The sequence below is a fragment of the Moschus berezovskii genome, chromosome 17 (assembly GCF_049115385.1).
Source record: "Moschus berezovskii isolate FMDL1 chromosome 17, NW_MosBer_1.0, whole genome shotgun sequence".
Taxonomy (NCBI): Eukaryota; Metazoa; Chordata; class Mammalia; order Artiodactyla; family Moschidae; genus Moschus; species Moschus berezovskii.
The window spans coordinates 63,079,573-63,204,161 of NC_142476.1; the positions used below are offsets into that span (position 1 = coordinate 63,079,573).

The window sequence follows — 124,589 nt, forward strand, 5'->3', positions numbered from 1 at the left end:
CCTCTACTACCTTTCAACTTTTTAGTTCGTGGAATTCACCCATGTTGTATTCTCAGTGCTTAACTATCTCCCTCCCCCCACCCCTCCCCCATATATCCCTGGAAAGAAAGGACTGGTGCTCAATAACATTGTTAGATGAATTGTTGAAAAGCAAGAGTGGTTTATTACTGCACACTTAAAGTCTGAAATTGTGAAATCCTTCCCGGGGCTTCTTTCAAAACTGGATGATTTCTCATTCAGTGTTCTCATAACATTTCGATCAGATACTTCATCTTGAAGTGTCACTGTCAGGTTTTGTTTGTATCCTCTCCAAGCCTCCACTTCCTGGTTCTGGAATCCTCTCCCAGCTCACTACACGGTCTAGTGTGAATGGATCAAAGAGCTGAGCAAAACAGTTCGGCTGCCGACCCAAGCGGCTAACTTCATGACCTCTCAAGGTCTCACCTCCAAGCTCCAAGCAATTGGAAGGAGTGGCCCCGGCTAGCGAGGGGCTGCGGGCACCGCGAGTCCGGGCTGTGGGGCTGAGGCGGTCTGAGCCCTCCTTCCCGGCCCTCTCACCAGCTCTCCGGAGAAGGGAGGGGATGGAAACGCGGGAGAAACGTGGGCTTGGGGAGCCGTGAAAATTTCACTTCGAGTAAAACCCCCCAGGGGCAGACGGCCAAGAACCTGGGGCCTCTCCCCGCGCCAGGCCCACAGGTGATGCCTCCCTTCCCGGCTCCTTAACCGGCCCGGGCCTCCTCCCCACATTCCCTCCTTTTCCCTACTCGGAATAAACAGCCTGCAGTTCCCGCAGCTGCAGCGAGAGACGCGAAACGCGCGCCGGGAGCGAGCCCCGGAGGAGGAGGGCCGCGCGGGCCGGGAGCGGGCCCGGGCGGGACACCGCAGCTCGCGCCGCTCCCGCCGCGCTCCGGCGCCGGGCCCGGGCAGGGGCGGCGCGAGACGGGCCTGTCCGCGCGGCCTCCCTCCCCCTCCCTCCGGCCCGGCCGGGGGCGGGGGCGGAGGGGCGAGACGCGGCCCCGCTAGGCTGCATACCCTCCCCAGGCAGGGGCGGGCGGAGCCGGGCCCGCCTCGACCGGCCGCGGCGGGAGCGACGCGGCGCGGCGCCGCGGGCAGCGAGCTCCGCATTCGAACCTCCCTCGCAAAGACAGTCTCCGCCCCACAATGCACCGCGGCGGGCAGCCTTTGAAAAAGCGGCGCGGCTCGTTCAAGATGGCGGAGCTCGACCAGTTGCCTGATGAGAGTGAGTAGCACCTCCAAGCACCCCCACTCTTCCCGCCTGCCGCTTGCCCCCGAGTTGCCTCGGCCGGGACGGGCGGCCGTGCCCTCTGCCGAGCAAGTGGGCTGACTGCCAGCCCCGCCGCGGTCCCCTAGTCCTTCCACCTCGGGGTTGCCGCCGCGTCGCCGCCTTTGTTATGGTGTCTGTGTGTTGGTTTCTGGGGTGTGTGAGCGCCAGGGCCGGAAACCGAAAGCCCATGGGTCCAGCCCGTGCGAGGCGGAGGCAGTGGCAGCTCCCCTGGCCCTGCTTGGGCCCCGGGCCGCGGTGGGGGAAGAGCGGCCCCCGGCCGCGGGGGCTGTCCTCGCCGCCTGCACCGTTCGCCTGGCGCGGAGAGACGCCTGACGGGGTTATGTAACTCGTTGTCCGGGGGCCGAGAAGGTCTCGGGCTGGGGAGGGGGTGGTCACAGCCCTTCTTCTTGCCCGGGGCTCTGATCCTGTCCTGTCACAGTTTCTGCCGCTGCGGGCACTTGTGATCATCACTGCCCTTCCTTCCCTCCTCCGGTGTGTCCACCCCTAGAAGCGTTTCCGTGTCAAAGGGCTGGTCCCTTCCCCTGGGACCACAGGTGGCTGTGGACCTTTCCAGAGGTAATACAGACAGGGTCCACAAGTGTTCAGGGAGCCCCCATCCGACTGACTTTCTTCTGTGCGTGTGGGTCTTAGGAATCCTGGGGGTACCTTTATTCAGGGATGTGACTACCACACCAGGCACATACAATACTCTTCCTTGACTCCCACCCCTGTGCATTGCCTCCCTTAGCCGTGTTTACTCATCTGATATTCACTTGTGTTTAGTAAGTAAAAGCACTAATTCGTAGTTTAAGCACAATAGAACTTAATTTTGTAGTTTACAGTATTGTATAAAGTGTACAGGATAAAGGCAGATATTTTAGTTAATCACTAAAGCGACCTGATTCACACTCACTATTCAGTTTATGTATCCGTATTATTTATGAGAGTTTTAGTATAAAGAAAACAAAAGTGATTTAACAATCACTGTTAAATCTGTCTGTGCAAGACCCTTAAAATGAGAGCTGAAAACAGCCAATTCTGTTTTCCTTGTGTGGTCATATAATCTTAATGTGTTATAAAGTTGAAAGTTCAAGTTGCCAAACTGGTAAAAAGGTGTATTAAGAGAGTTTGTGTTTCAGATTTGCTCTAGACCAGTGCTGAATTCCAATGGAACTTTCTCAGTGATAGAGATTGTTCTGTTTTGCAACATCCGGTAGGGTAGCCACTAGCCATATTGGCTCTTGGAACTCTTCAGAAATGGCTACAGTGACTTTTAAATTTCATTTGATTGTTGTTGATTTAAGTCTGAATAATCACATACGGCTATTGACTACTGTATTGGACAAGGCACAACCATAGACCACCAGTGAATATTATTATTTCTTGTATGGAGAATATCTTTGTGATTTAGGATGCTCCTAAATAAAGGTGGGCCTACACAATGCACTCATCATCTGGAAATCTTTGCTTTCTTTGTCGTAATCTTTTATCATCTCTCGGAAGTCCCAGCCACTTGATAACTTACAATGACACACTAGAGTTCAAATTCCAGCTACGCTCTCAGACTGTATAACGTAGTCATTTATATTACTTTGTGACATCTCTGGTACACTAGGGTGTGTGTGGCGTGCACCTTAGCTTGTCCAGTATATGTCTTGTTTAGCTTGACCAGAGCTTGTTGAAAGCAGGGATTGCTTTACCTGGTTTGTCACACAGTGCCACAAGTCAGTGTGTGTATATATATGTATATATGCTTAATTTAAATGGAATTGAATGTAGGGTAAGAGGCATGGTTAATGACTGGAGCAGAAGTGATTTCAGTTTGATACTGGAAGTAGCAATATGTTTCTTTGCCAGATTTGGTCAAGGGGGCTAGTTGTAAGTTATCTATAACATTATCAATGAAAAAGCTACCATTTATTTAGTCCTAATTATGCACCAGGTGCTGTGCAAAGCATATTGGATACATTTGCTCATTTAATCCTCATTCTAGTTGAGGTAAGTACTCTTAATGAAGTAGTTGAAGCTATCTTCAGCCCAGAACTTTCCAGTGAGCCTCTGTGCTTAACAGCTCCTGTTCATTTCACACATCTTCTTAGAGGCCCCTCAGGCTTTATGGGTTAAAGATCTACCTCATCATCCTACCCCAGTACAGAGATACTTTCAGTGGTTCTGGTTGAATGAATGGCTCCACTGCAATCAGCTAAAACCTAGGCTGAAGTTACCTTCCTCACTCTCCATATTTAAGCTTTTACTAAATCTTGTAACTTTTACCTTTTAAATATCTCTGTTTTACCTACTTTTTTACCTTCGTCCTCATCCTAGTTGTCACCATCTCTTCTTCATGATTCACTTCAGCCTCCCATTAATCCACCACCCTAACCCTCTCCCTCAGCCTACACACAGCCAGAGAGATCCTTTCGAAATATATATTTATGTCATCCTATTGCTGAAAACTCTATTGACTACACGACCCTTTGTGGTCTGGCCATCCCCCATCTCTCCAGCACTATTTTGTGCCACTCTCCCTCTCATTCTACCCCTTTGAGCTAAACTGGACCTTTTTCAATCTATGTAATCACTCGGCTTTCTTTTTTGTAGGGCCTTTGCACATGCTATTCTGTCTACCTGGAACACTCTTCCTTCCCCTCACTTCCAGTTAACTTCTACTTTATCCTTTAGATCCCATTTTAGGCTTCTCTCCTCCCTGACAAATAATACATCTTCTTATTAAATGTTTTCCTACCACTGTGTAGTTTCTTAGTGGCAGCTGTCACAATTGCAGCTTTACATTTGCTGACTTTGGTTAGAAGCCCTACCAGAGAAGGTGCCATTTCTGTTTTTCTTCAAGCTTGCAGTTTCCTGCTTGACAGCTGGTTTCTCTCTCTGCTCTTTTTTCATACCACCCTTCTCCTGCCAATGAGTCCCCAAGCATAATATTGCCCGCTACTCTTCCTTCATATTCTAAGTGATCTACCTCAGGGCTTTTTTACTTGCTGTTTCTACCACCCTGGCTTGTTGCTTTGACCTCCTGTTCTCTCATGACTAGTCTTTTTCATGAATTACTTTCTCAGAGAAGCCTTCCGTAACTACCATGTATAAAGTTAGTTACTCTCCACACTGCGATCCCATTCTTATTTCCTTTACAGCAGCTACCACCATTGTCATTGTCATTTTATGTTCTTGTTTAAGGTATGCCTCCTTCTGCTACACTGTAAGCTTCCCTGAGAAAGCTTTGTCTGTCTTTTCCTTCAGTTAACCCTAGTCCCTAGGGCAGGTATTCAGTGAATATATGTTGAATGAATGAACATACCCAGGAAAAGCAGGATTCTAACTTAAGTGAATTCACCTGCCTGTAAAATATTATTCTTAACCTAATTTTTTTTTGATTGATCAAAATAATACTATCAATAAACATGGTCTGAAAATTAGTCTTGTGCTATGTACATTTTTCTCTAAGCAGTTTTACATATACCAACTCATTTAATCTCGCATTTTATGAAAGAAGAGTAAGTAGCACAGACAGGTTAAGTAACTTGCTTTAGAGAACACCAAGTGACAGAGCCAAGATTCAAACACAGGTAGTCTTCATCTGTGTTCTTAACCACTATGCTATACTATCTCTCAAGAAAGGAAGAAGGTTAAAGGTGGTAGTTCAGGATCTCCAGATGCAGTCCCTGCCTTCTTGGATCAGAAATGATATCCTTACAACTCACATCTCTTCCTTTAGATCTCTGCTCAAATATTACCTTTCAGAGAAGCTAATCCTGAGCACCTTTTATAGAAACAGTCTTCCCTCCACCAGCTCTCACCCATCTTGCTTTATTATTTATTTTCCAGTCGTGCTTATCTTCCCCTGATATGTGTATATGTGTTTATTCCCCCTCAGTAGGATGGACATTCCCAGGGAAGCTTCAGGAGCGTGGACTTTGTCTGTTTTGCATGCTGTCAGTGTCCCCAGTGCCTACAGCAGGGGCCAGGGTGCAGTCATACTCTCTGAATGAGTGAATGGTTACTGCTTTTTCTCAAATGAACCCTGTTTTTCTTGGTTACATGGATATGTGTTGCTTCCCAGTTGTGCTGTATTGTTTGATCCTGCTTAGCAAGACTTTGTGGCCTCTCTCCCCCACCTTTCCCCTTACAACTTTACTGCCTTTGGTCATTAAACTTCAGTGTGCCACGCAGAAGCTGTTAAGGTGCCCTGTTTGCCATTCTCCACATCTAGGCAAGAGAATAGGGGGAAAGCAAGAGTGGCTTTGATATTGGTGGGTTTTCTGTTCTACAAGCCTCTCATACTGCCTCGAGGAGAAGTCAGTTGAGGTTTGGAGACCTGAGATGCATAAAAATGTTTCATAGGCAGAACCATGATACTTTATCTGTTACTTCGCATTTAAAGTCTGTTGTCCATTTGTATGAGTTGTAAATAAATCATTGCTGCTTCTGTCTGATTTTTGTACTTAGTTCATGGTTTTCTATCTTCTACTTTATCCCCTGAGATCATTATTTATTTATTTATGTTTGTGTTTTGTGTAATGTCATAATGGCTGGCTCCTTTTAGATGTTAACAGACAGTTATAACAAACCACTTAGAAAACTGCCTTTTCTCAATATAAGTAAATGGCTAACCTTTCAAATAACATCACTACTGCCTGGTCTTACATTATATATTTTTTAAGCATAAATGGATGTCACAGTAACTGAGATGAAAAATAGCTGGTTCTAAAATAAAATAAATTTTAAAATGAGGAATGATAAGAAATAATAATTTGACTATAGTGAAGGAAAAGGTGTTCTAAACAGTGTTTTAAATTTAAAAAGGGAGATTTTGCTCACTAATAATTCTATGAATAATTTCTATTTTGGACCACCGAAAGGTTTTTTCCTCCCTATTACTTTCTTTTATTGAGGTATAATTAACATATAATGTTGTATTAATTTTAGATATGAGTATAATGATTTGATATTTGTATATATTGCAAAACAGTTGCCACAATAAGTTTAGTTAACACCCATCACCACACAGATACAATTTTTTTCTTGTGATGAAGACTTTTAAGATCTAGTCTTTTAGCAATTTTCAGAAATATAATACAGTATTGTTAATTTTAGTTACCATGCTGTATATTACATTCCCCAGGACTTATTTATCTTATAACTGGAAGTTCATACCTTTTGATCCCCTTCACCTATTTTGCCTATCCTCCACCCCTGCCTCTGACAACCACCAATTTGTTCTCTGTATTTGTCAGTTTGGTAGGGTTTTTGTTCTTTTTTAATTAAAAAAATTTATTACTATTTTTTGGCCATGCTGGGTGGATTGTGGGATCTTAGTTCCCTGACCAGGGATTAAACCCCGGCCCTCAGCAGTCAGAGTGCAGAGTTCTAACCACTGGACCGCTGAAGAAGTCCCTTTTTTATTTTTTCTAGATGTCCCATGTAAGTGAGAGAGATCATACTTTATTATTTTTCAAATGACTTGATCTTCTTTGCAGTATACATATCCAACTCTGAGATTTTCAATTTAGTGCTCTCCCTCTCTCATAAAAGCTTCTTTGCCTATCAGTTCTCCTACAGCTCCTCACCCAAATATCCTGTATCCTTTATTTACACCAGAACCTTTAGTCCAGTGTTTCTCAATATGGGCTTGAGAGTTATCTACAACAGAATCCCTTGAAGGCCTTATTAATCCTCCAGTTTCTACATGTAGGAGAAGCTTCCAGGTATTCTGCTATACACTGTTTTAGTTAGTGAATCCCTCCAGCTTTACGCTAGTCCTTCTTGGCTTCTCTGAATGCCCTAGTCAGACTTGTATCTTTTAAATGTACATGCTTGCATTCTCGACTTCCATTTTAGACTGCTGTGACGGTCCCTGGATCATTTCCATTTTCTCTTTTCTAAAACTCTATTATTACTTTTGATCTTTGCCTCAATAAATGTCAGTTCCCTTTCTCTTTTCCTTCTCCAGAACCAGCACACTTTTGGTTGAGGATCCAAAATTGCTTCTGTCCCTACTCCTCCTCTTTCCTCTCTTTCTATCTTGCAAAGTTCACCAGTTCTCATAGTTTCAAACAGAACTCCCAAATGTCTCAGTTTTCCCATATATTTTCTGAGTTCTGGTCAATAGCTTGAACTGTCTATTAGTTATTTCTAATTGCGCATTCAACTATGACTTCAACATTGCTAAAACTAAGTGGATCACCAAGTTCTTTTTCTCTCACTTTGATTATGAAGTAATACTGATTTGTTTTCATTGCAGGCTCTTCAGCAAAAGCACTTGTCAGTTTAAAAGGTAAGAATCAGAGCTTGATTCTTTATATGGCATAAACTAGGAATTTAATTCATTAAATTAATTTGGTTATAGTATTTGTCTTTTCTGTCTAAGTTATGATTCACTATAGCTTTTTAAATACTGGTTTTCACTGATGATAACTTTAAATTCACATGGGAATTTGGCCCTTGGTTTTCTCCCTCTAAAATTATTGATTAAAGTACTTTGTAACTAAACATTCTGAACCGTTCTTACTGGATTTAAATAATGTATTAATAACTGGGCTAAGCTGTATTTTGAGGGCTTCCCAGGTGGCTCAGTGGTTGTTTATTTTTAAAGAATTTCGTGAGCTAAGTAATAATGCAAGTCTCTTGAAATAAAGCAGTGATAGTGTTATTTTGAGAAAAAGTTAGACTTGTTCCTTGGTCTTGCTATTTCTTTGTATGAGTAGATTAGACCAGTCCTTTTAATATAATTTTGAAATTTTATCTCTTGAGCAAGATTCTACTGGGTAAGTACATTTGGAACCAATCTAAATCTTCTCATAGGCTCATTAGTACTTTTAGTTTTTAAAGCTACTATGTTGTACCTTGGATGGGTGATGTACTGGATCAAATCCTTCTGGCTTGAGAACACGTATCTTCCAGGATTACCCTCATTTATTTGCCTAGAAGGATCAACCCCATCTGATCTCTTTTGTGCTTATATCAAAATATATATCAGAAAAACGACTCCACTATTTTTTTTCTCCAAATATTAAAGCCATGTCTCTTTTTAAATATATATAAGGAATATAAAATTTTTATAGGAAAATTAGAAAATGCTATCAGGTAATTAAAAGGAAATGGAAACAATTATCCTATGTATATTCATCTCAGTTTTCTCTGTCTCTCTCTAAATAAACATATTTTTATAAAAATTAAACTCACCTTCTTTAATTTCACAATTTTTATGTTTAATATATTTAATCAGTTGATCAGATTTTTTTCTAGTTGAATACAACTCTGAAGACGTTTCATAGAATTAAGGGAAAAAAATAGCATGTCATTTTTGGATATCAAGGGTTTTACACATTGAAGCAGAAAACGTTTAGAAATATGCTCTAAGTTCAAAGTTAAAACTTTTCTCATTTTTCCTTGCCTGCTTTCAGTCAGACTGTACTGAGACAGTTCTTGGCAAATTAGAGGAATTATTGAAAACCAAAATGAAATAAGCCACACATGTTTTAATATGAAAATGTAATAGTTTCAAGTAGAATCAGCTTGTCAAATTATTTAGAAAGTTTGATGAGAAAATACAGAAGAGGTTTTTTTCATTTGTAATAAAATTATTATGGGCAGTATATTTTTTCCATATTGGTAAATATTTCAGATATATTGCTGTTATTAAAAGGCCATATTTAAGTCCTTGGAACTAAACTTAAATATCTTAAATAATAATTATTTATTACAGAGGGAAGCTTATCTAACACATGGAATGAAAAGTACAGTTCTTTACAAAAAACACCTGTTTGGAAAGGCAGGAATACAGGCTCTGCTGTGGAAATGGTAAGGAATTAGTTTTTCTTAACTCTTTAGAATATGATAGCTAAATTGTCTGTATTATTGTCATGTACACATTCTTATAGCAGTATAAAACTTTTTCTAAGGTTTTTCCCCAGTTCCAACCATTTGTGTCTTTAAGTGTCATTGAACAGTATTTGATCATATCTAGATAAATAATCTGTGATATCTGTTCATCATTAAGCATTTGTAAGTAATTGTTTGATTTAAATAGGCAAACCAAAAAACTCAACAACCCAGAATCTTACTTTTAATAGATTTTTAATGATTTAGTAGATTTTTTTTTTAATAAAAAATATGTGTGTGACTCTGGACCCTACAAAAAGATTTCTAGATAAGTGGTAAGATTGAAATCTTGTGGAGGTCAAGGGTAAATGCATTTAAGTTGAGAAGTAGAGATGAGCACATAATTGGCATAACTAACAATTTTGAGGGCCTTTCTTCCGCCCCTAACCCCAGGAAATTTTAGGGGTCAATCATGAAACACAGAGCTGGGTTAGACAGTAGCTGTCTCAGTAGCCTGGACACTTGGCCATACTCTTATCAATCCTGTTGTCATGATTTTCTTCTTCCTCTCTGCCCACGGTCAGGGGAGGGAAGCAGGGTAGAGGGGACTTCCTGTTAGGGCTATGCATTCTTAAGGCTCTTAGTGGGTTTAATTTCAAGGGTCCATACCTCTAGTGTCATTTCAGTTAGATGCTTCCTATATGTTGCTATCGCACTACCCCTGCTTTAGTTCAAAGTAGGCATGGAACTGTCTTGAATGATGAGAGAAGGATTTGAAAAGGGTGTGGGTGTTATTGGGATATTATTTCTGGTGTTCTTCTCTATTAATAAAGGCTCTGAACCTAGGATGGACTGAAAGTTTTTTCATATTACAGATCCTTAAGTGTGTAATATATTTTGGATGCTTAAAAGTTTTTAGTTCATATGCAGTTAACAAGCGTCTGTTATTATCTCGTCTTTTATTAAATGGAAATTTGTCAACAATTTTTCATAGCAGATCTAGTATAATATTATATACCTTTAGATTTACTCTCTAAAGTGAGTAAATGTACTCTCAAAGTCTAGTAAATTTGTCCCAACCCAGTCCTACACAGGAGACACATCATTTGAAACACCCAATTGGTTGGTATTAATCTAAGCACCAACATAATGAGAACTGGAATTTCTGGAACTTAGTTTTCAAGACTGCCAGCATACTATATGAAGACTTGGGTTCTAGTTTTTATTATCAGCTGGGTGTTTCATTTTTAAACAAATTGCATAAATAGGTATATTTCTACTTTGTAAAATCTAGGCTTATTTGTATGCTTTGTATTTTCCATTCTTCATTCTTCAGTACTGATGATAATTCAGTTAGCTGTATTTTCCAAGTATAGAAGTGTGCTTTGGAACAAAAATGAGATATGTTTGGCCTTTTCATTAAATAAAAAATTTGTATCATAGCCTTTCAGAAACTCAAAACGAAGTCGGCTCTTTTCTGATGAAGATGACAGACAAATAAATACAAGGTCACCTAAAAGAAACCAGAGGGTAGCAATGGTTCCACAGGTATGTGTGTACTAAAATTTTGTTTCGTTGAAAGGAAATGAGCAATCACTCAGCAAAATAAAGTTTGTATTTATCATTCTATCACATTTTGAGTGACAAGTTCTTTTCTTTAAATCATTACTTCAGCTCAGCTCTGTTTTAGTTACCTGAAAAGGGGCAATATTTTATTGATGAACTTTAAACCAGAGTAGAAAGCCAATCCTCAGTCTTACAAATGCACACTCTTCTTTTTTGGGGGGCAGGGGTTCTGCTCCACAACATGCAGGATCTTAGTTCCCTGACCAGGGATCTAACCTGTGTCCCCTGCAGTGGAAGTGCAGAATCCTAACCACTGGACCGCCAGGGAAGTCCCATGTACACTCCTTTTAAGCATGGAGATAGTGGACATTAAACAAATGAATTCGGCAAATTGGGATCAGCTTAGCATTTTGCATGGAATTCAGAGGGGAAAATTCATTTTACTTTATCACTAAGGGAAGTATGTTGAAGACTTTCTTTATCCAGAAGAGGAAAATGTATAGTGAAAAATCCTATTTCCTTTTTCATTTTTGACATCTTTTTTTTAAAAAAGTGATAGTAGACATATAAGAATGAATGAAGGAATGAATGAAAATTAGAAAAGGAGTTGTTATCTTTAAAAATAATTTTCTCCTATGAAACTTAAAATTTTTGATTAAGTTATTCCCTACTTTCATTTTTTTTCAAAAGCATTTTAAGCTTTTCCAGTAGGATATAGTAGAGGTAATTTTCTTAACCAAAGATTTGGCATCAAATAAATTAGAAGTATTACCAGCAATACGCTCTACCAAAAAAAAATCCAAAGAGCTTTTATATACCTTTAAGAGTTGACTCACTGGAAAAGACTCTGATGCTGGGAGGGATTAGGGGCAGGAGGAGAAGGGGACGACAGAGAATGAGATGGCTGGATGGCATCACCGACTCGCTGGATGTGAGTTTGAGTGAACTCTAGGAGTTGGTGATGGACAGGGAGGCCTGGCATGCTGTGATTCATGAGGTCGCAAAGAGTCGGACACGACTGAGCAATTGAACTGAACTGAACTGATGGTCATTTCAAATAGTAAAATATATTGTTCTCTCTAAAATGAACAAAAGTTACGATTTTTTTTTAACATCAAGGACAAGTGTGCATGAGCATCTAAATTTCAACTTAAAAATTTGAACCAATTGAAACTAATATACAACATGAATAGCTTGGCTCAGTCGATGTTGGTACAGGTTGAATGAATGTGAGAATAGTCAACAGCTTTTCAGGAACTCTTATTTTGGGGAAAAAAGATAATGTTTCTTTATCATCTAGAGAATTCCATATAAACAGCAGGGGCAATAATCACTGGCCTTGAGAATAAAATAATGTAGTTTCTTTTCCACCCTGCCATCTAGTACTTATTAGTATTACTATGGACATTGGTGTGGTTTTTAACCTTTGTAATACATCAAAATTCCTCCTGCTTTTTACCTTGTTAAGAGTTACTTTTTATTTTTTATCAAAACTCTGCACTATGTTGGAGAAGGAAATGGCAACCCACTCCAGTGTTCTTGCCTGGAGAATCCCAGGGACAGGGGAGCCTGGTAGGCTGCCGTCTACGGGTTCGCACAGAGTCGGACACGACTGAAGTGACTTAGCAGCAGCATGCACTATGTATAGTTTTGAAATAAAAGGCTTATAACAACAACAAAAAAGAATAATCAACAACTATTTTTGTATTGACTTTGTTTTTTATTTATTTTTAAAAATTTTTGGCCACATCATGTGGCATGTGGGATCTTAGTTCTCCTGCTACTGCTGTTGCTAAGTCACTTTACCGGGGATTAAATCCACACCCCTGCATTGGAAGCTCAGTCTTAACCACTGTGATCTTGGGTGGCCTCAGCCTGCAGCTGCTTGAAGTGAGGCTTTGGTTTCCTAGCCAGAGATTGAGGCTGGGGTGAGCGGAGAAGGCAATGGCAAGCTACTCCAGTACTGTTGCCTAGAAAATCTCATGAATGGAGGAGCCTGGTAGGCTGCAGTCCATGGGGTCGCTAAGGGTCGGACATGACTGAGCGACTTCACTTTCACTTTTCACTTTCACACATTGGAGAAGGAAATGGCAACCCACTCCTGTGTTCTTGCCTGGAGAATCCCAGGGATGGGGGAGCCTGGTGGGCTTCTGTCTATGGGGTCACACAGAGTCGGATACGACTGAAGTGACTTAGCAGAGGCAGCAGCAGCAGCACTGGTGAGAGCACTGAATACTGACCACTAAACCAGTGGTCAGTGACAAGGTCCCTGGCCATTGAGCTTTGCAGAAAAAGGATTCTAACAAAGATGGAAAATAGTGAAACAAGTATTTATTAGGAGGATAAAAAAGTACAGTGGATAGTCACATGGGCAGACTCGAGTCATCCCCTCACAGCAGTTTGAATCACTTATCAGCTTTTCTTCCTGTCTTCCTTTGACCAGTCATTTTGATTTGCCTGGTTCAGAGTCCATATTTGGTATATTTCAGGATTCTCCCGAGTGTGCACACATATCTTTTAGCCAGGATGGATTCTACCAGAGACATATTGGCAGAGAATCAGTTAGCACCACTCTGCTTTGACCTCCAAGGAGCCTTTCTGCACATATGTGGTCAGGGAGATCTCTTGACTTCGAGAATGAGAAATATGTGGTCTGGGCAGGGTCCAGTCTCCTCTCCTAATTGTTCTGCTTTTCTTGTCTTGGAGTTTCAGTCCACAGGGAATGAATCTCCTATTGCTTTACCCTGGGCAGGAGCCCCGTCTACCTCCTGCCTCAACTAGACTGGCGGGGAAGTCCCCTGTGTTGACCTTGGAAGAGCTGTATTATTAGGATAACTTGGATGCTTTAATTCTATTTAGATTTTTTAAAATTTCCAAACATACGGAGTTAAAAAAATTTTTTTATTAATCTCTCTTCAGCTATTTATTAGGAAAAATTTCAAACATAAAGAGAACTCTGGTTTTTGTGACTGTGAAATCATCCTCCCCCAAGTCTATCCAAAGCCCTCCTCCCCAGGCACATTTCATTCCTTCTGGGACTGTTTTACAAAGACCTTTCAACTTCTGAGCAATACAGAACAAATTAACATAGGACCGATATGATTTGATACTTATTCAAATATGTGAAAACATTTTATATCCTCTTGAGTTTTTTCTAGTCTTACGTGCCTAGTTCATTCAGTCTTCATTTGTATGATCTGTCTTATTTTCTTACCCTCCTAGTCACAGCCTCTAATCTGTTGTATTCTTTCTGTTTAAAGAACACCACTCAGAGCTGAAAAATTACTAAAATCCAAATTTTACTGAGTCCTTAGTATGTTCCAGATCCTGTTCTAAGCACTTCGTGTGTAATACTTTGATTTAATCTTCAAATTCCCCATGAGTTAGGTTACTTATTTCACATTTTTCAGATGAGAATGCAGACACAGAGAAGTTATCTTGTTCAAGATCATAAAGCTGGGAAGTGAAAGCTGATACTGAATGGCAGACAGCCTGTCTTCAGAGCCTTTCTTTTTTTGTTGTAACTTTATTGAGAGGTAATTAAGAAAGCAGACAATTCAGTATGCTTTAAATATATGCATAGACGTGTGCAGCAGTTACCACAGCCAATTTTAAGACATTTTCATCATCTCAAAAAAAGAAAAAGCAGTAGTAGTCACTCCATTTTGCACTTATTGAATAAACCCTTAGAAGTGTAATTGCTGCAAGGGTATTTACATTTAAACTTTGTAAGATACTACCTAATAATCTATTTACAAAAGTTGTAACAACTTATATTTCCACTAACAAATTGACTGTATTTCTTCATACTCAACAGAGGGATCTTCAATATAGTTTTATGTCCAATGAGCCACCAATACCCTGTTTTAAAATTTGCGTCAGTGACTCAATAGAAATAAGAATAGCACTCTTTCTGATAGTAATATTTTATAATAATTTGGTTATTATTTATGCTAAATGACTCATGACATATAATTTTTTTTTTTTACATTAAAAAGTCAACTTTATGGTATCCTGAGTTGGATTCTGGGCCAGAAAAAGAACATTAATGGAAAAACTGAAAAAATCCAAATAAAGTCTGTGGTTTTTATTTATTTATTTTTATTGGAGGCTAATTATTTTACAATATTATATTGGTTGGTTTTGCCATACATTGACATGAATCTGCCCCGGGTGTACATGAGTTCCCCCTCCCGAACCCTCCTCCCACCTCTCTCCTCCCCTTATCCTCCCTCTGGGTCATCCCCGCACACCAGCCCCGAGCATCCTGTAACATGCATCGACCCTGAACTGACAATTTATTTCACGTATGATAATATACATGTTTCAGTGCCATTCTCCCAAAACATCCCACCCTTACCCTCTCCCACAGAGTCCCAAAGACTGTTCTATACATCTGTGTCTCTTTTGCTGTCTCGTATACAGGGTTATCATTTTGCACCTTTCTAAATTCCATATATATGCGTTCGTATATTGTATTGGTGTTTTTCTTTCTGGCTTACTTCACTCTGTATAATAGGCTCTACTTTCATCCACCTCATTAGAACTGGTTCAAATGCATTCTTTTTAATGGCTAAATAATACTCCATTGTGTATATGTACCAGAGCTTTCTTATCCATTCGTCTGCAGATGGACATCTAGGTTGCTTCCATGTCCTGGCTATTATAAACAGTGCTGCAATGAACATTGGAGTACATGTGTCTCTTTCAATTCTGGTTTCCTCGGTGTGTATGCCCAGGAGTGCGATTGCTGGATCATATGGCAGTTCTATTTCCAGTTTTTTGAGGAATCTCCACACTATTCTCCATAGTGGCTGCACTAGTTTGCATTCCCACCAACAGTGTAAGAGGGTTCCCTTCTCTCTACACCCTCTCCAGCATTTTTTGCATGTAGACTTTTGGATAGCAGCCATTCTGACTGGTGTGAAATGGTATCTCATTGTGGTTTTGATGTGCATTTCTCTGATTATGAGGGATGTTGAGCATTTTTTCATGTGTTTGTTAGCCATCTTTATGTCTTCTTTGGAGAAATGTCTGTTTAGTTCTTTGGCCCATTTTTTGATTGGGTCATTTATTTTTCTGGAATTGAGCTGCAGGGGCTGCTTGTATATTTTGGAGATTAATCCTTTATCAGTTGCTTCATTTGCTATTATTTTCTCCCATTCTGAAGGCTGTCTTTTCACCTTGCTTAGAGTTTCCTTTACTGTGCAGAAGCTTTTGATTTTAATTAGGTCCCATTTGTTTATTTTTGCTTTTATTTCCAATATTCTGGGAGGTGGGTCTTGGAGGATCCTGCTGTGATTTATGTCAGAGAGTGTTTTGCCTATGTTCTTCTCTAGGAGTTTTATAGTTTCTGGTCTTACATTTAGCTCTCTAATCCATTTTGAGTTTATTTTGGTGTATGGTGTTAGGAGGTGTTCTAGTTTCATTCTTAGCACAAGTCTATGGTTTAATAGTATTATACCAGTGTTAATTTCTTAGTTTTGACAAACCATGGTTATATAAGATGTTAACATTAGGGAAGGCTGGATGAAGGGCATATGGGAACTCTGTACTGTCTTTGCAACTTTTCTATAAATCTACGGTCTTTCCAAAATAAAGTTTTGTATTTAGAAATAAAAAGTTAATTTTAACCTTCATCTACCCTTCAGATCCGCTTCCCTCTTCTGTTGGTAACCAACCACTTTTAGACCTCTTTAATACTTCTAAACCTTTCTATATGTATTCATAGAAAATATATAGTATTGTTTTGTGTATGTAGTTTAAAAATTACATTTGTAGTAGCATTTTCATGATATTGTATCAGTCATCATTCTGTAATTTATTTTTTTCACTCAAAAGTCTGTTTTTTTGTTTTTATTTTGTCTTGTGGCTTATAGAGATCTTAGTTCCCTGACCAGGGATTGAAGCTAGGCCCCTGCAGTGAAATCAAAAGTTTGTTTTTGAGATCTGGCCATGTTGACTGATTTAGACAGGCTTCGGGTTCATTTCTTTTTGCTGTTTTGTAGTATTCAACTTTATACCATAATTTATTTATAAATTATTTATGGGCATTCAAGTAGTTTCTGAGTTTTCACTATTACACACAATGCTGTGGTGAACATCCCAAGCATGTTTGTATAAATTTGCAAGTGTTTTCTAGGACAGATGCCTAAAATGTGGAATTGCTGGATCATAGGATATGCACATTTAAAGTTTTTAAAGTAGTACCAGATTATTCTCCAAAGAAATTGTAGTGGCTTATACTTTCAGCCAATAATATATCACAGTCCTTATTTTATCTAATGCTTGTCAACCCAGTATATAACCAAACAGCTAGATTTTTTGCTAATCTCATAACAGCATCTCATTTGTTTTAGTTGCTTTGTCATCTGTAAGTAATGGTGAGATACTTTTCATATACATTTATAAACTTTCTTTCCTTTGTTCTAAACTTTCTCCTATTTTTTTTTTAATTTTTAAAATTTATTTATTTACTTATTTTTGTCTGTGTTGGGTCTTTGTTACTGCACATTGGCTTTCTCTAGTTGCAGCAAGCAGGGCCTACTGTTTGTTGTGGTGTGTGGGCTTCTCATTGCAGTGGCTTCTGTTGTTGCGGAACACAGGCTCTAGAGAGTGGACTCAGTAGCTGTAGCTCATGGGCTTAGTTGATCCACAACATTTGGAATCTTCCTGGACCAGGGATCAAACCTGTGTCCCCTACATTGGCAGGTGGATTCTTATCCACTATAACACCAGGGAAGTCCTTCTCCCATTTTTAAAAATTAAATTGTTGGTCATTTCTTATTAATTTGTAGGAACTTTGTATATATTAATAATATTAGGCCTTTGGCTATTTATAGTATAATTTTTTCGGAGTTTGTATAATAGTTTGTCTTTTGCTTTGTTTCTGTATTTTTCACTATCAGTTCAGTTCAGTTGCTCAGTCATGTCCGACTCTCCGTGACCCCATGAATCACAGCACGCCAGGCCTCCCTGTCCATCACCAAATCCCGGAGTTCACTCAAACTCATGTCCACAGAGTCGGTGATGCCATCCAGCCATCTCATTCTCTGTCGTCCCCTTCTCCTCCCACCCCCAACCTTTCCCAGCATCAGAGTCTTTTCCAGTGAGTCAACTCGTCGCATGAGGTGGCCAAAGTATTGCAGTTTTAGCTTCAGCATCAGTCCTTCCAATGAACACCCAGGATTGATCTCCTTTAGAATGGACTGGTTGGATCTCCTTGCAGTCCAGGGGACTCTCAAGAGTCTTCTCCAGCACCACAGTTCAAAAGCATCAATTCTTCGGCGATCAGCTTTCTTCACAGTCCAACTCTCACATCCATACATGACCACGGGAAAAACCATAGCCTTGACTCGACGGACCTTTGTTGGCAAAGTAATGTCTCTGCTTTTTAATATACTATCAAAGTTGGTCATAACTTTCCTTCCAAGGAGTAAGCGTCTTTTAATTTCATGGTGGCAATCAGCATCCGCAGTGATTTTGGAGCCAAAAAAAATAAAGTCTGACACTGTTTCCACTGTTTTTCCATCTATTTCCCATGAAGTGATGGGACCAGATGCCATGATCTTTGTTTTCTGAATGTTGAACTTCAAGCCAACCTTTTCACTCTCCTCTTTCACTTTCATCAAGAGGCTTTTTAGTTCCTCTTCACTTTCTGCCATAAGTGTAGTGTCATCTGCATATCTGAGGTTATCGATATTTCTCCTAGCAATCTTGATTCCAGCTCGTGCTTCTTCCAGCCCAGTGTTCCTCATGATGTACTCTGCATATAAGTTAAATAAGCAAAGTGACAATATACAGCCTTGACGTACTCCTTTTCCTATTTGGAACCAGTCTGTTGTTCCATGTACAGTTCTGACTGTTGCTTCCTGACCTGCATACAGGTTTCTCAAGAGAAAAAGATTCTATAGGTCAGATATACCTGTTTCCTTTTAATGAGTTTTTGATTGTATGATCAGAAAAACCTTCCCTAGTATAAAATTTATAGTTTTAGAATTCTCTATTTCTTATTTCATTTTTTTAAAAAAATATTTAAATCTTCAACTGTCTGAAATTTATTTTGGAGTAAGGAATGAGGTAAGACTGCAACCAGATTTTTTTTCCAGAGGACTGTTTAGTTGTCCTGGTAACATTTACTGAATAATCCATCTTTTTTACATTGGTTTATAATGCTGCTGCATGACAAGCTAAATTCTGTATATATTTGGGTTTATTTCTAGACTTCCTGTCTCTTTATATCTAGTATATCTCTCTCTCTGCTAGTATCAAATTATTTTAATGTGACTTTATATTGTGTTTTAGTCTCTGATATATCATTACTTATTCTTTTTTAAGATTTTCCTGAGTATTTCACATTTATTTTTCCATATGAACTTTAGAATCAACTTGACTAGGAACAAGAGTCTGTTGGGATTTTCATTGATATTTCAGTAATATTATAAATTAATTTGGGGAATATGACATGTAACATTGGGACTACCCATGCAAGAACTGGTTGTAGTTCCACTTGTTCAAGCTTTTTTGCCCTTTTTTTTGTTGTCCTTTAGTTGCTAAGTCATGTTCAACTCCATGCATTGCAGCATACCAGGCTTCCCTGTCCTTCACTATCTCCCAGAGTTTGCTCAAACTCATGTCCATTGAATCAGTGATGCCATACAACCATCTCATCCTCTGTCACCCCTTTCACCTCCTCCTGCCTTCAGTCTTTCCCAGCATCAGGGTCTTTTCCAAGGAGTCAGTTCTTCACATCAAGTGGCCAAAGTATTGGAGTTTCAGCTTCAGCATCACTCCTTCCAGTGAATATTCAGTACTGATTTCCTTTGAGATTAACTGGTTTGATCTTGCAGTCCAAGGGATTCTCAAGAGTCTTCTACAACACCACAGTTCAAAAGCATCAATTCTTCAGCGCTCAGCTTTCTTTATAGTCCAGCTCTCACATCCATACACGATTACTGGAAAAACCATAGTTTTGACTAGATGGACCTTTGTTGGTAAAGTAACATCTCTGCTTTTTAATACACTATTTAAGTTGGTCATAGCTTTTCTTCCAAGGAGCAAGCATCTCTTAACTTCATGGCTGCAGTCACCATCCACAGTGATTTTGGAGCTTTAGAAAATAAAATCTGCCACTGTTTCCATTTTTTCCCCATATGTTTGCCATGAAGTGATGGAACTGGATGCCATGATCTTAGTTTTTTAACCTCTGAGCCACCAGGGAAGCCCCAATCTTAGTTTTTTAAATGTTTGGTTTTTAAACCACCTTTTTCCACTCTCCTCTTTCATCTTCATCAAGAGGCTCTTTAGTTCCTCTTTGCCTTCTGCCATTAGGTTGGTGTCATCTGCCAGTATGAGGTTGTTGATATTTCTCCTGGCAATCTTGATTCCAGACTTTAAATTTCTTTTCCATGTCAGTCTTGCGCATTTCTTAAGTGTATTCCGAGGTGTTTAATACTTTCTTCTCACCATTTTTGCTGTAATAAACAATATATTTCTTGTTTTATTGTCTAATCTGTTTTCATTTATGTATAGAGAAGATAATATCTTTTAAAAATAGAGAATTTTGGATAACAGCTTTGTTTTCTCCTGCTTTATTAAATTCTTATAGTTGATCTTTTTTGAGTTTTCTGAGGAAGTCATGTTACCTGCAAGTTTACAGTTTTATTTCTTTTCTTCAATTGGCTAATTCCACCATCAAACCAATGTCATAAATAGTATAATCAACATCATTATCATATTCCTCACTTTAATGAGAAATGTTCACAAATTTAACGTTGAATATGATGCTGACTTTTGGATTGGATTGGGGAGAAATGTGTTATTTATTTATTTTTGGCTGTGCTAGATCTTCCTTGATGCATGGGCTTTTCTTTAGTTGTGGAGAGCAGTGGCTGCTCCCTAGTTGCGGTGCACAAGCTCCTCACTGTGGTAGCTTTTGTTATGGAGCACTGGCTCTAGGGCACATGAGCATCAGTAATTGTGGCACATGAGCATCAGTAATTGTGGCACATGAGCTCAGTAGTTGCAATTCCTGGGCTCTGGAGCACAGGCTCAATAGTTGTGGCACGTGGGTTTATTTGCTCTGTGGCATGTGGGATCTTCCCAGATCAGGGATCAAACTCATGTCTCCTGAATTAGAAGGTGGATTCTTTACCACTGAGCCACCAGGGAAGTCCGAGAGATGTGTTTTGAAAGTTACGAAAGTATTCATCTATTTTTATTTTCTTGGTCAGTATAACTAAAGGCTTATTAATCTTGTTGATTTTTTCTTCAGACAATTTTTTATTTTATTGATTTTTCTTCTATTGGCTTTCTGTTTTTTATTTCTGTTATTTTTGCTCTGATTTTTATTATTTTCTTCCTCTACTTGCTTTGAGTTCTCTTTGTTCTTTTTTTTTTTTTTTTCTAATTTCTTAAGGTGGAAGGATAAGCCATATTTTAAATTTTTCTTTTTTTCTAGTACAAGCATTTACCCAATGAATTAAATTTTTCTTTCAGGTACTGCTTTAGCTGTATCACTTAACTTTTGGCATATTGTGTTTTTTCAGTCATTTTGTCTATTTTTATTCCAGTAAGAGTTTTTTTAAGTAGATATTGGATTTTATCAAGTGTTTTAGCATCAGTGGAAGTGATCATATGATTTTTATTTATTAATAATGGCACATTACACTAATAGTTTTCTAATACTGGCCCTTTCTTGTATTCTTGACATGAATTTCACTTGATTGTGTTGTATTTTTTTGATGTTCTGATGATGTTTTTTAAGCTTTTTTTAAAATGAAATATAATTTATATATTACCTTTAGGTATACAATATGATGATTTCACTATTTGTGTATATTGTGAAATGATCATCACAGTAAGTCTAGTCTAGTTAATATCCATCCCTATAGTTATAATTTTTTTTCTTGTGATGAGAACTTTAAAAATTTATTCTTTTAGCAACTTTCAGATATATAGTATGATATAGTCAGCATGCTGAACATTACATACCCATAACTTACTTATTTTATAACTGGAAGTTTGTATCCTTTGACCATTTTTTATCCATTTCATCTGTCCCCCTGTCTCTGGCAACCACTAGTCTGTTCTCTGTATCTGTTCTCTGTTGAGTTTGGGTTTTTTGAGGGGAGAGGAGTGATTTATTTTTTTAAGTTACACCTATAAGTAAAAGTATATGTTGTTTATCTTTCTCTGACTTATTTCACCTAGCATGATGTCCTCAAGGCCTATCCACGTTGTCACAAATGGCAAAATTTCCTTCTTTTTTAATGACTGAATAATATTCCATCTGCATATATACCACATTTTCTTTATTTGTTCATTTGTCAAGTGTATGCAGCAGTTGTTTCCCTGTCTTGGCTATTGTAAATAATTCTACAGTGAATTTGGGGGTGCATGTATCTTTTGGAGATAGTGAGTTCATTTCCTTTGGATAAACACCCAGAATTAGAATTGCTGGATTATGTGGTACATCTATTTTTAATTTTCTGAGCAATCTCCATACTGTTTTGCCTTCTGGCCACACCAATTTACATTTCCATCAGCAGTTTACAAGGGTTTTCTTTTTTCCACATGCTCTCCAACACTTGTTATTTCTTGTTTTTTTGATAATAGTCATTCTTACAGATGTGAGGTAATATCTTATTGTGGCATTTCCTTGATAGTGATGTTGAGCACCGTTTCATGTACCTGTTTGCCATTTGTGTGTCATCTTTGGGAAAATGTCTATTCAACTCCTCCGCCCATTTTTAAATCAGATTGTCTTTTTGTCGTGGAGTTGTGTGAGTTCCTTATATATTTTGGGTATTAACCTCTTGTCAGATATATGATTTGGAAATATTTTCTCCCGTTCTGTAGCCTGCCTTTGCATTTTGTTGATTATTTCTTTTGTGGGGCAGGAGCTTTTTAGTTTGATGTAGTCCCACTTGTTGATTGTTGCTTCTGTTGTCTTTGGTGTCATTGCCAAAAAAAATTATCACCAAGACCAATGTCAAGGAGATTTTCCCCTATATTTTCTTCTAGGAATAGTTTCAGGTCTTATATTTACATTTAAGGCTTTAATCTGTTTGAGTTTATTTTTGTGATGTAAGACAGGTAGCCAGTTTTATTCTTTTGTTTGTGAAAACTATTTCCAACACCATTTATCAAAGAGACTGTCTTTTCCCCAATTGAGTATTCTTGGTTACCTTGTCAAATATCAATTGACCATATTTGCATGCATTTATTTCTGGGCTCAGTTCTGTTCCATTGGCCTATCTGTTTTTATGTTAGTCCTATCACATTTTGATTACTGTAGCTTTGTAATATAGTTTATAATCTATATTATTAGACTAGGGAGTGTGATGCCTCTGGCTTTGTCCTTTTTTTCTCAAGATTACTTTGGCTATTCAGGGTTTTTTTTGTGGTTTCATAACAGTTTTTGGATTGCTTATTCTATTTCTGTGAAAAATACCATTGAAATTTTAATAGAGATTGCATTGAATCTGTAGATTGCTTTGGGTATTATGGACATTTTAACAATATTCTTCCAATCCATGAATACAAAACATCTTTCCCAGCATTTTTAAAATTCATATAAATTAGTGATATTTTCTGCATGTTCTTCCTCTTGATCTCGCTCACAATTATATCAGAGTCCTTACTGGTCTTTTCTAGCCCAAGAACTGCAAAAATAGTTTTCGTAAGTATCTTCTTCCTACATACCTAAATTGAAATTGTACTGTAGTGCAAACATGGTGGGGGCAAATATTTCACCCTCCTTATCAAAATTTGTTATGAAACTGGAGGGTTTAACTTTGTAAGAAATAATCAGAATGTGTATTTGTTAAATAATAACATTTATTTTGTATATTGTTGAATCTTTTTGAGTACTTAACCATAATCTTTACCTTTTTACAAATGCAGTCAGTGTTATGGATGTTCACTTTTATGTGATGGGACTGTAAATAATCTCTTTTTTCTATTGTATAGAAATTTACAGCAACAATGTCAACACCAGATAAGAAGGCCTCACAGAAGATTGGTTTTCGATTACGTAACTTACTCAAGCTTCCCAAAGCACATAAATGGTGCATATATGAGTGGTTCTACTCAAATATAGATAAGTATGTATCACGGCTCATATCCTGAATGTCATTTGAATCAGAAGTTTAAGGTTATCACATGTTAAAAGCCTCAACTTTTTCTAGAGGTCTATTTTGATTCTGTTTTTTTCCTGAATTTCTTTTCCTATTCCTCATTCTAGTTTGATCTGTTTCTGTTTTTCATGCTTTTCTTGCTTCCTCTCTTTTGGGGACATTGTTATAAGTTTTTGTGAAAAATCAAATGAAAGTATAATTTCTATATTAAGACTATGCAGTGGAGATACCCTGAAAACAAAGCACCATTATTTTCAGTGAATGGGACTTGTTTTATAAATCTTAAGATTTTAAACGCTAGTATAGTAGTAGAGAAACAGTTATGAGTGGTAAAAGTGATTCAGGAAGATTTTTAAGAGTCTTTCTATTTAGGGGATGATATTCATTCACTTTTTCATTATATTTAAGTGTTTAAGTAGAACATAGTAAGAGATTTGGGTGAAATGCAATTATTCAACAACAGAATTCATTGAGGAAAGATTCTGATTTCTCATCCACTGCAATCTAATTTTACCTAACCCATGCTTGTCAGTGGTACTTGCTTTGCTGGCTACTTATCTTTATTTCCTTTCTCTGTTGTTACCAGTTGCCTACTCTGAACCTTGTTAATCTCATGAACATTCATATTTAAGCCCAAGTCATTCATGTGTCATTACTAAGACCGGTTCCTCATTTCCCAAACTCATCAATAAAATTGTCTTATTTTTGTCCACAGTTTTTTTCATTATCTTAATTAAGAGAGCTCTCAGGGTGTCCTAGTATAATCTGTGTTCTCCATTTCCTAAGAACTAATCTAACTCTTTAGGAAATGGCAACCCACTCCAGTGTTCTTGCCTGGAGAATCCCAGGGATGGGAGAGACTGGTGGGCTTCTGTCTATGGGGTCACACAGAGTCGGACACGACTGAAGTGACTTAGCAGCAGCAGTTTCCTAAAACTAGTATCAAAGAGAACTCCTTGGTGATGGTATTTATTATCTTTGGGACAAAGATAGTTTGTAGTTTATATTCTTTATCCTCACCAGATACAATGATGGTGCTAAAATAGCTTCCCAAAGGATAGACTCCTATAGGAGATTTAATGAAAATTAGTGTCTCCTGGAATCTCAAGCACAGACAGTACCTCTTGAGTAACTTTTACACATTATTTGTTTTATAAATGCAAACGATTTAATTTAATTTTAACACTTGGAATTTGTGCCCATTTTGTATTTATTTTGGGTAGAAGTGAAAGTTTGGTGTCTTGGGATTGATTGCTCTTCAAAATTGGATTGCATATTTTGAATTTTATGTCTCAAGCTGTATATTAACTTAAAATACCATTTCTCTTTTACAGACCGCTTTTTGAAGGTGACAATGACTTCTGTGTGTGTCTAAAGGAATCTTTTCCTAATTTGAAAACGAGAAAATTAACAAGAGTGGAATGGGGAAAAATCAGGAGGCTTATGGGGAAACCACGGAGGTAAAAATGTTTTTGTTTAAAAGACTAATACCAAAACATAACTTTCCAGAGTAATTAATTATATGTTAAATATGTTCTATTGACCAGTGTTAATGTAGGTGCTTTTTATACTTAGGCAACTTGTAATTAAATACACAATTTCATTTTTCTTCAGATCACAGGCTTTGAACATAATTTTTTTATATTAGCTATGCCCCGCTAAGAGAAACCCAAGTAAGACGGTAGGTGCTGAGAGAGGGCATCAGACGGCAGACAGACTGAAATCACAATCACAGAAAACTAGCCAATCTGATCACATGGACCACAGCCTTGTCTAACTCAATGAAACTAAGCCATGCCGTGTGGGGCCACCCAAGACAGATGGGTCATGGTGGAGAGGTCTGACAGAATGTGGTCCACTGGAGAAGCGAATGGCAAACCACGTCAGTATTCTTGCCTTGAGAACCCCATGTTCTGAACAGTATGAAAAGGCAAAAAGATAGGGCACTAAAAGATGAACTCCCCAGGTTGGTAGGTGCCCAATATGCTACTGGAGATCAGTACAGAAATAACTCCAGAAAGAATGAAGGGATGCTGCTACTGCTGCTGCTGCTGCTAAGTCACTTCAGTTGTGTCCGACTCTGTGCGACCCCATAGACGGCAGCCCACCAGGCTCCCCCGTCCCTGGGATTCTCCAGGCAAGAACACTGGAGTGGGTTACCATATCCTTCTCCAATGTGTGAAAGTGAAGTCGCTCAATTGTGTCCGACTCGTAGCGACCCCATGGACTGCAGCCTACCAGGCTCCTCTGTCCATGGGATTTTCCAGGCAAGAGTACTAGAGTGGGTTGCCATTGCCTTCTCTGAATGAAGGGATGGAGCCAAAGCAAAAACAATACCCAGTTGTGGATGTGACTGGTGATAGAAGCAAGGTCCGATGCTGTAAAGAGCAATATTGCATAGGCATCTGGAATGTTAGGTCCATGAATCAAGGCAAATTGGAAGTGGTCAAACAGGAGATGGCAAGAGTGAACATTGACATTCTAGGAATCAGCAAACTAAAATGGTCTGGAATGGGTGAATTTAACTCAGATGACCATTATATCTATTACTGTGGGCAGGAATCCCTTAGAAGAATTGGAGTAGCCATCATAGTCAACAAAAGAGTCTGAAATGCAGTACTTGGATGCAATCTCAAAAATGACAGAATGATCTCTGTTCGTTTCCAAGGCAAACAATTCAATATCACGGTAATCCAAATCTATGTCCCGACCAGTAACACTGAAGAAGCTGAAGTTGAACGGTTCTATGAAGACCTACAAGATCTTTTAGAACTAACACCCAAAAAAGATGTCCTTTTCATTCTAGGGGACTGGAATGCAAAAGTAGGAAGTCAAGAAACACCTGGAGTAACAGGCAAATTTGGCCTTGGAGTACGAAATGAAGCAGGGCAAAAGCTAATAGAGTTTTGCCAAGAGAACGCACCGGTCATACCAATCACCCTCTTCCAACAACACAAGAGAAGACTCTACACATGGATATCATCAGATGGTCAACACCAAAATCAGATTGATTATATTCTTTGCAGCCAAAGATGGAGAAGCTCTATACAGTCAGCAAAAACAGGACCAGGAGCTGACTGTGGCTCAGATCACGAACTCCTTATTGCCAAATTAAGACTTAAATTGAAGAAAGTAGGGAAAACCACTAGACCTTTCAGATATGACCTAAATCAAATCCCTTATGATTATACAGTGGAAGTGAGAAATAGATTTAAGGGACTAGATCTGACAGACAGAGTGCCTGATGAACTATGGACGGAGGTTCATGGCATTGTACAGGAGACAGGGTTAAAGACCATCCCCATGGAAAAGAAATGCAAAAAAGCAAAATGGCTGTCTGAGGAAGCCTTACAAATAGCTGTGAAAAGAAGAGAAGCGAAAAGCAAAGGAGAAAAGGAAAGATATAAGCATCTGAATGCAGAGTTCCAAAGAATAGCAAGGAGAGATAAGAAAGCCTTCCTCAGCAATCAATGCAAGGAAATACAGGAAAACAACAAAATGGGAAAGACTAGAGATCTCTTCAAGAAAATTAGAGATACCAAGGGAACATTTCATGCAAAGATGGGCTCAATAAAGGACAGAAATGGTATGGACCTAACAGAAGCAGAAGATATTAAGAAGAGGTGGCAAGAATACACAGGAGAACTGTACAAAAAAGGTCTTCATGACCAAGATAATCACGATGGTGTGATCACTCAGCTAGAGCCAGATATTCTGGAATGTGAAGTCAAGTGGGCCTTAGAAAGCATCACTACGAACAAAGCTAGTGGAGGTGATGGAATTCCAGTTGAGCTATTCCAAATCCTGAAAGATGATGCTGTGAAAGTGCTGCACTCAATATGCCAGCATATTTGGAAAACTCAGCAGTGGCCACAGGACTGGAAAAGGTCAGTTTTCATTCCAGTCCCAAAGAAAGGCAATGCCAAAGAATGCTTACACTGCTGCACAATTGTCCTCATCTCACACACTAGCAAAGTAATGCTCAAAATTCTCCAAGCCAGGCTTCAGCAATACATGAACCGTGAACTTCCAGATGTTCAAGCTGGTTTTAGAAAAGGCAGAGGAACAAAAGATCAAATTGCCAACATCTGCTGGATCATGGAAAAAAGCAAGAGAGTTCCAGACAACCATCTATTTCTGCTTTATTTGCTATGCCAAAGCCTTTGACTGTGTGGATCACAATAAACTGTGGAAAATTCTTCAAGAGATGGGAATCCCAGACCACCTGACCTGCCTCTTGAGAAACCTGTATGCAGGTCAGGAAGCAACGGTTAGAACTGGACATGGAACAACAGACTGATTCCAAATAGGACAAGGAGTACGTCAAGGCTGTGTATTGTCACCCTGCTTATTTAACTTAAATGCAGAGTACATCATGAGGAACGCTGGGCTGTAAGAAGCACAAGCTGGAATCAAGATTGCCGGGAGAAATATCCATAAACTCAGATATGCAGATGACACCACCCTTATGGCAGAAAGTGAAGAGGAACTAAAAAGCCTGTTGATGAAAGTGAAAGAGGAGAGTGAAAAAGTTTGCTTAAAGCTCAAGATTCAGAAAACTAAGATCATGGCATCTGGTCCCATCACTTCATGGAAAATAGATGGGGAAACAGTGTCAGACTATTTTTCTGGGCTCCAGAATCACTGCGGATGATGATTGTAGCCATGAAATTAAAATATGCTTACTTCTTGGAAGGAAAGTTTTGACCAACCTAGACAGCATATTAAAAAGCAGAGACATTACTTTGCCAACAAAGGTCCATCTAGTCAAGGCTATGGTTTTTCCCGTGGTCATGTATGGATGTGAGGGTTGGACTATAAAGAAAGCTGATCGCTGAAGAATTGATGCTTTTGAACTGTGGTGCTGGAGAAGACTCTTGAGAGTCCCTTGGACTGCAAGGAGATCCAACCAGTCCATTCTAAGGGAGATCAATCCTGGGTGTTCATTGGAAGGACTGATGCTAAAGCTGAAACTCCAATACTTTGGCCACCTCGTGCGACGAGTTGACTCATTGGAAAATACCCTGATGCTGGGAGGGATTGGGGGCAGGAGGAGAAGGGGACGACAGAGAATGAGATGGCCAGATGGCATCACCGACTCGATGGACATGAGTTTGAGTGCACTCCAGGAGTTGGTGATGGACAGGGAGGCCTGGCGTGCTGCAATTCATGGGGTCGCAAAGAGTTGGACACGACTGAGCGACTGAACTGAACTGACGTACACTACAAAGTATTGATATGATATACTTTTTCAAATATCCTAAAAAAAAAAGAACCCAGGAAAGAGCTTAGCAGGAAATGTGCAGAATACTCAGCATTCTAAAATCAGTCCCAGTGAAAATATCACTAGACCTTTAAAAAAGAAAACTAGACCAACTCATTCTAAATTTCATATAGAAGAAATCAAGCAGGAAGAGCCAGGAAAATTCTGAAGAAACAAAGTAATGAGGGTAGATTATGTAGTATCTATATATGTTTGAAAGTATGTGTTACCAGATATTAACATTGATATAACATGATCATAAGCAAAATGATGCAATCAAAATGATGTCATAGTGATACTTGAATAAAAAGATGAATTAAAAAGGAAAGAAAGTCTATGAAATTAACACAACACTGTAAATCAGCTATACTCCAGTAAGGTTAAAATATATTTATTGAATCAAAGATGTCCACAGAATTTTAATGCATAATAACACTGATTGCATCTCAGGCGTACAGAGGAGAAGGAGTTTAAGTTATTTATTCAGTGGATATTGAGACCACTCTGAAACAATCTAAGAAAACACAAGTTGATTTCATACCTCAGACCTTACACCAGGAAAGATTTGAAAGGATCAAAGATTCAGGTTTTTAAAATGAAACAGTAAAACTACTAGGGGAACCTGTAGGAAAGTTTTGCTTAATCTTGAATTGGGGAAGATCTTTTTAACAGTCCCCAGATCTAGGAATCATGAAAGAAAATATTGATAAATTTGATTTTGTTAAAAAAAAAAAAAAAAGCATTTTTCATTGCTCACCCCCCCAAAAAACCATAAAGTCAAAAGACAATGACAGAAATATTTATAATTCTTACCACAAGGCTGATCGCCGAAGAATCGATGCTTTTGAACTGTGGTGTTGGAGAAGACTCTTGAGAGTCCCTTATACTGCAAGGAGATCCAGCCAGTCCATTCTAAGGGAGATCAATCCTGGATGTTCATTGGAGGGACTGATGCTAAAGCTGAAACTGCAATACTTTGGCCAGCTCATGCGACGTGTTGACTCACTGGAAAAGACTCTGATGCTGGGAAAGGTTGGGGGCGGGAGGAGAAGGGGACGACCGAGAGTGAGATGGCTGGATGGCATCACCGACTCTGTGGACATGAGTTTGAGTGTACTCCGGGAGTTGGTGATGGACAGGGAGGCCTGGCGTGCTATGATTCATGGGGTCGCGGAGAGTCGGACACGACTGAGCGACTGAACTGAACTGAACTGAACCACAAAGGACCAATTTCTAAATATGTGAAGAACTACAAATCAGTTCAGTTCAGTTCATTTGCTCAATCATGTCCAACTCTTTACAACCCCATGGACTGCGGCACGCCAGGCCTCCCTGTCCATAACCAACTCCCAGAGTTTACTCAAACTCATGTCCATTGAGTCGATGATGCTATCCAACCATCTCATCCTCTGTCGTCCCCTTCTCCCGCCCTCAATCTTTACGAATCAGTAAAAATATCAAATAACCTGTAATAAAAATGTCTGTTTATACAAACAGTACCTAAGAAAGGATAAGGAAGTGGTTCGTCTAAACAGCTGAAAGAGTTCAATCTTACTTATAATGAGAAATACAAAATCAAAGTATGCCACGATCCTTTTTTTAGCTATCAGAACAACAAGAGTTCCTAAAGTTTGAATACATTGGGTTGGCAATGGCATGGTGAAAAAGCCACTGTTGGTGGTGAGAGAATAAATTTATGTAACCTGTGTGGAGGGCAGTTTGGTAATATCTGTCAAATTTACAAATTCCCATACTCTTTGACCTAGTACTTCTATGAGTACTTATACATGGATAAAATGACATGTACAGTGTTATTTGTAGAAGCAAAAGATTTTAAAAAACCTAAGTGTCCATAAATAGAGGAATGATTAATTAAAGTAGGATACCTCAATAAAAGAGAAAACTGAAATCATTTAAAATCAGGGAAAGTTTCTTATGTACTGCTAAGATACTTTAAGAAAGCAGAATACACAACAGAGCATATTGTAGCTATTTGAGAAAAATAGGAAGGGAACATAAGCATTTCTTGCATGTATATTTCTAAAATTTAATATCAATAAAAGGCAGGTACAAAATTTATTGTCATCATCTGGAAGACAGAATAGGAAACCGAGGGACAAAAATATTCAGAGTTTGTTTTTTTTTAATTGCATTTAATTAGTTATTTTTTGCTGTGGTGGGTCTTCATTGCTACACGGGCTTTCTCTAGTTGCAGTGAGCGAGGGCTATTCTTTCTTGCAGTCTGCAGGCTTCTCAATTGCAGTGGCTTTTCTTGCTGAGGGCGGGCTCTAGAGTGTGGACCCAGTAGTTGCAGTGCATGGGCCTAGTTTCTCTGTGGCACGTGGTATCTTCCTGAACCAGGGATCAAACCAGTGTCCCCTGCACTTAAATCACTTGACCACAACGGAAGCCCTAGAGTTTTCAATGCCTTTTGAACCTTTTAAATTAGAAGCCTGTGAATGTATTTAGTATGCAAAAATGCTATTTAAATAAAATTCGATTTCCAAAACTGTGTATTTATATCCAGAATGTATGAAGAACTCTGAAAATTCAGTAATAAAGCTCAAACAGGAGAAATCCCTGGTGGTCCACTGGTTAGGGATCTACATTTTTCACTGCAGAGGGCACATGTTTGATCCCTGGTTGGGAATCTAAGATTCTGTATGCCGCATGGCACAGCCCAAAAATAAAAAGAATCAAACATCTCATTTAACAAATTGGTAAAAAAAATTTTAAATAGATAATTCATCAGTGATGTAGAGATATCATATAAACCAATGAGGGGATATTAAACATAATTAATCATTCAGTTCACTTCAGTTCAGTTCAGTCGCTCAGTCGTGTCCGACTCTTTGCGACCCCATGAACCACAGCACGCCAGTCCTTCCTGTCCATCACCAACTCCCGGAGCTCACTCAAACTCATGTCCACAGAGTCGGTGATGCCATCCAGCCATCTCATTCTCTGTCATCCCCTTCTCCTCCCGCATGCAAATTAAAACCACAGTGTTAAAAATTTACACAGCTAAGCATGCCAAGTATTGGTGAATCTGTGGGAAAACTTGAACTCTTATACACTGCTGATGGGAATATAAAATGGTATAACCACTTTGAAAAAACTGTTTGGCAGTTCCTGTCCCTTTATTTTTTTTTATAAGACTTATTTTTTTTTTTCAAAAACAATTTTACTTAAAAACAACCTTATCTTAAAATGGAGTAACTTTGGTTTTACGACCAGCAAGCAAAGTACAGAAGCAAAAATGCATTACAGGAGCATTAAGTTCTACATTAGGTCACAGCGTCTAATCTGAAATCACACCCATAATATCATTTTTCAGGATATCTGGGAAATAGTTATTTCTCAGGATGTATTCTTGCATCTTCTCATACCTAGAAAAACACTGACGTCATTAATGGTGAAATCTGCTTTGGCTATTAAAAAAAAAATTTTTTTTTTTTTACAATTAAAAGACTTATTTTTTTAAGAGCAGTTTAAGATTTGCAACAAAATTGAGAGGAAGGTACAGAGATTTTCCATTTACTGCCCCTCCCCCCACATACATAGCCTCCCTCATGTTAGTATCCTCTATCAGAGCGGCACATTTGTGACAGTAATGAACCTGCATCAGCACATGATAATCATCCAAAGTCCATAGTTCACATTAGAGTTCACTCTTGATGGTGTGCATTCTATGGATTTTGACAAATGGTGACATAGCCACCATTATATCATCAGTATTTTACAGAGATTTTCACTGCTTTAAAAATCCTCCAAGTTCTACCAGTTCACCAACTGCTGGTAACCATGGATCTTTTCATTGTCTCCGTAGCCTTGCATTTTCCGGAATGTCATATATTGGGATCACACAAAGTTTAGCCTTTTCAGATTGGCTTTATTTACTTGGTAGGATGCATTTCAGGCTCCTCCATGTCTTTTCATGGTTTTAGAGCTCATTCTTCTTTTCTTTAACTTTTAATTTTGTCTTGGGGTGTAACCAACTAACAATGTTGTGATAGTTTCAGGTGAACAATGAGGGGACCCAGCCATGCATATACATGTATCCATTCTCCCGCAAATTCCCCTCCCTTCCAGGCTGATTGATATCTTCATATGTTCATTATCTTGACTGTAGTGGTAGTCTTATGGATATATGTTTTATGGCATGAAAGCTATGTTTAAATACCTTTGGTTCATCCTAGAATTTGAAAATAGAAATAAGATGGGCCCGAAAAATAAGAGTACATTCAGTATTCATACTTAAAGACAGAAAATATGATTAAAAGTTTACACGGTGGCAGGTCTCATCTTTTAATTCCTATATTGATATGCTCCCTAGGTCACAGGGAAAATATGTTCTTTTGAATAGAATATTGAAATTGAAATTTGTTCTTAAGAGAGGACCTGGGATCCAGATGCAGTTTTGTCAAAGGATAGTGAACAATAGATCCTCCTGCTTTGTAGGAAGAAGCAATCTAGACTTACTTATGTATCTTTCAGTCTTGCAAGATCCTGTTTTTAAAACAACATAATGGTAATTTACTTTGAAGAGAAAATTACTATTTTTAAGAACCCATTTTTAAATACAGTACTCAATGAAAGAAATAAAGGGATTAGTGATATGGATGGTGTGACTTGAAGTTTTTATATAGGACAGTTATCACTTTATATGATTTTTATAATTTATTCTAGATGTTCTTCTGCATTTTTTGAGGAAGAGAGATCAGCATTAAAACAGAAACGGCAGAAAATAAGGCTCTTACAACAAAGGAAAGTTGCAGATGTTTCACAATTCAAAGATCTCCCAGACGAGATTCCTTTGCCCCTGGTTATTGGAACCAAAGTTACTGGTAGGTAAAGATAAGCTTATTACTATTTTGACTTGTGGTTTTTCACCAAGATAACCTTTATTAGACAAATGGCCTTTACATTTAGAAAGCCTAAGCTATGTTTCTGTAGCAATATTCTGTAGAGGTTACTGTTCTTCATCTGTGAAGTCTGTTTTTTAAAGGAGTTGGATAAAAGTGTACATCTTCACAGCAGTGTCTTCCACAATGTAAAGTAAACTGCCACAAAGATGAAATTTAAAATTAAGTGTAATGTTTAAATTTTTAAAATTTTGTTTTTTTGCTTCTATATTATATTGATTTTCTTTTCTGACCAGTCTTAAACCTGGTTAGTTCACAAACACCATTGTTCCTGTGATCTTTGGGTTTATAAATACTCAATTTCTAATGACTAAATGACTAAACTACCTACTAAATAGTTTTCTCAACTCAATTTCTAATGACTAAATGACTAAACTACCTACTAAATAGTTTTCTCAAAATTTTGTAAAGATGTAAATTCTGTCAATTTGTAGGTAGTGATTCTATATGGTCACTTCAGTTACAACATTGAGGGAAAGTGCCACTAAAATCTCAAGTTTAGGTTAATCCTTAATAATTTGGTAATCTAAAATTACAATTTGTGTAATATAAGCAATAGCAAGGTGTTCAGTGAGTAGATAGAGTTAAAGTTTGAAAGAAATCATTGGATTAATCAGAGAGTATTTTCTGGAGGAAAGAGAGCCTTGAATTACATATTTATATCATTTTTTCCTGGTTATAAAAGTGGTACATTTTTTCATTATATTGTAAAAATGGATAGTGAAGAGGAAAAGTAGACAACAGAGAAAAGGCTGTATCATGCATATGAAGTGCAATTGGAAAAGAGAAGAATGCATTTAGTCATAAACCACCATGTACAGAAGTTATAGGTGATATATATGATCTCTCCCTTAACAAAATTAGTCTGGGAATGAGGATGGAGATAGAGTGAGGAGGAGATAGCTTTCCTGAAAAAATGTGTTAGTTCTAAAATCCCCGTATAAATAAGTGCGTATACAAAGTCTACAATGTAGACTAATCAGAGAAATGCTGACGTGAATAGAGTGACTCATAGACCCAATTAGGAAGTCCTTAAAAGTTAACTGCTCCAGAATTTTAAGTACTAATGGTATTATTTAATAAGAACTGAAAGTTTTACAGAGGATCAATAAGTAGGTACTTTTTTACAATGCAGAATAGAGGGACTAGATGTATCAAGATATGAAAGAAGTTTGTAGGAATAAACTACTAGAGCTTTTGAAAGTTTCTATTTGATCTAGGGGAGGTGTCAGCATATGATAAAAAATTACTAAACCTATGAAGAAACAGAAAAACAGATTCTATAGTTAAGACCAAAAACAATCGACAGAATTAGATGCTAGGGTGACTCAGATATTGGAATTAGTTTCAAAATATATGTTATAAAGCATGTTCAAGAACTTAAATGTAAATACGATCATAATTAGTGAGGATATCACAGTAAATAAATGGAAATTACTTTTATAAAACAAGTAGAAAATTAAAAGTATAGTGTCTGAAAAGAAAATTTCTAAATGGGTTTAAAAGCATATTGAAAACAACAAAAAGTAAGAGTCAGTGAACTTCAGAATAAATCAGTTGAAATGATCCATTGTGACAACAGGGAGGAAAAAAGTGGAAGAAACATTCATAGAGCCTCAGAGACCTGTGGGACAATATTAAGCAAATAAACGTATAATTAGTGTTCTTTTAAAAAGAGAGGCACAGTGGCATGTAAAAAGACAAAAGATTTGATTTTTTTCTTCCAGTTTTATTGAGATGTAATTGGCATACAGTACTATAGCTTCCCAGGTGGCACAGTTGGTAAAGAATCCACCTGCCAGTGCAGGAAACACAAGAGATGTGGGTTCGATCCCTGGGTCAAGACGATCCCCTGGAGGAGGAAATGGCAACCTACTCTAGTATTCTTGCCTGGAAAATTCCATGGACAGAGAAGCCTGGTGGGCTACAGTCCATGGGGTCTCAAAGAGTTGGACACAACTTAACGCATGCGCGTGCACACGCGTGTACACACGCACAGACAAACACAAGAGTCAAGTATAGGTCATAAAGATTTAACTTACATCCACAACATTTCCTGACCTCAGAGAAGTGACCTTTTGTAAGAGAACTCCTGTGCTTCCCAGCAGCTCACTTCCCTCTGGTCACCAGAGCTATATTCTCTAGAGGTGCCCCCATGTGGGCTGCCTGGATCCTTCTGTTGTGGTGGACTATTTATGGGCAGTCTGGTAGGTGTGGCTGACCCTCCTTCTGGTTGGTTGCTAGGCTCTGCCTTGTGAAAGGCTTCGGTCTGTGGGCTAGGTCATCAGGTGGCTAGTTGCGGAAAGGGGCGGGAGTCCTGGGACTGATGCTGGCTCACTGGTGGGTGGAGCTGGTTTTGGGGTGGGTGATTGCAGATCTAGATCTGGGGTCCCAGATCTAGTGCTGATGGTTGGGCCAGTTCCTGGCATGGCTGCCTGGGGTGGGGGTGTGGTCTGGGTTATCCCAAAGTTTATGTCAATGGATCTATATCTTGGGGCTACTGGTTGAGGGGTCCAGAATGTCTAGTAGCAGCTATCAGCCTGCTATTGGCAGACCAGAGCCCCTGGTAGTCCCTGGCCTATTGTCCCACCACTGGTGGATGAGGGCATTTCCACCATGCGCAGCTAGCTGAGGGGCCAGAGGTGTCTCAGAGCTGGTATTAGCCTGATGGTGGCCAGGCCAGTCCCAGGGTCTTGGGGCTGGTGCCAGCCTGCTGGAGTGTGGGCTTCATCCTGAAATAGCAGGCCCTAGGGCTGTGGTGGTCCTGGGGCTGGCATCCACCCAGTGGAGGATGAGACAGGGTATCAGATCCCCTAGCTGGTGCCCACCCCTTGATAGGTAGAGCTGGATCCTGGATTTTCCATCTGTAGGACTGGGATACTGGAGCTGGTATCCACCTACTGGTGGGTGAGACTCGGTCCTGGGCTAGTGCCAGCTCACTGGTGGGTGGAGCCAGTCCCAAAGTCCCTGGCTACAGGGCCCTAGGGGTGCGTTGGTGTCAGTGGTCGGTCCTGGGCCCTCTGATAGATAAGGCCAGGTCCTGAAGCGGCTGTGGGCTCAGGGACTCCCTGTTGGCTAGCTGGTGGGCGGAGCTGTGTTCCCGCCCAGCTAGCTGCTTGGCCTGAGGTGTTCCAGCACTGGTGTGGACAGGCTGGTGGGCGGGGCCAGGTCTGAGCCTACTACCTTAGAGTGAGGATTAAAAAATGGCGCTTGCCAGCACCAGTGTCATGGTTGAACAAGCTTCCAGAAATGCCTGCCCCAAGTGTCTTTTTCCCCTGGATGAGCTCCACTTGGCTCCTGCCTCGCAGGGAGGCTCTCCGAGATCAGCAGGTGGGTCTAACCAAGGCTCCTTTTGAATTACTGCTCTTGCACTGCGTCCCAGAACGTATGAGGTTTTGTGTGCACCCTTTAAGAATGGAGTTTATTTCCTCAGCACTCTGGCTCTCCCGAATGTACGCTCTGCTGGCCTTTAAGGGTAAACGTTGTGGGGTTTGTTTTCCCAGTGCAGGACTTCCAGTTTGGAGAGCCACAACTGGAAGTTTGTGGAGTTTAGATCCCTTGCTCCTTGGGAAGAACTTCTGCAGTTCTGATTATCCTCCCCTTTGTGGGTCACCCTTGTGGAGGTATAGTTCTTGACTGTACCGCATCCCTGTCCCTCCTTCTTGTCTGATTATGGTTCCTTTATGTCTTTAGTTGTAGAAGATCTTCTTTGCTTGCCTTCTGGTCTTTCTCATCAATACTTGCTCTGTAATAGTTATAATTTTGTTGTGCCACTGGGAAGAGGTGAGCTCAAGACCTTCCTACTCCGCCATTTTGGCCAGTTTACTCAAATTTAATTAAACAAAAAAAAAAGTACAGGTCTTTAATACTCTGGGCTTTCCAGGTTACTCAGTGATAAAAGAATCCACCTGCCAATGCAGGAGATGCAAGAGGTCAATCCCTGGGTTGGGAAGATCACCTGGAAAAGGGAATGGCAACCCGATCCAGTATTTTTGCCCGTAGTGTAGAAAATACTGTAGCCTGTCAGTCTCTTCTGTTCATGGGATCGCAGAGTCGGGCACAACTGAGCGACCCACACACACCACACCTTAGTACTCTAAACCACAAGTCACACAACCCACATGTATACAAAACCCCACAGTTAGAGCAAATCTCGAAAGCAGTCTTAGGAAAACAATGTATATGAGGAACAGTGATACAAATAGCTCCTGACTTCTCATGGGAAAAGAACACTAGATGTTACCTCAAATGAAAATTTCAGGTTGAGGGGAAATGATACCAAATGGAACCTTGACTATAGAGTAGGAGCTCCAGAAACTGTAAATGTATGTATAAAATGTAACTGTTGTGTTTCAAGTTTCTTAAATTTGTTGTGAGGGCATACAGTATTAATTATCATTAGAGTATAATAAATGAAGAGTGGATATTATAAGCCTTAGAATATTAAGGTTCAAAAACCTTAGTGTACATCAGATTAGCTGGAGAGCTTTATAAAGGACAGATTGCTGGCCCCTGCCCTAGAGTTTCTGATTCAGAGAGTCAGGGGTCGAGCCTGAGAATTTGCATTTTAAGAAGTTTCCAAGTGTCAGGTGTTGGCACTGCTGGAGTGAGCTGTACTTTGAGAACTAGTAAAGGAATTACTTTCTTTTTTTTTTATTTAATTTTTATTGCGGTAACTTTGGTTTATAACATAAGTTTCATGTGTGTATTTTTTCTTCTCGTTACACTGTAGCATGCTCACCACAAAAAATGGAGTTCTTATCTCTCACCTTACAGGTGATCCTCTTTATCTGTTTTACCCCCCAACCCCCATCCCACTCCTTCCCCTCTGGTAATGACTACTCTGTTTTATGGCTGAGTGGTATTCCATTTATGGTAATCACTATTTTTTCTTACACTGGAGCTGTATTTAGTGTGTATGTTTGTGTGTGTGGCATATCTTTTTCCATTCATTCATTGATAGATACTTAGGTTATTTCCATATTTTGGCTGTTCTAAATAAAGCTGTGATGAACATAGAGGTACATATATCTTTTTGAATAAGTATTTTTATATTCTTTGGATAAATACATAAATGGGATAGATATCGAAAGATCATGTGATAGTTCTAATCTTAATTTGGAGGGGACTGTTTCTCCATAGTGACTGTACCTGTTTACATTCTCACCGACAGTGTATGAGGGTTTCCTTTTCTCCACATCCTTGCCAACCCTGTTATTTCTTTCCTTTTTGATAATAACCATTCTAACAGATGTGAGGTGATACCTCGGTTTTTTTTTTATTGAAGTACAGCTAATAAACAATTTTGTGAATATAATTCCCTGTGCTATAGAGTAAATCCTTGTTGCTTGTCTGTTGTAGTATAGGAATTTGTTAATTCTATACCCCTAATTTACACCTCCTTCTCACCTCCCTTTCCCCTTTGGTAACTGTAAGTTTGTTTTCTGTTTGTAATCTCTTTCTGTTTGGTATATAAATTCATTTGTATTATTTTTTAGATTCCCTATACAAGTGAGATCATATAATTTGTCTTTGTCTGACTTACTTAGTGATATTCTCTAGTCCATCCATGTTGTTGCAAATGTTTCATTCTTTTTTATGGTTGAGTAATATCCCATTGTGTGTGTGTGTGATATAGATATATATATAGAGAGATTCATATCTTCTTAAACCAGTCATCTATTGCTGGGCATTTGAGTTTCTGTCTTGGCTGTTGCATATAATACTGCTGTTTGCAATGCTGATGAACACTGGGGTGCATGTATCTTTGCAGATTAGAGTTTTTCTCATTCCTGGATAAATACCCAGGAGTGGGATTGATGGGTCATATGATAACTCAATTTTTTGTTTTTCAAGGAACTTACAGACTGTTTTCCATAGTGGCTACACCAATTTACATCCCCACCAATAGTGTATAAGGGTTCCCTTTTCTCCACACCCTCTCCAACATTTTTTATTTGTAGACTTTTTAATGATGGCCATTCTAACCAGTGTGATGTGGTACTTCATTCCAGTTTTGATTTGCACTTCTCTAATAATTAACAATTTTGAGCATTTTTTCATGTGCCTTTTGGCCATCTGGGTGTCTTCATTGGAGAAATGTCTATTTAGATCTTCTGCCCAGTTCATGGTTAAGTTGTTTGGTGGTTTTTTGTGTTTTTTTTTAATTACGTCATGGTTTTGATTTTCATTTCCCTAACAGTTAGTGATGAATATCTTTTCATGTGCCTGTTGGCCATCTATATGTCTTCCTGGAAAAATGTCTATTCAGCTTTCTGCCCATTTTTTAATTAGGTTGTTTGTCTTTTTGTTGTTGAGTTCTTTAAATATTTGAGATATTAGCCAATTAATGTATATATGAGTTGCAAATATTTTCTCCCATTTGGTATGTTGTCTTTTCATTTTGTTGATGGTTTCCTTTGCTGTGCAGAAACTTTTTAGTTTGATATGATCCCATGTATTCAGTTTTGCTTTTGTTTCCCTTACCTGAGGAGACATATCCAGAAAGATATTGCCAAGATCAATGTCAAAGAGCATGCTACAGTGTTTTCTTCTAGGAGTTTTATTGTTTGAGATCTCACATTCAAGTCTTTAATCCATTTTGAGTTGATTTTTCTGTGTGATGTGACATAGTGGTTTCGTTTCATCTTTTGCATCTGGCTGTCCAAGTTGAAGGAATTACTTTTTAAAGTGTTGAGAGATATACCTAAAAAGCCAATAAAGAAATTAAATTGACATACTAACAAATTCTCAGTTAAGTGAAAAGATGACAGGAAAGAAAGGACAGAGAAGTAGAAAATAAATAGCAATGGCCAGTCCTGGTGTCTGAGTGATTCCCTGGGCCCAGCAAAGGGACCAAGTTTCCAGAGCCTTGAAGACAAGGGGTAACACCCCAAAATATGGACTCATTTTCCACTCTACCTTCATTGGCCGAGCAGCTGCCAAGAACAAAGGTCGCAGCTGCCAAGAACAAAGGTCGCATCTCCCGATACCTGGCAAACAAATGCAGTATTGCCTCACGAATCGATTGCTTCTCTGAGGTGCCCACCAGTGTTTTTGGGGAGAAGCTTCGAGAACAAGTTGAGGAGCGGCTGTCGTTCTATGAGACTGGAGAGATTCCCCGAAAGAATCTGGATGTCATGAAGGAAGCAGTGGTTCAGGCAGAGGAAGCGGCTGCTGAGATTACTGGGAAGCTGGAGAAACAGGAGAAGAAACGCTTGAAGAAGGAAAAGAAAAGGCTGGCTGCAATTGCCCTGGCTTCTTCAGAAAATAGCAGTGCCCCAGAGGAGTGTGAGGAGACAAGTGAAAGACCCAAAAAGAAGAAAAAGCAAAAGCCCCAGGAGGCTCTTCAGGAGAATGGAATGGAAGACCCATCTGTCTCTTTTTCCAAACCCAAGAAAAAGAAATCTTTTTCCAAGGAAGAGCTAGTTAGTAGTGATCTTGAAGAGACAGCTGGTACTGGAAGTCTTCCCAAGAGGAAGAAATCTTTTCCCAAAGAGGAACCAGTTACTGACGCTGATGAGTCAGAAAACAAGAGGGTCCCCAAGAAAAAGCGGAAATTGTCTTCCAAGGAGGAGCCACTCAGCAGTGGACCCGAAGAGGCTGCTGCCAACAAGAACAGCGGCTCCAAGAAAAAGAAAAAACTCCGAAAGCTATCCCAGGAAAGTTAGAATGGACATCTTCTAATGGGGCATAATTTAACAGAGGTATTCCCCATCCCATTCCCTAGAGCCCAATAAAAATAAAAACAAACAAAAAAAAAAGAAAATAAATAGCAAGATGGTAGACTTATATCTCACCCTTTTAAAATTATATTAAATCTCAATGAACTGAACGCTATACTTGTATTTATTTTTTTTAAAGTCACACTCAACTACAGTTGACCATTGAACAGCATGGATTTGACATGTTTGAATTGTGTGAATCCATTTATTTGTGGATTTTTTTTTCAAAACATTGACAATTTTGGGGGAGATTTAACAATGTGGAAGAACTTGCAGATGAATTGCTTAGCTTTGAAATATTGAAAAAAAATTTTAAAGTTACTGTGTCATGAATGCAGAAGATATATGTAGACATAGTCTATTTTATCATTTGCTTCCCATAAAATGCAACAGTAAAATTTATCAGAACTTACTCCCACAAACATAGTCTATATACATTTACCATTGAGAGAAATGGAAGCAAACATAAAGATGCTGTATTAAACTGTAACTTCTCAAAATTAACTGTAGTACACACTGCACTACTGTAAAAATTTCATAGCAACCTTCTGTTGCTATTGCAGTGAGCTCAGGTGTTTCAAGTATCTGCTTAAAATGCTGTGTAATAGTAATCATCTCCATGTGATCAGTTTGTCCGCAGCAAAATGCATGTGATTGCCTTAAAAAGCGATTTCTTATAGTTCTCAGATATTTTTCATTATGTTTAGTGTAACACCATAGACTGTGAATAATTTCATAGGGCCCATGTGAAGTGCCACAGTGATGCTGGAGTTGCTCCCAAGAAGCAGAGAAAGGTTATGATATTATAAGAAAAAGTTGAATTGCTTGATATTGTAGATTGAGGTCTTCCGCTATGATTGCCCACTATTTCAAGATAGATGAATCCACATAAGGACCAGTGTAAAAAAAAAAAAGGAAATTTGTAAAGCTATAGCTTCAGCTATGCCAGCAGGCATGAATACCGTGCATTTTTTGAAATATCTTTTTATCTCATAATGAAAATGTAGCTCTTATATGAGTGCAGGATTGATATAAGGAAGACAGACCTATGGACAACAAAGCAAAAGGGATTGAAGGATCTAAAGCTAAAGAATTTAGTGCCAGCAAAAGATGGTTTGATAATTTTAAAAGGAGGTTTGGTTTAATAAATATCAAGATGATAGGAGAAGCAGCTTCTGCCAACCAAGAGGCAACAGACAGATTCCAAATGCCTTTAAAGAAATCATGGAAGAGAAAGGATATCTGCCTGGACAGGTTTTTAATGCCAACAAGTGTCCTATTCTGGGTTAAAAAAAAAAAAGCCTTATAGTAAGGAAGAAAAGCAAGCACTGAGATTTAAAGCAGAAAGAGAGGCTAACAGCTGCAGATGCACTGGGTTTATGATCAAGACTACCCTTATATATAAAACTGCTAACCTCAGAGGCTTGAAGGGGAAAAATAAACATGAGCTGCTAGTCTTTTGGTTGTACAACAAGGAGTCCTGGATGACAAAACCCCTTTTTCTGGATCAGTTCCATTGATGCTTTGTCCCTGAAATCAGGAGGTACTTTGCCAGTAAGAAAGTGCCTTTTAAAGTTCTTTGATATTGAACAATGCCCCTGGCTACCCAGACTCCCATGAGTTCAGCCCCGAAGTCATTGAACACAGATATAACATCTATAATTCAGCCTCTAGCCTTAAGGACCTTTAAGGCTCGTTACACAGGGTACTCTGTGGAAAGGGTTGTCAACACTGTGGAAGAGAATGCAAATAGAGAAAATATCACGAAAATCTGGAAGGATTATATCTTTGAAGATGTCATTGCTATTATAGAAAAAAGTCTGATAGAGCCAGTCAAGGAAATCATGAAAGAGATTGTAGCTGTATGGGGTGAGGGGGGGAAAGGTTGGGGGTGAAGGGGTTTGAGATGAAGATATTTTCAAGAACTAATAGACACCACACCAGAGGAATTAACAACGCAACTTGATGGAGATGATCACTTCCGAATTAGTGCCAGAAAAATAAGGAAGAAGACATAGAAGATGCAGTGCCAAAAAATAGATCAACATTAGACAATCATGTGTCATCAGGGAAATGCAAATTAAACAGTGAAATACCATTATATACCTACTGCTGCTGCTGCTGCTAAGTCACTTCAGTCGTGTCCGACTCTGTGTGATTCCATAGACAGCAGCCCACCAGGCTCCCCGGTCCCTGGAATTCTCCAGGCAAGAACACTGGAGTGGGTTGCCATTTCCTTCTCCAGTGCATGAAAGTGAAAGTGAAGTCGCTCAGTCGTGTCAAACTCGTAGCGACCCCATGGGCTGGAGCCTACCAGGCTCCTCCGCCCATGTGATTTTCCAGGCAAGAGTACTGGAGTGGGTTGCCACTGCCTTCTCCAATACACCTACTAGAATGGCCAAAATCAAGAACTTGATGACACCAAACATTAGTGAGAATGTGGAGCAACAGGCGAGAATGCTAAATGGTACAGCCACTTTGGAAACCTGTTAGGCAATTTTTTACAAAGTTAAACATATTCTTACCACATAATCCAGCAGTCACACTCCCTGTTGTTTACCAGATGAGTTCAAAAAACTTATTTTTGCACAAAAAAGTGCACATGGATGTTTATAGCAGCTTTATTTGTAATTGTCAAAAGTTGGAAGAACCACTGTGTCCTTCATTAGATGAATAAACTGGTACATCCTCACATGGACTATTATTTGAAGCTGTAGTGAAATGAGCAGGAATTCCCTGGCATTCCAGTGGTTAAGACTGCGCTTCCACTGAAGGGGGTGCAGGTTTGATCCCTGATTGGGTAACTAAGATCCCACATGCTGCACAGCCAAAAAAGAATAGATAAAATAGCAATAAGAATAAAAAAATAATTATACAAATAAATAATGACTGATCAACTAGATATCTATATGGAAATGAGCCTTGACCTTTTCTCATACTATACAAAAAGCTTTATGTAAAATGGACCAAAGGGCTAAATGTAAAAGCTAAAACTACAAAACTTCAGTAAGTAGACACAGGAAAATATCTCGTGATCTGTAAGTAGGCAGAGATTTCTTGGATCTGACAAAAATAAAGGTGATTTTTACATTGAGCTTAAATTTAAAACTTCTGCCCACTAAAAGCCAACAAATAGGCAAGCCATATACTAGGAAAAAATATTTCCAAATCTTATATCTGAAAAGGGACTACATCTAAAAAACATAACTCAATTATTTAGTGATAGAAATATAAATAATTCAGTTGAAAAAATTAGACAAAATACTTGTGTAGAGGCTTCCCAGAGAAAGATCTATGAATAGCTAATAAGCACATGAAAAAACACTCAGCATCAATTAATCATCATGGAAGTGCAAATTAAAAGCATAATGAAATACCACTACACACACCAGAATGGCTAAAATTGAAACTCCTGATAACATCAAATGTTGACAGAGATGTGGATCTACCATAATTCATTGTTGATAGGATGGTGTACCACTTTGGAGAAAAGCAGGACGATTTTTTTTAAATTAATTTATTTATTTTAATTGGAGGCTAATTACAGTATTGTAGTGGTTTTTGCCATACATTGACATGAGTCAGCTATGGGTGTACATGTGACCCCCATCCTGAACCCACCTCCCTCCCCGTCCTATCCCTCTGGGTCATCCCAGTGCACTGGCCCTGAGCACCCTATCTGATGCATTGAACCTGGACTGGTGATCTGTTTTACATATGGTAATATACATGTTTCAATGCTGTTCTCTCAAATCATCCCACCCTCGCCTTCTCCCACAGAGTACAAAAGTCTGTTCTGTACATCTGTGTTTCTTTTGCTGTCTCACATATAGGGTCATCGTTACTCTTTCTAAATTCTGTATATATGCGTTAATATACTGTATGGTGTTTTTCTTTCTGACTTACTTCACTCTGTATAATAGGCTCCAGTTTCATCCACCTCATTAGAACTGATTCAAATGCATTCTTTTTAATAGCTGAGTAATATTCCATTGTGTATATGTACCACAGCTTTCTTATCCATTAGTCTGCCAGTGGACATCTAGGTAAAAGCATGACAATTTTTAATAAAATTAAATTTATGCCTGCCCTATGACCCACCAGTTCTGTTGCACAGAATTTAAGTAAGAGAAATGAAAAGTGCTATTCACAGAAGGATATGTACAAGAATAGTCATAGCATCTTTGTTCCAGTTTTATAGCCAAAACCCAGATTCGCGCCAACAACGGGCAAATGGATAAACATAACATGGTATTTTCTCACAGTGAAATATAAATTGACAATAAAAAGAAACGACTGACATATAGATTAACTTCAGACAGTATGCTAAGCAAAGAAACTGAAAACTAAAAAATGTGTATTGTATGGTTGAATTTATATGAAGTTGTAGAACATAAAAATTAGTTTATGGTAGAAAAATATTATCAGAAAAGTGGTCACTTCTGAAGAAAAGATTGCCTGGGAAGGGGGAATTTTCTGGGATAAGAATATTTCATGACTTGATAAGGATGAATGATTTCGTTTTTGTCTCAAAACTTATAGAATTATATGCTTACATTTTCATTTTACTGTATGTAAATGTTACCTAGAAAGAAAAAGTATATAATCAAGCAAAATTTCACACTCCTTATTGGGAAGAAAAAGTAAAGAAGGAGTAGTAGACAGATTTTTCCCAAAAAACAACAACAAAAGGAATTTTTAAAGTAACTGAGATTGTGCAGTAAGTGGAAAGGCAACAGGTAAAAAGTGACTGTACATGATTCTTAGATACACAATTAAGAACAGAAGAGTTTTGACAAACACCAAAATGATGGAAAATTTGAATAGTGGAGAAGTTTGGGGGAAATGTCTAGACATCATATTTTAGCCACATGATATTAATTTAAGAAGTTCATCAGTTGTCCTTTGCTGTGAGTAGTTCTAGAATTCTGTGTAGTCAGAGAAGTCAGGGTTTAAGAAGAGATTTTTTAAATGATTGGCTTGTTAAGAAATTTTAAGAATTGGAACTGTCCTAAAAGTAATATAGGTTATCTAAGTCTCATTTTCTTGCATTGTGTATTTGACCCTATAAACAGTCAGAGGAGTAGAGTGGCCATGTAATTTATCACCCAAATAAGCACCTTCTGAGAGTAGAGGAGGAGGTGCTGTTAATAACTGAGGTAGGATAACAAGTGTAAATGGACATTGTCTAATATGATTTATGGATTAATAGGATTTACTCTATCTGATGTTTTTGAAATTTCTTATTGTAAAGTATTCTCAAAACCTTAGGATAAAGGAAGTGCTGATAACAACAATATTTTTTTCTTACTTTCCTGACCAAGAGTCTGCTTTTTACCCCTGAGTTATCATGTGTATTATACTAACTTACATTGCTGCTTTTGCTTCTGTTTTTTTAGGTTTGCGTTGTCGACCCCAGTAATCTAGTACATAAATGGCCGTTAATGAGAGGGCTGCCTTAGAGATGAAGAAGTTTAAATATTTTTAAAACTCTTTGAACCAGTTAAGTAAAACTGGTTAGAATTTAGTCATCATTATACTCCTATAATAATAATTATTATTGATTTCAAATTGATTCAGATATAGATCTGTAGTTCAGTTCAGTTCAGTCACTCAGTCGTGTCCGACTCTCCGCAACCCCATGAATCACAGCACGCCAGGCCTCCCTGTCCATCACCAACTCCCAGAGTTCACTCAAACTCATGTCCACAGAGTCGGTGATGCCATCCAGCCGTCTCATTCTCTGTCGTCCCCTTCTCCTCCCGCCCCCAACCTTTCCTAGCATCAGAGTCTTTTCCAGTGAGTCAACTCTTCTTATGAGGTGGCCAAAGTATTGCAGTTTCAGCTTTAGCATCAGTCCTTCCAATGAACACCCAGGATTGAGGGACATAAATAATATCCACATAAAAATTATGGAAATGTCTTCTTTTTGTTGATGTATAAGAGCAATACATTCTCACAGCAAAACAAAAATACCACAAAAGTGTAGAAAGAGAGTTTTCTCTAAACTTTTATAAATCTCCCTCTAAAGTTTGATGTATCTAAGTATACAATATATGTCAGAACATAAGATGGTCCTCCATCCAGAATATGTTTGAGTTCTTACAGTATTCATGTTATAAGTATTCTCAGTTTATTTTATATAATGAAGTCTGCTTGATGAAGACTCAGTAATTTCTAATTTCTTTTTTTTTGGCTGGAGAAAGTACTCTGTATGGTTTTACTTCTTTTAAAGTTGTTGAGACTTGTTTTATGGCCCGTCATTTGGTCTGCCTTGCAGAATGTCCCATGTGTATTTCAAACGACTGTGTATTTTGCTGTTGGGTTAAGCATTCCATATATGTTAGATCCAATTGGTTGATAGTGTTGTTCATATCTTCCATATGCTTACTGATTTTCTGTTTTATTGTTGTATTAGTTAATGAGATGAATATTAAAATCTCTAACTTTATTTTGTCAGATTTTGCTTCAGGTATTTTGGTGCTTTGTTAAGGTGCATATTTATTTATATTTGTCATATTTTCCTGATACATTGACTCTATTGTCATTATGAAATGTTCTTTGTTTCTGGTATTATCACTTACCTTTGTTTTGTTTAGTGGCTAAGTCATGTCTGTGTGTATGTCTTTGTATGTATGTATGTCTGACTCTTTTGCAACTCCGTGGACTGTAGCCTGCCCTGCTCTTCTGGCCATGGGATTTTTCAGGCAAGAATAATGGAGTGGGTTGCCATTTTTACTCCAGGGGATCTTCCCAACCCAGGGGATCTTCCCGACCCAGGGATCAAACCCACATCTCCAGCATTGCAAACAGATTCTTTACTGCTGAGCCACCAAGAAAGCTCATGCCTTATCTTCAGGTTTTATTATATAGCCATCCCAGTATTCTGTTGTTACTGTGGTAAATGTTTTTCCATCCTTTCACTTTTAACCTATTTGTATCTGTGAATCTGAAGTGTGTCTCACGCATACCCCAATGTTCATCACAGCACTGTTTACAATAGCTAGGACATGGAAGCAACCTAGATGTCCATTGGCAGATGAATGGATACATATACACAGTGGAATATTGCTCGGCTATTAAAAAGAACGCATTTGAGTCCATTCTAATGAGGTGGATAAAACTGGAGCCTATTATATAGAGTGAAGTAAGTCAGAAAGAAAAATACCGATACAGTATATTAGCGCATATATATATGGAATTTAGAAAGATGGTAAGGACAACTCTATATGTGAGACAGCAGAAGACACGGATGTACAGAACAGACTTTTGGACTCTCTGCGAGAAGGCAAGGGTGGGATGATTTGAGAGAATAGCACTGAAACATGTATTTGCTGCTGCTGCTGCTGCTAAGTCACTTCAGTCGTGTCCAACTCTGTGTGACCCCATAGACGGAAGCCCACCAGGCTCCCCCGTCCCTGGGATTCTCCAGGCAAGAACACTGGAGTGGGTTGCCATTTCCTTCTCCAGTGTGTGAAAGTGAAAAGTGAAAGTGAAGTCACTCAGTCGTGTTCGACCCTTAGCGACCCCATGGACTGCAGCCTACCAGGCTCCTCCATCCATGGGATTTTCTAGGCAATAGTATGTGAAATAGATGACCAGTCCAAGTTCGATGCATGAAACAGGGCTCTCAAAGCTGGTGCACTGGGACAACCCAGAGGGATGGGATGGGAAGGGAGGTGGGAGGGGGTGTTCGGGGCAGGGGGGACACATGTGACTGATTCATGTCAATGTATGGCAAAAACCACCACAATATTGTAAAGTAATTAGCCTCCAATTAAAATTAATTAATTAAAAAATAAAGTGTGTCTCAGACACATGTAGAAACATATAGACAGCACATAGTTGAGTCTTGCTCTCTTGATGCCCGTCTGTAAACCTTTGCCTTTTAAAAAATTTGAGAAATTTTTATCTAATTGTATTTTTTATTGAGGTGTAATATAATACACTGTGGAAAATTCTGAAAGAGATGGGAATACCAGACCACCTGACCTGCCTCTTGAGAAACCTATATGCTGGTCAGGAAGCAACAGTTAGAACTAGACATAGAACAACAGACTGGTTCCAAATAGGAAAAGGAGTACGTCAAGGTTGTATATTGTCACCCTGCTTATTTAACTTATATGCAGAGTACATCATGATAAACGCTTGGCTGGATGAAGCACAAGCCAGAATCAAGATTGCCAGGAGAAATATCATTAACCTCAGATATGCAGATGACACCACCCTTATGGCAGAAAGTGAAGAAGAACTAAAGAGCCTCTTGAGGAAAGTGAAAGAGGAGAGTGAAAAGTTGGCTTGAAGCTCAACATTCAGACTTAAACTTATTTTATACTCCCTCCCTGGTGGCTCAGACAGTAAAGAATCTCCTGCTTGCAATGCAGGAGACCTGATTTCGACCCCTGGGTGGGGGAAGATCCCCTGGAGAAGGGAATGGCAACCCACTCCAGTATTCTTGCCTGGGAAATCCAGTTATTTTATAATTGAAAGTTTGTAACTTTTGACCCGGTCCACCCTCTGCTTTTTAATCAGTGATTAGTCTGTTCACAGTTAATGTAGTAGTTGATATGGTTGAATTTATGCCTGTCATGCTATTTGTTTACAGTGTGTCTCATATCCTTCATGTTCCTTTGTACCTCCTTTGCTGCCTTCCTTTGTGTTAAGTACTATTTAGTATACAAATTTTACTTAGTATAGTTATATAGTTAGGATTTGTATATTAGTGTACAAATTTAGTATACAATTTTAATTTCTCTGTTGTTATTTTTAGATGTTTTTTGAAGGTTTTGTGTGTGTGTTGCTCTGGGAAATACCGTATGAAGGTTTTTTATCCAGTATAAACTTTGAACATTTCACAATCTAATTAATACTGAATTCATTCTGATAAAACATTGCAAATTTACTCCAATATAGCTCCATTTTCTCCCACTTCCTTATTACAGTCATCATCAAATGCATTAGATTTATATCTGTGATCATCTGAGAATACAGTATTACAATTATTTCTTTAAATAATCTTCAGTTCATTCGCTCAGTCGTGTCCAACTCTTTGCAACCCCATGAATCACAGCACGCCAGGCCTCCCTGTCCATCACCAACTCCCGGAGTTCACTCAAACTCACATCCATCGAGTCAATGAAATGAAGAAAATAGAAAAAGTGTTGTATTTTGTATACACTGTTTTTTATATGCACCCACATATTTGCCATTTCTGGTGTTTTTCTTTTCTTGCTGTGGATTTTAGTTACTGTCTGGTATTGTTTCCTTTTATCACAAAGGATGTGTTTTAGTATTTCTTCCTATCTTGTCTAGTAGCAGCAGATTCTGTTTTGTTTACCTGAAAATGTTTCCATTTCTCCTGCATTTATGAAAAATGGTTTCACAGGATATAGAATTCTTGACTTATAGTTTTTTCTTGTTAGTACCCTGAATATGTCACCCTATTGCCTTCTTACTTTCATCATTTCTGATGAGAAGTGATAAATGTACCTGTTCATTGTGCTGCTATTCTCCTACATGTGATGAGTCATTTTTCTCTTGAAGCCTCCAGTATTCTTTCTTTTCCTTGGATTTTGGAAATCTCACTGTGCTGTGTCTAGATTGATGCTCTTTATGTTTATCCTATTTGAGGTTTATTGAGTTTCATTGATTAGTAGGATTTAATTTTAAATTAAATATGGGAGATTTTTGGCCATAGTTTCTTCTAGTTTCTTTTTCTGCTGCTTTCTCTCCTTCACTTTCCACCTCTCATTACAAATATGGTGGTACACTTGATATGTTTCTCCAGCTCTCTGAGACTGTCTTCATTTTTCTTCAGTCTTTCATTCTCTGTGTTCTTCTGATTGGATAATCTCTATCTTGATCTTTCTTTAATAGAGCAGAATCCAAACTTATTACAATATATTATCTAAAATGTTCCCTGATGCTTTTTTTCATATCTTCTTTTTAACTCTAGAGTTTCTATTTGGTTCTTTTGTACAGTTTCTGTGAGATTCCTATTGAGTCATTGTCTTTAATTCTCTGAACATATTTATAAAATCTAGTTTTGAAGACTCTGCTAATATATCATCTCTTTCAGTTTCTACCTACTATACTTTTATTCTGGGTAAGAACCATGCTTTTTTACTTTATTACATGTCTAGTAATTTTTGGTCGAAAACTAGATATTTTAGATAATGTATTATAGCAAGTCTGTTTTCTTTTTTCTTTTTTTTTTCCGAGAATTGTTGTATTTCCTTTAGTAACTTGCCCTGGGAGCTCAGATGGTAAAGAATCTGCCTGCAGTGCAGGAGGTCCTGGGTTCAATCCCTGAGTTGGAAAGATCCCGTGGAGAAGGGATGGCAACCCCCTCCAGTATTGTTACCTGGAGAATTCCATGGACACACATGGAGTCACAAAGAGTCAGACATGACTGAGCAACTGACACTTTGATTGTGCAACCACTGATATCTGCTCAGTTTTTGTTTGCTCTTTTATTTATTTTTAATAAATAAAGTCATGCAGACTTGGTGGTCAGCCAATGACTTAGGCAGAGGTTGTACTCAAACATCTTAATCCAGAAAGGCCTCAGACTAATCTGTGTGTGTAGTTGGGTAACATATACAAAGTTGATGTCAGTTTCCAGGTCATCCTTTAGTTTTTGCTCTTTACCAGACTCTCTTGGGTCTTTCCCACCAAATCACATAGTTTTCCACTTAGGCAAAAATTTATGGAGAGTTCATTTCAGTCTTTTTATGGTTCTCTAGTTTACAGGATCTCCCTGTTAAATTCCTGCCTGTTCTGACACTCACCTCAGACAGGACTGCATCTTAGGCTTCCAGAGTTGTAGGGTTTTCTTATTCTTTTCTCATTGAGTTCACCACTATTAGCTAACACAGTCAAAGGTTTTTACTCACTGGTCCACAACCACTCTGCCCCTGTGGCAACAAACAGCACTGTTTCCATGACCAGTCATACACTAGAAAAACTCTTTTCACCAATTAGGCTGTTGGTGATGGTGGAGTGTGAATAGCCTTTTGCAAAAAGGCCACTGAGTTCACCAATCCTTACCTGAAGTTCTAGCAATTTTCCAGCAGTGCTCATTTCTTAATTGTTTTCTGCATTTAGTCCATTTCCAGTACCTTGAAATGGTAGTCTTTGACAGTCTTGTACAGGTTTATACACATCTTTTTGCAGAGAGGAATCACCAACCTCTTCGTACTGCCATAACTAGAAATTCTAATTCTCTGTTTGTTTATTCAACTTTATTGCTCCTATCTTCTACATACCTGTTTAATTTTCCCTTAATTGGTCAAAGACTGAAAATGATATTTTAGTCTTCTGCACTTGAGTTTTTAATCAGTTGATCCTTTTAAACAGTTTTGCATTGAACATTTGTGTTCTATTAAAATAATATCATTTTTTTGTGTATAAAAATAGAGAATCCCCATGGACAGAGGAGCCTGGCAGGCTACAGTCCCAAGAGTTGGATACAACTAAGTGACTAAGCACAGCACACAGCAAAATGTGTCATTTTGCCTAGTTTAACGCCTTAAATGTTCTTATTTTTTCACTCATGCTGGTTGTTTCCTTGGATTTTCCTAATGTTACTCCAAACTGAATTTAAATAATAGTGGCACAAGAATTCATCTATGTGAGGGATCCCCAAGACCACACCCAGGTTTGGTTTGGCAATTCACTAGAAAGACTCAAGTGTGTGTCAAGTGTGACCAGTCGCTCAGTTGTACCTACCTCTTTGCAACCCCATGGACTGTAGCCCACCAGGCTCCTCTGTCCATGGGATTTTCCAGGCAAGAATACTGAGTTGGGTTGCCCTTTCTTCCTCCAGGGCATCTTCCTAACCCAGATATCAAACCTGCATCTCCCGCATCTCCTGCATTGGCAGGTGGATTCTTTACCACTGAGCCACCTGGGAAGCCCCAGAAAAACTCAAGAGTACTTGGCAAATAATTGTATTCATGGCCATGGCTTATCACAGAAAAGGATACGAAGCAAACTAAGCAAAGAGAAAAGTCAGTTCAGTTCAGTTGCTCAGTTGTGTCCGACTCTTTGTGACCCCATGGACTGTAGCATGCCAGGCCTCCCTGTCCATCACCAACTCCTGGAGTTTACTCAGACTCATGTCAGTTGAGTTGGTGATGCCATCCAACCATCTCATCCTCTGTCGTCCCCTTCTCCTCTTGCCTTCAATCTTTCCCAGCATCAGGGTCTCTTCAGATGAGTCAGCTCTTCGCATGAGGTGGCCAAAGTATTGGAGTTTCAGCTTCAACATCAGTCCTTCCAGTGAACACCCAGGACTGATTTCCTTTAGGATGGACTGATTGGATCTCCTTACAGTCCAAGGGATGCTCAAGAGTGCAACACCACAGTTCAAAAGCATCAATTCTTCGGTGCTCAGCTTTCTTCACAGTCCAACTCTCACATCCATACGTGACTACTGGAAAAACTGTAGCTTTGACTAGACAGACCTTTGTTGGCAAAGTAATGTCTCTGCTTTTTAATATGCTGTCTAGGTTGGTTATAACTTTTTTTCCAAAGAGCAAGTGTCTTTTAATGGTGGCTGCAGTCACCATCTGCAGTGATTTTGAAGCCCCAAAAAATAAAGTCTGACACTGTTTCCGCTATTTCCCTATCTATTTGCCATGAAGTGATGGGACCAGATGCCATGATCTTCGTTTTCTGAATGTTGAGTTTTAAGCAAATCTTTTCACTCTCCTCTTTCACTTTTATCAAGAGGCTCTTCAGTTCCTCTTCACTTTCTGCCATAATGGTGGTGTCATCTGCATATCTGATGTTATTGATATTTCTCCTGGCAATCTTGATTCCAGCTTGTGCTTCATCCAGCCAAGCATTTCTCATGATGTACTCTGCACATAAGTTAAATAAGCAGAGTGACAATATACAGCCTTGACATACTCCTTTCCCTATTTATAGGAACCAGTCTGTTGTTCCGTGTCCAGTTCTAACTATTGCTTCCTGACCTGCATACAGGTTTCTCAAGTGTCAGGTCAGGTGGTCTGATATTCCCATCTCTTTAAAAAGTTTCCAGAGTTTGTGGTGGTCCATACAGTCAAAGGCTTTGGTATAATCAGTAAAGAAGAAGATGTTTTTCTGGAACTCTTTGGCTTTTTCGATGATCCAAGGGAAAAGTACACGGGGCCAAAGTCTAGAGTAAAACTAGTTTAAGCTTCCAAGAGTCCCCTCCCTATGGTGTCACACAGGACTTGCAGAATACCTTCAGCAGCAAGTTGTAATTGCACTTATGAAATGTCTACCAAGGAAACTCATTATTCAATGCCCAAGGTTTTTTTAGAGGACTGGTTACGTAGGCACCTTTTGCCTGGCATATATAAGAATTGGAAAGCTGGTAACTGCATTGTTTGCACAAACAATCTGGGCATGGTTAACCACCTTTCTTAGTATGGCAACAGTGGGAACGTTCTCAAAGTTCAGGCTCCCAGAAGTCAACTTTGTAGGCGACCCTTTCTAAGGATAGCAGTCTGAAACCTAGTAAATCTTTTCTGCTTAGCAGCCTTGTCTTTGTTTCATTTTTGAATTATTCCTAGTGCTTCATTCATGAGTATAATGACCAAGTTTCTTATGTTGACTTTTTTTAAAAGTATTTTCCTCCTAGTTTGGTAGATATATGGTTTCATTCATTTATCAAATTAAGGATCACCATTTAAAGTTTTGTTGTTTGTTTCCAAAGTTTTTAAATTGTTCTTCAGTATTAATGCATACCTTTTTTGGAAACTTTAATAGACAGCAATACTGTACTTTCTCCACTTTGAAGAACATGTTTGGAGCAGTTATGTATGTATATGGTATTTAGGAGCTTTTTGTATCCTAAATACCATAATTACTTTTTGTTTCTTTTTTCAGCTCGATTACGTGGTGTTCATGATGGTCTCTTCACTGGACAAATAGATGCTGTGGATACTCTCAATGCTACTTATAGAGTAACATTTGATAGGGCAGGGCTTGGAACTCATACTATCCCTGACTATGAAGTTCTTGTGAGTATTTATTTCACAGTACATATTTGGTTTATGCCTATAAAATATGTTTTGTAGAGTTTTCTTCGGGGTTGTATTTATGATAGAATCAAGATTTCAAGTCACAAAGGAAGAGATCTTTAGGGGTTCCCAGCCCTGCCTCCTGAACTCCTGGAGCAGAACTCTAATTTTCTTCTACATTTTCCAGAATCTAGCATCCTTCTGCCTTCCTTGTACCAAATTAGAGTGTAACACAACTGATCACTCTTGACTAAATAGGTGCACAACACTTGCACCTGGGGAATAGCTACACAACACTTGCATTTCAGCTGTTTTTATAAAACAACTGAAACAAGTTGTTCCAGTTTACAAAAACAAGCTGTTTTGTAAAACAACTTTGAAAGTTGAAGTAACATCTTGTACTTTGAAATATATATTTTTTTATATGTTCCTACTTTATCCTTAGAATATACAAGGTGGATGTTAATAACCTCCACTTTTCGTAAGGTGAAACTGAGACATAAGTACATTAGGTAATTTACTCAAGGCTTTCAAGATGGATTCTTGCCAGGTTGAGTCTTGAATCCAGATCTTTTGAACTTCTGATATAGACCATTAAACTATTGAACCATTATATCACGATCATGTTTAATTTAGCAACGTAATGGAAATTATATACTTTCCTAATAAGTTAAAATATAAAGAGTAAATATAACTGATAGTTTTTTTAATGAGTAAAAACTTTTTGAAAAAAAATTGTTTGCCGCTAAGTATAATGGAAATTTAACTGTTTACATTAATCCCCCTGCCTCTTCATTCCTTTGTTATAAAGTTGATTTTTAAGGATTCTGAACTTACAATTAAAAATCAAAATTTCTTTATCTCTTTAGTATAGAAATAGAGGACTGTTTCTCTGCTCCATACTTTTAAAAAAACTGTGACTCTGCTTATTTTAAGAGTTTCCTTATCAAACGTACTTTAGAGAGGAGCAAGAGAGAAAGATAATTTGGACTAAATATAGAGCAAGGTATATCAATCTTATTTTTTTCATTAAAGGATGAAATCTTTAAACCTCCCATCTCAAAAGAGAAAAGTTACTCTTCTGTTGCATTAATGTAATTTCCTTTATGAGATCACCAAAACATCTCTCCCTGGCCAGATAAGAATTGCCTTTAATTACAGTGGGTAATATTCAGATAGTCTTTAACCCCGAGACAGACAAGGGTGGCCATAGATCACTTTCTTTTTGTGGGTTCAACATCTTAATAGCCAAGTAGTATTCATACTCTGATTTAAGTTCTAGCCCTTTGATCTTTATAGTTAATATATGTTATGATAAATCATAATAAACTAGTGTACATTTAATGCTAAAACAGAATTTTTATAAAGCTAAAATGATTGGTAAAGTTCTTCAAGTTTTGGGGCCTGTTCTCTTTTCCCAAAGAGTAATGAGCCTCATGAGACAATGCCAATTGCTGCCTTTGGACAAAAACAGCGGCCTTCTCGATTTTTTATGACTCCACCACGGTTACATTATACTCCTCCTCTCCAGTCACCGATTACAGTAAGTAATATTTTTTAAATATCACCAGTAATTTAAATGATTATGAATGTAAACTATGTCCTTACGAAATATAGATTGATTGATTGTAGTAACTTTAGGTGGTGCCCACATTATTTTGAGTTGTCAGATGTTAAATAAAAATCTAATAAAGTAAATAAAACAGTTGCTTCAGCTTGGAAATATTTTCCTTTTTATAGGATTTCTAATAGAATATTAATTATAATATAATTTGCTCTTTATTCAAAATTTTATGATAGTTCCTACTGTGTAGCACGAAGGACTGTATTCAATATCCTGTGATAAACCATAATGAAACAGAACATTTTAAAAATGTAACATATATATAGAAAGGAATCACTTCGCTGCACAATAGAAGTTAGCACAGCATTGTAAATCAACTGTACTTCAATAAAATAAAGTTTTAAAAAATTAAAATGCTTCCTTTTGAAAGGTCAGTGGTTAAATGGTTCCCTTTTATTCCCATAGGATAATGATCCCTTATTAGGACAGTCACCTTGGAGAAGTAAAATTTCTGGCTCTGACACTGAAACGTTAGGTGGTTTTCCAGTAGAATTCCTTATCCAAGTGGTAAGAATTGTTCTGAATATTTTGCTCACTTGTTAAAAAAAAATTCATTATCTTTTGTGTTATTAAAGTTGAAAATTTTTCTAGGACCAAATATTTTTACACTTTTTAAAGTCATTGTGTTTTAAGAACTCTGTTACTTCCAACAAAGCTTGAAAATAAGTTATAACAGCCAAAAAAGACTTAGAGGTCTATTTTTGTTGGGCTTTTCTTGGGTTTGGTTCTTATTATTTTTCTATGTTAAGGACTCTAGCATAAGTGTTATAGCATACACTCTGTGAAATTGAATGCTTAGCTGTTAATAAATTGTATAAATATAAAGGTTTTTATTTAGTAACCTCAGTAATCCTGCCATTATCAGTCACCTCAAAACTTATGGTGTGTTGGCCAGCTCTCGGGTTAGGAGGAACTTTAGTTTTTTTCTGAGACTACAAATAGCTGTTCATTTGCTAAGTACTTAATGATTAGACACAAAGAAATCTAAAGCTAAAGTGAAACAAATAGCAATTATTATATAAAACAATTTTCTTTAATAGCCTGATTCTTAATATAATGAGCTGTTTGTTTTGAAAATTAGGTTGAATAAATTATTTAGTTTGAATCATAGTCTGATGATGTTTGATTTGTTTCTTTTCTTTTCCTTTTCTTTTTTGAAAATAAAGCTATTTGACTTGGGATAGATAAAGTCTTTATAAATAAAAATGTTTATAACATAAGCCATTAAAATATTCAGTGTTACCTTTTACAATTAATGTTATTTTGAGGAAAAGTCTTGTTATTTGTATGTATATGTATAGCATTTCTTATTCCTTAGTTGTATGTTGTTAATTATTCTTGGAGTACAGAATTACACCTTTTAACTTTCAAAAGTAGATATTTTTATATGAAAATTTTAAAATATGAAAAGAGCTAAGGCTTATCATTTCACAACTAGGACACTTGTTTTTTAAAGACATTCTTTCTTTTGTTAAATAGTGGAAGTAAAAACAAAGCTGATGTGTCATATTTGGGCAAGGGGTAGAGGGAGATGGGGAAGGAGCAGGGAAGAGGGAGAGTGGGGAGCAAGAGATCCACCAGCAGAGGGAGTCAGAAGCTAAATGCTAATACACTACTTGTAAAGGATCGATGTTTTTGTTGCTGCTTAGATGTTTTGATTGCAGTGCTTAATTTTAACTTCAAAATCCATGTGTAATACCTAGCTGAAACACTGCTTTCATTATTTTAAGCTTTCTAGCAGGTAAAAATAAAAGCCTTTTTATGTACTTGTCTTTTGTAATATCTAAAGTTTTATGAAACTCAGGTTTGCTCTTGTCAAGCTGTAATATACGTTTTTGTCTTTGTCTATTACTATTTTTTTCTTATGACAAAATAAACATCATTTTTTGCTAGTTTCATAATTCATAGTTCGCAATGAATTTTCTTTCTTGGGGTTAGGGATTTTGAGGAATCTAAAAAGACTCTCTCTAAGAGAGGACTCAGTTTTGAAAAAATGAGAAGGAAACAGCATGATTTTCTATCAAAAACTAACCAAGAAACACAAAACTGAAAGAGAAAGTAAAAATGGTAGAAAGATGTTGCCTTCATCCATTTTTTACTGTTTCTTACTCAGTAGAATCACACAGATTTCCTTAAAACCCAGCAACTAAAGACAGGAGACCAGTCCAGAGCTCTGGACCTACTAATAAGGGTCAGTATCAACAAGTATGTAACATATCTTACCAGGCCCTCCCTCTACCTATATCAACTTAGGTCAGCTTTTTATTTTTATTTTTTAATTATCAAAATTTTAGTACATATGAAAGCAGAGTTGTATAATGTATCTCTCTGAACCCATTATCTAGCTATAGCAGTTATCAAAAACTCCTGGCCATTTCTATTTCACATATACTCCTACCTTCTTTCTCTCTTTTAAGAAATTAAATATCATATCATTTATCTGTAAATATTTTGTTATGTATCTTTAAGTGGTAAGGGCCCTTTTTAAAAAAGAGACATAACTGTAATAATATTATTACATCTATAAAGTTAATAAAAACATGTCTTAATATCATCACATATCCAGTCAGCATTCCAGTTGTCTAGTTGGCTCTTAAATATTAGCTCTTCTTTTTTCCCATTAACCTCTTTGTTGAATAAACTGTATTATTTGTCCGTAGAGTCTCCCACTGTCTGGATTTTGCTGACTGAATCTTTATAATAACATCCAGTATACTCTTCTGTCTTTGTACTTCATATAAATTGCTCATTGAATATAAAGATTTGATTTGATTTGGGTTTTTTATTTGATTGATATGGTTGTTTTTATATGACTACTTTTATGCATACTTTTGTATTCTGATAGGATGTGTAGTAGTAGTGCTCAGCCATGTGCAACTCTTTGCGACCCCATGGACTATAGTCCATCAGGCTCCTCTGTCCATGGAATTTCCCAGGTGGAATACTGGAGTGGGTTGTCATTTCCTACTCCAGGGGATCTTCCCAAAGCAGAAATCGAACACACATCTCTTGTGTCTCCTGCATTGGCAGGCAGTTTCTTTACCACTAGCTCCACCTGGAAAGCCCTGATAGGATACCCCTATTGTTTATCTCTTTTTTAATATAACGTTAGCTGCTACAAATTATCAGTGCCTAGATCCATTCATTCGTTAGGATTGCAAAATGGTGCCATTCTTGTTCTTTGTGTATTAGCTGAAATCGTTCTGTGAGGATCAGTTCAGTTCAGTTCAGTCGCTCAGTCGTGTCCGACTCTCCGCGACCCCATGAATCACAGCACGCCAGGCCTCCCTGTCCATCACCAACTCCTGGAGTTCACTCAAACTCATGTCCATCGAGTCGGTGATGCCATCCAGCCATCTCATTCTCTGTCGTCCCCTTCTCCTCCCGCCCCCAACCTTTCCCAGCATCAGTCTTTTCCAGTGAGTCAACTCTTCGCATGAGGTGGCCAGAGTATTGCAGTTTCAGCTTTAGCATCAGTCCTTCCAGTGAACACCCAGGATTGATCTCCTTTAGAATGGACTGGTTGGATCTCCATGCAGTCCAAGGGACTCTCAAGAGTCTTCTCCAACACCGCAGTTCAAAAGCATCGATTCTTCGGCTTCCCCAAATCTATTATTTGGTTAACTAATGGCATAGTTTGTATAGGAAAGGCAGGATAAATGCTTAATTTTTTGGCTTTGTTTTCCAGTTGATGAGTTTGGTTACTAGTGTTCTCCAACAGTGGTTAATTTTGTTTAAGTATCAGTCTGAATGCATGGATTTTAACATATTTATGCTTCAATTAATTATAGTTATTATTCTGATTGGTCCACATGTTGTTCCAGTGAAAGCTTATTCAGGTTGACTTCTTACTTGTTTTGATGTACCTGCTTACAGTGGATTTTAAAATATCTTCCTCTCAGCCAGTCAGATTTCTAAAATAGTGTCTGTGTTATATTTATATTGAAACACATCTGCTAAAATATCTTAGTGGAAACTTACAAGTTTGATGTCTACCTGATATATTTAAGTACCTCTCTTTATTCCAAAACATCTCTTTTTCATTGTCTGTAGACCAGACTATCAAAAATTCTCATGATTAAAAAGGAACATGTCAAGAAATTAAGGGAAATGAACACAGAAGCAGAAAAACTGGTAAGGATTTTTTTTGTTTACTTGTCTCATTTTCAAACGGTGGGGGCTTTTGTATTTAAGGGTTGAAAATATTTTATGAAAGAAAACCTAGAGATAACTGTTATTTTAAAATTCTGATTTACTCTCACTGTGTTTTATTATACTGAACACATGCTTAATTAGCAATACAGTATAGTTCATTACCCTAGACTTCCTTATGTTATTGGATAGGATTAATGGATATATATTAGATTCTTAGACAGTTTGCATGAGTGTGGAATTCCTAGCATTGGTGCTTCTGACTAAGGAAATCATATTAGCATAAGTTATTCAAATGGTTCAGAATAAATCAGGAAATATGTAGGCTGGTATCTTCAGGTTATCTTGACAAAGCTTATATCCTATTTTATCAATCTAATGAGTGCAAAATATGAGAGTCAAGTTAATTCATAGGAGAGTATTATCAGAATTTTTTAAGATGTAGAAAATATTCACTAAGAAAGCTTTTTAATCATACCGGAAGTCATAGTTATGATTTTATAGGATGGTGAATAGTTTTTATCTCAAATACCATCTCCAACTGATTAGAAATGGTTGCTAGAAAGTATGAAAGGAAAGGAGAGCTCAGTGACTAGACTTGGAGGCAAAGGGCTTTAGCTAATCACCAGTGTCTGTCATGAGTACGAGAATAGGGAGTTGTCATAACATTAATCACCTTTTGCATGGAATGGTGTGAGGGGTAGGTGTGAATAAACAGCTGGACAAGTAGATACAGAACTGAATGAGGAACCGTCTTCTTGTAGGCGTTTTTTTAAATCTGAACATGACTTTGAATTATCCAATTCAAGCCCATCATTTTTATGGAATTGAAAACTGAAGACCAAAGATGTCAAGGGATTTTGACCTAAGATTTTGCTGCTATTTAGTAGTACAGATACCAAAACGGGCTTCTCGGTCCCAGTTTAACTCATGTAGGCATGTTATAAAATTAATATTGTCAGATAAACAGACTATCAAAGATCGAAAAAAATTAGCCATAACATATTGCTGTTGTATATCCTAAACATAATAATATTAATGTGCTTACTTCTTTGCTACTGGACTCTCACTCTTATCTTGGTTTCCATTAGTTCTACTTCTGCCCTTTATTCTATGGTTTTTCAGTGTTCCCCCGCTGCATTTCCTCTGATCATCTTATCTTTTCCATCTTGAAAAAAGCGTTTAAGTTCCTCAGTTGTGTCCGACTGTTTGTGACCCCGTGAACTGTAGCTCACCAGGCTCCTCTGTCCATAGAATTTTCCAGGCAAGAATACTGGAGTGGGTTGCCATTCCCTTCTCTAGGAGATCTTCCCAGCCCAGGAATCAAACCTGGGTATCCTGCATTACAGTAAGATTCTTTACGGTCAGAGCCACTAGGGAAGCCATTTCATCTTCATGCATATCAAATTATTTTACTTTCATAGCACTAGCTAGGACTTCTCCCTGTAGCTTGGTTTTACACCTTAAAGTATTAGATTTGACTCAGCCGAATTAAAATTACCTACTTTTACATAAAGGCCTATTTTGATGTCGGCCGGGCTTCTTGGCATATGGAAACTCTGCAGAAATCTAATTTTCTTGATAGACTTTATAATTTTATTTATGATTAGAAATAATTTCTGTTATAAAAATTCAAATATTGTGAAACTAGTATATGGTATAAATATGTTTTTGTGCTTAGATATGGATTTCTTCTTCCATGCATTTACTTTCATATTTTGTTTTGTTTTTTGAAGTATAGTTGATTTACGGTATTAGTTTCAGGTATACAGCATACTGATTTAGTGCTTTTGTCAGATTATATTCCATGATAGGTTATTATAAGATACTGGGTATAATTCCCAGTGCTATTCAGTATATTCTTGTTGTTTATCTATTTTGTATGTAGTAGTTTATATCTGTTAATCCCATACCCCTAATTTATTCCGCCCTATTTTCCTCTCTCCTTTGGTAACCACTAGTTTGTTTTCTGTATCTGTGAGTCTATTTCTTTCAGCATACACGTTCATTTGCATTGCTTTTTAGATTCCACATATAAGTGATATCATGCAGTATTTTCCTTCCTCTGTCTGACTTATTTCACTAAGCATAACATCCTCTAAGTCTGTCCACATTGCTGCTGATGGTTTTATTTCATTCTTTTTTATGACTAAGTAATATTTCATTTGTGTGTGTGTGTACGCGCATGTGTGCTGTGTCTTCAGAAATCAGTCTGTTGCTGGGCACTTGGGTTGTTTCCATTGTCTTGGCCATTTTAAATTGTGCTGCTGTAAATATCGGGGTGCATGTATCCTTTTGAATCAGTGTTTTTTCATTTTTTCTGGATATATACCCAGAAGTAAAATTGCTGGATCCTATATAGTAGTTCTATTTTTAACTTTTTGAGGAACCTCCATATTGTTCTCAATAGTGACTATACCAATTTACATTATCAGCCATGTACAAGAGTTCCCTTTTCTCCACACCCTGACATTTGTTTTCTGTAGACTTTTTGATTATAGCCATTTTGACTGGTGTGATGTGATACCTAATTGTGGTTTTCATTTGCATTTCACTGATAGTTGGTGATGTTGAGCATCTTTTCATGTGCCTATTAGCCATCTGCATGTCCTTTTTGGAGAAGTGTCTATTCAAGTTTTTTGCCCATTTTTGGATTGAATTGTTTGTCTGTTTGGTTTCTTAGAGTTGTATGAGCTGTTTATGTATTTTGGATGTGAACCCCTTGTCAGCCTCATCATTTGCAAATATTTCCTCCCGTTCCACAGTTTTTTTCTTTTGTTGATAGTTTGCTTAGCTATGCAAAAGTTTTAAGTTTAATTAGGCCCCATTTGTTTATTTTTGCTTTTATTTATTTTGCCTCAGGAGACTGATCCAGGAAAATATTGCTACCAATTTCTGTCAAAGAGTATTCTGCCTCTGTCCTAAGAGTGTTATGGTTTCAGGGCTTACATTTAGGTCTTTAAACCATTTTGAAGGGGTTTTTTATTTGGTTTGGTTTGGTTTTTTGTATAGAAAGTGGCAGGGTCAGAATGTATGAGCATTTTAAAGATTTAATTGTACTCCTAACTTAAGATGGTAGGCTGGACATGTGTTTTCTTCTTGTCCCTTATAATTTCCACATAAAATAAATATGAAAAAAAGTAAATAGAATACATAGAAACAGATTGTCTAACAATGTATGAAAGAGTTTTTTTTTTTTTTTTTACATTTTCTGACGTGTTGGATGAAATTAAAACCTTGGCTAAAAGAGGCTGCAAGTTGGAACCCTGAAGAGACTCCAGGCTAAGAGTTGCAAATATGATAGAGGAATGCAGAAGTGAGATGCTATACTTTAAAAGGAATTGATTTAATTTCTGTTTCCACATTCCCGATCTTCATCTGAGTGACAGAATGTAAATGTGGCTTTTACCCAAGTTAAAAGGAGAGAAAAAAACTGACACTCCTCTAAAGAATTTGAACATACTGCTTGGGAAAAGTTAATGTGCTTCTGCTTTTGGTAATGGTAGGCTAGATAATTTGGATTAGTCTTCCTAATCCAAATAGTTAAGAACAGCTATTTCCTCTGGAATAAAATGTAAAAACAAGCCAAAGATACTGGAGCATTAATAAGGTATTTAAGAATTTTAGGGATAGGATCTAGGAAAAGAATTAAACTCAGGAGGATTCTGGCAGTTAGGATTCCTCTTTCCTTAGGGGCTTATGCAAATTTCACAAAAGGTGGCTGAGAAACGGAGTTATGTTCTCAAAGGGCTTACAAGAGTGGGGAGGACAAAAATTAGAGTCCAGAGAACCAGCAAGGATTGAGAGAAATTTGCAAATTCTTCCCATGTTCTGGATTGGAACCCAAAAAGGCTACATTGGCCCAGCTTCAGATTATTTTATCTCTGAAATTGAACTAAGTTGATTATGGAGTTTCCCAGGTGGCTCTAGTGGTAAAGAACTCTCTTGCAAATGCAGTTGGACATGGCTGAGCGACTTCACTTTCACTTTTCACTTTCATGCATTGGAGAAGGAAAGGGCAACCCACTCCAGTGTTCTTGCCTGGAGAATCCCAGGGACGGTGGAGCGTGGTGGACTGCCGTCTATGGGGTCGCACAGAGTCAGACACGACTGAAGCGACTTAGCAGCGGCAGCAGCAGAGGAGTCTAACATGTCTAATAGGGTAGCAGAAGGAGAAGAGAAAGAAAAAATGAGACAAAAGGAGAGAGAATTTTTGAGAGATAATAACTGAGAATTTTTCAGAACTCTCAAAATTCAACAGGCTACAAATTCAAGACCCCCATAAATCATAAGGTAAATAAAAAGATAGTGACTCCAAAACACATCATAGTAAAACTGCTGAAAGCTAAACACAAAGTGGGAGGTATTTAAAGTACCCAGAGTAGGATGGAGATGGTACTTGAAGTACTTTCAAAAAAGTAACAGTTTGTTTGATAGCTGACTTCTCACAGAAAACACAAAGGACATAAGAAAATGGAATGACATCTTTATAGGGCTGAGACAAAATTACTGCCAACCTAGATTTCTATATACAGTGAAAATTTCATAAGGGTAAAGTTAATACAAGGACATTTGCAGGCAAGTTATAGAATTTGTTACCAGAGTACCTGTACTAAAGGAAATAATACAGGTTTTGTTCAAGCCGGGGCGAATGAAAAACAACAAAAATAATGAATATGTACATTAACCTAAGTGTCACCATATAAAATAATAAAATTGTATCTTGTAGCATAAAATATAAAGGTTTAAAAATACAGTCGAACATTTGTTTGTTGGTTAGAGTAAGGAGTGTGTATTCCGCATAGATTTTGAAAAATGAAGAATGTACATTTTACTCTCTAAGGCACCTATTCAAATAATGGTAAAAGATTAATAACTACCAAGCTTATCAGGGGGAGCTGCATGAGGGAATGGAACAATTAAGTGTTCACTCAGTCCAAGAGAAGGCAACAAAGAAGGAAAAAAATGACCAAACAAGTGGGACACATAGAAGGAAAATAGTAAGCTGGTAGATTTAAATCTAAACATATTGATAAATAGCATTGAGTATAAGTGGACTAAATTTCTTAAATAAAAAACAAAGATTGCCAGACTGGATGAAAAATAAAACCCAGTTCCTACCATATGATTCAGCAGTTCTGCTGCTGCTGCTGCTAAGTCAGTTCAGTCGTGTCCGACTCTGTGTGACCCCATAGACGGAAGCCCACCAGGCTCCCCTGTCCCTGGGATTCTCCAGGCAAGAACACTGGTGTGGGTTGCCATTTCCTTCTCCAACCTTTTGGAAGTGAAAAGTGAAAGTGAAGTCGCTCAGTCGTGTCCGACCCTTAGCGACCCCACGGACTGCAGCCTACCAGGCTCCTCCATCCATGGGATTTTCTAGGCAAGAGTACTGGAGTGGCTTGCCATTGCCTTCTCCGTCAGCAGTTCTACTTCTGGGTATATATTTGAAGAAAACAGAAACACTAAATCAAAAAGATACATGCATTTCAATGTTCATAGCATTATTTACAGTAGCCAAGATATGGAAGCAACCTAAGTGTCCTTCAACAGATGAATGGATAAAGAAGTAGTCTGTATATGTGCGTGTACATATATTTACATACATGCATGCATACTTGCTCATACACAAGCTCTCACACACACACACACAGTGGGATATTACTCATCCATAAAACAGAAATGCTGCTGTTTGCAGTAATATGAATCGACCTAGAGGGTATTATGCTTCATGAAAGAAGTTAGACCGAGAAAGATGAATACTCCTCTGTGTTATCACTTAAATGTGGAATCTAGAAAATAAAACAAAGATGGATATAACAAAACAGAAACAGACTCACAGATATAAAAACTCATGGTTACCAGTGGGAAAAGGGTAAGGGGATGGACAAGATAGAGGTAGGGGATTTAGAGTTACAAACTACTACTATGTATAAAACAAATAAGCAACAAGGATACTACACAAAGAAGTTCTTTGTACTACACAAGAAAATTTAGCCATTATTTTGTAATAACTTTAAGTGAAGTATAATCTATAAAAAAATATTGAATCACTGTGTTGTATACCTGAAACTAATCAGATCAGATCAGTCGCTCAGTCGTGTCCGACTCTCCGTGACCCCATGAATCACAGCACTCCAGGCCTCCCTGTCCATCACCAACTCCCAGAGTACACTCAAAGTCATGTCCACAGAGTCGGTGATGCCATCCAGCCATCTCATTCTCCGTCGTCCCCTTCTCCTCCCGCCCCCCAACCTTTCCCAGCATCAGAGTCTTTTCCAGTGAGTCAACTCGTCGCATGAGATGGCCAAAGTATTGGAGTTTCAGCTTTAAACAAATCCAACTCTATGATTCTTGAAAGAGACACATTTAGTATAAAAGAATCCAGGATAAAATTGTTTATGTATGAAAAGATAAACAATACAATTATTTATTTATTTATGGCTGTGCTGGGTCTTTGTTGTTATATGGCTTTTCTCTAGTGGTGGTGCCCGGGCTTCTCATTGCAGTGGCTTCTCTTGTTGCAGAGCAGGACTCTAGGGTGGATGGGCTCAGTAGCTGCAGCACTTGGGCCTAGTTGCTCAGTGGCAGGGATCATCCCAGATGAGGGATCAAATCTGTGTATCCTGCATTGGCAGGGAAACCCACCAGGGAAACCCCAGCAATGCAAATTTTTAAATAACAACAGAAAAGCATGTAACTGTATTAGTATCTGATAATTAAATATAGGGCAACAGATATTACTGGATATAGAGAGATATGCTTTCTAATGAAGAAAATTTTAATTCACTGTATCTTACTGGATGTAAAGAGGTGTGATTCTTAATGATGAAAAGTATAATTTCAAAATAATAACTTGAAATTTATATGTACTTAATAACATAGCTGGGGAGGATTGGGGGCGGGAGGAGAAGGGGACGACAGAGAATGAGATGGCTGGATGGCATCACCGACTCGATGGACATGAGTTTAAGTGAACTCTGGGAGTTGGTGATGGACAGGGAGGCCTGGCGTGCTGTGATCCATGGGGTTGCAAAGAGTCGGACATGACTGAGCGGCTGAACTGAACTGAACTGAATAACATAGCATCCAGATATATAAAGCAAAAATTGGCAAAACTCAAAGGAAAAATACAAATCCACTGTGGTAGCAACACAGTTTCCATAGCCCTCTTCAGTTCAGTTCAGTTCAGTCACTCAGTCATGTCTGACTTTTTGCGACCCCATGGACTGCAGCACACCAGGCTTCCCTGTCCATCACCAACTCCTGGAGCTTGCTCAGACTCATGTCCATCGAGTTGGTGATGCCATCCAATCATCTCATCTCTGTCATCCCCTTCTCCTCCTGCCTTCAGTCTTTCCCAACATCAGGTCTTTTCCAATGAGTCAGTTCTTAACTAAAAGATACCAAGAATAAAACTTGTGCTTGAAAATTAAAGAATACAACGCTAAATAAACCATAGAGCAAAGAATGAGTTATCAGAGAACAGAATTAATTTAGTAGTGTTGAAAATTATATACATCAAAATGTTGTTATGTAGCCACGCCTCTTTTAGAATAAAAGGCATGTTTAAATTGAAGATGGACTGAAAAAATTAGTAAGTTACATCTATCTCAGTAAGTTAGAATAAGAACAACAAATTAAGTCCAGAGAGAAAAGTAATGAAATAGAAAACAAATCTAAAATAGAGATGATCAACAGAGTAAAAGTTCATCCCTTTGAAAGACCTAGTAAAATTTATAATCCTGAAAGTGCTAATCAGGAAACATACAAATTACTGCTATTAAGAAAGAGAGTGGTCGAGTGGTAGGGAATCAGCCTGCCGAGGCAGGGGACACGAATTCTGTCCCTGGCCTGTGCGCCACAACTACAGAGCCTGCACTCTAGAGCCTGAGAGCAACAAGAGAAGCCTGCACAGTGAGAAGCCCAGGCACTGCAACTCAGGGTAGCCCCGACTGGGAAAAGCCCACATGCAACAATGAAGGTCCAGCGCAACTGTAAAAAGAAAGAAAGAGGGAACATCGCTATAAAACCTACAGACATGAAAAAGATCTTGAGAGGCTACATGGGATTGAATTGTGTGTGCTTCAAATTCATAAATTGATGCCCTAAGCCACAGTGTAACTGTATTTAGAGATAGGGCCTTTAAGGAGATAATTTAGGTTAAATGAGGCAATAAGGTTGGGGCCCATATCAATAAGACTGGTGTCCTTACAAGAAGAGGAAGAGACCCCAAGAGATCTCTCCATGTATGCGCAAAAGGAAGGCCATCTGAGGACACAATGAGAAGGCAGCTATCTGCAAGCCAGATAAAGTTCTGAAGTTCTGTTTAGAAACCATCCCTGACAGCACGTTGATCTTGAACTTACAACCTTCATAACTACAAAAAAAACATATTGCTATTTTTTAAGCCACCCAGTCATGGTATCCTGTTATAGCATGGCAAGCGGACTAATACAGTTTATAAACAGCTTCCTGTAAATAATTTTGAAAATTGAAATGAAGGAGGCAAATTCTTAGAAAAATACTTGTCAACACTGATATGGAAAAAAAGTCTGAACAGTCCCTTCACTGCCTTATAAATGAATCTATAATGTAAACTTGACCACAAAGAACCTAAACCACCAGATGAATTCTTCATACCAGCGAATTCAGTTAATTATTTACCATTACCATCACCTTGCAAAAACTTTTTTTAGAGAATAGGAGAAAAACTAGGAACATTTTCCAATTTCTTTTTGTAATTCTTGAATAAGTTGATATTAAAACCTAACAAAGCTATTACAAAAGAGAATAACTACTAGCCAATATCATTTATGAATATAGGTGAAAGAATCCTAAACAAAGTATTAACAAATGGGAATGTTTAAAAGGTACATCATGCCAGCCAGTAGATTTATTCCAGGAATGCAAAGGTAGTTTAACATTCAGAAATAAATAAGTGGAGTCTTGAGCCACAGAAGATGATGATGGTCTCCACAGACAGATTACGAAAATAGAATATAAAACATGGAAGCTAAAATGACCTAAATATCCAGAAGCTCCTCCATTAGGTAGATTTACAAAAAAACTTAATATGAAGAGAGTATTTCCAATGGGGTGGCGGATTCACCAACATACTAATGTTAAGCAAAATGTCACAATTCATATTAGCTTTAAAACATTACTTCAGATTCTTTTCCTGTTTAGGTTGTTGTATAATATTGAGCAGAGTTCGCTGTGCTATACAGTGGGTCCTTATTGGTTATCCATTTTAATTATAGCGGTATATACATGTCAGTCGAAAAGAATAGATAAATGTATATGTATAACTGAACCACTTTCCTGCACACATGAAACTATCACAACCAACTATATATATTGTTAACCAGCTGTACTCCAATATAAGATAAAAGGTTAAAAAAAAAAGAACTTGGAAATCTAATGATGTCCAAAGAAAATAAGAAACTTTTGCAGGCATTTATATGAGAAATAGCAGTTGATTTTAGGGGCCGTCCAGCTTCCTGTCTTGGTTATTATGGTGCAAAAATCTCAAACATTTAATAAAGTTATTCCAGCTGGTAAACATAACATGTTCTTTCATTGGTAATAAAATATTTAAAACATGTATACTCATTATGTTTTCAGACAACAGGAGAACAATGTGCCACTATTTTTTTTCCAATATCAAGGACTGTCATTTAAACATAAACCTGGAATTCAGTTCTATAGAATAAGATCAAAGTATGAAGTATCAGACTGCTTTAGAATAAAACTGTTCTCCAAAGAAGAAAAAGCATAAATCACACACTTGCCTGGCGAAAGAGTTGAAATTTAAATTGTTCAGTGTAGCGGGTAAAATGAATGCTATTGCAAATCCTGTTGCTTTTTGAAGAGTTGCTAACTGCTAGTAGTATAAAAAGTATATTCAAGGTTATTTGATCCTTGTACTCATTAAAAACAAATGGTGGAGAGAGATGGATTTCTATTCACAGTAGGTCCTGTGTATAACATGTATCATGCATGGTAATTCTTTGGTCTTTGTTTAATAAACCATACCCTTCAATTTGAGTGGAATCATCAAAAAGGAAATAGTATGGTATGTGATGGCTCAGATGGTAAGGAATCTGCCTGCAATGCAGGAGACCCAGGTTTGATCCCTTGGTTGGGAAGATCCCCTGGAGAAGGAAACAGCAACCAACTCCAGTTTTCTTGCCTGGAGAATCCCATGGACAGAGGAGCCTGATGGGATACAGTCCCTGGCGTCGCAAAGAGTCGGACATGACTGAGCGACTAACACTTAAGTGATTTGAGATTAGTTTTAAAAAGTAAATAAAAAGACTTATCTTCAAAGACTGTGCCATTTCTATTATATTGATATAAGTACAGTGCCTTATAGAGGTAATAAAAATCAAATTATATCTATTAATCGTAACATACCTGTTATTATTCTGTTTCCTATATCACTTGTGAGTTGAAATTTTGTAGAATATTTCAGGGATAAATACAAATTATTCAGTTAGTTTAATTCCTTCTTTACAGAAGGAAGAATCCTAAGTTTTACAAGGAGATTTCAGTTTTAATATATCCAGAACTGTTATTTTTTAAAACCTTCAGAGGTATAACAGTTCTTTCATTTTTATGGATTACGGATTTTCTTGGTATGCATTTTTTCCTAATTTTCTGTGATACAGCAAGTTAATGACATTGAACTAATTTATGTTAAACCCAAATGATTTTCACACTGAGTGATTTTATGGAGAAAACGAAAGATATACACATTTGAATGCAGAGTTCCAGAGAATACCAAGGAGAGATAAGAAAGCCTTCCTCAGTGATCAGTGCAAAGAAATAGAGGAAAACAATAGAATGGGAAAGACTAGAGATCTCTTCAAGAAAATTAGAGATACCAAGGGAACATTTCATGCAGAGATGGGCATAATAAAGGACAGAAATGGTATGGACCTACCAGAAGCACAAGATACTAAGAAGAGGTGGCAAGAATACACAGAAGAACTATACAAAAAAGATCTTCGTGACCCAGATAAGCATGATGGTGTAATCACTCACCTAAAGCCAGATATCCTGGAATGCGAAGTCAAGTGGTCCTTAGGAAGCATTACTACAAACAAAACTAGTGGAGGTGATGGAATTCCAGTTGAGCTATTTCAAATCCTGAAAGATGATGCTGTGAAAGTGCTGCACTCGATATGCCAGCAAATTTGGAAAACTCAGCAGTGGCCACAGGACTGGAAAAGGTCAGTTTTCATTCCAATCCCAAAGAAGGGCAGTGCCAAAGAATGTTCAAACTACTCCACAATTGCATTCATCTCACAATGCTGGGAAAGTAATATTTAAATTCTCCAAACCAGGCTTCAACAGTACATGAACCGTCAACTTCCAGATGTTCCAAGTTAAATATAGAAAAGGCAGAGGAACCAGAGATCAAATTGCCAACATCCATTGAATCATAGAAAAAGCAAGAGAATTCCAGAAAAACATCTGCTTTATTGACTACGCCTAAGCCTTTGACTGTGTAGATCACAATAAACTGTGGAAAATTCTTAAAGAGATGGAAATACCGGACCACCTTACCTACCTTCTGAGAAATCTGTATGCAGGTCAAGAAGCAACAGTTAACACCAGACATGGAACAACAGACTGCTTCCAAGTTGGGAAAGGAGTCCGTCAAGGCTGTGTATTGTCACCCTGCCTATTTAACTTCTATGCAGAGTACATCATGCGAAATGCTGCGCTGGATGAAGCACAAGCTGGAATCAAGATTGCCGGGAAAAGTATCAATAACCTCAGATATACAGATGACACCACCCTTATGGCAGAAAGTAAAGAGGAACTAAAGAGCCTCTTGGTAAAAGGGAAAGAGGAGAGTGAAAAAGCTGGCTTAAAAGTCAACATTCAGTAAACGAAGATTATGGCATCTGGTCCCATCACTTCATGGCAAATAAATGGAGAAACAATGGAAGCAGTGACAGATTTTATTTTCTTGGGCTCCAAAATACTGCAGATTTTCCAGTGATTTCCACTCCATGGAAGAAAAGCTATGACCAACCTAGACAGCTTATTAAAAAGCAGAGACATTACTTTGCCAGCAAAGGTCTGTCTAGTCAAAGCTATGGTTTTTCCAATAGTCATGTATGGATGTGAGAGTTGGACTATAAAGAAAGCTGAGCACCGAAGAATTGATGCTTTTGAACTGCGGTGTTGGAGACTTTTGAGAATCCCTTGGACTTCAAGGAGATCCATCCCGTCAATCTTCAAGGAAATCAGTCCTGAATATTCATTGGAAGGACTAATGCTAAAGCTGAAACTCCAATACTTTGGCCACCTGATGCGAAGAACTGACTCGTGAAGAAAAAGACCCTGATACTGGGAAAGATTGAAGGCAGGAGAAGGCGATGACAGAGGATGAGATGGTTGGATTGCATCAGCAACTCGACGGACATGAGTTTGAGCAAGCTCCGAGAGCTGGTGATGGACATGGAAGCCTGGCATGCTGCAGTCTGTGGGGTCGCAAAGAGTCGGATATGACTGAGCAACTGAACTGAACTGATCCCTACACAGTCTCTACTCTAACAAATAATTTTATTTAATCAATGTAACTTAATTTTGAAGCCGAGAGCTAATTTCTATTATGTTTTTACCAAAATGACCTGAGTAGTTCACTATATTGCACTTCAAAGGACTAGACATACTACTTTGTCCAAAGTATATATATTTTTTCTTTTTAACTTTTTATTTTATACTGGAATATAGTTCCAGATATACAGCAAAGTGATTTAGTTATACATGTATCTGTTTTTTTCAGATTCTTTTCTCATTTAGATTGTTACATAATATTGAGCAGAGTTCCCTGTGGTATACAGTAGGGCCTTGTTAGTTATGCATTTTAAATATAGCAGTGTGTATATGTCAGTCCCAAACTCCCTAACTGTCCCTTCCCCTCACCCTTGTCCTCTGGTGACCATAAGTTCAATTCTCTAAGTCTGTGAGTCTGTTCTGTTTTGTAAATAAGTTCATTTGTAATTTCTTTTTAGATTCCTCATATAAACTATATCATACAATATATCTGTTTCTCTGTATGATCATCTCTGGGTCCATCCATGTTGCTGCAAATGGCATTGTTTTGTTCTTTTTAATGGCTGAATAAATTCCATTGTATATACATACCATATTTTCTTTCTCCATTCTTTTGTCCATTGGTATTTAGGTTGCTTTCATGCCTTAGCTATGGTAAACAGTGCTGCACCAAATATTGGGGTGCAAGTATTCTTTCGGACCATGTTTTTCTCTGAATATGTGCACAGGAGTGAGATTGTAGGATTATATGGTTTGGTTTAGTTTTTTAAGGAACCTCCATACTGTTCTTCATACTGGCTGTACCAATTTACATTCCTACCAACACTGTAGGAGTGTTCCTAAGTTCTATCCACACCCTCTCCAGCATTTATTATTTTGGGATTTTTTTATGGAGACACAAAAATTTATTTCTTGATGGAATTTATTAAAAATGGGAACATTGGTCTGATAAAGTCTCCTTTAATTTTGGAATACTTAAATGTTTATCTCACTCTTACTTTACCCAGCAAAAGCAAACTAAAGGCAGACTTGTCAAAATGTGAAATTAAATGTTCAAACTTTCAATTTGCAAAGCAAGGGGAGGAAAATTACTTTAAAATACTTTAGTCACTTTTATGATACAACAAGGAAAAAGTTTTCAGTCATACATCTGAGGAATTTTTGTCAAGTTCTTTTAAAGTTTTGAACTACCTTTTCTTGACCTGATTATATAGTATGTTAAAGTCGGTGAAGGTTTGTCCTAGCTTATTAACTTCAATATACCTTTTCTATTTTGGACTATCAAAACCTTTTAAAAATACATATACCGAGCATCCACATACAAATGAATTAGTGTATGGAATTTATTAAAATAGATTTGAATTGCCTCAACGCTGTATAAAAGTAGATATTACACTAGCAGTCTCAGTCAGTCTCCGATCATTGCTTTTCCACTTTGAAAATTTGTCTTGTCATACGAGGACATTAATAGTAGTTCATGAGTAGGAAAGGAGATTTGTCCTAGACTGTTCTGTTTTAACCACTTTTAAAACTGTGTGTTAGTGGCTTCGGAAAACTCTGGATACTGTTTTCTCTGTACTCCTTCCCTCTCTCCATCACCACTGCAATGTTGTTCTTTTCCAAATATGTTCTCAGAATTGTCTTATCATGATTGTTAGTCCTCTTTTTATTTTTGAAATTACGAATCTCTGCAGAAATCTGCTTACTAATTTGAAAGTAGAATACATTTTAAAAAAAAAAGTAAGAGTCCATTTTGTGTGCCACTCTCACCCTGTGTGTGACAGCCTAAAAGTACATTAGTTGCTTAGATAGGAGGGATAGGAAGCCATGCTTAATTATAATAACTTATTTAAAGGGGCAGGTTTTTAAAATAACAGCCTTATTGAGATATTATTCACATACCATACAATTCACCCATTTAAGTGGACAATTTTGTGGTGTTTAGTTTATGGTTCAGTTCACAGATTGTGCAGGCATCATCAGAGTTGATTTTAGAACGTTTTCATTATCAAAAAAAAAACCCTGTATTTTTAGCAGCTACTCCTCATTTCCCCCAAATCAGTTTCCACCCCAAACCTAGGCAACCAATATATCTAATTTCTCTCCAGCTGTTCTGCACATTTAATGTAAATGGAATCTTGTGATATGTAATCATTTGTGACTGTATTCTTTCAAGTAGCATAATGTTTTGAAGGTTCATCCATGTCGTAACATGTGTCAGTACTTCTTATTGCCAAATAATATTCCATTGTATGGATATATCACATTTTATTTATCCATTCATCAGTTGAGGGACATTTGAGTTGTTTCCACTCTGGCTATTTTGAGTAAGATGACTATGAGTGTTCATGTATGGATTTTTGTGTAGATGTATATTTTCATTTCTATGACTATGTATCTAAAAGTGGAATTGCTGAGTCATGTTAACCCTCTCCTTAATCTTTTGTATAACTGCCAGGTTACATCAGACAGGTCTGATGCAATTTTCCTTTTATCTGTTATATAAAGTATCCAAGCTTGTAAAAGTGTGTGTTATTCACCTTTAAATGAACTATAAAACTGCCTTAGATACTTGTTTAAAAGACTAACAGGTAAGACTATTAAAGCTAATCACTTACTAATTAAAAAAAATTTTTTTAAGTATAATTTACAATGTAAGAAAGTAAAGAAGGGGATCTCCCTGGTTGCCTAGTGGCTAGGATTCCAGATTTTCACTGCTATAACCCATGTTCAATCCCTAGTCAGGGAACAGAGACCCCACAAGCTGTGCAGCATGGCCCCCCCAAAAAAAGTAAAGAAAATCCACAAGATCATCTCAATGGATGCATAAAAACCATCTTACAAAATTAAACATCTCTTCATGGTGGAAAAGCAAACACTCTTATCGAACTAGGAATAGAATGAAAATTCCTTAACCTGATAGAAAATATTTACCAAGAAAACTTATAGCACGTATCATACTTATTAGTGAAGTGTTAAAAACTTTCTCTTTTAAGACTAGAAATAAGATAAGGGAGCCTACAATCACAGCTTTTATTCAGTAGTACACTAGAGGACCTAGCCAATAAAACAAGAAAATGAAGTAAGAGCTATAAGGATTGGAAAGGAAGAAATAAAACTCTTTTATTCACAGATGATGTGGTTGTATACCTAGAAAATGTAAAAGCATATGCAATTAAATTATTAGAATTAATATGTGAGTTTAACAAAGTTGTAAGATTCAAGGTCAGTTTTTTAAGCAGTTGTTTTTCTATATATCAGCAATAAGCAGTTAAAAATGAAATTTCAAAAAATACCATTTAAAACTGCATACGTTGACATAAATATAAGATGTGTTAAACTTCTGTATCAGATCAGTTCAGTTCATTTCAGTCACTCAGTCGTGTCCGACTCTCCACGACCCCATGAATCACAGCACGCCAGGCCTCCCTGTCCATCACCAACTCCCGGAGTTCACTCAAACTCATGTCCACAGAGTCGGTGATGCCATCCAGCCATCTCATTCTGTCGTCCCCTTCTCCTCCCACCCCCAACCTTTCCCAGCATCAGAGTCTTTTCCAGTGAGTCAACTCGTCGCATGAGGTGGCCAAAGTATTGCAGTTTCAGCTTTAGCATCAGTCCTTCCAGTGAACACCCAGGATTGATCTCCTTTAGAATGGACTGGTTGGATCTCCTTGCAGTCCAAGGGACTCTCAAGAGTCTTCTCCAACACCACAGTTCAAAAGCATCAATTCTTCGGCGATCAGCTTTTTTCACAGTCCAACTCTCACATCCATACATGACCATGGGAAAAACCATAGCCTTGACTAGACAGACCTTTGTTGGCAAAGTGATGTGTCTCTGCTTTTTAATATACTATCAAAGTTGGTCATAACTTTCCTTCCAAGGAGTAAGCGTCTTTTAATTTCATGGCTGCAATCACCATCTGCAGTGATTTTGGAGCCCAAAAAAATAAAGTCTGACACTGTTTCCACTGTTTTTCCATCTATTTCCCATGAAGTGATGGGACCAGATGCCATGATCTTTGTTTTCTGAATGTTGAGCTTCAAGCCAACCTTTTCACTCTCCTCTTTCACTTTCATCAAGAGACTTTTTATTTCCTCTTCACTTTCTGCCATAAGGGTAGTGTCATCTGCGTATCTGAGGTTATTGATATTTCTCCCAGCAATCTTGATTCCAAACTGTGCTTCTTCCAGCACAGCGTTCCTCATGATGTACTCTGCATATAAGTTAAATAAGCAAGGTGACAATATACAGCCTTGACGTACTCCTTTTCCTATTTGGAACCAGTCTGTTGTTCCATGTACAGTTCTGACTGTTGCTTCCTGACCTGCATACAGGTTTCTCAAGAGGCAGAAGACTATTAAATGTTATGTGAAATTAAAGAAGACCTAAATAGGAAAAGGAGTACGTCAGGGTTGTATATTGTCATCCTGCTTATTTAACTTATATGCAGAGTACATCATGAGGAAAGCTGGGCTGGAAGAAGCACAAGCTGGAATCAAGATTGCTGGGAGAAATATCCATAACCTCAGATATGCAGATGACACTACCCTTATGGCAGAAAATGAAGAGGAACTAAAAAGCCTCTTGATGAGAATGAAAGAGGAGAGTGAAAAGGTTGACTTGAAGCTCAACATTCAGAAAACAAAGATCATGGCATCTGGTCCCATCACTTCATGGGACATAGATGGAAAAACAGTGGAAACAGTGTCAGACTTTATGTTTTTGGGCTCCAAAATCACTGCAGATGCTGATTGCAGCCAGGAAATTAAAAGACGCTTGCTCCTTGGAAGGAAAGTTATGACCAACCTTGATAGTATATTAAAAAGCAGAGACATCACTTTGCCAACAAAGGTCCATCTAGTCAAGGCTATGGTTTTTCCCGTGGTCATGTATGGATGTGAGAGTTGGACTGTGAAGAAAGCTGATCGCCGAAGAATTGATGCTTTTGAACTGTGGTGTTGGAGAAGACTCTTGAGAGTCCCTTGGACTGCAAGGAGATCCAACCAGTCCATTCTAAAGGAGATCAATCCTGGGTGTTCATTGGAAGGACTGATGCTAAAGCTGAAACTGCAATACTTTGGCCACCTCATGCGACGAGTTGACTCACTGGAAAGGAGTCTGATGCTGGGAGGGATTGGGGGTAGGAGGAGAAGGGGACGACAGAGAATGAGATGGCTGGATGGTGTCACTGACTCTGTGGACATGAGTTTGAGTGAACTCCAGGAGTTGGTGATGGACAGGGAGGCCTGGCGTGCTGTGATTCATGGGGTCGCGGAGAGTCGGACACGACTGAGCGACTGAACTGAACTGAAAATGAAAAGAGACACTCATGATTTCAACCACTATGTTTGAATGGGGTCATTTTCATCAAATTTATCCATAAATTGAATGAAATCTCAAGTGAATTTTGCGTGTGTGTGTGTGCATAAGTGCATTTAAACTGACAAGCTGATTCTAAAATTTATGTGGAACTGGAGTAAAGTAGGATGATTTACTCTTGTCAAGACTTATTACAGAGCTGGAGTTTCTGAAGACTGTGTGCTACTGGCCCAACATAGAGAAATAGACCGTGCAACAGAGCAGAGAGCCCAGGAATAGATTTGCATGTGTGCACACTCTTCATCTATGAAAAGGTGGTCCTGCAGAGCAGTGGGGAAAGAAAGGTCTTTGAAATAATGGTGCTGGATTAACTGGATATCTGTATGGGGAGGGAGATAAATCTCATAACATCTAAATGTGAAAGGCAAAACTATAAAGCTTCTAGAAGTGATTAGAAGAGTAATTTTAAGATCTTGAGGTAAGAATTTTTTTTAATGAAATAAATGTGAATAGATAGTTCATAGGAAAAAAAAAACACAAATGACTCTTAAATATGTGAAAAGGGGTGTGTGTGTATGTGTGTGTGTGTTCAGTTGCTTAGTCGTGTCTGACTCTTTGTGAACCTGTAGACTGTAGTCTGCTAGGCTCCTCCGTCCATGGGATTTCCCAGGCGAGAATACTGGAGTGGGTTGCCATTTCCTCCTCCAGGGGATCTTCCCAACCCAGGGATCAAACCAATATCTCTTATATCTCCAGTATTGACAGGCAGATTCTTTACCATTAGCACCAGCTGCAAAGCCCCATTTGAAAAGGTGGTCAAAGAAACAGTTTAAAAAGATCCTACTTTTTGGTGAAATTGGCAAAAATTAAAAGTTGTAACAAAACATTACGGTGATACTGAGCCTGCACATTCTAGAGCCCAGCCTCCAAAAAGAGAGAAGCCACTGAGCACCACACAGCCAAAAAATTTTTTTTATTTATTGGTGAGACTACGGGGAAATAAGCATTCTTAAAAATGAATTACATCTGTGTCTCTTTTGCTGTCTCGTATACAGGGTTATCATTTGCATCTTTGTAAATTCCATATATATGCGTTCATATATTGTATTGGTGTTTTTCTCTCTGGCTTACTTCACTCTGTATAATAGGCTCTAGTTTCATCACCTCATTAGAACTGATTCAAATGCATTCTTTTTAATGGCTGGGTAATACTCCATTGTGTATATGTACGCAAACTTTCTTATCCATTCGTCTGCTGATGGACATCTAAGTTGCTTCCATGTCCTGGCTATTATAAACAGTGCAGCAATGAACATTGGAGTACATGTGTCTCTTTCAATTCTGGCTTCCTTGGTGTGTATGCCCAGGAGTGCGATTGCTGGATCATATGGCAGTTCTATGTCCAGTTTTTTGAGGAATCTCCACACTGTTCTCCATAGTGGCTGTACTAGTTTGCATTCCCACCAACAGTGTAAGAGGGTTCCCTTCTCTCCACACCCTCTCCAGCATTTTTTGCATGTAGACTTTTGGATAGCAGCCATTCTGACTGGTGTGAAATGGTATCTCATTGTGGTTTTGATTTGCATTTCTCTTATTATGAGGGATGTTAAGCATTTTTTCATGTGTTTGTTAGCCATCTTTATGTCTTCTTTGGAGAAATGTCTGTTTAGTTCTTTGGCCCATTTTTTGATTGGGTCATTTATTTTTCTGGAATTGAGCTGCAGGAGCTGCTTGTATATTTTGGAGGTTAATCCTTTATCAGTTGCTTCATTTGCTATTATTTTCTCCCATTCTGAAGGCTGTCTTTTCACCTTGCTTATAGTTTCCTTTGCTGTGCAGACCCTGTATACGAGACAGCAAAAGAGACAGATGTATAGAACAGTCTTTGGGACTCTGTGGGAGAGGGTGAGGGTGGGATGGTTTGGGAGAATGACATTGAAACATGTATATTATCATATGTGAAACGAATAGCCAGTTCAGGGTCGATGCATGTTACAGGATGCTCGGGGCTGGTGTGCGGGGATGACCCAGAGGGAGGATAAGGGGAGGAGGGAGGTGGCAGGGGGGTTCAGGAGAGGGAACTCATGTACACCCGGGGCAGATTCATGTCAGTGTATGGCAAAACTAACCAATATAATATTGTAAAATAATTAGCCTCCAATAAAAATAAAATGAATTAGTACATCTTCTATGAATGGCATTTTGTCAATATCTATTGAAATTTAAAATGCACAATGCACAAGCCCTTTGATTTAGCGGTTGCGCTTCTAGGAACTTCTGCAGAGAAATTTCCTTTATTTTTTCCCCCCAAACAAATAGCCATAGTCTCAATTTAATAACAGTTTATCTTTCCCCACTGATTTGAAAGGGCAACTTTATTGTATACTAAATTCCCATATATGAATAAATACACAAGCATACATATATATATATATATATAGTAATTACCATATATTAAAGACTGCCCACTGTTCTATTCTATTGGAAGATTTGTTACCCATGCCAGTTCCACAGTTTAATCTGCCATCTACCAGTATGAGTTCCCTGTTTGTCCTTTTTCACAATGGTTTTGGTCATTCTCGTACATTTATTATTCTGTTTTCTGTGTTAGTACTTAATTATTTGACTATTTTAAAACTTAAGGGAAATACTTGTCTTCATTTAGGATACTTAGAAAGAAGTGCTGAAGACTTTGAGGGCAGTTTCAAAAGAGGGGGCTCCAGCAGTATTTGAGAAGTTGGGGATACAAGCAGATAATTTTGAAGAGGATGATATCTGTTTCATTTTAGGATTCTTTTCAAAAATGATTCATTTGTTATTTAACTGTAGGTGAAGTCCTTGTATGTCTTTCTTTAAATAACTCATGAATATGTTGAACACAAAAATTGAGGATCAAGACTTTTGATACCCTCGCCCTCTAATAATTTTGACTACTTCTGAGTCTGCCCCAGTACACACTTACACTCAAAAAAAATTTGACCAAATTAAACTCAACACTGTGTCCCCAGTCCAGCCCAACAGGGAAATGGAGTTAAATTCACCATGTCCTGTTTATCCTTGCATAGGAAATACTAATTTTTTTGATAGTAGAGTGGGCTTAACTCCACAAAAACTAAAGCTTAGGAACAGGAATTCAGGAAGCATCAATGAATGTACTGGGTGTGACTCTGGGCTGGTATAAGAACTTGTGTGTGTGTGCTTAGTCGTGTTCAACTTTTTGCAACCCCATCAACTGGAGCCCACCAGGCTCCTATGTCTATGGGGTTTTCCAGGCAAGAATACTGGAGCAGGTTGCCATTTCCTACTGTAGGGGATCTTCCCAACCCAGGGATTGAACCCACATCTCTTATATCTCCTGCATTGACAGGCAGATTCCTTATCACTGCATCACCTGGGAAGCCCATTATAGAACTAACCTTTCCAACAAATAATGTATGATCTCACTTATATATGGAATCTAAAAAAAACAAGAAACCAAGCTCAGAAGTACAGAGAGCAGACTGGCGGTTGCCAGAGCTTGGTGGAGGAGGGGAGCGGGTAGGGTGAAATGGGTAAAGGGGATCAAAAGGTACAAGCTTACAGTTATAAAATAACTGTCATAGGGATGTAATGTACAGTATGGTGGCTATAGTTAATAATACTGTATTGCATATTTGAAAGTTGCCAAGTACATCTTAAAAGTTCTCATCACAAGGAAAAAAATTATGTATGGTGACAGATGCTAATTAGACTTGCAGTAATCGTTTTGCAATATATACAAATACAGAATCATTATGTTGTACACCTGAAACTAATAGAAGTTTACCTCAATTTAAAAACTATGAAATAAATAATTTTGAAATGACTTATCCCTTCCCTTGCCTCCCCGTGACATTGTTTCCCTTCCTCCTCTTTCACTGCATCAGATCCCATGGTGGAGGAATTCTGATTCAGTCTACCTTCAGAACCTGCATGCTTACCACTTATTGGCATGTGGGGATAATTATAGTATCCTTCTTGGGATGGTTGTAAGGATTCTGTGAGATACTCTTAAACTCTTAGAACAGTACCTGGTACATTATTAATAGTGTGTGCTGTTGAGCAAAACATTTAACTTCCCTGGGCCTCAGTTTTCTCATCTGTAAAATGACAAGGCTGAACAAGATGATCGTCAGGTTTCTGTTAGCTCAAACAGTTAAAACACTGTGATTGGTTACTAGTGTAAGTAGTTTATCCTTACCAGTCTAGGCTCACTTTTCGTTCTTAATTGTACTTGTTTCCCCAGTGCACAATGATCTGCTTTCTCGGAAATCCTGTGAAAAAGTGTGGTTCAATTTGGCTTGACTAAAGAAGTCTCATTGCAGCATTTGTAGCTGGAGTGGAATGGATAGTGTAATTTATTGGAGGTGTTATGAAGAGAGGAAAGAAAATGAAATCAAAGTCCATTTATACTTACTGGTAGGAAGCAGATACGAAATGATGGCAATGGTGATAACAGTTAATACTTAATGAGTATTTTCTATGTGGAAGGCAATATGCTACCATATATTATTTCATTTAATCTTTGCCATAATCTCATTAGATAGAAGTTCTTTTATCCCCAGTTTGCAGATGAGAAAACAGGCACAGAGAAATTAAGGAACTTGCTTAAAGTCACACAGCTAGTATGTAATAGTGTTGGGTTTTGAACATGTAATCTGATTCTAGCACCCATAACTCTTATCCATTATGCTATACTGAATTGAGTCCAAATGGAGAATCAATTAAATAACTAGAACACTTCAAATGAATATATATAATTTTTTACCAACTTTTTATTTTTGAAAATGATAAAGTTATTAAAAAGTTGAAAGATTTCTATAAGAAACATACATGGATTCAATAATTTTGCTTCATTTAATCTGTCTTGCACACACACACACTCTCTCTCTCTCTCTCTGTACAATCTCCATTTTTTAAAAGTAAATGACAGAGATCATGACACTCCTAAGAACAAAGACAATCACCTAAGTAACATTAATACCATTAGCACATATAAGTAGTATGACATTGAGCATAGTCTCTTTTAAAAACCTGTTTGTCTATTTTGAATAAGTCCAGTATCCTAGTAGATCATTGAAATTGCATTGTTAAAAAAATAAACCTTATCAAAATCTGACTTTTTTTCCTTCTCAGAAATCATATTCCATGCCCATTGGCATTGAATTTCAACGAAGATATGCAACGATTGTTTTAGAGCTTGAACAACTGAACAAGGACCTAAACAAAGTTTTGCATAAAGTTCAACAGTACTGCTATGAGGTAGGTAGTTTGTATGAAGTTCCCTTGAGGGGGCTGTGACCTCCCCTCTTACTTGAAACTGATACTGTTACCATCCCGTTTTAGAAAACCCAAACTAGGCCAAGATCTTTGAGCAGAACTATATTTTATATATATTTTTTCCCTTACAGCATCAACATTGAAGAGTGCTTTCTACACAGTGACCTGTCAATTCTGTTGGTTTTGTTTGAATTACAAATGATTATAGCTCTCTAAAAATTTAGAAACATCCAGAAAAATAATTACTCTTAATTCTACTACCACAAAAACTATATTTTTATTTCCTAATATTTTTTTTTTTTTTACTGTACATGCTTTTTCTCACAAAGTTATGATCATGCTGGGTATACAGTTTTGATTGCTCCTTTTTAAACTTTACATTTGGGGATTCCCTGGTGGTCCAGTGGTTAGGACTCAGTATTTTCACTGCTGAGGGCCTGTGTTCAATGTCTGCTTGGGGAACTAAAATCCTATAGGCTGTGAGGCACAGTCAAAAAAATAAATAGAAATTTTAAAAATAAACTTTACATTAGAACTATGGATTCTTGAATTGCAGTCACATACATTATAGGATTATTTGTGAATTATCATTATTGTTATGCACATATAATTATATGTATGACGGTGGCTCACCAGTTTCACCAAAAATTTGAGTTTCTTACAAGGAAGAATGAAATTATTGTGATGAGTTTAGTATGCTCCAGCATTTGCATTCTTAGAGGTTGTATATTTCCAGTAAAGCCACTTTTTTTTTTTTTGAAGTAGAGTTTTTTTGAATTAGCATTCAAAAACTATCATTTTGAATTAGAGTTTTCATCCTTTCCATGAGTGGGATTACTTGATCATAATGGTAACTCTGTTTTTAGTTTTTAAGGAACCTCCATACTGTTCTCTGTACTAGCTGTACCAATTTACACTCCTACCATCAGTGTAGGAGGGTTCCTTTTCTCCATACCCTCGCCAGCATTTATTATTTGTAGACTTTTTGATGATGGCCATTCTCACTGATGTGAGGTGATAACTTTTTGTAGTTTTGATGGCATTTCTCTTATAACTAGAGGTGTGGAGCATCTTTTCATATTCCTGTTGGCCATCTGAATGTCTTCTTTGGAGAAATGTCTCTTTTGGTCTTTTGCCCATTTTTTGATTGGGTTGTTTGGGTTTTTTTGATATTGAGCTGTATAAATTGTTTATTTCAGAAATTAACCCCTTGCAGTCACATCATTTGCAAACATGTTGTCTCATTCTGTAGGTTGTCTTTTTATTTATGGTTTCCTTTGCTGTGCAAAGGCTTTTAAGTTTAATTAGGTCCCATTTGTTTTTTCTTGCTCTTGTTTTCATTACTCTAGAAGATGGATCCAAAAAAATCCTGCTGTGATTTATGTCAAAGAGTGTTCTAGTATCTGGTCTTATATTTAGGTCTTTAATCCATTTTGAGTTTATTTTTTGTATGGTATTAGAGAATGTTCTATTTCACTATTTTACATATAGCTGTCCAGTTTTCCCAGCACCGTTTACTGAAGAGACTACTACCTTTTTTCCATTGTATATCTGTGCCTCTTTGTTGTAGATTGACCATAAGTTCATGGGTCTAGGACTTCCCTGGTGGCTCAGATGGTAAAGAATCCACCTGCAATGCGAGAGGTTCTATCCCGGATTGGGAAGACCCCCCTGGAGGAGGGCATGGCAACCCACTCCAGTATCCTTGCCTAGAGAATACCCATGGACAAAGGAGCCTGGTGGTCTACAGTCCATGGGCTCACAGATTCAGACACGACCTAGCAACTAAGCACAGCATGGGTTATTTAAAGCCACATCTGTTTGTGGTGTGAGATAAACATCTTTTTATGATACTAGCCTCATCATTGAGTCCCAAAGATCTGCCATTTTTGTTGATATCAGTCCACTTGAACTGAGGGAAATGAACTGCGATTACCTTGAACTAAATTCTGAGTATATTTTGCTCATTCCTTTAGCCATCCATTATTATTTTTATTTTCCTGATAATTGTCATTTACCTACATAGCCATATGTGTTGTCCTAGCAAATAGCTTCTCCCGCTGGACTAGCAGCCATCCACAGGAGGTGCAAACCAAGCAGTCCAAGATGACATATAAGAAAACATGCAGAAGTGGGTGTCCTTTTGTATCTCATTGTGTACACAAGGCCATATGTGATAATCATTTCCTAATGGAGTAAATTTGATTTTCACAAAGCTCTTATGGAAATACAATATTGATTTTAAAATAAGAACAAGCAATTCCACTTCTATGTATATATCAAAGATATATGAATATGTATTTGCCAAAAGATAGACACTGGAACATACATAGCATCACTGTTCATTATAGCCAAAAATTAGAAACTACCCAAATATCCAGCAGTACTAAAATGAATCAGTAAATTATAATATACAATGGAATTCTTAGCAATAAGAATGAATGTGTGAACATATTTGATCATATGAGAACATGCAAATATTGAACAGATAAAGTCAGACACAAAAGAATATATAATGCATAATTTCATATTATGTAAAGCTCAAAAGCCAGCAAAAACTAATATATATAATAAATAATATATAGCTCTGTATTGTGTTATAATACATATATAAAAGTCAGGATGGTGGCTACCCTTGGAGTATTATATATTTATGTATACTTCCATTTAAAAAAATGTTAAGTGTTAGAAGACAAGATTATTCATTGCAGTGTTACTGACAGTCACAAAATATTAGAAGTAACCTAAATGCCCATACATAGGGAATTGGCTGAATAACTTAGGGCACATCCCACAGTGGAGTGGTGTGCTGCTATAAGAACGGTCAAGGAAGCTCTCTGTGCTAATGGAGGTACATAGCTTCCTTAACTGAGTGATCGAAGATAACATAAGCAGTAGTGGGACAGATAAACATCATACGCCTCCTAGTCACAATGAACTGAGAACAACAACATCATTTTTGTGGTGTTCCCGCCAAAGACCTATTACCTTAGTCTAATCAAGAGGAAACAGACAAACCCACATTGAGGGATATTATGCAAAATAATCGGCTGATATTCTTCAAAGCTATCAAGGTTATAAAAGACTGAGGAACTGTTTGTGAGTAAAGGAGTCTAGAGAGACAGGACAACCAGATGTATTCAGGGGGAAAAATAGCTAGGTATTGGGACAGTTGATGAAATCTGAATACAGACTGTCAGAAAATGGTATTATGTCTGTGCTAAACTTCCTGATTGTGATCAGATCATTGCTCTGTGGTTATTAAGTATTTAGGAGTAAAGAGGCACAGTGTTTGCAACTTATTCTCAAATAGTTAAGAGAAAAAAAATTATTTACAGAGAAAGGTCAAATGTTAACTCAAACACAGTAAACCATAGCAGTTAGTGAATCTGGGTAAAAGGTTATCAAGAAATTTTTGTTCTAGTCTTTTAGAAGTATCTCAAAATTAAAAGGTACCCAAATATAAAACAAATCAGAAAATAAATATTGTTAGAGGAGAAAAAATTTCTAAGGTAAGAGTGAGATTGTTTTTGTTATACAAATGCTACTTTTATAAAAATCCTAATCTGAAAACAGGGCACAAACACATAGAAATTATCATGGCCTTATGAATGTATATCTTATGTTTTAATCATCTGTATTCAGCTTGCTCCAGACCAAGGGCTCCAGCCTGCAGATCAGCCGACAGACATGAGACGAAGGTGTGAGGAAGAAGCACAGGAAATAGTTCGACATGCAAATTCCTCAACAGGACAGCCCTGTGTTGAAAATGAAAATCTGACAGACTTAATCTCCAGGCTTACAGCTATTTTATTACAAATTAAGGTAAATTTTGGAGAACCTTTTGGAGAAAATATTAAGAATACTTTCTTCATTTTGACACCTAAACAAACTGTGCTAATTTGATGCTAAAAAATTAAACTGTATATTAGAGCAGAGTTTTTGTCTGTATTCGAAGTACAATTAAATTTTGAAATTTTTTTTTCTTTAGTGTCTAGCAGAAGGAGGAGACCTGAATTCATTTGAATTTAAATCACTTACAGATTCACTAAATGATATCAAGAGTACAATAGATGCTTCTAATATCAGGTATTTCATTAGATGTACTCTATTTTTATATGAAATTCATAGTGATTTCTAGTATAAGCTTTAAGAATTGTACATAGTTATGAAGTAGTCATGATTTTTATCCTTTAAGTAAATTGTAAATGAGCTTGCATGTTACATGCAGTCTATTGACAGAATTTTCAGATGGATTTTTTTATATAAAGGAATCAAAAGACATATAATATTTAGATTTGGGTTTGGCATAGAGGTTTAACTTTGAAGTAAGTCTTCCCCAAAGAGAGATTTGTCCATCCTCTCTTTCCAGTACTCCCCTGGCTTCTTTGCTTCCCTCAAGCACACCTTTTCAGTTACTACTGAAATAGAATTATGGCTAATGTAAAGGGAAGATATATTACTTACATGGGGTTGTTATCTTAGCTATTTCCTAACTGAAATTCAGCTTTTTCTTTTTAAAAAAAACTATTTTTCTTAATTTCGTGAGATAAAGTAGTTAACGATGTTTCTTCTTTCTTTAGTTGCTTTCAGAATAATGTAGAAATTCATGTTGCACATATTCAGAGCGGCCTGAGCCAGATGGGAAACTTACATGCCTTTGCAGCAAATAACACCAACAGAGACTGAATAGAAGATTTAATTATCCCAACTGCATAGGACATTGTTTTTGTGAAGTTCTCTTCCTTTATATAGGCTTCCAACACCAAATAACCTATCTGCTGGAAAACAAGGAAAATTTAAATCTCCAAATAAGGCATTTTAATATACTCTACTGCTTCTTAAACCAGCATTGCTGACCAGCATTATATTTATTTTTCCCTTATTACTCAGCTGCAGTAGCACTGCTTATGTTATATATGTTTATTAGCAAGTATTTTTAAACTGAAAATGTCTGAACATAATTTCATGGAAGAATATGTTGACCATTTTTTTAATGTGCATGAATTCAACTCAACCCAGGCAGACAACTACTGCAGTGGAGAACATGAAGAAACATGGTCTTTTGTGCATTGTGCATGGCAATGTGGAAATTCCATCTAGAAAATTACAACTCCAGTTCATTTAGTTGATCACCACTTCAGTCTTCAAAAGATAACATCATGAGATATGGGAAGTCCTCATTTTTAGGAAGCCACTGATATAGGTGGGAAATACGGACTTTACAAGTATATGTGATATATACTTGCAATGTGACATGGTTCTATAGATCATTTTATAATAATAAATATTTTAATTTATCATAATTTATAAAAGAAACCTTTGTTGTTTGTCTGTTGAAAGAAAATGAAGGAGCAGGAAAGAAACATTACTGCAAGATGCTAAATTTCAGCAAATGGATTTGGCATGTCTTTTCCCATCAATTCAGGGCAAAAAGCGCTATTGTTATGGGGTATATTTTCAAAAGACTGATAACACACTATTTTCATATTTTTTTGTTTATTTGCACAATTTTTGAACCAGATTACTGGTTAAAATCCAACAGTTGAACAATTTTTTAAAAAATTTTATAAGGAAAACAAATATAATAGCCAGTGCTAGAAAATGGAGAAAAAAGGTTTGTATTTGGTTGTGGGATTTTTTGGTTTTCGGTTTTTTAAGGAAAACCCTGCCTAAAATGTTAATCTTGTAAAAAGTGTGTATTTGGAATTTTCTCTGTTTTAATATAGAATATTATAAAGTCAAAATATAATAAATTGTTTTCAGATTTGGAGTTTAAGATATAGCTGTAGAAGTGGCTTCGATTCTTTTAGATGTCTCATAAAATGAGACTTTTTATATGTTAATGTATAATAGGATTGAAACACGATTATTTTCCATTTGAAATTTTTGTATAGTTTAAAAATGCTTCCATATTCTTTGTTGGTATTGTGCCACTGCAGAACTTTAGTGCAGAGTTTATATTTAGCTAAACTGTTACGTTTAATTAAGAAATGCATAAATCTTTTATTCTTAATATTTGTAATTCTAAATAAATTGATTTATGAAAATTAATGATCTTCATTTTCATTTAATTAATACAAGTTGATAAATATTTATTCTATTTAAAATGTTTTTTAAAATTATCTTTTCCACTAAACTATATTTTTAGGAGGAACAGTACAAATTTATTACTAAGTCATTTTGAATTAAAATACCATTAGGATTTTTTTTCCCATGGCTAAGTAATCAGTATGGAAAACACTGTGAGCATGTAAGTTACTTGGCTTACTATAGATCTAGAGAAAGGTTGATTTTTAATATATTCTGCCTTGACTTAGGTAAGCATTTTTTATATTTTTTCTTCTACATTTCTTAAGGCTGACTTGTCACACTTAAATTATACCTAGTTTTGCACTTACGTAATTAAGCATCATCTATATCTTTCAGTGCCATCATGTGTTGATGACAAGAACTGTGCCTAAGAATATATTTGAATTTTATTTTTGTTTAAGGAAGAAGAAATCTGTATAATTCAAAGTAGTCATTTGGGATTGGCTGTGCATTAATTTAAATGATGCTGCCACTGCCTAACACCTTTATTGAGCCCTAAAGAAAACTATCAAAGCCAGATTGAGCAAGCAAGTACATCATGCTTTACGTAGATTTGGTTCTGAATTTCTGTTAGTTCCAAAAATCAGATTCACTTGCTACCATTGAGAATCTACAAACAAACTTGCCTGTTAAATATTTTCCCTTGAACTCAAGCCCTTTCTCCATCTTCTATCACCAGTACTGTCAGCCCAGTGCCCTCATCCCTATCCTGGAATACAGCAGTCAGTTCCTGACTTGTCTCCCAGCATCCACTCAGCTCTCCTCAGAAGCAGCCAAAGTGATGCTCTTCAAATGCAGAACTGGTCAGGTTATCCCCAACTAAAGTTTTATGTCTCTCACGACAAATTCAGAACTTTCTACAAGACTACACACATGATCTGGTCTCCCCTACAGTTTCTCCATCCTGCTCCTTAAGTCTCCAGGGTCTTTGCACATTCAGTGCCCTCTATGTTCCCTCTCCCTTTACTTTGCTAACTCCTGATGATCCTGCAGATTTTACCTTCAGCATCACTGTCTGAAGGTATCTTCAGAAAGGAAGATAATCTTTGACCACAATGTGTCCTCTCCAGGCCCTCACATGCCTCCTCCATCCAGCACTTGATCACATTTGCAATTTTGTATTTATGTCTCCATCCTGGCCTCTTGGGTCCATTAGGTGGGGGACTGTTGCTGGTTTTGCTCACCATTTCCAGGCCCTGCTAAAGTGCCTTTTATAGGCACCAAGTATTTGTAGAATAAATGAACAAGAGTTTCAAAGGAGTTCTAAGCAACATTTGTGTCCCTGGAATAAAAGTAGGGTCCTTCATGATGATTGCTTTGAAAGGTGAGACATACTCACTTGGATGTACAAATACTGATTAAGGAGTTGCCTTTAAACCTATCACATTATCATTAGTCCTAACTAAAAGGTCAGGCCAATATAACAGGCATTATATGGTGGTGAATAAATAGTGGACTGAGTCCTAGATTTGAGTCTTGGCCATTATTTATTAGCTATGTGACTGTCAACCACTACTTAAATTTCGTAATTTTAAAAATAATAACAGTCCCTACCTCACATGGCAGTTGTAAGGATTAAATCTATCATGCCTGTAGTATATTTAACAGTTAGGATCTCCTAAGAGTTTCAGAGCAGTACAGACCACTGTTAGAGGATCCTATATTAAAAATTGTGACAGTACTTAAACATTTGTATATTTTTTAACTGTTCACTGGGAAAAAGAGAACATAATGTAAATACAATAATAAAATTAATATGCTCATTAAAAGATTTCCTTTAAATGTGACCCTTAATGGACTGTTAGGTTTAAATGATATGCCTCTCAGTTGTGAATGTATATTATCTCATTTGGCCTTGTCACAAATCTAAATGCGAAGGAAGCTGTGATTGTGAGACCTCCTGGCCAACCCCATAGTAGGCCCCAAGTATGATGTATAATACAAAGCAAGCACTGAAAATAAGACCTAATGTTTATCATCCCATTTTTTATTTCAGACAGTTTTCAAGGATTCAGAAGTCATCTGCTACTAAAGCCTGAACTATATCCTGGTTGCTTATAACAGTGGATTTGCTACTCTGAAAAGTACAGGCCACTCAACCCCTCTATGAAAATCAGGGTAACAGGCATGTATAATCTCTGAGGTTTTCAGCGTAGTTCACAGTCCTAGTAATCAAGACCTGAGTCCTGTGGAATTCCCTGGTAGTCCAGTCCTGGGGAATTTCCTGGTGGGCCCTCGCTTTCACTGCCAAGGGCCCAGGTTTGATCCCTGGTTTGGGAACTAACATCCCACAAGCCATGCCAAGGCATGTGTGCTGAGTCACTTCAGTCGTGTCTGACTCTTTGCAACCCTATGGACTCTAAGCCCACCATGCTTCTCTGTCCATGGGGATCCTCCAGGCAAGAATACTGGAGTGGGTTGCCATGCCCTCCTCCAGGGAATCTTCCCGACCCGGGAATCTAACCCAGGTGTCTTGTCTCCTGCACTGCCACCTGGGAAGCCCCATGCCAAGGCATATTCAAATTTTAAAAATTCCATTAAAAAAATAGAAACACCTGAGTCCTGGCCCCAGCCCTGGTTTCTCATGAGCTGCCTCCAAAGTACAATTTACAAAAAAAACCTCACCTGTGATTACCTCATATACAAAAAGTTTCCTTTTGCCTTTAGAAGTTTAAAAACCCTCAAAATAAGAAGACAATAATTTATCTCAGAATAACTTGAAAACAATAATTTGCATACATCCTTATCATATAAATTGGGAACAAGAAATCTCCTGGAACCAAAAGATTCATGTTACTAAACTTTGAATAAGCTGGACAGACTTTTAACCAAGTTAAACTTAGTACAGTGGCCTCCGGATATAACAGTGACTGGCTTTAGAAACTACATTTGCAGAAACTTCTTGTAGAAATGTTTTTCATGGCCACAAAACGTGTGCTGAGCAGTTATGAACTGTCTAAAGAACAGAAGTCATTTAATAGAATTAACAATGAAACATTTGTGGGAAACATTTAATAACAATAAACGAAAGTTGCACAGAAGTACAGTTAACAAGTGCTAAGGGTAATGCTGCAGTGACTGAAGTAACAGGTACAAAATCAGGATTAGAGAAAATTTTAACCTTCAGCAAGAGGGAGATCTAGAGTGTTTTGAAAGAGGTTATGCATTTGCTTCCAAAACTGAAAGAAATGGCTTTGAGACAGAGACATATACTGTGGATGGGTGAAATTAAGATGTGCTAACTGTCCTATAGGCTATCAATGTCAGTTACCTAGAAGAGTAACCAAAAGGTCTTTATAATTTGGCAGCAACTGAAAGCTACTACAGGTTTTAGAGGGTAGTTTTTTAAAAGTTGAGAAAAGAGAGGCAGGGGTCTCTTGAATAATCTGGATGCAGAATCACTGAACTATGAAGGCGTGTAAAGATGTGAGGCCTGATTTTAAAAGGAGTAAATCTTGATAGGAGGAGGGTTGAAGGAGCTGGGTTAACATAAGTTTAAGGTTATTAGCCTTTGGAGGAGCCATATGAAGACAACAGCTGTCAAGCACAAGGGGAAATTGAATCAAACTGAGGAATTCTTGTGAAAATACTGAGTTCTGAGAAACTAATTCAAAAAAATTACAACAGGGCTGGTAAGATAAGGGGACCAAAATGAATGTGCATACTTGGAAATGTGTTGGTAAAAATAAACGCCAGAACTCCTAGGTGGTGTGTACTATGAAGAAGGAACAGGCCATGGGCAACAGGGGAGGAGGCTTCACAGGTGAGATGACTCAAGACCATTATCAAGGTTAACACGGATGAGTCCTTAACATGGAAGCCAGAAAGGACGGTATTCCTATGTGCAGCCCCCTGACTGTTAGTCATGGTTCCTCTGAGCTCACCCTGAATCCTCCCAGACTCAAGAGTTACCAAAGGCAGAAAAGATGTGTTCCTCCCATGAGTCCAGCTTTGAACCAATGTCTTCAGAGAGAGGAGAACAGGTTTCAAAATTCTGACCCTGGGAGTTAGGGTCAGAGATACCTCCTCCAACCTTGTTGGGATCAGGCAGGCAGTTCACATCTACCTCCAGAGGCGGCTGGGGCTTCAAATATTTTGCTTCAGTTTCACAAGCAGAGTGGTGGAGGAACAGCTCTGGCCTGGCTGAGGGTTGAAAGGGTTTTCCGCTCTGACGACGTGACTTGGCACGCCTGTTCTGGAACCACACCTGGAAGAGGGAAGAAAGAAACTGCTTCTGGTTGGAGTCGTCATGCTACTTTTACCTTCATAGTTCACTGTAGGTTCCAGTTAACATGCCCTGGCTCCCTATTCTGGGACCTTATGGTTTCCACAAAACACTTCACAAAATCAGAGCACCTGGCTTTCTCGACCTCCCAGGTGCAAAGCTGCAGTAATACCTAGTTGTTTATATAGGGACATCTGCAAAGGAAAAATGAGGCCACAGCAACAGCAGCACTTAGAATTTTAGGGGGAAAAAACACTACTATGCCTTAAAAGAATCTGGAAAATCAATTTTCAAAAGTGTACTCCCTTGTCAAATTATTTAAGGAGGCATTTTTCTCAGTGGACTTCATTCACTTAGGTGAATAAAATTTTTGCTCACTATTTCCCCACAAATACCAGAGGACCTGATGCTAAAGCTGAAACTGCAATACTTTGGCCACCTCATGCGACGAGTTGACTCACTGGAAAAGACTCTGATGCTGGGAAAGGTTGGGGGCGGGAGGAGAAGGGGACGACCGAGAATGAGATGGCTGGATGGTATCACCGACTCTGTGGACATGAGTTTGAATGAACTCGGAGTTGGTGATGGATAGGGAGGCCTGGCGTGCTGTGATTCATGGGGTCGCGGAGAGTCGGACACGACTGAGCGACTGAACTGAACTGAACTGAACCAGAGGACCTGTCCTGCTTGGGAAGCTTCTGTGCCAGCTGTTGAAATTGACAGAGGCATTTCACCAAAAATGTGGGAAAACAAGTCCAGTCTCTCCCAGCATGAAAATCAGAGCTCCTACATAGAACTGCTCTTAGGTACAGACCACGGTGCTACAGACCAGGCAAAAAAGGCAGGCTTCTGATGACCACCAAGCTCCAGGATTCTGATCTAAATTACTTTAGGCAATAAACATACCTTGCACTAAACTTTTCAAACAAGACACTCCATATGCTTCAGGCTTTACTCCCAAGACATATCCTTTACAACCCACATTCCAAACCCAACACCTGCCAAGGAAGTGGCCTAGGGGCCCAGGGGGGCAACTTGGTGAGCCAGCAGGGAGAAACACCAACTGCACCTCATCTGCCCGTTCTTCCTGGATAAGCAAAAAAGTGTGAAAATACTCCCTATTACCTTCCTGCTGAGGATTTATTTTTTGACCATTTCAAGAGACCAGCTAGCCTCCCGGGAGGAGCCCTTATACTCAGCGATGAGAGACGGAAGTCATTGAGCGTGAGCCTGAATTATTTCATTCAAGCCTCACGATCACCGTAGCCAATAGACACTGATTTTACAGCCTAGGACACTGAGGCTCAAGGGAAATAACTTGCCCAACGTCAAGTAGGTGGCACCGGCGAACTCGCCAGCCCGCCGCGGGCCGCTCACCTGGATCCTGGACTCGGGGAGCAAGGTGAGCGCGGCCAGGCGCTCACGCAGGTGGATGTCGGGGTACATGGTCCGGCGGAAGACGAGCTCCAGCAGCTGCAGCTGCTCGGGTCTGAACGACGTGCGCTTGCGGCGCTGCGACGCCGACGAGACGGCCGCGCCTTTAGGGGGCGCAGGCGGGCCCAGGCCGGCGGGGGGCGGCGCGGCGGGCCCGGGACCCCTCCCTAGAAAGCCGGCGAAGGCTACCTGGGCGCCGAGCTCCGGAGCGGAGCCCGAGGGGCGCGCGAGGAGCAGGCCAGCGGTGGGGTTCGGGGGCGGCAGGAACGTCCCGCCGCGGGGCGCGGGCAGATAGGCGGGGGGCGCGGCGATCTCCTCGAACTGGAGCTGGCTGGGCTCCGCTGCGGCCATCGCTGCCCGACCCCAGTGCACCGCCGGGAGGGGCACGGCCTTTAGTTATACGGCCCCGGGGCCGAGGGCGGGGGCCCGGGATGGCGGTGCGATCAAAGCGGTGGACGCCCGTGTCTCTTCGGGGTGCGAGCCCGCCCCCCACCCCGCCAGACGCCGGTGGGGAATAATCGCTTCCGCTGCCCGTGGGACGGAGGGAGGGAGGCGTGAACTTGGGCCCGGGCCCCCTCCGCCCCCTCCCCCGTCCATCTGCCGGGCCAGCCCCACCACAGCAGCCACCGCAATCAACATCCCCCAGAGCAGGTCTGCCCCAGGGCAGTGTCTAGGGGCCCGAGTGCGTCGGCGGAATGGGGCAGAACCGCCCTCCTCGAGGGCCAGGTCCCGCACGCAGGGCAGCGAGGGGCCAGCCGCCTATCTCTCCCGTGGCCAGGCAGAGAGCCTTGCCCGCTGCCCTGTCTGTAGTCATCAAAGGTATTTATTTACGCCCCCTGCTATGTGCTAGACCCAGTGCCAGGTTGGTCAAACAGCCCAGCCCCTGTCCTCCTCAGACCTCCGTAACAAATCCTGAATCAGAAGGAGGGGGTGCAGATAAAGGGACCTCAAAGAAAGGCAGTAAACTCACCTTGGAGGGGAGGAGACCTTTTGTCTGGAATGTCCCAGTGGGCCTAGGAATAAGGGTACCCTAGACACAGCAGGGTTAGGAATGTGCCTTTCTGGATTCAGTTATTGACTCCTGATCTGGCCTCTGGAGAAAGCCTGCAATGCTCAAGGCTCCTCTTAGCTGGAAGGGAGAAGATGAAAGGGGCACCCCGAAGTTTCCACTCCCTCTTGCCTCTGCCCTCAGGGCCTCATTTAAGATTCCTATTTTATTCTTATTTTTACTGTGGTTGTGGTTCCTGTACCTGCCTCCCCTCCTAGATTGTAAAGGCTTAGGGAGCAGGAGCCACTTGTCTTGATCAAGTCTCGCGTGTCTGCTTTGTATGTCTGCTGCTATGTATGTATAAGGCACCATGCCAGACTCTCAGTGAAGGTCTGTAGAAGTGCATGCCGCTGAACTGATTTACCGAAACTCATGGTCCAGAATGGAAGCAGCTCCACCACAGTGCAGTCTTCAGGAGAGGAGCATAGAGACCCAACTCTTCTTGCTCCCAGAACCTGAGCCCTGATTTCACCAGGACCACGTACTGTCATTGGCTCCAAGGGGGCTCTGAGCTCGAAGGATCTTTTAGGCCACAGCCCCTGCCTGTCTCAGTCCATTCTAGAATGCTCGGAGACAACCTCAGGAAGAGCGTGGATATTTTAGTCCTGAGTGGACCTTCCAGGTGTCAAAGCAGAAAGGATTCTTTTTTTTTTTTTTTTTAACTTTTTGGTTGCACCTGCACAACTTCTTACTTTCTCTACCAGGGATCAAACCCTCACCTCCCTGCAATGGAAGCATGGAGTCTTAACCACTGGTCTGCCAGGGAAGTCCCCAGAAAGGATTATTGGGGCTGCTGCAATTAGGAGCCCTGAGCTTGTCTCTCCCTGTGGGTGTGGGGGTGGAAGATGGGGTCTGGGACACAGTCCCAGAGGCTCTTGCAGGCGGTCTGACCATTCTCACAGCCTGCTTGCTCCTCCATCGACCCCACAGCACCCCTCTTTCTCTTCCCCCCTCCTCCTTCCTTCTTATTCCTTGGCCGGGTCATTGTGGTTTTCAGACATAGGCTGTATGGGATGGGAGGTCAGACCCTTCTATTTTACTCTGTGCCTTCATTCTTTCATTAATTCAAAAACCACTTAAGAAGTGTCACTATACTAGACTGTGCTTTGCATATGTACCTGTGAAGTCAATATTCCTATCCCAGTTTTCTAGATCAAGAAGTACTCACAGTCTGGACGAGGCCCAGATGACTCCAAAGGCACCATGCTAAGCTGGTCTCCAGACATGACCCCTGGGCCCCCTGCTGATCTTCCCAGCCGCCCTTAGAGGGGGGTGAAGCCCCTGGCCCTCTCCCATCTCCGGGTTGTTCTCTTCCAGGCACGTTGGGCCACTGGGTTCCCAGGCACAGGTGATGGAGGTGATGGAGCCAGATCCACTGCTTCCATTCCTTCGCTCTGTCAGCATTAGGCCAACCAAGCGAGGAAAGCAGAGCTTGGCTTGGCTGCTGGCTGCCAGCTGAGGTCTAACAGCTGGCAGATGAGTCATCGGAATTCTCCAGCCTATGTGAAAATCCCCGCTAGTCTAGTGCCCAGGCCTCATTCCTCTGCTGCTGTCCGCTCACCTGTGAGGGGCCCTCCCCCTACCCCCAAGCCCGCCTGTTTTACAGTGGGCCAGGAAAATGGATCTGCAGAGACAAGTGGAGTGCCTAGTGACGATCTGATGAAGGAATCTAAACCTATAAGACAGTCTTCTCTCTGTCTTTTAAACTAGTGGTAGGAAATTGCAGTGTTCAATTTGTGGTTTGATAATCCTCCAAACTGACTAAACAAGCATTATCTTCTTAGGACTTTTCCTGAGAATCTATGAGAGTCTGTGTGGAATTAGAATCCTCGATGTTAAAATAAGATTTCAGCCTTCCCCCTTCTTTCCTCCTTTTGCTCTAAAATGAAGTTTTAATGGCATGTGCTTGTATATACCTACAAAATAACTTCAGTGAGGAGACTGTGCTGCAAACCCAGGGTTGGAAATTGGAGTCAACTATTAGAGATGGAGACTTTATTATATACCCTTCAGTGCTTTTTTTTTTTAACTTTTTTAATCATGGCCTGTATTGTTGTTATATTTTTAAAATTTAGTTTTTTGATGACTAAATGTCCTGTGGTGTTCTGAGTTGGGTCGTTAGAAAAGGAAAAAGAACATTAGTGGAAAAACTGGTAAAAGCTGAATTTTTTTAACAAACTAACTTTTAAACACTGAAGCAAAGAATGCAGGAAAATGTATCTGAAAAGAGATATTACTTCCTGGTAGGAATGGATTTCCCAGTTCTCTTGGATTTTCATTGACTAAAATCGGTAAGCTGTAAGTCTCTAAACTGAAACAACTAGAGGGTCTCTGCAAAGCTCTGCAGTGTTCATTCACTTGAAAGTTATTTTCTGCTTCTCCTTTGTTTGGCAAGCACCTATAAAATCATGAGTGAGTGAAAGTCGCTCAGTCGTGTCCAACTCCTTGCAACCCTGTGGACTGCACCCCACCAGGCTCCTCTGACCATTGAATTCTACAGGCAGGAATACTGGAATGTGTGGCCATTCCCCTCTCCTTCTCCAGGGGATCTTCCTGACTCAGGGATCGAACCCAGGTCTCCCACATTGCAGGCGGATTCTTTATCATCTGATCCACCAGAGAAGTCTCAAAATCATGAGCGGTTTTCACTAAATCCAAGTTTAGATTCCTTGCTCAGTTACCGTGCTGCAAGCACACAGTGAATATTCGTTCTTTCTCCTATACCTGTTTCTCCAAATGCAAAGTGGAAAGAGCTCAATCCTTGGCAATATCTTAAAAAACAATTATTCCAAGTGATTTTCCCAAAGTAGATGATCTGTGAAATTTAAGTGTATTTAAATAAGCTCTGTAAAGTACTTGTTTCTATCAAAGGAAGTCAGTTTACCAGTTTCAGAATAGCAGACAAGTTCAGGGTTAGCTGAAGACGAGGATCACTGAGATCAGGGGTCTGATCCCCCCTCGAGATCAGGGGTCTGATCCCCCCTCGCCAATACCTGAGCTCTGCTCCTTACCACTTGATGTGCTGAGAATTTGGGGTCATTGTTTTATTTGGCCTGTCAGGAACGCCTGTTGAAACAGACACAGGGAAGGGCGAGGTGAAATAGCAGACAATTTTCAAGGCTGCTTCCTGTATTAAGAGGGAAGTCTGGTAAAATACAAGTAAAAATGCAATAGAAAAGTGATGCGGAGAGAAAACATTATTTATTCTCCAGATCCAGAGTGGCTCTGAGGAAGCCGGGCTGGGGAGGATGGAGCACCCTGTTCTGCTTGCTCCACATTTCCCACCACAGTTCCTGTCACCGACTCCCCCAAACTTCACAGAGGCCTGTCTTTCCTCTCCAAGTGCTAAGTACTCTCTTCCCCTCTGCGCTGCCCTCAAACCTGGCCCTGGAGCCCCAGGTGTTTATTAAAGAGAGAGCCAGGAAAAGGCAGCCGAGGGGAGTCGATGGCTCTGCTTTCACCTTGAGATCCCAGAGCTGTTGGCCCCTTTGATCCTGGCCTCACTTTGATTTCATCTCCTCAGCTGCCCAGGCCTCTTCGGTTTCTGAAGTTTATTTCAGAACCAGTGGTTACAAGAAATCGAAAGACAACACCCACCCCCAACCCCCGAAAAGGTATCAGTGTGCCAGGAAAGTGATAAAATGTTAAGAAGCTTTTTTGTTGTTGTTGAGTCAGCATCATATAAATTCAAACAACAAACACAAAACAGATTTGGAACCTAGCCTGTTGAGCTTTTTGAAAGGATGGTTCCTTTTCTTTCAAGGATTTTTACCCAAAAGCCTCTGAGCAGGCAAGACTCTTCTGGATGTCTTTCACGATCCTGTTTCCCATAGCTGAGAAATGTTAAAAGAACATTTCAACCTCAGAAAAAGGAGACCATAAATTTTCTAAGTTTATGTCTACACACTTGAAAAGAAAAACTGAAACAACTAGCAGAGTATTTTGTCCTCACATCCGCATTTGTCTGACATTTCTTTCTACAAGGTACCTGCTGAGCACTTAAGGGCTGGTGCCACCAAGGAACTGGATTTTTAATTTTACATTCAATGATTTAAAATCAAGCAGGCACATGTGGCTAGTGGCTGTTGTATTTAAGCTCTATATCATCCAGCAAATCACTCTTCTTTGATCTTTTTTTTATATGAAGTTTTTTATTTGGTAAGTGCTAGGTTTTGTAGCTTAGGTTTTGAAAATTTTCATACTTGTCCACAATCTGTATGTCTGTGCTCCCCTTTGTTTTGATTCTATTTATTTTTAATTGAAATACAGTTGATATTTTTTATTGACATATAGTTGATTTATATTGTTGTGTTAGTTTCAGGTGTACAGCAAAGTGATTCAGTTTTGTATGTTCAAATTTAGTTACATGTGTAAATATATATATACTTTTTCAGGTTCTTTTCCCTTATAGGCTATTATAAAATACTAAGTATAGTTCCCAGTGTTATGCACCAGGACCTTGTTGGGTAACTATTTTATGTATATTAATGTGTACATGTTAATCTCAGACTTCTAATGTATCCCTCCCTCCTCTTTCCCCTCTGGTAACCGGAAGTTTGTTTTCTATGTCTGTGGATCTATTTCTGCTTTGTAAGTAAGTTCATTTGTATAATTTGTTTAGATTTCACCTGTAAGCAATATCATATCATATTTGGTTTTTTCTGACTTAGTTCACTTAATATGATAATCTCTAGATCCATGATAATTTTTTTTTTTCATCGTGTCTTTCAGCTGTGGGATATCAGTTCCCCAACCAGGGATTGAACCTGGGCCATGGCAGTGAAAGCCCAGAATCCTAACCACCTAACCAAGGAGCTCCCTGATGGTAATTTTTTATATTTAGATACAAAAAGGTATTCAGTTGATGCAAAGTCATATACTAGATTTGAATTCTAGAGTCTCATTTTTATTGTTTAAACAGAACTCTGGATCATCAAAATGATTACCACATTTTCCAACCAGCCAGTCTCATACAGATTTGACTAAGCAGCATATGAAGTACTCCTGTAGCATTCATGAATGGTCTTTCTCTGAAGTGACAGTGTGAGAGAGCACTGCTGATTGAAGTCTTATGATACCATGAGTTTCTTCAATATTGTCATTTGACTTAAACTCCGTTTCATTTTGATCATTCTGTTCTAAGTAGGTAATGAAACTTAGCTTCAGAATTCCCTGATTCTCTATGGAGTGTGGCATGGTATTGAATTAATGAGTATCATGTGTCTTGCACAAAGTTAAACTGAACCAGGACAAGTAAAGAGAGAGGTATTAGGAGAACACAGAATCTGCCAATACCTGTCTTTTCTGCTCTCAAATAATTTATTTATGTGTTAACAGATACCCAAAGTAATCTAAGATCAGTTCTGGACTCTGTCCCAGCCAGCATGTACTGGGTTGAATTTCCAATACATTGTCTTTTACTGGATAAATTCAGTTCAGTTCAGTTCAGTTCTAAGCCTATAATAGATGGCGCTACTCGGGTAGTTCTAGTGATAAAGAACCTGCCTGCCAGTACAGGAGATGTAAGAGAGACGTGTTCAATCCCTGGGTCAAGAAAATTCCCTAGTGGAGGCCTCAGCAACCAGTTCCAATATTCTTGCCTGGAGAATCCCCATGGACAGAGGAGCCTAGTAGGCTACAATCCATAGGGTTGCACAGAGTCAGACACGACTGACGTGACTTAGCACACACTCACGCTGTAACGGATGAGAAATTCTGCAAAGGTAAAATACCACCTATAGCTAGTCTCATCAATCACAGATTCTTGGTGGGTATAGGATGTAATGAGGCACTTTCAGGGTTTCCCAGGTGGCTTAAGTGGTAAAGAATCTGCCTGCCTATGCAGGAGACACATGAGATGTGGGTTTGATCCCTAGGTTGGAAAGATCCCCTGGAGGAAGAAATAGCAACCCACTCCAGTATTCTTGCCTGAAAAATCCTGTGGACTGGCAGGCTGCAGCCCGTGGGGTCACAAGGAGTCAGACACAACTGAACACGCACACACACGCTTTCAAATAGATCCTAGTCCATTTTAGTGTGCGCCAGGAAGGGTGATTTTTAAATAAACAGATCCACTCTTTCAGACAGTTGGACATTTAGCTTTTCAGTCTCAGCATTCAGACTCCTTTGGAAGAGGAAGTAACCTTTACCTCCCCTTCCTTTAGATAGCACTCCCATGCTTGGTGGCCAGCTCTGCTCCAGACATCAAGCTGCAGAACCATGAGGAAGATATCCTTACTGTTGGGCCTTCTGCTTTCCAGCTTGACTTCTTGGGCCAGTGGCCATCCCATGAAGCCCACCCCATGCGGCTGAGCCACCACTCTGAGGCCCCAGCTGAAGATCCAGACTCAGCCCACTCCCTTTTATTGCCCAAAATAAAACTTGCCTTGGGTTTATCACTTGTACATAGTGCCAAAGCGGGTCCTGCTTTTAATTTGGCTGCTTATTCTAGGATTAATTAAACTCATTCGCACTGAAACTTTGGCTTCTACATATTATTTCCTATTAAAAGGAAAAAAAATGCTCCTTTGCGAAATGGCTCATTCTAGGCCTAGAACAGCAAATGTATGAGTCTGAAATATTTAGTCATATCTGAAAATGACAAAACTATTAAGCACGACTGAGGGAGCCCTCACAGGAGACAATCTGAAGACGCTCCTGCTGGCCAAACACTAGGACAGTTTGAGCATCAATGAGAATCCTGAAAGCAAAAACAAAACAAAAAGTCAAAATCAGAATACTAAAAGCAATAAACCTATCAAGCATGTTAAAATCCTTTATTTCATAATGATCACACAAAAAAACAAAAATTGGTCACCTTTGGAAAAATCCTTCATTCTGAAGAAAAGCAAGTATTTATCCTGTCTTTTCTGTATGACTGTAACTCCTGGGAAACAAACTGTTGATAAAGAAAATTTTCTCCTTATAGAGGTATTTTGCTAATACATGAAGAAGAAATGATAGAATTTTCCCATTTGCAACTTCTAATAGGAGACCTAAGCAGTGATCATCATGCCTGCTAACTGTGCTTTCTTTAGAAATGCACATCACCACCTATAACTCAGTCTCGCCAAAATTTAGAACCAGAATCTCATCCAGTTATTAGAACTCCCTAACGCAAAGAGTTGGACACGACTGAGCGACTGAACTGAACTGAACTGAACAGTTCAGAAGAAGGACAAATCGATAGCTGCTTCATCAAATAAACTGCAGAGAGAGAGAAAAAACCTAAAGACTAAATGAGACCAAAGAGATGTATCAACCCAGTGCAACATTTGGGTCCTGATGCCAACAAACCATCTGTAAAAATTCATTTCAAAAACAAGGTAGGACATTTAAACAGTAGATAGGAGATGATATTAGGGAATTGCTGTTAGCATCTTTTTCATTATAGTGATTTTGTGTTCTATTTTTTAAAGATTCATTGTCTTTTAGAGATATATGGAAACGCTGGTAAATGAAATAAGATGTTTGGGGGTCATCTATTTTGGGGGTTGGGAAAAGAGAGGGAAAATATAGCAGAAACAGAATTGGGTATGAATTGATAACAGTTGAAGTTATGTCATGATCATTTATGAGGTTGTTATCTCTACTTTGTTGTAAATGTTTGAGGTTTTTCCAGAATAAAAGTTTTAAAGTGCAATAGGCAGTATTTTTGAAAGAAGTAGAAGATAGATGCTGAGCCTGAGGAAAAAAGTATCACTTTAGAGCAGCAGGGTCTGCTGGCCTGGAGGTGGCACTTGCTTTATGAACCCGGAGGAGAGCAGAGTCACTGCTTTCAGAGGTGGGGCTGGAGGAAGGGAGATGGTGCTGGAGATGAGCAGGGTTTGTAGCTGAATCTTTCCTCTAGGGAATCTACCACAAGCCAAGCTGTGCAAATCACGGCCAGCAATCAGTACCTACTGCACAACCATGATACTGCCACGCCACTGTGTCAAATGAAGGGACACTGGCAGGGGCGTGGGAGGAGGAGAGTATGTGCAGGAGAGCCAAAGGCAGGCTGGGCAGGCTTCCTGGTGCAGAAACAGTTCCTGTGTGTGAAAAGTGGCTGGGCTGAGGCTCGCAGACGGGTGTCAGGCTTTAGGGAGGCTGTAAGAAGGACTTTGGGAGAAGAGGGTGTGAACCAGGTATGAATGAAGGAATAAGCAAGGGCTTGTGGGAAGCTTGGATCCCCACCACCAAGTATCAGCCTGAGGACAGGGACCTGGAAGAAGAGTTAATACACCAGAGGGAAGAAAATCAAGCTTCTCATTCCACCGCTCTTGAGGAATTTTTTCTTCTTCTGCAAACAGTTCTTCACCCAGAAGGCCCCTTTTTCTTCCCCATCATCCTGTGCAAGTTTCTGGAGCCTCTGAGTTGAGTTCTGGGGCATCCCCTGGAATTTGTCTCATCTGTTGTTAAGTCTTTGCCAGAGGAGAAGTTGCTGGAAGTCACGCCCACCGTGGTGGCAGAGAGCCAGTGAGAGGGCAGCTTGGGACTGATCCATTTAAGTCTGCAAAGAGACTCCTCAGCTGCAGCCACAGCCCTAAGATGTCTTTGAGTAGGGCTTAAGAAAACAGCCCACTACGGAATGGCCCCTCTCTGACCTCAGGCACTGGGGGTGGGTGTGCCTTGGGGTGCGTGCTGCTTGGGGACCCTCACCTTCCTGCGTGCCTGGGCCTGGGCCAAAGGGCAGGAGCAGAGGTATGGGTGATGGGGAACCTCTCCCAGAGGTGCCAAGCTCAGGAGTCCACCCTGGGAACTTTCTAGAACAGGAAAGACTCCCTCAGCCTGTTGCCAGTTCTCCATGTTGTCCCTGTGGGCCTAGCAGAGGGCTTATCAGAGGCGGCCCAGACTGGAACTCCCTGTGTGGAGACCATGCAAACCTGATCTCATGGAGCCTTGGCTCCCTGGGGTGAAGGGTGACCCAAGAAGGGGACAGGCCCAGGGGGTTGGAATCAGAGCCAGGCTGACCCAGTCCAGAGCCTGTGCCACCTGCTCCCCCTCAGGCCACGCCCCCGCCCCACAGCCTCTCAGATCTGCTCATCTATTCCTCCTCCTTCTCTGGAGTAACTTGGTTCCTCCTCCTGATACTTGTTCCAGATCCCAGCCCCACCCACTGCCAGACCAGGTGCCAGTCCTCCTCCCCCCAGGCCTGCAGCTGCCACTGTTCCTTGGTTGTGTATGTGGGGCTCTCCAGCCAATTCCTGTGAATCCTGGTTTCTGCAGAAGTCAAATGTAAACCACAGAAAAAAGAAAAGACCCGGAAATAAATCTATCAAAAGTCAGCTGTGATCAACTCATTCATATAAAACTTTTTCTTTGTAGCCATGTGTGTGGGTGTGGGTATTTATACATTTATGTATATAGTTTTATATAGTCAAATCTTGTTTCCTTAGCCAGACTATAATTGCTTTGTTTGATATTACTGTGCCCCCTCCATGTGCCTGCTGCTGCTGCTGCTGCATCACTTCAGTCGTGTCTGACTCTGTGTGACCCCATAGACAGAAGCCCACCAGGCTCCCCCATCCCTGGGATTCTCCAGGCAAGAACACTGGAGTGGGTTGCCATTTCCTTCTCCAATGTGTGAAAGTGAAAAGTGAAAGTGAAGTCGCTCAGTTGTGTCCGACCGTTAGCGACCCCATGTACTGCAGCCTACCAGGCTCCTCCATCCATGGAAAAGTCTGTCATGGGCTGGAAAGAAGTCACAATCTAAAATCTGTGTGTGTGCCCATCTCTGTAGGAAGGGGAGGGGAGCTAGGTGGGAGAGAGAGGTTTTCACACTTTACCTTACAAACTTTAACGGTTGTATCTGTATTTATTGTACAGCAAGCAATCTCAAACTCTTGTAAAATCTTCTGTGTGTTCTAGGTTTCGAAGGACTCAGGCAATGCCCAAGGATGGATGCCCCCATGGAAATCCCTAGATTCCTAGTTCTGGGATGACCCCACTTTACTGGAGTCAGTCCAGCTTTGGAAGCATCTGATACTGACTCTGCATGAACCTCTTGATGAGGGTGAAAGAGGAGAGTGACAAAAATAAAACTCAGTGTTAAAGAAACTTAAGATCATGGCATCCGATCCCATCACTTCATGGCAAATAGAAGGGGAAAAAGTGGAAACAGTGACAGATTTTATTTTCTTGGGCTCCCAAATCACTGTAGATAGTAACTTCAGCCATGAAGTTAAAAGACACTTGCTGATTATAAGAAAAGCTATGACCAACCTAGACAGCATATTAAAAAGCAGAGACATCACTTTGCCAACAAAGGTCCATATCGTCAAAGCTATGGTTTTTCCAGTAGTCATGTATGAATGTGAGAGTGGGACCATAAAGAAGGCTGAGCGCCGAAGAATTGATGCTTTCAAATTGTGGTGCTGGAGAAGACTCTTGAGAGTCCCTTGGACAGCAAAGATATCAAACCAGTCAATCCTAAAGAAGAGCAACCCTGAATATTCATTGGAAGGACTGATGCTGAAGCTGAAGCTCCAATACTTTGGCCTCCTGATGGGAAGACCTGACTTATTAGGAAAGAGACAAGACCTTGACACTGGGAAAGATTGTGGGCAAGAGGAGAAGCAGGTGACAGAGGATGAGATGGTTGAATGGCATCACTGACTCAATGGACGTGAGTTTGAGCAAGCTCTGGGAGACAGTGAAGGACAAGGAAACCTGGCGTGCTGCAGTTAATGGGGTCGTAAAAGGTCCACAGGACTTAGCAACTCAACAACAACAAAGATGTTCTGCAAGCCTTTAAATTAGGAGAGCGTCAGGAACTCGAGCACACCTCTCCTTCTTCTGTGACCAGAAAGGAATGAAGGTGAGTAGAGAGCATGGCTGAGTGTGTATCTCTTACTTGGGGTCCACGAGCCACCTTAAGTCTGTGGGATGAAGGGGTAGAGTCTGAAGGGACTTGCATGAGGAGAGGCTGACTGAGTTGTTTGGGGAGCACCCGTCTTAGACTCTCAAAGGTCGTTCCCTGCGTTAGCCTCAAAGCAAGAGTCAGTTCCTCAAAGCAAGAGTCAGTTCAGGAATATCACTGGCTGTGTTTGAGTGTATTTGACATCCTGGAGCCAGACAAGGGTGACATTCTGGTGCACAGTCCATATTCATGACTGTTCCCTTCTTCCCATGCAGTCACTAAAGTTCCTAACCTGAGTTAGGTGGCCTTGGGTTCTATCCCAGGTAGAAGTGTGGTGTGAACACCCAAAAGGAGTGCTGAGCCCAAGACCAAAACACCTGCTCCCAGCCCTCCTGTCTGCACGTTGCCTGGGATGCCTGAGTAAACGTCCACCTGCCCTGGGAGACTGGCGGAGCTGAATCTGACTTACTCTCCACTCCGTCAACACCAGCCTGATATCCAGCACATAGCAGAGATTTAGTGCACTTATCATTATGATAAACACCTAGCAGGTCAGGTGCCTTGGGGGCTGGCACACTGCACAAGCTCAGGGGTCCTGCCTGCTCTGGGTCAGGTTACCAGCCCCAGGAAGGGTGCAGATTCTTGCATTTGTTTTCACTTTAGTCTTGATTAGTCGTTGGACCCTGGGCAAGGGCTTTAATGTCTCCAGGCTTTGGTTTTCTCCTCGGCAAAATGTGCCTGTGGAGAGTAGAGGCCCTTCCCTCCCCGCCACCCCTCCCCACCTCCCAAAAAGGTTTTTTTAAAAAAAACATTTATTTATTTGGCTGCACCGAGGTCATAGTTGCAGCATGTGGGATCTAGTTCCCTGACGAGGGATTGAACCTAGGTTCCTTGCACTGGGAGCCTGGAGTCTTGACCACTGGACTACCAGGGAAGTCCCCTGAGAAGGCTTTTTAAGCTGGGTAGCCCAGGCCATGTGCACGCCTCGGCTGATGTGGCAACGAACACTCTAAAGACTGCCCATAGAGCCTCTGGCTGGTCCTGAGGACATTGCTGGTAGTGCTGCAGATTGAGTGAGGCGGAGGGACCCTGTGCACGCACTTTGGCTCTGCCCACGCGCCCTCCCACCCCCCATGACCTCCACTGTTGGGTCTCTCGCATCTCACATGCTGCTTTGCAGTGTTTTTTCAGGTGTTCTCAGCTCGGCTCCCATCTGGCCTGTGAGCTCCCAGAGGGCAGGTCCCCTGGTGTCTGCTGAGCTCCGGGGCTAGCTCCAATGTGGCTGCACGGGCAGTGGTTGTACGAGGCTGGGGCCTTCGGCTCCTGAGGGTACAAAAGTAAGGAAGTGCAGCACCCACCCCAGTTGCCGAGACACAAGAAGACACAGGAAGCTGTCCAAGCCAAAGCCACTGTCTGGTCCACCAGCTCTTTCTGGAAGACTCAGTGGGGTTTCTTTCAGCTCCTGCAGGTTTCTGTCAACTGATTTATCTCAAGAGGAACTAGACAGCTGGGGGACGAGGAGAGGGCGGCAACTGACAGCTTCTTCCAGAGCCTCAGTTTTGCCAGCAGTGAAATGGGGAAAGTGGTACCTGCCTCCTACCTTCTTCCTGGGGGTTCTTTGATAGTTGAAACTTTTCGCTTTTAAAAAGCTCAGATGAAAGGCACTGATGGGATGAAAGGATCTTGGGGCCATATTAAGTTTCTCCACAGTTTTTGAAACCTGAGAGGAGTAGCTGGAGGAAGTGGTCAGCTGACAGGTACTTGTGAAGCCGCCCAGAAGGTGATGCTGGGCAGAATTAGCATGCCAGTCAGCCACACCTAGGGCGTGAGGGCAGCGGGGAGCGGAGCCCTTATCTGGGGCAAAACCTGTCATTTCCCTGAAGAGGGGGGTTGGGGCAGTGATCTGAAGGAGCTGGACAAAGCCCAGACAGGCAAAGCCTCGGGCAAGCCCTCCCCTCTCTGGGCCTCAGTTTCCTAAGGTACAAAAGGAGGAAACTGAGGAGAGAAGTTGCCCCAGACTGGGCCATATTCACACTGTGATGTCATCTCCTGGGGACATCTTTAAAACCCTGACTCCAGATTGTACTTCAGATGGAACAAACCTGAGCCTCTGGGGTGGAACCCTGGCATCAGAAATTTTTAAAGCTACCGGGTGATTCCAACGTGCAGCCCAGTTCAAGCTCTGGAATAAAGGATTTCCAGGATTCTAAAGTTCGCTGAGCATAACTTCCCCCCACTCAAGGAGTCTCTGAGGGATTTTGTGAGGGATTTGAAAATTTAACTCACATATCTGAGTCTTTTGGAGCCCTCTCTGTGTGCAGAACTCAGTTATTAATTTATTTCAAACCACTTCTCAAATATAAAATTTTGCTAGTGTTCTTTTTAGTCAGGTTTAGTTTTCTTCCTCCAAATTATTTTTTAAAAACAGAGGACCTCCCTGGTGGTCCATTGGTTAAGACTCTGTGCTTCCAATGCAAGGGAGCATGGATTTGATCCCTGTTGGGGAGCTAAGATCCCCCATGCCTTGTGGTGTAACCAAAAAAAATTTTAATTAAAATTAAAAAGAACAGTTGCAAGGGGGGAGGAGCAATATAGGAGTACAGGAATGAGAAATACAAACAGGTGTAAAATATGCTACAAGGTAGATAACCAATGGGCTTCCCTGGTAGCTTAGCTGGTAAAGAATCTGCCTGCAATGCAGGAGACCCCAGTTCAATTCTTGGGTCGGGAAGACCCACTGGAGAAGGTTTAGGCTAGCCACTCCAGTATTCTTGCCTGAAGAATTCCATGGACAAAGGAGCCTGGCAGGCTACAGTACATGGGGGCGCAATGAGTCAGACATGATTGAGCAACTAAGCACAGCACAGCACAGATCACTAATAAGAACCTACTATCTAGCACAGGGAACTCTACCCAGTACTCTGTAATGACCTATATAGGAATAGACTCTAAAAAAGAGTGGATATATGTATACGTATAACTGATTCACTCTGCGGTACAGCTGAAACTAACACAACACTATAAATCAACTATTCTGAATAAAAATTAATTTAAAACATAAAGTGGAGTGACATACTTTGGACCTTGAAAAAAAAAAAAGCTACAAGGTTATACAACATGGGGAGTATAGCCAATATTTTATAGTAATTAAATGGAGTATAACCTTTTAAAAATTGTAAATCATTCTATTGTACTTCTGTAAAATATAATATTGTACAGCTATACTTCAATTTAAAAGAAAAAGTTTAATCATTAATTAATTTAATTTAAAAAGCCAGAGTTGCAACCCCACTAGACTATTTGAGTTTTCAATCTCTTGTCATTTTTCCTGACCCTCTTTGGTGGAAACCTCAATGAGCAGTGAGATGGGCTCCAAAAGCCAGCAGCCAGGAGAGAGGGAGCAAGAATGACAGACTCTCCAGGCATCGCCAGTAGGAGGGGTTTCCGCCAGATGCCAGCTCCTCTCCCTCCCTCTGCCACAGGGACTCCATCCCCACCCAGCAGAAACTTGCCAGGGCAGGGACTGGTTTCAGGGTCTCACTGAGTCCCTTAGCTCTGGACCTGCCCCAGGGTCGTGGAGCGAAACTGTGGTGCCTGAAGGTGACGAGGATCCTTTGTTTGGCCTAACTTTAGACAGGTTCCTGAAACTTCTCCTGGGCTCATCTGTGCACTTGAATCCAGTTTTAGCAAGAATCCTGGGCTTCCCTTGTAGCACAGTGGGTAAAGAATCTGCCTGCAGTGCTGGAGACCCGGGTTTGATCCCTGGGTTGGGAAGATCCCCTGGAAAAGGAAATGGCAACCCACTCCAGTATCCTTGCCTGGAAAAATCTCATGGACACAGGAGTCTAGTGGGCTGCAGTCCTTGGGGTCTCAAAGAGTTGGGCACGACTGAGTGACTAACACTTACTTACTGCTATGTTAGTTTAGCAGGAACCCCCCACCCTCCATGTCTGATCAGGTTCCTCGTCCTTTACTAGCCCCAGGTGATGTCTGGTCACCCTGGCCTGTCTTCAGCAAGAATCTTGTTAGCTTGATTAGCCAGAATACCCCTTTCCCCTGATATAATTTTAGCAATTACCTCTTAGTAATTTTCTGTCCACTGATTCCCATCCTGCTCCTTGCCTGAGCTGTATTTGGAGCTGAGACCAATCTCTCTCCCTCCCTTCCAAAATTCGGTCATTGTGGTCCCTATATCTATCAAAATGTTCCTGAACAGAGTCGACTGTACCATCTTTAACAAGTAGCATGAATACATTTTGTTTCCTTTAACATACAGGCTGTTCAGAGGGGAAAGGACCTCGGCGGTGTGCCCATGACTGCACACTGTGCAGGGGCCTCCAGACTCACAGCAGCCCGCAGGCTGTCACCCCAGACATCACGGGAAAGGAGCAAAGAGCTAGTGCTGCGTTTGGAGTTGCAGGGACCAGAGGGGACAGACAGAGGTGGCCAGATTTCCAGTGGATTTTTCATCTGTACCAAGTTCTCTGGCCCTTGGTCCCTCGTATGCTAGGATCACTGCCTGCCCCCTCTGCTGACCCAGACACTCCCCCACCCCACTGTCTGAAGCTCTGCAGCAGTCCCCGAGTCTCATCCTGGTTGTACATCATGTCCACCACAAGGCCTGGCAGAGAGGAGGCAGCAGCCCTCAGCCCCACCCTTCTGTTGGGAGATGCAGCTATGGTTTAATTAGACTGCTGATAACGACCCGTGGGACACAGTATGTCGTTGTTGTTTAGTTGATAAGTCACGTCCAACTCTTTGCAACCCCATGGACTGTAGTCTGCCAGGCTCCTCTGTCCTTGGATTCTCCAGGCAAGAATACTGGAATGTGTTGGCATTTCCTTCTCCAAGGGATCTTCGTGACCCAGGGATCAAACCTGAGTCTCCTGCATTGTAGGCATGTTCTTTACCACTGTGCCACCTGGGAAGCCATGGGACACAATACACTGGTCTTTTATTGCAAATCTTTTCATAGCCTCTGACCAATAGTGTACTTCATGTGCATGCACTCTTCAGTCATGTCCGACTCTATGAGACCCTATGGACTGTAGCCCTCCAGGCTCCTCTGTCCATGGGATTCTCCAGACAAGAATACTGGAGTGGGCTGTATGCCCTCCTCCAGAGGATCTTCGCAACCCAGGGATTGAACCCACGTCTCTTACATACTCCAGGTAGACCCACATTAAACCCTCTTATGAGACTTCGCTGTCATACATATCTACTTAGAGACTCGGCACAATCCCGTTGGGCCCTCTTCAGCCCCACTGGAAGGAGAAAGAAGGAGTGAGTATCCATGCTAGGCCAGGACCTTTTCTGGCTGCCATGCCCCTATTACCTTAATCCACTCCTCAATAATCCACTCTTCTTCTGCCTTTTCTCCCATTTTTCTTTTCATTTTTTTTTCCTGTTGCTTTTTCTCTCATTTTACAAGTGAGGAAACCGAGGCTCCGAGAATGTAGATGACCAACCCAAGATCCCACAGCTTGTATGTGGTGGGGATGGATCTACCCACACCTCCAAGCCCCATGCAGTTCCCACTACTGTCCTGCAGCTGGCGCTCCCCCAGAGACATGGGAAAGCCAGCGCCTTCTTCCTCAGCTGCCCCGCCCTCTTTCACCCATCCAGGAACCACTAGGTGTCAAGCAGTTCTCTTGCAGGAACTCAAAAGTGACTGAGGCTTGAGATGACAACCTTGTCTTTCCGACAACCACTCAGGACAAAACAGATGTTCCCTGACTTTTCTGGAGCCTGTCCTCTGCTCAGTTCTTTCTCAGCACACTCACTTAAGAAGTTTAGGATTTCTGAACCCCCAACGTCCCTCGTGAGCCTCAGATACTTTCTGGCCCTGAGCCCCCTACCCTGACACAAATTTCAGGGGAGGCAGGCTGGCCTCCTGCCCTGATTCAGAGGTGTTCCAGGGGTACCTACCATCAGCCCAGCACTGTCCCAGGCATTGGGAACACAGCAATGCACCAAACAGCTAAACTCCTGGCCCCCGTGGGGTTCTAATTGAGAGGAGAACGACAATGAGCAAAATAAGTGATTGATTAGATATGAATTTGGGAATGGTGTAACTACATAGTTTGGTAGAATGGTATAAAGAGTAGGGAAGGAAAATAGGGTGGGACATCTCTGGTGGTCCAATGGCTAAGGTTCCATGCTCCCAATGCAGGGGGCCCAGGTTTGATCCGTGGTCAGGGAACTAGATCCCACATGCTGCAACTAAAACCTGGTGCAGCCAAACAAAAAAAAAATTTTTTTTTAAGAAGGAAGACACTGTGAAGCAGACTAGTCAGGGAAGTCTGAAACAAACACTGAAGGTGATGGCTGTGAGTGTCTGGAAGGCAAAAGCTAATGCAAAGGCCCTAGGGAGGCAGTGTGGCTGGTGGGTTGTAGGAACCCTAAGTTTACTGTATGCAGTAGGGGAAACAGTAGAAAAACAGGGCAGGGAGGGGATGGGCCCACATTAGGTCCTAGATGGAGTTATGACTTTGGCTTTTCCTGGGAATCCAAGCCCTGGAAGGCTCTGTTCAAAAGAGGGGCTTTGTAGCCATAGCTGACACTAATTGAGTTTTCTGTGCTGAATTCTGCACTCAATGCTTTCTATTCTTTATCTCACTTCACTTTCATAGCCTCCCTATGTGGTAAGTACAGTTACTGTGACCATTTATTTTAAGGAGTGAAATTCACATAACCTAAAATTAACCCCCTCAAAGTGTACAGTACAGTGGCATTTAGTATATATACAATATTGTGCAACTATTGCTTCTGTTTCCAAAGGATTTCATCACTCCCCGGGGGAGATGTCATGTCCACTAAGCAGTTACTCCTCCTCCTTTCCTCCCCCAGCCTCTGGTAGCCATCAATCTACTTTCTTTCTCTATGCATTTGGTTATTCTGGATATTTTATAAAAGTCAAATCGTTCAGTATGTGATCTTTTGAATTTGACTTCTTTCACTTCAGTGTAATACTTTAGAGGTTTGTCTAACGTTGTGGCATGTACCAGCACTACATTCCTTTCTCACGGCTGGAAAATATCCCATTGTATGGTTATCACTAGTTATTTCATAGATGAAGAGACTGAGGTTTGGGCACAGGACCAAATAACCTACTTGAGACTTCCTTACCCAAGCTGCTTAAGCGTCCCCACCTGGACCCAAGCCCAGGTCTGCCTGACACCACAGCCTAACCTCTTCACCATGGCAACGCTCCATCACTCCCTTCTCTCAACTCAGGGACATTTATAACCTCCAGCAAAACGATGCATGGTCTCCTGTCGTTCTCCCCACCCCATACAGCACCCCTGCCAGCCACACAGTGCAGCATTCAGGATCTTAGTTCCCCGACCAGGGATGGAACCCACACTCGCGGAGTCTTAACCACTGAACTGCTGGGGAAGTGCCTTCTCTCATTCTTGATCAGGGTTTGCAGATGTTTGGCTTCCGGAGGACAGGAGCTGTGACCAGCATTCTGCCCTTCCCTCAGCACATGCTGGACTCAGAGAAGGTGCAGGAAATATGGACTGGGTGATAACTTAACCCCTTTACAGTTGATCTGATAACAAACCAGCACCAGCAGAAGGTTGGCTGGATAAATTATGGTACATTCATAATATAGAACATGATGCAACCATTGAAAATTGTGTTGTGATATAACATTTATTATCATGAGAAAATGATATATAGCCCCCTCCACCACAAAGGGGGAAAAGCAAGCTGTGTGACAAAACTATGGAAAATATATCATTTTCTGAAGATAAAGAGCACACATACACATATAAATTCACAGAAAAATTTCTGGTGGGGCATCTTTGAAAATACTAACGCTGCTTCTTTTAAGATAATGAGATCATAGGTTGTATTTGCTTATTAAATATGGGGGGAAATACTCCAACAAATCCATTATTTTAAAAATCCATCAGTCAGATGGATTCACTCCCCAAAGAAGCTACATCAAAGGTCACTTGCTGCCCTGACCCCTAGTTCTTGGTAAGGCACAGAAAGGCTCCTCTCAGCAGTTTTCAGAACTCTTCCCAGACCCAGAGGAGGAAGAGGCCAGGATGGTGGAGTGTGAGGGCAGGGGGATCGAGTCCACAGGGAGGGGTGGTGGGTCAGCTGCGCTGGGGGGCTTTGGGTCAAGTACAGGCTTCCCTGGTAGCTCAGTTGGTAAAGAATCCATATGCAATGCAGGAGACACCAATATAATTCCTGTGTCGGGAAGATCCTCCAGAGAAGGGATAGGCTACCCACTTCAGTATTCTTGGGCTTCCCTGGTGGCTCAGCTGGTAAAGAATCTGCCTGCAATGTGGAGACCTTGGTTTGATCCCTGGGTTGGGAAGATCCTCTGGAGAAGGGAAAGGCTACCCCCTCTAGTATTCTGGTCTGGAGAATTCCATGGACTATACAGTCCATGGGGTGACAAAGAGTTTGACACAACTCAGCGACTTTGCGACTTTGACTTTCACTTCTCAGGCTCTTCCACCAGCTGGTGGTGACTTGGGCCAACACAACCCCTCAAGTTTCTCACCCACATGGTTTTTGTTGTTGTTGATGTTTAGTTGCCAAGGCACATCCAACTGTTTTGTGACCCCATGGACTGTAGCCCACCAGGCTCCTATGTCTGTGGGATTTCATACGCAAGAATACTGGAGTGGGTTGCCATTTTCTTCTCCAGGGGAACTGGCGTCTTAGGTCCCTTGCAATTCCAGGACTCAAACCCTTCCCCAGCCTGCAATGGGAGAAGAGATAATGACACACAACAGCCACCTTCTGGAAGGCGGCCCCTCCGCCCCCGCTTCCCCAGGCAGGCCTGAGAGGCTTCAGGGCCGAGTGCATCTTGTCAGGTTTGCTGTGCCCTCCAACCCCCAAGTTTCCAGTCGGTGCCCATACTCCCTGCTTAAACAAACTGGGGTACATTGGTTCAAAGGCGATCTAGACCCAAGCAGAAAGAATTTGTACTGAGTTGGCCAAAAAGGTTGATTAGATTTTCCCATAACATGGTTTGGAAAAACCCAAATGAACTTTTTGGTCAACCCAGTAGCTCTAAATGTACTGTCTGGAAAGAACTGTGAAATGAAAAACGGAAATTGCCAAACAAGACTATGTGTGCTGTGTGTGTTGTGCTCAGTCACTCAGTCATGTCTGACTCTTTGTGACCCCATGGACTCTAGCCCGCCAGGCTCCTCTGTCCAATTCTCCAGGCAAGAATGTTGGAGTGGGTTGCCATGTCCTCCTCCAGGGGATCTTCCCAACCCAGGGATCAAACCCAGGTCTCCCACATTGTAGGAGGATTCTTTACTGTTTAAGCCACCAGGGAAGCCCGATGCTAATTTAAGCACATGTGTATGTTTCTAAAGAGGTTCTAGACTGTATATACATGAATATATTTGCATATGCATAGAAAAAAATTTCGGGGAAGGATACTGGAGAAACTGACCTCTAGAAGGTGGGACTGGGGAGTTTAGGGGTAGGAGAAGGGAATTTAACTTTTCACTTTATATCCTTCAGTGCTGTGTGAATATATTTTACCACAAATCTGTGTTATTTTGTGTTGAATTTAAAAGTAAATATATTAGAAGTCAAGAGAAATAAAGAATATTTCTTTAAGAATTAATTACTGTTGATATTTATATAATCATTTTAATGATTATATTATAGCAATATGATGTATTTGGGCTTCCGTGGTGGCTCAGTGGTAAAAAATCTGCTTGCAATGCAGGAGACTCAGGAGATGCAGGTTCGATCCCTGGGTCGTGAATATCCCCTGGAGAAAGGTGTGGCAAACTACTCCAGTGTTCTTGCCTGGGAAATCCCATGGACAGAGGAGCCTGGTGGGCTACAATCCATGGGGTCACAAAGAGTTGGCCACAACTGAAGTGACTAAATATGCACAAACACACATGATGTATTTATCTTTTAAAAAATGCACCATATATTAAAGTTTATAAATTATAATTAAGTATTAATACATAAACTTCATAAGAAATAAAAATAATAAGAAAATATTGCCTGATCCCACTGTCTGTTTTTTGACCACTGAAATGTTCTCTAGGGCTCTCAAGAGTTGCCATCATCACTCTGCTTCTCAGGCAACTTAAAAAAGTTTGCTTTTTTAAATAAATAGGTATAGGCTGGCATACAACCCTGTGCCATGGGGGAGGGCGTACGTATATGTAGCTGGCATACTCTTGGTGCTTATTTTAAAGCCCTTTGTGATGGGGGTTTTATTTGATTATCACCTTTACATATGCCTCAGCCAGAATCCTGCTGTCTGGCACCTGGAAAGCCTACCCGGGTCCTAGCACTGGGGCTTGCACACCACATTTTTCCTGGGTGTCGGGACTTCCTGCAGTTTGAAGATATGCAGTGTGACTGGGCTGGTTCTCTGCACCCTCCCGTGGCAGCCTCTGGACCTGGTGCTTTTAGTATCCTCCCTCAAGCATTTATTTCTGCTTTTGTCACCCAAGCAGACAATGAACCTGGCAACTTGTGGGCAGGGAGGGGACACTCCATGTCCTTCAACTCTCAGGTCAGGTCACCCAACTCCCAGGTCCCACTGGATGGTCACGGAGACAAAAAGCCAATCTGCATTTATCCAAGCACAGACGTGACTTTCACAAAGAAACACAGTGAATTTTTGCACCAAAATTTCCAGGGTAGTGTCTATGCATAGTTTCTTTTCAAGAGTCGTTCATAATTTCAAAAAGCTTATTGCCAACCTCAACAATGTCATCCATCTGTATTTATAGCAGATGTCTTCAAGGTGGTACTATGTATGCATGCAAGTATCTGACCACTTCATTATTGTTCTAGAAGGCATGCTTAAACAGCAAGTTTTATTATTAATCGCTTTCCCTGCATTTCTCCTTTATATTACATTTAGGACATAAATAAATGACTGTATAGATAACGCCATTTTATCAACAGATTTTCTTCAGATAGGAAGAGGGATACTAAAAATGATTTGTTTTAAGAAGAGGCATGGGGTCTGATAGAGTTGAGATTCATGGCCTTTGACCTCCAGGTCCCTTAGTGCAGAAACCACGTCTGTTTTGCCCCTGCACCTGAAATACATGATAGATCCTCAGTAAATGTTTGTTGACTAAATAATAAATTATCAAAGTAACTGGGGGAAGCTAACACCAGCCCCTTGCTCTGCCTTGTACATACAGTAAGTGACCAATAAATAGTTCCTAAATGAAGGTGTGAAAATGTACTTTGGGGTAACACCAAGGCTGCAAAAGTTACATTTAAGAAAACTTGCTCTGGGACTTCCCCCGTGGCCCAGTGGTTAAGACTCCACGCTTCCAATGCAGAGGGCATGGTTTCAGTTCCTGGTTGGGAAACTAAGATCCCATTCACTGAGAGAAACGCACCGCACAAAAAAAAAAAAATGAATAAAATATAAAAGATAACCTGCTCTTCAGAGACTACGGGAGAGCTTGAGGGGCTGCGCTCCATAAGTGCAGGAATTTAACCCAGGAAATGTTCTCTGAAGGTAAACAAAAGTCAGAAAGATATGCCTCCAACCTATTCATCAAAAGTATTCATCCAATGAATAGTTTACCCAGTATCTACTAACCACCAAGCACGAGGAGGGATGGTAGTCGTGCCAGCAATAATGGCTATCACCTCAAAAATTCCTAAAATAGTCTTTGAATAAATGTTAATTTTTATGAATTTTATTTTATTGAAGTATAGTTGACTTACAATGTTGTGTTAATTTCTGCTGTACAGCAAAGTGATTCAGTCAAACGTATATGTACGTAAAAATGTTAATTTTTAATATAAAAGAATAGAGTATTTGTAAGAGTAGGAGAGCCATGTATTTTAACACAAGAATACACAACAGACAGGTTTTAAAAATAAGCCATTATCTTCCTTCCCAGATAATCATCAGTGGTATTTTAAAGTAAAGCCCATATAAGATTAGAACATTCAAACAGTACAGAAAGGTAGAAAATGAAAGGTTAAAAACCTCCCTCATATATCCCATATATATCAATTTATTTAGCCACGTAAATATTTTAACCTAAAAGAACCACACTATAAACGTGGCTCTTAACACAGTAATATATTTTTGAGAGCTTTCCATGTTGGAACATTTCTTTTAATAGTTACTAGAACTCTACTGAATGGATGTACCATTATGTATGTTGCTTGTCCCTTATTGCTGGGCACTTTGGTTGCTATTAATTTTTTTCTACTATAAATGCTATTGTAATAAACATTCCTGTGCCTGTGATTTGGTACTCTTTGGAGGGACTCTGCACCTCTTGTCAGGAGGCCAGACTCACCCTGTATTCAAACAACCCTAACTGAATCTTATGGCTTCTAATATTGAAAGATAAGCAAGGTTGAACCTGGTTAATATCTGCATGGGATGCCAGCTTCAAATCTTGTCTCACTTGGCCTGCCCCAAGCAAAATAAGGGCACTGGGAAGGGGATTTTTGTCCTGGAGGGAGGATGTGCCAAAAACTTTTCTGCTTCCTTTTTAAAAAAATAATTTATTTTTAAGGAGGTAGGGCTTCCCCAGTGGCTCAATGGAAGTAGGGCTTCCTCAGTGGCTCAGTGGATGTGGGTTCATTCCCCAAATCCGGAAGCTCCCCTGGAGGAGGAAATGACAAACCACTCCAGTATTCTTGCCTGAAAAATCCCATGAACAGAGGAGCTTGGAGGGCTAAAGTCCATGGAGTCACAAAGAGTTGGACACGACTAAGCATCTAGCCATCCATAGGTGATTTACAATATTATACTAGTTTAAAGTGTACAACATAGTGATCCAAAATTTGTATAGATTATACTCTATTTAAAATCACTATATTTCCTATCCTTGTAGCTTATCTTTTTTATACACAGTAGTTTGTATCTCTTAATCCCCTACCCCTATCTTGCCCTTCCTTACTTTCCTCTCCCCTCTCTACTGGTAATAAACCACTAGTTTATTCTCTATATCTCTGAGTCTGTTTTGTTATATTCACTCATCTGTTTTATTTTTCAGATTCCACATATAAGTGACCACGTACAGTATTTGTCTTTCTCTGTATGGCATTTCATTAAGCCTAATATCCTCTAGATCCATCTGTTTTGTTGCAAAATGGTACATTTTTATTCTTTATGTTTGAGTAGTATTCATGTATGTGTGTGTGTGTGCGTGTGTATCTTCTTTATCCATTCATCTGGTGATGGACACTTAAATTGCTTCCATATCTTGGCTATTGTAACTAATGCAGCTATGAGCATTGGGGTGCACACATCTTTCTGAATTAGTGTTTTCATTTTCTTTCTACATACCTAGCAGTAGAATTGCTGGATCATGTGGCAGTTCTATTTTTAAGCTTTTGAGGACCCTCCATGCTGTTTTCTTTAGTGTTTGCACCAATGTACATGTCCACCAACAGTGCACAAGGTTTTTCTTTTCTCCACAACACATCCTCACCAACGTGTGTTCCATTTTATTTATTTTTATTTGGGCCATGAGACACGGGTTGCAGGATCTCAGTTCCCTGACCAGAGACCGAACCCCGGGCCAGGATAGTGAAGTGCTGAATCCTAACCACTAGACCACCAGGGAATTCCCAACATTTGTTATTTCTTGACTTTTTGATAATAATCATTCTTACAGGTGTGAGGTGGCATCTTGTTGTGGTTTTGATTTGCAAAACCCTGATAATTAGTGATGCTGAGAACCTTTTCCTGTACCTGTTGGTAGATCTTACCAGACAGAGGCTCTTCAGGGGAAAGGCTGTGCATATTCTGCATATGAAATGCAAGAGCCGATGGGCCAGCAAGATGCAGGAGATACTGGCAGACAGGGCCAGAGGAACTGGCAAGCCTCCAGGGTGGGGTCGGCTGTGGCTTTGGTGTCAGACAGCTTTGGTGCAAATCAAGGCTCCTCCACTTGCTCTGAACAAGGGTTTGTGACCCTATGCACTTGACTTAACCTCTGCGACTTCGTTTCCTCATTTTAAAATGAGGACAATGATGCCTATTTCAAACAGCTACTGTAAGGCTTCAATGGGAAATGTACATCAAAAGTTTAGCCTAGTCCACAGCACATAAAACATGTTCAGTAGCTATTACTGGTGTTCTTCAGCTGTCAGTTCTAATTTTAAGAAAGTCCTTCCTCTCATTGAGCTAAAATTGGTCTCCTGTAACCTCCTTGCATTGCCATGAAATCTGTAAGTATGCCCTTTCATTTTTAAAAAAACTTATTTATAATGTTTTTTATTGTGGTATGTTCTTTCAGTCATTCAGCAAACATGGATTGATTGTTTCTTGCCTGCCAGGGACTGGGCCAGGCCTGTGAGCACAAATGAGAAAAAGGACTGGTCCCTATAGAGGGAGAAGTACCCCTCCTCCACATGACAGTCACTGGAAAATGTGAGGAGAACCATCACTTCTTCCTTGACAGACCTTTTTCCCAGACTTAGCCCCCCTCTCCCAGATCTATTTAGCTGTACTTGCTCTTGTTGCATGTTGATTTCAGTCAAGGCTCAAAATCATCCCTTCTCCAGGAAGTCTTCCCAAACCGCACTCGGCAACCATATCCTCCTGCCCCAGTTATCCTATCAGCACGTGAGGACCCAGTTTCCATTCTCCCTGTTTGTTTGCACTTGCCAATTTTCTGGTGGATTCCCACTTCTTTGGAGAGCAATCCAAGGCTCCCAGGCACTGTGCAAGGAAAGGGAAGACAGCAGTCCCAAGTCATAGCCGGTGTCCCTCAGGAAATCTCAGATCAGTCTTCGGCTTGGCCACCAGGGAGCTGAAGCGCATGTGCAGGTAAAGTAAGTTTTCGCTGCACTGAGTGTGTTGCAAAGCTGGAAGGAAGCACAGGTTGGATCCAAGATACAGGACAAGTGACCAAACCATCCCGGAAGTTGTGTCTCCAGCTTCAGTTCTATGCTCTTTGGAGAGCAGCCCTCCAGTGCAACCAAGCAAGGGCACATCCTGGCCTGAAACTTATTCAACTTTGAGGGGACAGGGAACTCTTAAAGAAAAAAGATAAACAATTAGGTACAAAAATCAATGCTTAATTAAACTGAGAAATGAAATCACAATGAATCAAGAATGTTAAAAAAGCTGACTAGCAATGACAAAATTCAAAGGACACACCTACAACAACAGTCAACAATAGCTATTACTATTATTACTACTAATACTATGTTATTTGATTCCCTGACACAGCCTACACTTTTTTGGCTGCATACTCCTTGTCCTCCATTTGATAACAGTTTCATAATTTAATTTGTTACTGAGAGCATGGAAAGATAATTTAGTCTTTTCCTCTAACACAGCTGATCAAATTTTAGCTTTTATATTCATCATTTTGAAGTGTCATCATCTAGGCAAACCAGCCCCGGGCCCCAGGCTTCCTCCTGGCTCTGCAGCTCCCAGGCGGGGTCCCAGCAGCTGCTCCCCTGTGTGTGTTAGTTGCTCGGCCGTGTCTGACTCTTTGTGACCCCATGGTATGTCCATGGAATTCTCTAGGCAAGAATACTGAAGTGGTGGCCATTCCCTTTTCCAGGGTATCTTCCTGACACAGGGATTGAACCCGCATCTCCTGCATTGCAGGCAGATTCTTTGCCATCTGAGCTACAAGAGAAGCCCAGCTCCTCCCCATGGCTGCCCGCATCTCTCTCCCCCAACCAAAGAGATGGTTACAGGGCCGTGGATGAGGAGGCAAGTCTGGCAATCCCAGGAACACCAAGTGTGGACAGTGAGCCTGGCTCAGGCAGCACTACCTCCTCCTGCCAGCAGGTGGGGCCGAGTGGCTCTGAAGTTTAAGCACTATTAGTCTCGCATTTTTTGAATAGATCCCTTGCAATCGGGGCATCTCGCTTCCTGAACGTTTCACCTCTTCTTACTATAAGTGGAGAATATTACTTTATAATCATCACCATTATTATATGAATATTATTATTTGCAAGACAATGAAATAATGTACCCCACGTTGCTAATACTGGTTAGATCTCAGTAATGGAATTATGGAAGATTTATATTTTTAGATACAAATATCTATGTCTTTGACTTTTTTTTTAAACATAATGGAGCAAAAAATGCTCTTTTATTAATCCAATGTCCATTGAATATCTTTGCAGCTGTTTATGAATTTTAGGTGTCTGGCACATAAATATATACACACTTCCATAACTGAAAGATTTGTGCTGTACACCAGTCATCACTGTCTTTGACTTCTTTTATTAGACTCACTTTCACTTTTG

The 124,589-nt window shown here is 39.7% G+C and overlaps 2 protein-coding genes and 1 long non-coding RNA gene across 3 annotated transcripts; 2 read left to right on the forward strand and 1 right to left on the reverse strand.

Annotated features, from left to right (window-relative positions):
• The first annotated feature begins 1,053 nt into the window (after positions 1–1,053).
• LIN9 (lin-9 DREAM MuvB core complex component) lies at positions 1,054–90,769 on the forward strand. Its single transcript, XM_055419783.2, has 15 exons — positions 1,054–1,240; positions 7,542–7,574; positions 9,006–9,100; positions 10,565–10,669; positions 23,660–23,793; positions 25,161–25,286; positions 33,779–33,936; positions 55,620–55,753; positions 57,177–57,296; positions 57,783–57,884; positions 61,431–61,511; positions 84,582–84,707; positions 88,371–88,550; positions 88,717–88,814; positions 89,309–90,769. The coding sequence occupies exons 1-15, from the start codon at positions 1,162–1,164 to the stop codon at positions 89,412–89,414; spliced, it is 1,677 nt and encodes a 558-aa protein (XP_055275758.1). The 5' UTR covers positions 1,054–1,161; the 3' UTR covers positions 89,415–90,769.
• A 3,950-nt stretch (positions 90,770–94,719) lies between these two features.
• On the reverse strand, positions 94,720–96,828 carry MIXL1 (Mix paired-like homeobox). Its single transcript, XM_055418758.2, has 2 exons — positions 96,421–96,828; positions 94,720–95,025 (listed from the first exon to the last, which is right to left on the reverse strand). Exons 1-2 carry the CDS (start codon positions 96,826–96,828, stop codon positions 94,720–94,722), a joined length of 714 nt encoding a protein of 237 aa, XP_055274733.1.
• Positions 96,374–103,992, forward strand: LOC148775181 (uncharacterized). The gene is made up of 3 exons (XR_016039488.1): positions 96,374–96,445; positions 102,257–102,350; positions 103,690–103,992. It is a non-coding gene; the product is annotated as an uncharacterized LOC148775181 (long non-coding RNA).
• Positions 103,993–124,589: the final 20,597 nt, after the last annotated feature.

Bases quoted from the DNA above. Each gene is read 5' to 3' on its own strand.
- LIN9 (XM_055419783.2), top strand. From the start codon at position 1,162: ATGCACCGCGGCGGGCAGCCTTTGAAAAAGCGGCGCGGCTCGTTCAAG. The intron at 9,101-10,564 runs GTAAGGAATTAG...TTTGTATCATAG, and splicing joins CAGGCTCTGCTGTGGAAATG to CCTTTCAGAAACTCAAAACG. The intron at 55,754-57,176 runs GTGAGTATTTAT...CTTTTCCCAAAG, and splicing joins TCCCTGACTATGAAGTTCTT to AGTAATGAGCCTCATGAGAC.
- MIXL1 (XM_055418758.2), bottom strand. From the start codon at position 96,828: ATGGCCGCAGCGGAGCCCAGCCAGCTCCAGTTCGAGGAGATCGCCGCG. The intron at 95,026-96,420 runs GTGAGCGGCCCG...TCCCTCTTCCAG, and splicing joins TCCCCGAGTCCAGGATCCAG to GTGTGGTTCCAGAACAGGCG.